Below are 144,179 nucleotides of genomic sequence, written 5' to 3'. Positions count from 1 at the left end.
TTTGAATTTGTCTATTAATCAATGTGCGTATTGTAAGAAATTTGGGCATTGGGCTGCCGAGTGTCCAGCAGGGAGTGCTTAGCAGTGTCCACGTGGTCGGGGACAAATGAGAAATCGCTCAGGATATTCAGGGTCTAGGGGAAATACGAACAATCATGCTAGGTTTGATACTAATGCACGAATGCAGGATGAGTATAACACTTTTGAAAGACAAAATCAATACCAGATGTCTGATTATGTGCAGCCTGATTTGCACAATTCTGCTTACGCATAGGATTGCCTAGGATGGGGGTAAGGAATCAGTTGAAGTTCAAGTGGATCAGAGGGGTCCCTATGTTACAGCACATGGTTTGGGCTCTACTGATCAGTTTCTGGTTGATACAGGAGCTACTCGTAGCGCCTTGTCTAAACAACTGGTTCCAAGGACTCCCCTGTCTGGCTTAATCATTACATCAATAGGTTTCGAAGGATAACCTTCCCTTAGCCTATTGTTACAACCACTTGCATTCCATGTTGATACGTTTACTGCTCCATGTCCGTTTTTGCTTACTCCAAATACACCACAATATTGTGGGTCTTGATATGTTCAAGTATTTCAGGGCTACGATACGCTGTTCTCCGGAAGGAGTAAACGTTATTTTGAATGATAATCATCTTGTGATGGAAAGAGCTTGTCTTGTAAAAGAGGATATTGCATTGGCTTCACTCCCTAAAACTTTGTGGGCTACCTCAGATACTGATGTGGGTCAAATGGTTGTCCCACCGGTACACATTAGTGTCAAGGAGGGGGCTGTGTTGCCACGCGTGCCTAGTTATAGAATTTCACAAGAGGGTGAAGAAGCACTCATACGGATTGTGCATGATCTCATTGAAGTTGGAGTTGTTGAGGAAGTTCCATTTAATGTTTGTAATAGTCCGATTCTTCCTATTCTGAAAAAAGATACTGACACTAGGGCTTATAGATTCATCATAGATTTGAGAGAAGTAAACAAGATTGTAGTACCACAGTACCCTGTGGTTTCTGACATTACAACACTTCTTACTTTGGTTTCCCCAACAGCGACTACATTTTCTGTGATAGACTTGAAGAACGCTTTCTTTTCGATCACTATTCATCCTGATAGCCAATTTTTGTTTGGTTTCACTTTGAATATTCGATCGTATAGATTTTGTAGACTTCCTCAAGGCTATACTGAGAGTCACAGTATTTACAGTCAAGCATTAAAAAGACAACTTGACTTTTGTTTTGCCTGACGGTGTGGCTCTCATACAATATGTTGATGATATCTTGCTGGCAGCTGATACTCCTGAACAATGTGAGAAAAGCACGTTGTCCTTGCTTTCCTTTCTTGCCTCACATCATCATAAAGTATCACAAAAGAAATTGCAATATTGTAGACCAAAGATAACCTATTTAGGTCACCTTTTGTCTAAGGAGGGCTATGCACTTACATCAGATCGTATTCAGGCATACCAGTACCCTCTACACAGAAAGAAGTTTGTGCATTTCTTGGTCTTACTTCCTTTTGTAGGCAAAGGCATGTTTATGGGTCTTGAGGAATCCATGAGGCGTAAGTGGGACGTCCGCTTAACATGCATTCTCTTTGCATACCGTGAGGTGCCACAGAAATCCCTAGGGTTCAGCCCCTTTGAACTTCTCAATGGTCACCCAGTGAGAGGATCTTTGAGTTTGGTCAAGGAGGGCTGGGAGCAATCTCTCAGGAAACCTTCCCAGGATGTATATAGATACATGCTGGCCTTCAGGAACAATTTCGCCTTCAGGCGATTCAGACGACTCGCTGAGGTGAATCTGCAAGCCAACCAGGGGATGAAGCTGTGGTACGACTAGAATGCCACTCTGGTTGAGCATCAGCCTGGTCAGAAAGTGTGGGTCATGGCCCCAGTGGAGTCCTGTGCGCTTCAGGATAAGGGGACGCGACCTAGGAGGTGAGAACCACTTCACCTCCAGGGTCTTATTCTTTGCATGATCCTACCGGCGCAGCCGAATTGAGGCGCTGACGCCGGTAGTCGCGGAATTACCGCCGCCATCTTGGGGAAGGCAGGGTAGCGATCCAGCTTCTGGACGATTCCCGCCCTCCCGCCTTACTTAAGGACTGATCTACGTCCTTCCTGTAAACTGTAAGCATCTTTCCCCTGAGGCGGAAGCCGGGGGCGCTCTTTCTTTACCTCACCTGTAGAATACATTACTGAGTGTGTAAATATTGTTTCAGGACTTGTTTTTAAAAACTGTATATATTTTACTGGGCGTAATTTTACATTCACAACAAAAAGAGTACAGAGTTCCCCGGGAAGAGTCAACTAAATGACTACAATTAACCTCTCTCTCATAGGGGTGAACATCAAAAGTGAATGGTGTGAACCCTTTGTCGGAATTTTAGGGATACCTCACACAAGACATCGGTTGGACGACTGTTGTCATCCCACCCGATGGTCGTCCAGCGTCATCATCGGTATCCTGCCCCTTCGACAGGCTGGCGGTGCAATGCCCGTCGGGCAGCACAGGATGCTGCACTTTGGTGGAGTTCTTTTAGTCCTTTGCCGTAGGGTGTGTGCGTGTGAGGGGCCTAAAAAAGTGCAATAGTGAGCGTGAGTGAAGTGTTTCTAAAAAAAGTCAGTGGAGTCCATTGGGTGAAATTTTAATAACATGGCTCACTGCTTTATTAAAAGTTAAGGGGTATTGAGGCGAGACAGTTAGGTATCTAAACCTCATTCAACCCTTAGTGCAAGTGTGGTCGACATGTTTCTTGCCGCTAAGGCAATTCTTCAGGACCAAAAAAGTGCTCATATGATTGCTTATCGATTTCTCAGTAGTAGGAGAAATCGAAGATACGACCTGGCTTTGTGTCGTAGGATCAACCCTCCATTGAGAACCTACCCAGAAATAGGAAGGAAACAAAAGAAGGTACAGTCAATAATATGTCTGTTGTGTGAGAGCAACACATTGCATAATTTTAGCATGCTGATTGTGTGCTAAGGCATGGAGAGGGATATTGATTAGCCCCTTTACTGAGGTGACATTCACGTGAGAGAGAAGGTAAGAGGGAAGTATAAACGAGGGAATACCCCATTTAATATGTGACAAAGGTGTATAGGAAGTCGGCATGCGAAATGTGTGCCCTATAGTTGGCATGCACTATGTGTGCCCTATAGTTGGCATGCACAATAATCTTTATATGAGAACGCGACCTAGAAGGTGAGAACCACTTCACCTCCAGGGTCTTATTCTTTGCATGATCCTACCGGCGCAGCCGAATTGAGGCGCTGACGCCGGTAGTCGCGGAATTACCACCGCCATCTTGGGGAAGGCAGGGTAGCGGTCCAGCTTCTGGACGATTCCCACCCTCCTGTCATGTATAAAAACAATCTATCGACACGTCCGCGCAGCGGGCGCGCCGAAGGCGCGCCTAAGGCAAGCCCCTCTGCGCCCGTCCGCGCCTGGCACGGGCCTAGGGCCAGTCTCCCTGCCCAGGTGATTAACAAGGACCGCGTAAGCTGGACCAGAGAACAGCTTCTAAAATAGGATCGGGCTCTTGTGCAGCATCTGCCCGCTGCCGCCCAAGTAACTTAGACGGCCATTCCTTCCACTGCCTACAGTGCAACTTGACTCTCCCTCCCTGGAGTGACCGCATCCCGCCACTAACTCCCGCCCCGAGCACTATACGCATATTAAAAGCAGCTCTAATTAATTGCAGATCTCTCCCTCGCCACGCAAATGAAATTTGGTCTACTCTGACCACTTACAGTTGGGACATTTTATTCCTCACGGAGTCTTGGACAAAAGACACTTCAAATCCGGATATCTATCTAGCCACCCCCCCGGACTATCGCTTCTTGGGCATTAACCGAGAAGGTAAAACGGGGGGTGGACTGGCCATCATGTTTAAATCTCACCTTAATATCACCATTAAAAAACTTACTAACATTGGCCTGATTGAAGCCATGTATTTTTCGATTGCTGATTCCGCGTCGGTCTATTTAACCGGCATTTTAGTCTACAATCCACCAAAAGCGTCACCCTCCTCTCTAACGCAGCTGGTTCATATCATAACAGATCTGTCTCTCAAGCACCCGCATTTTATAGTATTAGGTGATTTCAATCTTCATGCCGATGATCCTACTTGTACCCAAGCTACTCGATTCTTAGATTCTCTTCAGAGCCTGAGCCTGACGCAACTAATCCAAGGCCTGACGCACATGGCTGGCCATACATTGGACCTAATTTTTTCTAATCTCCCGGGTACCATCACCCACCCGACCCTTCCCCTTACCTGGTCCGACCATTACCTTCTCTCGTTCGACATCCCACTGCCTCAGGCACCTATTCCGGTGGAACTGGGAACAGACCACAGGAGGAAATGGCACAAAGTCACGCGCTCTGCCCTAGAGCCTGTCTTTAGATGCCCTCTGGAGCTTCACATAGAGAACATCGATGTCTGCGTTACCAAGTTCAATGCGACCTTACTGTCTGCTATTGATGATAGTGCTCCATCCCTACCTGTCTCATCTGCGAGATCCCGTCCCTCAGCTCCTTGGTTTTCAGCAGCCCTGCGTGAAGAAAAAAGCCGCTGCAAAAAATTAGAACGCAGCTGGAGATTAACATACGATACAGAGGCAAAAATTATTTACAGAACGGCCTTAAAGAAATTTACCAAACTAAAAAAATCTGCCATGAGAGAGTTTTTTGCCTCGCAAATTAAACACGCAGACAACTCGGCAAAAACATTGTTTAAAATTGTTAAAGACTTTGTCAAACCCCCTGCCATGACACCTAATAATCTAGCCAACCAGTCTCTCTGCAATGGGCTATCATATTTCTTTCAGGAAAAAATAGAGAAAATCTCATCTTCCTTTCCTCCAATCTCGGCATCTGAACAATTCCTTTCCCCTGTTTCAATCAGCCATGACACTGTTCCTGTCCTAGTAGCGTTCAAGGACCTCACCCCAGATCTTGCACTTAAACTACTTACACAGTGCAAATCTGGCTCCCCTCTGGACCCGGCCCCCCTAAGGTCATGAGTGATCTGGCTACCCTATTGACAGAGCCACTTACCTCTATATGGAATGCCTCATTACATCTAGGCCAATTTCCCACTGCCTGGAAAGAAGCTATGCTTGTGCCTATTCTGAAGGAAACAGATGCGGACCCCACGCAATTTTGTAATTATCGTCCCATTTCTCTCCTTCCGAAACCAGCGAAGGTCTTGGAAAAGGCCGTCCAACTACAACTCGCAGAATATTTGGAGACCAATTCTCTACTCCATGACTCCCAGTCTGGTTTCCGCACGGGTTTTAGTACGGAACCCGCACTGCTAGAAGTGTCGGAGACCGTTCGAGAATGTGTGGATAGGGGCGAGGAGGCCATGTTGGTCCTCCTCGACCTGTCCGCCGCTTTCGATATGGTGTCCCACAAAATACTTTTAGAGCGATTGGAGCAGATTGGACTGAGCGGCACTGCCCTGTCGTGGATTAGTTCTTTTCTCCAAGGACGAACGCAGAGGGTCCTTCTCAGACCGTTCAAATCAGAGTGCAAACCTCTTGTTTGTGGAGTCCCGCAAGGCTCGGCTCTGAGTCCATTATTCTTTAATGTCTACCTGGCCCCTTTGGCCAAGGTAGTTGAATCATGCGGGGTCAGAGTGATCTCTTATGCGGATGATACACAGCTGATATTTTCCTTTAGAGATCACTCTGACTCCAGCCTCTCTAGCTTTCGGTACTGTCTGGGCGAAATCTGCTCTTGGATGGCTTTTAACCATCTTCGACTTAACACCGACAAGACGGAGGTCTTGTTTTTTAATCAAAAAACGACCATACCTTCCACACTGTGGTGGCCAACGGTACTCAACCCCCCCCCCCCCCCCCCCATCCCGGTTCACACCTCCCGCAACCTGCTGGGGTTCTAGTTCGACGACACGCTCTCCTGTAGCCCTCAAATTAACAAGGTTACTGCAGCCTGTTTTGGAAAATTAAGGATGATGAGAAAGATCTTCCCATTTCTGCCGATGGACGCACGCAGAACGGTTACTCAGGCCTTAATTACCTCCCATTTGGATTATGCCAACAGTCTCTACGCTGGGGCCCCTTTGTACCAAATTGAACGCCTACAAGTAGTTCAAAATGCGGCAGCGAGACTGATTGGCAATATCCCTCTCCGGCACCCGATCTCAGCGTTTCGCAAAGGGCTTCACTGGCTCCCTATAGCCAGCCGTATCAAGTTTAAAATGCTCATTCTTGCTTTCCGGGCTCTGAACGGAACCGGACCAGAATATCTAAGAAAGAGATTAATACTATCTCACTCAGTCAGAGACTTACGCTCCAACAATCTACGTCTCATGATTGTTCCACGTTTCCGCCGCACTAGAATGGGTGGCAGAGCCTTTGCAGTCCTCGCTGCCAAACATTGGAACAGCTTACCTTTTGACCTCAGATTTGCCCCATCTGAAGCACTGTTCCGTGGCTGTTTGAAGACGTGGCTATTTTCATCAATATAGGTAGATCCTCCTTTTCCTGCTTACAGCCTTAGCGCTCGGACACCCCCGATGGGGGTAGCCGCGCGCTCTACAAGATTCATAAATAAATAAATAAATAAATTTGAGGTGGTGGAGCACAAAAGTCAGTTACCTACTTGGTGGACTTGCGGTCTCCCAGAAACCCCTTGCGGGTCCTGCATGTCAACCTCCTGAAGCCCCACTTAGAAAGGTCCGAAGTGGGCATGCTCCTAGCGACAGATGCTGGAATGCAGGAGGAGACTGAGCCTCTTCCTGACCTCCTGTCTGCAACAGAGCGAGATGGGTCAGTGGATGGTGTGAATCTCTCTTCCGCCCTGACCCCCGAGATACAGAATGACTGTCACCAGTTGCTGGGACAGTTTTCTGACCTGTTCTCCCGGATTCCCAGTGTCACTGATTGGTGCATCCATGATGTAGACACTGGGGACAGTCCTCTTGTGAAGCACAAAACTTACAGGGTGACTGATGTGGTCATAATGACATATCCACCCTTGCGACCCAAAAATGTGACCATACTACACTCCACAATACCTACCCAAGGTTGGAATAATAGCAATAAGTACAATTCTATAGCTCTTGCCGAGAGGCTCGCATACAACAACAACAAAAATCACAAACCTCCTGGTGACCGGCGTTGTGGGGGAGGCTATTTACGGCTCTTCTCCATTCACAAAATACTCACCCAGGTAGGACTACATATATCGAACGCATACCTCTCCTAACAAGGCAGGGGTTGAAGAATTAGGATTTCGCTTCTTGCTGGGTGCAGGTCAACCTTCTGTATCAACAATTGCCTGCCAGAAGGGAACTTACCCATCCTTCTATAAGCATCTGATCAAAAAGGGGCCAGTACTCCACCACAAGGAACACAGACAAATAATGATATGCTCTGGGATATTTTATTAATACATAGTACACGGTAGCCCAAACTATAACACTTGCAATGCCAAACTTTAGACTAACAATTATATGATCACTAAATGCAATCAGAAAAACATATGTAGAACTTATATCTATATACGAATGACATCTGAAAACAGAAGAAGATAGTTAGGCAAGATTAGTAGGAATATAAGAATTAGTGGAACACCTCACCAAACTGTCTGTTCATCCCGCTTCCACTTTGCCAGAGGGGAGTCAGTTTCTCCAGCCGAACCAGGAGACAGGGTGAAACCATACGCCCCACCATCACAGCTGCACATCTGCACTGCGCTGAACTACCAACGAGCAAAGCCCAGACACCTTCTTTAGTACAAGTGGAAATGCAAGATGAAGCTCCTGTGAGCCTCGCCCCCTCGTTCTCATGAGAGCCAGCACCAGCCTGCTCCAAGGCCACAGCTTCTGCTGGCCAGGCATCTTCGAAATAGAGCAAGCACATACCTCTGACAAGAACCAGTCTCTACCAGTTTAAGAAGAGTGAACAAGTGGAAAGGAAAACATGGCTTCTCACCTAGTGAAGCTCAGAAAATGGAGTCGCTTAAGCATAGGCCACTATTCCCGCAAAAAGGCAAAATTAGTATGCAAGATGGCATAAGGTTATGCCAAAGCCAATAGGCAATCCCTGCCATTAAGCAAGATAAAGTCAGAAACAGAAAGGTACATATCAAACCCTACTTTGTAGCTTATTCTTAAAAGGCAGGCCTACACATCACCATATTATGCCAAAATATGCGAAATAAGACTGAGATGGTGATGGACGACTGTCATTAACAAGCTATTTATCATAAAAATAGCACATTCATTACATTATGGTGAGAGTTGCACCAAGGAGGAGGTCTCCAAGATGCTTGCGTTGGGGGGTGATTGAGTCATCTAAGAGTCCTTGGGCTAGCCCAGTGGTCTTGGTCCCAAAGGCTGCCGCACCGGGTGTCACGCCAGAACTGCGGTTCTGTGTGGACTACCGAGGGCTCAATTCAGTCACCAGGACTGACCCGCACCCCATCCCCAGAGCTGATGAGCTCATTGATCTGTTAGGGGCTACCCAGTACAGCAGCACGTTTGACTTGACATACTGGCAGATCGCCTTGACTGATGGGGCAAGAGAGGTCAGCATTCTCCACCCCAGATAGGCATTACCAATTCCAGGTTATGCCCTTTGGGATAAAGAATGCCCCTACCACCTTTAAGAGGTTGGTCAACCAGGTGTAGGCTGGACTAGAAAAGTTCACTGCTGCCTACCTGGATGACATTGCAGTGTTCAGCGCTAGTTGGGAAGAAAACCTGCGCCACCTCTGGGAAGTGTTGATGGCGCTGCGGAGAGCAGGCCTCACAATCAAGGAGGATAAGTGCCAGATCGGGCAGGGTTCCATGGTGCACTTGGGACACCAGGTTGGTAACGGCCAGGTAGCGCCCCTACAACCCAAGATTGAGACCATCCTGGCTTGGGAACACCCCCCTCCCCCAAGACCCAGACAGAGGTGAGAGCCTTTTTAAGACTCACTGGGTATTACAGGAGGTTTGTCAAGGGGTGTGGCAGCATTGTTGCCCCCTTGACAGAGCTGACTTCCAGGAAGCAGCCCAAGAGAGTGATTTGGACTGACACCTGTCAGAGAGCTTTTGATACCCTGAAGACTGCCATGTGCACGGCGCCCGCGCTCCTGGCACCCAACATCTCAAAAGAGTTTATTGTTCAAACAGACGCTTCAGAGCATGGTGTTCAGACAGACCACAGGCCCCTCAGATGGTTGATGCAGATGAGGAGTGAGAATCCAAAGCTGTTGAGGTGGTCATTTCCCTACAGGGGAGGACTTCACAGTGGAACACCGCCCTGGTACAGAACACGCCACTGCTCATGGTCTGTCCAGATTTTTATGCCTTAGTGATGAGAAGTGGTATACAGTCAAAATATTGAGTCAAAAATATAGAATTGCAGTAATAATGAATTCAAAATATAGAATGGACAAAATATCGAATGGACAGAATATAGTCAACAAAAATATCGAATTTGAGATAAGTTAATATAGATTTACATAAATATAGAAAGTCAAAATATCGAAGTACGTAATACAGGTATTAAATATATCAATTTTATAATATCGAGTTTTTAAAAGTGTTTTTTATGTTAGTATATGTGTGAAAAGTGTATATTTATTTTATAATTTATTTTAAGTAATTAATGTTAATTTTTGCGTAATATAATTCTGTAGCAGGTTGTGGGTTTATAGGGGAATAGGGTGGGAAGTAATTTAATTATAATGAAATATTTTAATTATTTATTGGTATTTATTTTGAATTGTTAATTCATTTTTATTTGGAAATTAATTAAAATATAATTGGTAATTAATTTGTATTAATTGATTAATTGATAATTATGTTAATTTTATTAATTTATTTTCTGTTGCGGGTATATAGGGGAATAGGGTGGGAAGTAATTTAATTATAATTAATTAAATGTTTTAATTTATTTATTGATATTTATCTTGAATTAATTCTTATTTAATTTGTAATTGGTAATTAATTCAATTATAATTGGCAATTATTTTTTATTAATTGAATTGATAATTATGTTAATTTATTTTCTGTAGCGGGTTGTGGGTTTATAGGGGAATAGGGTGGAAGTAATTTTTTTTTTTTTTTTTGGAAACCTTTATTGTGCATGACAAGCTTACAAATACGGGCCTACAACCCTTCGGGCCGGCCACCACACAATATAAGCGCACAAATCAGGAGAGGGGTCTCCGGCAGGTCTCCGACATACCAAGAGCAAACAATTAAGGCATAAAATCCCAAGGAGACCGCCGTGAGTAGGATAGAGGAAGGTTAATTTTATAATATAATGGGGTGTATAGCAGGAATATTGCAATTATTGAGATCCAAAAGTCCGTGACAGGCCGTCGGCAAGCAGTAAGGTATAGAAATAGTGGCTACAATGAACTAAAGCAAGCTCAAGTCCCATAATTGCAAACAATTCCCACCGCTGCCAACCGCCCACCCGCTACCACGAAAGTACGCACCAGTACAGCTTAAGGAAGTCAGAGTCTTAACATAGAAGGCACCATCCGCTATATCAACCCAAAAAAGGGGAGGGGGGGAAATGGGGGAGAGGAAAAGAAGGGCATCAAGGAAAAAAGATGATAAAACAGGGAAGAAAGAACGCGGCACCACGGCGTACGCCCCACATAGGACCCAGCACACAAAGAAGGAAACTCGCCCATGGACTCAAGGTAAACAGGATACAGAAATGTGCAGGCAATATCAATATCGTTGAGACCATAAGTACTATACTGGTAAGAGCCCCAGGAGGCATACATGCAGTTGCGGCGTCCAGGAAGAAAGATACATAAGAGCCATAGAACCAATTAAAAGAAAAACCAAAAATACAGACCCTACCCCACCACACCACCCTGCACCCCTGCAGAAGGCTACGGCCTACCCCCCCAGCAGCGTGCCTGTCGCCCTAATCGAACCCGAAATATAGAAGAGTCAATAAGTAAGAAGGAAACATATAGACAAAAAGAAGAAAGGGGAAGGGAGAAGAAATAACTAATGGGAGAGGAGACATATAATCAAAAAGTTCTGCTCCCACCACCCACCTGAGCACAGTTAGAACCCAAGAGAAGAAGAAGTCACTTCAAAGTCAGATACCAGGAACATGAAGAGGAAACGATCATACTGTCCATATCACGAAGTAGTAGTCCGCCGATGCAAGTTATCTCAACCCTGTCCCCTTCTGTCCAGGGACATGGACACGGAGTGTACAATGAACCAGAAGAGGACGGGCCAGTAGTGAAACGCCAAAACTCCAGGCCACGAGTCACAGCACAAGTCATGGCGGCCGCGGATCGGACCAGCAAGAGAAGGCGACAACAACAGCAGGCGGCACAAGCATAGTCCCGCCGACCAAGAAGGGGAACTCGCCCCGATAGAACAAGCATCGGATCTCGACTCAGCAGGGCAAGGCGAACAATCACCGGGAGTCACGGCAAGGCAGGCCCGGACGGACCCAGGCCAGAGTCCCTCCATCATCTCAACTCCAGAAAAGCACTCCCGACGAAGCAGAGCAACGGGCATCCAGACCTCCAAACGAGCGACGGCCGTAGTCTCTTCAACCTCCGAGAAGGTCCTTGCAGCACAGTTCAGCAGTTGGTCCGCACACGTGGGGGGTGGCTCAACGAACCCTTCAAGAAGATCGTCATCCGGCCCAGCGGCACTCAAAATCATAGACTCACGCCAAGAACTCAAGGCAGCGAGGATGTCGCCAATCGTAGGAAAACCCCTACAGTATTCAGCAAACGTGCCGTGCGACGGGCCGATGTTCCCGTCTACGACGGGTCTGAGATACAGAGCGCTGGCCGCCATCTTGTCGGCACGGCGAGGCCGCTGCAGACTCCAGCCCCAATCCGGTTGCCAGCGGGGCTCAACGAACTCCAGCAGGGGACAGCCAACCTCACCACCGATTCAGGGAAGCGGGCCACCAAAACATTGGGGGCAGCCAGCGCCTCCGGCCCATGGGCGCCGCCCGCCGATTCCGGACGAAGGGTTTCAAGGTGGCCGGACAGGAGAACAAAGGGGAGACGAGTCTCCCCTACGGTCAACCCCCGTCCTTGGGATGCGGCGCCCCGCCACCAGGTCACACCAGGTTCCCGGACCCCCAGACCGGACCCGCTCATTTGCCACCGGTCCAACCGCACATTGGCCTCTGCGGTCGACCCCTCTCCTCCACCAGGAGCCGGCGCAGGAACTTCGCTCCAGTCGGGAGCCGCAGGCAAGTCCAGGTCCGCCCGCCCGCAGGCTCCGGAGCGCGCAAGGGCACAGCTCAGGATCCGCAGCACCCAGGAGCGTCCGGAGCAGATGGTAAGAATCAGCGATCTGTCATGTTTCCATATTCCATCGAGTACGTCTTCTCGGGGCAGGATAAGGCACAGGATTAATAGAACAGGCGAGAAGGTTGACGGAGCCGAGCTACAACGCGGCCATCATGGTCGCGAGCTTGGCTCCTCCCGGGTAGAAATAATTTAATTGTAATTAATTACATTTTTCAATTTATTTATTGGTATTTATATTGAATTGTTAATTATTTTTCAATTGGTAATTAATAGGTAATTATTTTTAATAATTAATTTGTATTTCTATTTTTAATGGATTATTATTAAATTATATTAAATTGGTAATTACTTTTAATTAATTTGGAATTGGTATTAATATTTAATTTATTTTTATTAATATATGAAGTATTTACTTTCCCTACTGTTGCACTCACTGGAGTAGGAATAGCAATTTTTACCTCTACGCTATCCAACGCTTTCCCTACTGTTGCACTCTTTGGAGTGGGAATAGTCATTTTTATCCATACGCTATCCAACGCTTTCCCTACTGTTGCACTCACTGGAGTGGGAATAGTAATTTTTGCCCCTATGCTATCCAATGCTTTCCCTTCTGTTTTCACTCACTGGAGTGGGAATAGTAATTTTTACCCCTACGCTATCCAACGCTTTCTCTACTGTTGCACTCACTGAAGTGGTAATAGTAATTTTTGCCCCTATGCTATCCAACGCTTTCCCTACTGTTGCACTCTCTGGAGTGGGAATAGTAATTTTTAATCCTACGCTATCCAACACTTTCCCTACTGTTGCTCTCACTGGAGTGGGAATAGTAATTCTTGCCCCTATGCTATCCAACACTTTCCCTACTGTTGCTCTCACTGGAGTGGGAATAGTCATTTTTACCCCTACGCTAAAGATATTGTATATATTTTTCTTTATATATATATATATATATATATATATATATATATATATATATATATATATATTCACTGAAAAAACCATAGGTTATAGACCATATATAGTTAGGGATTAGCATTTAAAAAACCTTATTTTATTTGCACAAAACCATTGAAATTCCATATATAGTTAGTTGCACTAACTATATATCGCGGACCCGCAATCCACTGCTAATGATGTCACATATTACATCATTCATGACATGGTCAGTGACATCACTGATGACATCACTGATGACATCTCAAATGACATCACTGATGACATCACTGATGACATCTCATTTGACATTACTGATCACATCACTGATGATATCATTCATGTGATAATACGATGAACCTCTTCAGGCTCTAATATAACCTTAGATACAATCAGTGTAAACAGACACTCACAGACTGTCACACATCCATGGAGTTACTCACACACCTAGTCAGTTATGCCAAAAATCAATCACATCTCCATTTCCTTAACTATACAGTTATACACACCTTACTTATTCAAACATATACTAACACATATTTACTCTCTTATACAATCCTTGATACAACTTCACAATGATTCATACAGCCACTCTCACATTCACTGACTCTTATGTTCAGTTATTTATATATGTCAACTCTCACATGGAGTGTGTTTTACATATGTACTTACTTTGACATGTAGAACTGAGATATCCATTCACTCACCAATATACTCATGCACACAGTCAACTGTCCATACAGCTGTTTCTACATGCACTTTTGAACCCATACACCTAGGGAATCAACCGCTCACACATCTATGCACAGAGTTATACACCTCCCAGCCACCCACACACACACTCAGTCTCCCATACAAATACTTGGGCAACCATTCAATAACCCATATAGTTACTGATATAGCTACTGATTTAAACATGCAGCAGTTTACAGAAGAACATAAATATTGATTGCCAAATTAAGACACTTTAATCACTAACCCATGCACTCAGTGAGACACATTTAATCATTCTCTCATACAGTCAGTCATGCACCTACTAAATCCTTCATCCAGACACTTATACATCCACTCATTCTTCAATATGTAAGACATATTTTAACTTTACAGAAACATACAGTCACTGGGTGTTGTCATCAGTGATGTCATCAGTGATGTCATTTGAGATGTCATCAGTGATGTCATCAGTGATGTCACTGACCATGTCATGAATGATGTAATATGTGACATCATTAGCAGTGGATTGCGGGTCCGCGATATATAGTTAGTGCAACTAACTATATATGGAATTTCAATGGTTTTGTGCAAATAAAATAAGGTTTTTTAAATGCTAATCCCTAACTATATATGGTCTATAACCTATGGTTTTTTCAGTGAATTTTCAAGGTTTTGTAAATGCTAATTCCTAACTATATATGGTCTATAACCTATGGTTTTTTCTGTGAATTTCATTGGTTTTTTAAAAGCTAATATCTATAGCTGTAAAATATATTCTTTATTAAGTGACGTATCACGTAGCCCGTGAGACGCCTCATGATGCATCGCATAACCGTGACGTATCGTCTCTGCAGCGCAAACCAAACCCAAAACGTAAGCGCGCCAGAACACGCTTAAAGATATATATATATTTTTTTAACCTTAATTAGACAAAATCCACACGTGCACATATCACAAACGTTCAAAAAACACAATATGTCGGACTACCGTTACGCTGCCGGTTAGCTGCCCGGTTAACGTACCAGGAAGCACCTTTACCGCGAAAATCGCAAATTTTTTTTTTCACCCCCCAGGGAACTTTAATAGCCCCCTCATCAATCCTAGGGGTTCAGGAGGGGTCTGCCTTACCCCTTTCATTCATTTACACCTTTTTTTTTTCCACCTCTTGTCTCTCGATCCCACAGAGAGACAAGATGGCGGCCGCTCCAGACTGTTTACAATGATAACAGCCAATCAGCTTCTCCTCAGACTCCCGTTACACTGCCGATTAGCTTCCCGGTAGCTGCCCGGTTAGCTGCCCAGTTTGCGTACCAAGACGCGTCTCTACGGCGTTTGTTTTTTTTTGGCCCCACGTGGCTTTATAATATCCCTCTCATAAATCCTAGGGGGTCAGAAGGGGTCTACCTTGCCCTGTTTCCTTCATTTCCCCCTTTGTTTTGGCCTCCTCTTGTCTCTCGATCCTACCGAGAGACAAGATGGCGGCCGCTCCGGACTGTTTACAATATTGACAGCCAATCAGCTACTCCTCAGACTCCCGTTACACTGCCGGTTAGCTTCCCGGTTAGCTGCCCGGTTAGCTGCCCGGTTCGCGTACCAAGACGCGTCTCTACGGCGAAAAAATCTGATTTTTTTTTTTTTTTGGTTACACTGCCGGTTAGCTTCCCGGTTAGCTGCCCGGTTAGCTGCCCGGTTCGCGAACCAAGACGCGTCTCTACGGCGAAAAAATCGGATTTTTTTTTTTTTTTTTTTGGGCCCGGCGTGGCTCTATAATATCCCCCTCATCAATCCTAGGGGGTCAGGAGGGGTCTACCTTGCCCCCTTTCCTTCATTTCCCCCTTTGGTTTGGCCTCCTCTTGTCTCTCGATCCTACCGAGAGACAAGATGGCGGCCGCACCGGACTGTTTAGAATGTTGACAGACACCGGAGAGCCAATCAGCTTCGCTTTGCAAAGTTCCGATACGCGAAAAGTTCGCGAACCGGTTAGCTGCCCGGAGCGCTGTTACAGATATATATCTTGATTTAAACGTTAATTTCTCAAAATCCACTGAAGCACATATATTGAGACCTAGCAAAGGCACATCGGGGTACCAGTCCCTACAATTTTGCCAAGTTTCGTGGAAATCCATTCAGCCGTTCGGGCTAAAAGTGAGTCCAACCGCCCTATGGAAATTAACATGGGAAAAACGCGTTTTGGGACCCCCCTTTTTTCTCGGCCCCCCCTTGACGAACCCCCCCCAAATTTTCAGGAGCTGCTCAGAAACAAAATGTGCCATTTTCCTGAAAATTTCAGCCGATTCCGTCCACAAACGCCAAAGTTATTAGACATAGAATTTTCAAAAGTCCCATAGGAAAAAAATCCTAACTATATATACCTACTGGCTATCGCCAGTAGGTAATATATATATATATATATATTACCTACTGGCGTCTCGCCAGTAGGTATATATAGTTAGGATTATTTGTCTATGGAACTTTTGAAAATTCTATGTCTAATAACTTTGGCGTTTGTGGACGGAATCGGCTGAAATTTTCAGGAAAATGGCACATTTTGTTTCTGAGCAGCCCCTGAAAATTTGGTGGGGTTTCGTCAAGGGGGGGCTGAGAAAAAAGGGGGGTCCCAAAACGCGTTTTTCCCATTCATTTTTCCATAGGGCGGTTGGACTCACTTTTAGCTCGAACGGCTGAATGGATTTGCACGAAACTTGGCAAAATTGTAGGGACTGTTAGCCCGATGTGCCTTTGCTAGGTCTCAATATATGTGCTCCAGTAGTTTTTGAGAAATTAACGTTCAAACCAAGATATATATCTGTAACAGCGCTCTGGGCAGCGATCCGGTCCGCTTACTTTTCGCTTATCGGAACTTTGCGCGCAGAAAGCTGATTGGCTCTCCGGTGTCTGTCAACATTCTAAACAGTCCGGAGCGGACGCCATCTTGTCTCTCGGTAGGATCGAGAGAGAAGAAGAGGTGGAAAACGAAGGGGGAATTTAATGAAAGGGGGCAAGGTATCCCCCTCTTGACCCCCTAGGAATGTTGTTGGGGTTATTAAAGGGTCCCGTGGGGAAAATAAAAAAAAAATGATTTTTCACGGTAGAAGCGCGGCCGCGAACTGGTAGCGAAACGGGAATTCGCCATTTTGTGCTTCGTAAATTAAATTACTAGTTATAAGTGGGTGCGGGAGACGTATCCTAATCCCCTATGTTTCCTGAGGGTGGGTGAGGAGGCTGATATATGTTGATACATCTCTTCCAGCGGCTGTGCGTGAGCTTTTTTTTTTTTTTTGCTGCGTGACAGTCCGGAGCGGCCGCCATCTTGTCTCTCGGTAGGATCGAGAGAGAAGAAAAGGTGAAAAACTAAGGGGGAATTTAATGAAAGGGGGCAAGGTATCCCCCTCTTGACCCCCTAGGAATGTTGTTGGGGTTATTAAAGGGTCCCGTGGGGAAAATAAAAAAAAAATGATTTTTCACGGTAGAAGCGCTTCACGGGCCGCGAACTGGGCCGCAAACTGGTAGCGAAACGGGAATTCGCCATTTTGTGCTTCGTTAATTAAAGTACTAGGTATAAGGGGGTGCGGGAGACATATCCTAATCCCCTATGTTTCCTGAGGGTGGCTGAGGAGGCTGATATATGTTGATATATCTCTTCGAGCGGCTGCGCCATCTTGCCTTTTTTCGAATGCCACAATTTTGTCGTGCACGGCAGCCATTTTAGATGCCAGGCTGGTCCCAGGCTATCACCTACCCCTGCGGATGTAGTTTATGGCCCCAGCTGTAGAGAATTCAGACATGCCAATCCTCCTGATTCAGGCGTGTGAGTACTGATTTCAGTGCTAGTCTCCCGCCTCCCGATTTCTGCAAGCAAAAACCCGGGGGCATATTACGAACAACTAGCGATAATTTTTGTCTATAACTTGTTTAGAGACAAAAATTATCGCCGCACATCGGCGATTTTTATCGCAGATAAACCTTGCTATTATCGCAGAAAAGTCAGCGATATTCATGTATTATCGACCTAATGCTCTTAGCCATGTTATCCACCTCCCATTGGATAACATGGCTAAGAACTGCTCAGGGCAGGTGTTAGATTTTGGAGATATTCGCGCTTAGCGCGAATATCTCCAAAAGTTGGTAATAGAAGGTAGCGATGTTAGGGACTGTTTCCAGTCGCTAACATCTTGGCACGCCACTTTGCATGTCATTAGTGATAAGTATCACTGACATGCAAAGCCGGGCCCAAGATGGTCGCTATCTCCTTTTAGGTGTCACTAACTGGTGTTAGCGACAGTTTGATAATAGGGAAATAATTTTATCTCCGCTTTCATGGTTTTTAAAGCCAAAAAAGCGGAGATAAACCCCCTTGATAATATGCCCCACGATTCCTTGGGGGTTTCAGCTGACAGGGCTTGGTATTGTGTTACATGGTAATTTTTCCATGAAACGTCAGAGGGTCGATGTAGGGGTTCTAGAAGAGGTGATAAACCATTTAAGCCTCATGAACAAGCGCATGGTCTTTTAAAGATTTGTGAAGTACTCGGGGCGGCGGTGTGTGTGTGCCCTCTTTCAGGAGCGGGCGGGGGGGCACTGCCAGCAACTTGCCAGGTCAGGTAGTGTTCAACACGTGCATCACCCTTTCTCTGCCTGCTATTGCGCTCCATGCTTCGGAAAGGTAAGAAAAAGAACGTGCATTTGAGTTTGAAATGTCCGATCCTGCAGCAGCACACTTCCAAAGCCCACACATGACAATAACCCGATTCAAGGCCCCATTCACCCGTTTTTCAAAAAATAGATAACACTCCAACAAATTAAGGTTATAAAACTTTATTAACTTTTAACGATAATGAACAGAACAAAAACTAAAAACATTTAAACATTTATTAACACAAAAAGCAACAATGGTTAGAAGCTGTCTTTTGTGCGAATAGTCCCAAGGCAGCACAACGTGCAGAGTTCTGGACGGCACCCAGGTGATGTCGCCTGGGTGCCGCACTGGTTTAGGGATCCTACAATGCTGCTCCGAAAATTGGCGTGGGGCGTCCCGGGTGGGGCGGGGGGAGGCCTCGTCAGTAGCGGTCTGTTGTGCGAATAGTCCCAAGGCAGCACAACGTGCAGAGTTCTGGACGGCACCCAGGTGATGTCGCCTGGGTGCCGCACTGGTTTAGGGATCCTACAATGCAGCACAGAAAAACAGCGTGGGGCGTCCCGGGTGGTGCGGGGGGAGGCCTCGTCAGTAGCGGTCTGTGTCCAGTGTCACATGGCTGACACAACATGTACGACAGGCACCCAGGTGATGTCCAGTAAACTGCCGCACTGGTTTTGGTATCCTACAATGCTGCTCCGAAAATTGGCGTGCGGCGGCCCGGGGGGGGGGGGGGGGAGGCGGCGTGAACGGGCCTCCCCAGGTGGCGGCCATCTAGCTGAGTTGCGCTCGCTCTTGCGGCCACAGCGTCTCGCTCACCATGTTGTGGAGTTGCTCCCACTCTTGCAGTGCAGCGATAGGCGGCTGCCACATGGCTGTCAAAATGGCGGACGGCTCTTCGGTTTTGGGCCTGGTCCACTGAAATGGCCCTGGGACACCTTGGAAGTCGGACGCTTGCCTGCTAGGGCTTGGGCTCCATTCTCGAAAAGCGTCCCCTCAGCCGTGAAGATTGTATAAAAGTCTTGGGGGCCCCCGACTCCCGCAGGCTTCCGGTGGGGAGCGGCTGACATGATTGCTCGCGGAATGACCACGACGGAGCCAAGAGATGGTGGTGCTCTCATGCTGACGCCAGCTTCAGTCTGAATGATCCAGAAACAAGGTGGGGCTTTCATCGTTTGGGAAAAAAAAATGTTCTAAACCAATGAAAAGTGTTATTTTTAGGTCATATGACCAAGCCTTCCATCTTTAGGAAACCAAAAGTAAAATGAACCAATGAAAAGTTTTATAAACAAGTCACATGACCTGTTATGCGACATAGGGCTACAAAAAGCGTAGAAAATCCGTTGGCACGTGAGGCGGCGTCAGTAGCGGACCGATGTGCGAATAGGCCGAAGGCAGCACAACGCGCCGAGATCCGGATGGCACCGAGGTGGTGTCCAGCAAATTGCCGCACTGGTGTGGCCATCCTACAATGCTGCGCCGAAAGACGGCGTGTCCAGCTGAATTGCGGTCACTGTTGCGGTACAGTGACTCGAACGCGCCGAGATCCGGATGGCGCCGAGGTGGTGTCCAGCAAATTGCCGTACTGGTGTGGCCATCCTACAATGCTGCGCCGAAAGACGGCGTGTTCAGCTGAGTTCCGGTCACTCTTCCGGCACAGTGACTCGAACGCGCTGAGATCCGGATGGCACCGAGGTGGTGTCCAGCAAGTGGCTGCACTGGTGTGGCCATCCTACAATGCTGCGCCGGAAGTCGGCGTGGGGTGCCCCGTTGGCTTATGAGGTGATGTCAGTAGTGGACTGATGTGTGAATAGGTCGGAACCAGCACAAGGCGCCAAGATCCGAATGGCAAGTCCTGGATGTTGAGTGCCTCAGTTGAGATTTCTGAGCAGTGCTTGTAGAACTGTCTGAAGCTTATTTGCACCTGCTGCAGCTTCACTAGGTCCGGCGGAACTTGTTGCCTTTTCCTTTCTGCTTCTTTTCCTACAATGCGTTTCTTCTGAAGACACGACCAGGTCCCTGAATGTGTGCAGGGGGACGCTATTGAATGAATGAACGCGTCGAGATCTGGATGGCACCGAGGTGGTGTCCAGCAAATTGCCGCACTGGTGTGGCCATCCTACAATGCTGCGCCGAAAGTCGGCGTGGGGTGCCCCGTTGGTTTATGAGGTGATGTCAGTAGCGGACCGATGTGTGAATAGGTCGGAACCAGCACAAGGCGCCCTGCACTGTTGAGCCTTTTTCAATGTCTGTTTTTTGTTCTTTCCCCTCCATCAAAAACAAAACAAAAATACAAGGCGCCAAGATCCGAATGGCAAGTCCTGGATGTTGAGTGCCTCAGTTGAGAGTTCTGAGCAGTGCTTGTAAGACTGTCTGAAGCTTATTTGCACCTGCTGCAGCTTCACTAGGTCCGGCGGAACTTTTTTCCTTTTCCTTTCTGCTTCTTTTCCTACAATGCGTTTCATCTGAAGACACGACCAGGTCCCTGAATGTGTGCAGGGGGACGCTATTGATTGAATGAAAATGGCGGCTTGACACAAAGCTGACTCAAGCGTTACTGTTGGTGCTATACAGACAAAAATTGGTTTTCAGTTTGTACATTCTTCAGGTTTTTTTTTCCATCCAAGTCTGATTGAGAGTTTGTAGAAAAATGGCTTCAGATTTTCCACATACTACTCTTCAACATTCTTCCTAAATGTAACAATGTGAAACTCACTAGGAGAACGGCTGTTTCTGTTTCCTTTCAAAATGCTGCCACCAATATTTTCTGAATGGAAGACACCATCTTGTAACATAAAGGGCCGAAAGGGGTTCTGGTCTGGCCGATGGTTGGTGGAGACATTTTGACTATATCTTGGACCTGCCCGGCCTCGCCCAAAATGGCGCCGGTATAAATGGGACTCGTAACTCTTTGCCCGCAAATGTATATCTAGAAAATGTTATTGTAAGTGGCCCTGTCGTATTTTAATTACAAAATGTACGTCCACCGATTCCGCAACTGTTAGACACCTTTGTTCTTGTCACCTAATGGCCCGCTCGTTACGTTCTTCTACAGTGTAAATGTCTCCTCATCATATACGATTTGAGTTTGCTCCGTGGCCGGCCCACGTGGTTATAGGCCCGTATTTGTATACTGACATTTTCACAATAAAGGTTTTTAAAACAAAACACGGTAGTAGTATTTTCATTTGTAAAGTTTTTACTTTTAGTGACTGTTTTCGAATCAGTAAAAGGCAAGTGAAATAAAGCAGTCCAATTACATGACGGATAAAAGGTATAATATGTAGGAACGCAGTAAAGATAAATGGTCAAGGGCAGTTGTGTTTTTCATGTCTGCAACATAAAGTGATCGATAAGAATCTGATAATCAGGCGTATCGGCGACTAAGACAGCAGGCCGAATCTCTTTTACTCAACGGCTCCGTCATGGAAGGAAGAAACGCCCTTTTTCTCGAAAAAGGAATATATTTTACTTGCAAGACAGTTGTAAATTTTCCGGGAAAGTACATTAGCCTGGAATATTATAACATATGTTTGAAAAAAAAATATTGTTCGAAAATAATAAAAAGCGTAATTTTTAGGTCATATGACCAAGCTTTTCATCATTAAATTAACAAAAGTAAAATGAACCAATGAAAAGTTTTATTAACAAGTCACATGACCTGTTATGCTTACGTTACGCGCTGCGCGCCGCGCCTCGGATCACTTCCGGGTGCGCTAACGCGGCGTGTCATAAAACGCATTACGCGACAACGTAGGTCAAGAATATAGTCTAAATGTCTCCACCAACCAGCGTTCAGAACACAACCCCTTTCAGCAGTCCAAAAAGTTCTGTTAAATGACAACAGAGGGGACAGGCAACAAGAACCATCAGTCAAAGAGGGGAGGGCAAGTTCTTCTCTTCCGGGTCATGTTGGGGCGCTACCGGAACTGATCGAATTGGTAGTCTACAGTGTTTCTGGATGTTTCAGACTAAAGCTGGCGTCAGCATGAGACCACTACCATCTCGTAGCTCCGTCGTGGCCATTCCACGAGCAATCATGGCAGCCGCTCCCCACCAGAAGCCTGCGGGAGTCGGAGGCCCCCAAGACTTTTGTAGAATCTTCACGGCTGAGGGGACGCTTTTCGAGAATGGGACCCAAGCCCTAGCAGACAAGCGTCCGAGTTCCAAGGTGTCCCAGGGCCATTTTAGTGGACCAGGCCCAAAACCGAAGAGCCGGCCGCCATTTTGAGAGTCCTGTGGCAGCCGCCTATCGCTGCACCGCAAGAGCGGGCGCATCTCAACTACATGGTGAGCGAGACGCTGTAGTCGCAAGAGCGGGCGGAAAACAGCTGAATGGCGGAAGAGGCACAGTGTAGCAAAAGCGGGCGGAATGGCAACTAAAACGATAAAGGGGCGCCTCACTACAGCTTGTCTTCAGGTCAAACGGATTGTGGGACAAGGTCCAGAATTGAAGAGTCATCAAAAGGCAAAAAGTACCGCCGGACCCCGGGAGCCGGCCGCCTATGTCGGGGGCGATCTCAGGCTACACCAGTGCTATAAGACTTGGGGAGGGTGTCGGAGCCAAGCGTCTTCTCCGAGTCCATGGCCATCACAGCGCCCCTCAGGGGCCTCCGTCAAGCTGTTTAGGAAGGTAACATATCACATTGTTTTCTAATGCAGTCAGGTCCACAAACGACACTCACTTACTTTGAGAATAGTGAAGCTGCAGTAGGTGGAAATAAGCTTCAGACAGTGTTACAAGCGCTGCTCAGAACTCTGAACTATGGCACCCAACATCCAGGAGCTTGCTATCCGGATCTTGGAGCCTTGTGCTGTTTTCGATCTATTCACACATCGGTCCACTACTGACATCATCTTATAAACCAACGTTATGTAAATAGTTTTTTAATAAAATGTTTTACCCTGTTTCTTTGCTGGTGTGTTGTCTATATTTTTAATATTTGCATAGGGTTTGTCATTATTTTGTGCGGGATGGGTGATGGAGCCGAGCTGTCTTGCAGCCCTCATGGTGTGGAGCTCAGTTCATCTCACTATTTTCGTATTTCTCAAGAAGGGTTGTTCCTAATATTTCTATTTTAGCGAGGTCAAAAAGAGATCCAATTAGTGGCCTACTGATTTTGCTCGATTACTTTTATTTTTTTACACGATTTTTCACTATCTGCAAAGACTAAACAGAGTATTGCGACTTTGTGCTTGTTTGTAAATAGAGAATGATCCAAAGAGAACCAATTCTAAAACAGTAAATGCTTGGACAACAATCAATCAAATGGAGAGACAAGGAGGTACGACGGATTACAACGGGGGTAAAGGCCTGCGTTAACTACCCTTCTGTATCTGCAAAGAGAGAGTACTACTAAGGCAAAAGAGGGGAGGGGGGGGGGCAGCGTTCAAAGCACATCAGCGTGCATAAATACGAAAATGTTTTTATCTATCACGTACTTGACATTTTAAAGCTTTTCATATTTGCTATTAAAAAACCAATGAAATTCACAGAAAAAACCATAGGTTATAGTGGATATATAGTTAGGAATTTGCATTTACAAAACCTTGAAAATTCAATGAAAAAACCATAGGTTATAGGCCATATATAGTTAGGAATTAGCATTTACAAAACCTTATTTTACTCGCATAAAACCATTGAAATTCCATATATAGTTAGCTAACTATAAGCGCTAACTATATATCGCGCACCCGCAATCCACTGCTGATGATGTCACATATTACATCATTCATGACATGGTCAGTGACATCACTGATGACATCACTGATGACATCTCAAATGACATCACTGATGACAACTCAAATGATATCAATGATGACATCTCAAATGACATCACTGATGACATCACTGATGACAACTCAAATGACATCACTGATGACATCTCATTTGTCATCACTGATCACATCACTCATGTGATAATACAATGAACCTCTTCAGACTCTAATATAACCTTACATACACTCAGTATAAACAGACACTCACAGACTGTCACTCATCCATGGAGTTACTCACACACCTAGTCAGTCATGCAAAGAATCAATCACACCTCCATTTCCTCAACTATACAGTTATACACATCTTACTTATTCAAACATATAATAACACATATTTACTCTCTTATATAATCCCTGATACAAGCTCACAGTGATCGATACAGCCACTCACACATTCACTGGGTCTTATGTTCAGTTATTTATATATCTCAACTCTCACATGTATTGTGTTTTACATACGTACTTACTTGCACATGTAGCAATGAGAAATCCATTCACTCACCAACACACCCATGCACAGTCAACCGCCCATATAGCTGTTTCCACATGCACTCTTGAACTCATACTCCTAGTGAATCAACTGCTTACACATCTATGCACAGAGTCACGCACCTCCCAGCCACCCACACACACACTCAGCCTCCCATTCAAATATTTGGGCAACCAATCAATAACCCATATGGCCACTCTTATAGCTACTGATCAACACATGCAGCAGCTTACACAACAACAAACATACTGATGCACGAATTAAGACAGTTTAGTCACTAACCCATGTACTCAGTGAGACACATTTAATCACTCACTCATACAGTCAGTCATGCACCTACTAAATTCTTCATCCAGACACTTATACATCCACTCATTCTTCAATATGTGAAACATATTTAAACTTTACAGACACATACAATCACTGGTTGTTTTGATCAGTGATGTCATCAGTGATGTCACTGACCATGTCATGAATGATGTAATATGTGACATCATCAGCAGTGGATTGCGGGTGCGCGATATATAGTTAGCGCTTATAGTTAGCTAACTATATATGGAATTTCAATGGTTTTATGCGAGTAAAATAAGGTTTTGTAAATGCTAATTCCTAACTATATATGGCCTATAACCTATGGTTTTTTCATTGAATTTTCAAGGTTTTGTAAATGCAAATTCCTAACTATATATCCACTATAACCTATGGTTTTTTCTGTGAATATATATATATATATATATATATATATATATGTTTTAAAAATATATATTTTTTTTAATTTAAATTTATTTAATAATTTTAAAGTTAAGTATTTTTAAGTATATTTTAGTTAATTATTGTTAATATTTTATTAATTCTAAATTTTAAAGATATTTAAAAAAAATCGATATTTTGACTTTTTTTAAACAATAATTTGTATTCTATATTTTTGTACTTACCTGTTTGTAGATAGGCATTCAATATTTTTGTATTCGATATTTTTACTTCGATATTTGTGTAATTCTATATTATTGTTATCGATATTATGTCAGTGATCCGGCGTGCGTCTCCCTTCCATTTCTGGCTGTTTGCCTCTTATGTTTTTGCTGGTTTTAGATGCTTTTGGGCACTGTGCTACTGCTATTCTGTGCCACAGTGCAAGTGCTCCCTATGGTAAATTGATGTATGATTATTGACTCCATGATTGGCTTGTTTGGTTTACTTGTCCAACTCTAGTACAGTGCACTGCGTGTGCCCAGGGCTTGTAAATCAAAGGCTGCTGGTGGGCTTGCAGCACTGATTGTGCCCCCCAACGGAACAGCTTGTAAAGTGTGTCTCAGGTCTGCCATTGCAGAACCACTGTGCAGTCTGGTACTGCCATGTTGACTGGTCAAGTGCACCCACTTGCCAGTCCCTAAACCTTCTTTTATACAGATTAGTCACCCCTAAGGTAGGCCCAAGGACAGAGTGCATTGTAGGTACAAGGTAGGACATGCCCTGATGTGTGTGGCATGACTGGATAGTAAGTAAGAAAGTAAATTCTTTATTGTTTGATTTATTAAAATCTTACAATACTTCCATTACAAAAAAATTTCAATTTATATAGTACAATACAATACAATAAAAAAAGAAGGCATTTCTTTTATCCTTAAAATTGAGAGGATTAGACTTAAAAAAAAATAATAAAATTTTAAAAATGATCTATTTATTGGTTTATGATTTCATAAAAGCTTTTTTCCTCATCTACTTTTCTAATTCGGTAGTTATGATTTTTAAAAATTTTACAAAGGCAACGTTCATAACTATATCATTTGGATCAAGACAAATTTTCAATGCCTGCCTGCATGTTCTTGTGGCCCGAAGATTAAAATGAGGTTTAAGTAATGCACATCTTTCCCTGCGAAGGCCAGGACAGATACATAGGAGATGGACAATATTTTCTTCACCACCTTTGCAAAGTCTACACAATAGACTGGAGTTCGTTTTTTTCCATGGCAGAGCGTGACTAAGGCCTGGCAGAATTCCAAATCTTGCGTTCATGAAACATTGTTTACTTTTTTCAGACCATGGTATCTCCAAGGATTCTTGCACTTTCTTTTTTTCATATCCATTTATTACTGTCCACGAGTGTTTTCTTTTTGCCAGCACGTTTTTATCATGTAATAGTGATAAGTAATTGGTTGTTCGATTCACTATTTTTTTAAACGATCCATTGTTTATTGTATTGTTCCATATAGGCATCAGTGAAAACTCCTCTAGTGCATCGTGAAGATATCTCCCAGCAAGTGATTTTTTATTATTATTTACTTCTTGCCAGAGTATTTGTGAAATTTGATTATCATGATCCTTCTTAAACCTATACCACATTTTAATAAACTGACCTTTTCTTGCTAACTCTTGATTGGTCAAACCGAATTCCAGTCTTATTTGTGCTGGCGAAGCATTCTTTGGGAGGTGGAAGAGAGATCTATATACTTTAGAAAGTACCTTATTAATTAGTTCCGCATCCTTACCCATTAATGCCTCACTTCCATATGTAATAGTTGGGAGCAATTTAGCACCTATGATTTTCAATAGTGGGCCATAAGTTAAACTTCCAAGGGATTTTTGTGCTATCTTGAATGCTGCTGTTAGTGAGTTGGCTTTCCTTTGGATGTCCTGTTTCTGTAGGAGATAATTTCCCTTCTGGTCAAACAGTACCCCCAGGTATTTGTACACCTCTATTTGTTCAAGTTGATTGTTTCCCATGTACCATTTGTTTTTTTGTCTCATATTTTTGTTCCTGGATACCACCATGATTTTTGTTTTTGTTTCGTTAATAACCATTCCATTTTCGTTTGCATACAAAAGTGTACTGTTGATTAAGTGCTGGAGACCTATTTTAGTGTGACTTAATAGGATCGCATCGTCCACATACATCAAGTTGGATATCAATTTACTCCCCAACTTAGGGGGATGTGCATTAAGGTCATTCAGGTTGACCGATGGGTCTCCTAGAAATAGATTAAAGAGGAGGGGGGCCAGAACACATCCCTGTTTCAGCCCTTCCAATGCAGGAATTTCCTTTGATAATGACTGACCATCTCCCATCCTTACTCTCACCCAGGTTTTGTTGTGCAGCAACTGTATAAGTTTTAGTAGCACGGCTGGGATGCCTTTTTCCAAAAGCTTTTTCCACAATAAATTTCTTTGCACACAGTCAAAAGCAGACTTAAAATCTACAAAACATAGATATAAGGGCAATTTTATTCTCAGTGATTTTTCAATTGTTAGTGATAATGCCATGATGTTTGTCATTGTTCCAAGCCCTTTAATGAATCCAGTTTGATTCATTGGTAAAATATTGTTTTCTGTTACCCATTCGTTTAGTTTGTTTAAGAGTACTCCAGCAAACAGTTTGGCATCTGTGTCTTGTAAGGTAATAAGTCTATAGTTCTCTGCAGGGGACCAATTACCTTTCTTGTATATAGGAGAGATTAAAGATCCTCGCCACGAATCAGGGATTTTTCCCGTCTCTATCACTTCTTTGAATACCTTTACTAGGTACGTCGACCAAAAATCAGGATTTTCTTTATATAGGGCAAATGGAATCCCGTTTGGTCCAGGCGCCCCATCTTTCTGCTTCTTAATCAGTCTTATCAAATGCACTTTAGTCATTACAAATTGTTCTTGCATCTCATCACTGGCTGTAAAGCTGTTTTGCATACTCACAGCGATTTTTACTGCACCATTGTTGTTTAGATGTTTTTCTAGGAAAGTTACCCATTCTTGTTCGGTTATTGATGACGAGACTACCAATTTGCTTGGCCGTACTAATCTGTTTATAATTTTCCAGAATTCTCTCGCATTAGCCTGTTTACTTGCATGTAATAGTTTGGACCATAATTCCTGTTTTGCTTGATGTTTCTCATTCCATATAAATTTCTTGAGGTGCTGGTTCAAAGTTTTTAAGTTAGTCAGGGTCTCCTCACTAGTCATTTTGGAATTTTGTTGTCTTCTTATCCTATTCCGTGCTCTTTTTAAGTTTGTTATTGTATATGGGAGATTCATGTGTGAATCTTTTTCCTCTGCTTCCTTATTCAACCTCATATTGCTTGGGTTACTCCGGGATTGGGGTTTCACTAATTTTCTGGTAAATTCCACCCATTGATCAACGGCGGACTCCTTCCTATTTTCAATGAAGCAACTCTTTATAATATTTTCAACTTTTTCATTCATGCTGTCCTTATTGAAATTGGTCCAAATTAATTTTTTATAATTTATCGTTCCAGTAAGTCCTGGCATAGTATGATATTGTTGATTCATATTGTTTGTAATATTGGTGGTTATTATCTGCTGGCAATGATCACTGTCTTCGACTTTAACCAACCTATAAGAGATTATGTTATGAAATATATTCAGTGAGACCATTGTATAATCAATCCTGGAGCTTGCATTTTGGGCTATATATGTATATGCAGGCGGACTATCGTCTTTAAATCGACCATTAAGGACTCGCAAACCCAGCGCTTCCATATCCTTAACGAATGTTGTACCTATATGATGTTGCCCCTTAATGTTCGGAACGACATGCTGCTCTTGCTGCGGTATTAACCATTGTTGGTCCTGGGATTGTGATACATCATCCCTTATAAATGGTATTAATAGGTTCAGATTAAAATCCCCAGTCATCACATAGTCTACTAATGGGTTATTTAACATTTGTTCCAACAGTATAGTGTTAATGGTAGCACATATATCCATTCTGCTCGCTTTTGTTGGTTGGATGTATACATTGATCAGAATTATTGACCTATTATTTTGCTCAGTATTTTTGTATTTCATTTTTACTATGAGAATGTTTTTACTATTAGTTGAAATTTTTTCATGTTCTGCTTTCAAGTTGCAGGAGACAAAGGTTGCTAGCCCCCCACTTGCTCGACCGTATCGGTGATTTTTTCTTGCATTTTCATAGTAACCTACATATCCATTCAGTGCAAACGGGTGGAGTTCCCAAGTTTCTTGTAGAAATAAGATTTGACATGTTGTGGGTATACATCTTATTTGCGAGTTAGAAACTTTGGGCCCTACTCCATTTATGTTCCACGAACACATTCTCAACTTAGCTGTTTTTGATTCGGAAATTGGATTTTTAATCCTTCATTGTTCATCCTTGTTATGCAGGGCTTGCACAATCCATTTTTCATTTATTCCTGATGTCATATCTTTCATGGAAAGTGGCGATGCCACTCTTGATGAACTAATGGATCTACCCTGAGCATTCCTAAGTACAGTTCGTTTTTGTTTGGTATTTTGCTCTGTTTGGACCAAGTTTGCCTCTTTGATGAATGGAATTGGATACACTTTCGGGGCCTGCTTTGTAATAACTATTCCCCAGGCCTTAAATGTTGGAATTTCTTTTAGTATTTGATCTGCTATTGTCATCGAATTAACCGTGACCAGTGTAATTTCTTTGGAACTGTTCTTATCAGCAATAAATTCAATGGAGTTAATGTCATCATTCTTGATATTGTTTAATGCTGGAATTGATTTGAATAATCTGAGAATATTCCCTCTATTCAGTGTATCGTATCTGCCTCTGGATTCATATTCAGGGTTAAATATCAGTTGAATTTTCTCCGCTACCACTTGATTTTCTTAACGTGGTGAATCCGTTGTTTGGTTTGTTTTATATCTAATTATTTTTTCTCCTTCTCGTTTTTCAATTACTAATTGATCCCAAAACAGAGATTTAATTTTATGCTCTACTATTGTTTCAGAGTTCCTTCTAGGTACGTCATTCTTGATTCTCATCAGACATGGCTCTATGTTACCATTGTAAAGCCAGTCTTGTTGGTCGCAGGATTTACTCATTGTTTTTAGTGACTGAGACATTCCATTCGTATGATCCTGTTTAGAGTCATTCACCTGGGCTTCAACTTTCTCCATTCTGTTTTGTTTTATAACAGGAGGGTTCATTCTAGCCATCTCATTTAATTTTATTTAATTTTGGCTTTTTTTATCCACATTGTGTAGTAGTTGTTCCTGTAGTGGCTCTTGTATGTATATTGAGAATACTTTCTTAGGCTCTTTGATGGACAACGGAGGACTTTTTCTTTCCTTACTTGTATCTTCTTGTTTAAGTACTCTATTTTTTATTGTACCATCAGATTTTATTGTTTCTTCATGGTCCTGGTGATTAGACTCTATTGTGTCCTCATTTTTCTGTTCATTAGACTTTTGATTTTTTCTTGCCTTGCGTAATTTTTTCCTTTGCCTTTTTGTCATAGTATAACCGTTTGAGTCTTGTCTCTTACAATCATATTCTCCTATTTCTGCTGTATTTATATCTTCTTCGTGCATTACATTCCTTTGGTTGATTTCAGATAATGGGTCACTTACATCATGTGTTTCTTCTTTGTCCTCTGACAACCTTACTACTGCTTTTTCTTCTTTGTTCGTTTTAGGGATAATTTTGTCCTCCTCCATATTAACTATATCCCTATCTTTATTTTTCCTTATACCCAGTTCCTGCCCAGTCTCTTTCTTTAGAGCATTTTTTGTGTCCTCTATTATAGTATGCAGGTGTTAGACGGACCGGGAGGGTCGGCCGAGGACAAGGGGAGAGGTCTCCGGGGAGAGCCGTCTCCAGCGATCGTACAGACGAGTAACTTCCCCCCCACAGATGTACACCACACAAAGATAAGGTTTAACGTTCTTTATAAGCAATCTTTAAGTACGGTAGAATGGTACAAGGAGGTCTGGACTCAGGGGTCCCCTCGGTTCTAGTCTCTTGGATGGGAAAAAGGGGGTAGCGGGACAGTCTTGTTACCAATCTGGTAGATGCGATGATAAGATGGATAGCTCACAATCCTCGAGCTCGGCGTTCTAGATGGTCGGGCCGCGGCGGAGCCAGCAGGTCCCGAGATGATCGACGGTAGCGACGGTCCGCGGCGGAGCCAGCAGGTCCCGGTGAAGGTGGTGATTACAACGGTCCGCGGCAGCGCCAGCAGGTCCCGACGAGGATGAAGGTTTCAGAAGGTTGCGGCAGCGCCAGCAGGCAAGATAATAGTTCACAAGGCAGGGCTACGGCAGCGCCAGTAGTCCGTCAAGGATGAGTTCTTCACTGCGTCTCTCGACTCCAGGATACAACTGCCTTCCTGCTCTTGAGCTGCCCCAGTTATAGGTCTGGCGCCCTTTGATGTCCGGACCCTCGCACTTGGAGGTCGGGAGGTCCGGGATGAGGGAGTCCAGACACCCAGCAGGGGGGTGGAGCCAGCGCCCAGGGGAGCTGGGGGCGATCGGCACCTGGCGGGGGAGAGCCATCGACACTTCTTTCTCCCATTGACCTGCCAAGTGGGCCGTTCACCTCCTGGGTGGATAGTGGTGCCGGGATGTCGGGGCCTGGCCAGGCCCAGGGTTAGGGTCGATCTAAGGCCACGCAGCCTCGTGGTGCAGTGTCCAAGATGGCAGCCGGGCCGGCCGAGGGAGCCGGTAGTGATTCGGCCCCATGATGCAGAGATGTCCGGGGGCAGGAGTCCCGTATGAGACGGGGTGCGGGTTGCTTCTGTGGGTAACACCTGGAGGGCCGGGGCTCGGGCCCTGTCATGCGGGGAGGGAGCAAGCCCTTCACGTGGCCTGTCCAACATGCGTCCCCCCAGCTGAAGGCGGGGAGAGTCACCCATCCTCTTGGGGACTCTCCTCGTCGAGGCGGAAAAAGCGTGACAGGCCATCTGCGTTGGCGTGGTCTTGCCCAGGTCGATGTTCCACAGTGAAGTCCATCCCCTGCAGGGAGATGGACCAACGCAATAGTTTTGGGTTTTCCCCCCGCATCTGCATTAGCCACTGCAGGGGCCGATGATCTGTCTGTACCCGGAAGTGGGTACCGAAGAGATAAGGCCGGAGCTTTTTGAGGGCCCACACCACTGCGAAGGCCTCCCTCTCGATGGTGCTCCAGCGTTGCTCTCGGGCCAGGAGACGTCTGCTGATGAAGGCCACTGGTTGGTCAAGTCCTTCGGGGTTCAACTGGGAAAGGACTGCCCCAATGCCAATGTCGGAGGCATCCGTTTGGACGATGAATTCCCGACTGTAGTCGGGGGCCTGGAGCACAGGGGCAGAGCACATGGCGGCCTTCAGCTTCTCGAAGGCCGCTTGACAGTCTGGGGTCCAGTTGACCTTCTTTGGGTGGTTTTTGGACGTTAGTTCCGTGAGGGGCCCCACAATGCTGCCATAGTCCCTCACGAACCGCCGGTAGTAGCCTGTGAGCCCCAAGAAGGCGCGGACCTCGGTCTGTGTGATGGGGGGCTGCCAGGACTGGATGGCAGCGATCTTGAGTTGAAGAGGGGCCACCAGACCGCTTCCCACCTGGTGCCCGAGATAGGTCACGGACCCCTGACCAATTTGCCATTTGCTGGCCTGATCGTGAGGCCGGCTCGTTGGAGGGCCTGCAGGACCTCTCGGAGGTGGTGGAGGTGGTCGGACCAGTGGCGGCTGTACACAGCGATATCGTCCAGATAGGCGGCGCTGAATTCCTCGAGTCCCGCCAGGACCTGGTTCACTAGTCGCTGAAAAGTAGCTGGGGCATTCTTCATGTCGAATGGCATGACCTTGAAGTGGTAGTGGCCATCAGGGGTGGAAAAGGCGGATCGTTCTTGGGCCCGGGGTGTGAGACCGATCTGCCAGTAGCCCGCTGTCAGGTCGAAGATGCTGAGGTAGCGGGCAGCTCCCATGCGGTCGATCAGTTCATCCGCTCGGGGAATGGGATGAGCGTCGGTTCTGGTGACAGCGTTCAAGCCCCGGTAGTCGACGCAGAATCGGAGCTCGGGAGTGGTGCCGGGGGCGGCAGCTTTGGGGACCAGTACCACTGGGCTGGCCCAGGGGCTGTCTGAGGGCTCGATGACCCCGAGCGTGAGCATCTTGGACACCTCCTCTTGGATGCAGGCCCGTACCCGATCTGGTACGCGGTAGGCCCGATGTCGGATAGGGGGACTGTCCCCAGTGTCCACGTCGTGCAAGCACCAGGGGGTGACCCCTGGGGTGAGGGAAAACAGAGTTGCAAACTGCAGCAGGAGGTCTCGGCAGCCTTGGCGCTGTTCCGGGGTGAGGGCCTCTGAGAGTCGGACCCCGTCCACGGAACCATCTTTCTCCCGGGTCTTTAGGAGATCAGGGAGGGGCTCGGAGTCTTCTTCTGCTCCGCTGTCGGTAGCCATCAGGAGGCTGAGCTCCGAGCGCACAAAGTGGGGTTTGAGTCTATTGGCGTCGAGGACCCGGGGGGGTTCCGTGAAGATTCCATATCGATGAGATAGGTGACGGGGCTCTTGCGCTCGACCACTTTGAAGGGCCCTGTCCACTTGTCCTGCAAGGCGCATGGTTCGGTGGGGGACATCACCCACACTTGTTGGCCAGGTTCGAATTCGATGGAGGAGGCATTTTGATCGTACCACTTTTTCATGTCCTCCTGACTGGCCTCAAGGTTCGCTTTTGCCATTTCTCTGAATCGCCTGGTCTGATTGTGTAGGGTCAGGAGGTACTTGAAGACATCTGGAGGGTTCTTTAGGGGGGGCATCTCCCAACCTTCTTTGACTAGGCTGAGGGGCCCTCGCACAGGGTTTCCGTATAAGAGTTCGAACGGGCTGAAGCCGAGGGACTTCTGGGGGACTTCTCGATATGCGAAGAGGAGGCACGGCAGTAGCACATCCCACTGGCGACGGAGGGGCTCTTCCAACCCCCCAATCATCCCTTTGAGCGTGCGGTTGAACCGCTCGACTAGTCCGTTTCCTTGAGGGTGATAGGGGGTTGTGAATCGGTAGGTGACCCCGCACTGTTGCCAGAGGGATTTCATGTATTTTGAAATAACGTTTGTGTCTCGGTCGCTGACGACTTCTCGGGGAAAGCCCACCCGGGAGAAGATCCCCATCAAGGCCCGGCCGACCACTGGGGCTGTCACAGTTCGCAGGGGAACAGCCTCGGGGTAGCGGGTGGCGTGGTCCACCAGTACTAGGATGAACCGATGTCCTTGTGCTGTACGGGGGTCCAGGGGCCCCACAATGTCTATTCCCACCCTCTCGAACGGGGTGGTGACAACAGGGAAAGGTTGCAGAGGTGCTTTAAGTTTGCGGCCGCTCTTCCCGCTGGCCTGGCACGTGGGGCAGGACCGGCAGTGGTTGAGGACGTCGTTTCTCATCTTGGGCCAGAAAAAATGGGTCACCAGGCGACTGTAGGTTTTGTCCTGACCCAGGTGACCAGCCAGGGGGACATCGTGGGCCAGGTTTAGCAAGAAGTCTCTAAAGTGGTGGGGCACCACTAACACTCGACTAGCCCCTAACTCCGCGATTCTCTGTTCACTGTACAACAGGTCGTTATCCCAGTAGATCCAATGGGCTCCAGAGGTATCCCCTGCGCTCTGGGCGAGGGCTTGCTGGCGGAGTCCCTCGAGGGAGGGACAGGTCTTCTGCTCTTGACGGAACTGTTCCTGGGTGGGCCCCCCTTCCTGACGCCACTGAGCCAGGTCGGGAAGGTCCTGGAGCTGAGCGAGCCCTTCAGGGGTTTGCTCTGGGGGGTCGGCACGGTCGGTGTCTTCTACTGGAGCGATCGGGGAGGAGGTGCCGGCCATTCTGGTTCTTCAGGTCGGGGGATGGCACGGGCTTCCATGGACCGGGTGGTTACGCACGCCCAGTCCGGGAGGCCCAACATCCCCAGGTGCTCTCTTCTCTCTACGGCGGCCCACGGGGAACTCTCAAGATCATTCCCCAGGAGACAGTCCACGGGGGCATCATCTCGGACCGTCACCTTCAACATGCCGGAGACTCCTCCCCACTCGAAGGGGACGCAGGCCATCCGACATAGACTCTCCGAATTGTCGGCTGAACGGACAGGGCAGAGAATGTTCGGCAGGATCTGTTCTGGGGTCACCAGGTGACAGCGGACGGCTGTCACACTGGCCCCTGTGTCACGTAGGGCTTCGGCCCGGCGTCCATTAATGTTCACCCACTGACTATATTTTCTGGTGTTGGCGGGTAGGGGGGCCCGCGGGACCAGGTCTCTTCCCCCTAGGCATGCTAGAACCATGGCGGCTGGTTCCCACTCCTGGTGTTCTTGCTCGCACTCCTCTTGTTCTTCGGAGATTTGTTCTTCCCCCAGGGCGGCGGCAGCCATCTGGCGGGGTCTCGGAGCCTGGTTCTGTGGACAGTTCGGGTCATTTGCGTAGTGGCCGACTCGCTGGCATCGGTGACACGTGACATTGGCTCTGTAACCCGGGCGCGCCGGGGTGTTGCCCCGGTTGGCCGGGGGCGGTGTGCTGGCAGCGGGAGCGGTCGGGGCGGCGTCTCTTCCTCGTCCTTGGCCCCCTCCTCCTCGGGGACGGTGCTGACCTTGGTTGTTCCGGTTCTGTTCGTGCGGCCCATTCCGGCCTACTCGGGTAATTTCCCAACGGTCAGCCTCGGCGATCTCGTAGGCCTTGAACCACTGTTGTATGTCGTCATCTCGGAAATACTCTCGAACGACATCCTTGGGGATGTGTACTTTCTTTTCTGTCGCTCCTGGGGTGCGCGGTTGCTCGGGCACCCCCAATTCTTTGTTCTGCTTACGTAAGTCTATTTCTGCTAGCTTGCGCTCGTGTTCATACGCTAGTCTCTTTTCTTCGAGTTCTCTTTGTCTCTGTTTTTCTTCCCGTTCTTCTCTGAGCCGCAGATGTTCTAGGTTCAGTTTTTGTTCGGCTAATTTGAGTTCACCGTCCATTTTGAGTCGGGCCATTTCTAACTCATGTAGTCTGCTTCTTTCTCTCTCTTGGATCTCTTCCTGCGAGAGACCCGTTCTTCGCTCCTCGGGAGCCGTGGTGTTCCTCTCTGATGCTGCAACATTTTGGTCCGGGGGTCTGACGGCCCCGGTTTCTGCCCATGACTCAATGGCGTGCTTGAAATCGTCTTTAGTACTCAGACCGATGGTAGCGATGCCTAGTTCAATGCAGAATTGTTTCAACTCACGATGGCTGTATTCTTCCAATTTCTCCATTTGGAATTTTTCGGTGGATCCGCTTTCTTTGGTTGTCATTGTGGTTTCGTCGTGGGGTGAGCTACTCTCTGTACGATTACGCGTTGATTCGGATCCCGCCGCTGGCCACCAATGTTAGACGGGCCGGGAGGGTCGGCCTAGGACAAGGGGAGAGGTCTCCGGGGAGAGCCGTCTCCAGCGATCGTACAGACGAGTAACTTCCCCCCCACAGATGTACACCACACAAAGATAAGGTTTAACGTTCTTTATAAGCAATCTTTAAGTACGGTAGAATGGTACAAGGAGGTCTGGACTCAGGGGTCCCCTCGGTTCTAGTCTCTTGGATGGGAAAAAGGGGGTAGCGGGACAGTCTTGTTACCAATCTGGTAGATGAGATGATAAGATGGATAGCTCACAATCCTCGAGCTCGGCGTTCTAGATGGTCGGGCCGCGGCGGAGCCAGCAGGTCCCGAGATGATCGACGGTAGCGACCGTCCGTGGCGGAGCCAGCAGGTCCCGGTGAAGGTGGTGATTACAACGGTCCGCGGCAGTGCCAGCAGGTCCCGACGAGGATGAAGGTTTCAGAAGGTTGCGGCAGCGCCAGCAGGCAAGATAATAGTTCGCAAGGCAGGGCTACGGCAGCGCCAGTAGTCCGTCAAGGATGAGTTCTTCACTGCGTCTCTCGACTCCAGGATACAACTGCCTTCCTGCTCTGGAGCTACCCCAGTTATAGGTCTGGCGCCCTTTGATGTCCGGACCCTCGCACTTGGAGGTCGGGAGGTCCGGGATGAGGGAGTCCAGACACCCAGCAGGGGGGTGGAGCCAGCGCCCGGGGGAGCTGGGGGCGATCGGCACCTGGCAGGGGAGAGCCATCGACACTTCTTTCTCCCATTGACCTGCCAGGTGGGCCGTTCACCTCCTGGGTGGATAGTGGTGCCGGGATGTCGGGGCCTGGCCAGGCCCAGGGTTAGGGTCGATCTGAGGCCACGCGGCCTCGTGGTGCAGTGTCCAAGATGGCGGCCGGGCCGGCCGAGGGAGCCGGTAGTGATTCGGCCCCATGATGCACAGATGTCCGGGGGCAGGAGTCCCGTATGAGACGGGGTGCGGGTTGCTTCTGTGGCTAACACCTGGAGGGCCGGGGCTCGGGCCCTGTCATGCGGGGAGGGAGCAAGCCCTTCACGTGGCCTGTCCAACAGCAGGACTTCAGGTATTGCTGCAAGTTTCTCCAATAGGGGCGAGCAGATACATTCCATGTCTGTTTTTTGTTTATCATTTTGGACTCTGATTATCAGATTATTAAGCTGCGCGAGTTTATTGTCTATCCCTGCAACTGATGTTGCCATCGTGGAGAGAAGATCAATCTGAATGTCCATCTTGTTTGATTGATATTTTAATGCCTCTAGGGTTAGCGTTGATGTTTGATAGAATAGATCCCATTTTATTCCAACCTTTGGCATTTTTGTTCCAATTGGGTTGTTTTCCAGTAGAGTTTCATTTATAGGATCTGTTAGAGAAGAAGAATCTGTTTTATGGATGATATTTGCCTTTGGGAGCAACTGCTCTCTTGTGGAGTTATTTTGCCATATTTTCAGCTTTTCTTGATTTCCATAATCATTATTGTGTTCAAGTGGTTTGTTAGGTCCGGTATGACTATCATCCTTGTATGACTGAGGTTTCTTCCGAATTTCTACATTTACTTCCAATGGTATTACTGTCTGTTTTGACTCCATCATGCTGTTGGCACTTAGTAGATTTTCTTTTTCCAGCATTTCTGGATCGTTTAAGTTAGCTAGGTCGACATTATTTGAATCCTCAGTGATGGTTACATTTAGGATATCATGATCATTAATTTGGAACTCAGTCATTCCTTTGTAGGTCGCAATCTCTTTTTAGAGGGGTGCTTTCAATGATTTGCCTCGTATGTTTTTCGGCTGACATTGGATTTATTGGCGTTTGTAAATTGTCCTTTTCCATATCCTTATGCATGATAATGAGAGAACCAGCTGGGTCTTTCAAGAACTCAAGCTTATCCGGTATTTTTCCTGATTTTGCAAACATTCTGGCTATTGGAGAGATTAAGGTTTGATTTGATCTTGGAGTATTGGCTTTCACATTTGGCTGCTGGAGTTTTTTTATACGTCTGGCAGTTGTCCCTGTTGTTCTCACTTTGCCTGAACGCATTCTTACTTTGTGTTTTATACTATTTAATCCTTAGTGCCCACTGTTTATTCTCCCTTTCCGGGTCCTCAAGCTCAGGGAAAACACAGTTCTCTGCGTGTCTCCACACTCACGCACTCACTCCAACAGTACAAGAGTACAACAATTGTTCTAGCCCTCAAGCCCACAATTCCTTGTTCTTTTTTTATCGTCTACTCTCTGGGTGGGCTTTCCTTCTAGTTTGAGAAAATGTCGCAAGGATGAGAGTTGGAGCCGGCTTGTAAGTGAACCTCCTCCCAAATTTTGCCTTGCCTTGCCTACCTTGCCGCACTTCCGTGCCTTCCCCCCCACTCCCTGTGAACGCACCCTCCCGAGTCCGTCTGCCCTATCGATATGGGGCAGCTGCCGTCAGGAAGGGAACAGAATCAAGGGCAGGGAGGTTGGCTGGTGCTGCAACAGTTAAACAATAAAGCAGCAAGCAGCAGAGCAAGAGCCCTACCTAGAGACAGATGTCCTTGTGCCTCCTTGTGTGCTATTAGACTTATGGGTCTTGTTCACTCTCACAACCTCTGGCGCCCTCTAGATAGGAGAATGACATCTGCTGTTAATAGCAATAAAGTGCCTCTATTTGCTGTGTAGTGCTTTGTGTACTTTATATGAGTTGCAGATAATAATCCGCAGGGGGCCTGCTTGTGCTGATGAAACTCAATGCCTGATGTCGATTACCCCACACCGCTCGGAGTCATCAATGGTCCGCGGTGATCATTCATGGCACGCAGAGGTCTGCCGTGCCTCTCCCTCGCCCTCCCGCATTCGTGGGCGGGAGGCCATATGCCGTGCGCCGTGAGGAGTCCGGAGGCAAAGAGGCAGAGCGTTTCAGTACGCCAATTCCATGCGCATTCACCGCGCCACACCTCGCCTCCCCTTGCCTAGCCTTGCCTCAGCGTCGCAGTCCCGGCTCAGTGTCAGGGGTCCCTCTGCCAGTAACGGGACGATCGGATTAAGCCGGACTTTTGAGCAGTACTGCTGGTACAGGTTGTTTGTTTGTCGAAGGTGATGGGGTTCGGCGTCCTGCCCGCCCGATTGCTTGTTTCAACTGCTGCTTGGTCAGACGACTCTCTGCTGCTCTCTAGTGGCTCACACTGGATAGTGAATTACAGATATTTGTATTTTTCAATCTTGTAAAGCTACTTGTTCTCCATAGACCAGAAAGGGCAGTTTGATTATAGCATCTTATAATCCTAACTGACACAGGGAACTAGGTAGAAATTCCAGTTTAGTATGCCTGAACTCAGAATGATAAAATACATCTTTTAGTGAAGTTGGTTTTAACATTCTCTGTTTGAAAATACCACTTTTATAAAGTAGGTATTTTGTTGCCTAACTGTCCAAGCCTGCCTCTGCTAAGTTGTGTATTCCTTGTCTGGAGTTTGAGTGACAGGGACTGGGGGGTTCCAGTTGACAGGGCGAGTCAGCACAGGGCTGAATAGACCCATCTGCATGGAAAGTGAGGGGAGGGGAGCACCTGAATAGGGCTGTGCCTGCCTTCCGCAATGCAGGCTTCACCTCCTGTGGTACCTCTATTGTTCCTGGCCTACACTGTCAAAGGAAGAGAAGGAGTCCTGTAAACAAAGTGCTCCAGGACTGAACGGAACTGGTTTGGAGTAGGCACAGACACTCTCTGCCTTCAGAGACAAAGGATTTTGGTGTATAGAAGACGGGAACTGTAGGAAGGTGGATATCGGACTATGGTTACCCCCAAACTTTTTGCCTGGTGTTTAGCTGGTTTTTGACATAGTTGGCCTGGGATCCTGCTATTCAGGGCCCCAGGCTTATTGCTCTCTCCTTAAAATGGACCCCATGTACCCTAGGTGCATAACATAATTGGAACTGGTTCACCTTATAGGCCCCTGTAACAGTGTACCATAGGTACCCAGGGCATAGGTGCAGCCAAGGCCTACCAGGGGCTGCAGCATGTATTGTGCCACCCCTGGCCTGGCCTCCATATTTGACACAACTGGCTGATCACTCAGCTGGGGTAAGTTGGTGTAATCACCTCTTACTTAGATATAGTATCCCTATATCTAACCTTAAACTGGACACATGTTAACCTGTAAGCCATTCCTATGGAAGGCCCCTGCAATCCTGGGGGCAGAATGCGTGGTTACATGTGAGATGGTGCTCTAGCATGAGCTGAGCCTGTCTGCAGCTGTCGGGAACCACTCCCTAAGCTGTTCTGGGATATTGCCATACCATATACTCTTAAGTGCATTATAATCCTCGCGGTTATATGCTATCTTTGGTTTGGCTTTATCAAAACATGTCGAGTAAGGTGTCATACGAATTGGAATACTATCCCCTCGACAGTTCTGTCGACGGGGATAGCATTCCACCCTTCTAGAGGGACACGACATGTGTGTAGCCTTAACCCCGGTTATAGTTAACCAGAGCCTCAGCATCACAAAATGGATGCTGCCACCACAGACACAAGTCTGGCCTCCTGCTGCTGGGAGTCCTCCCAGCGAGGAAGGCCTGGACAAAGGGTTTCCTGCCTTGGGAGGTGAGAGCACCACCCCAGACAGGGTTTTGTGTATTGGGTAGGACAGGGCTGAATAGAAACAGACATGCCCGGGGCACACAAGGTGTCCCCGGGCATAAGCCAGTGCAAACCGGTCCTGGGACTTTCCAGACCCAGGCCTGGCTAGGAGCTGGACAAAGTAAAGGGGGTGTAACCGCCCCCTTCCTGGTTCCTCCCAGAGGAGGGACCTAGTAGGTGATCCACCCCTCAGATTGGGAATAAGAGTGGGAGCAGTGCCATTGCACAGCAGATCATCCTGAATCAACTTGAAATAAAGAAGAAGACTGGACTTCGACATTCTGCTGCACAGAAGACTGAAGAGAATCTCCTTTGTGGCCTAGGAGTGGCCACCCTGTGAACACAGGCACCAACCAGCAACTCGACGTCTGCTTTGCCGCCGCCTCCCGCTGGAGCCCGAGCCCAGAGCCCGACAAGAACCAGACTCCCAGACCTCTCCGAGCCCGATCCACAGTCCCTGCAAAGAAGGGACCCGTGGAAGCACCGAGTGACATGGGACCGGACCTCTTGGAAGACACTCGAAAAGCTGACTGCGCAGCTTCTGAGGCATCCTCGACGTTGTGCTTTGGGGACTGAGAACCCCCACCACCGAGCAGCCCTTGCACCGAAGATCAGCCCTCCAGCATCTCCACGATCTGCGTGGGGCCCTTTTGCATTGTGCCACTCGACGCGCCTTCCCGGCCACTAGCCACGTGGTCAGCGGCCATCTTGGCGACGAAACCGACGAACTACACAGCAGGTCTGGTTGCTCCAGACCTACCCAAGCTCCTGTGAAAAGGAGCACTCGCTCTGACCTTGCTGGTCCGAGTGTTAAGCATCTTTCGATTCCTGCGTGGCTTGCATTAGCCAAGGCCTGTTTGCTCCGATCAGGTTGCCGACACCGCCAACAGCGAGAAGCCTGCGTGGGACAGCTCGTGACCGACTCCTGGACGTCCTCGACCCCCGGTGTCCACGTGGCTGCAGAGAGAAGCTACCCGACAACGCCTGTTTGCACCCGACATCGCCGGGTTCCAATCTGGTTCCACGGTAGTCACTGGCTAGTGACTTTGAACATTGTCCCCTCTGCTTTCAGGTCTTCACATCTTCAGATCCACCCTTGGATCCACCGGAACTCTTCACATCGAGCCGCCTGCAGCATCTTCAGCTCCAAGCACCATCGACCAGCGCGACGAAACCCGACACTACTTCGACCCTGTGCACCCGCTTCCTGTGGGTGAGGTAACTCAGCTCCGCCGGTGTTCCTACACTGGTACACATCTCAAGGGCCTGTGTCTTAACCCCTTCCATGCTAATGACAAGGTCAGCTCGTCATGGGTGTTACCTGCGCTGTGCTTATGACGAGCTGACCTTGTCATGAACAATGGGAATGAAGGATCTGCAGCACAGGAGGGGAAAACCCCCTAGCAGCCAAGGTGTTAAGTTTCAGCTCCATAGGTCACTCGAAAGGTTCCTAACTTGCTAACTTTGTACTTTTTACGCACCATAGACTTTGCATTGGAAAGTGCGTGCACTTTGAACACTGCACCCGAGTCCCGTGGGCCTTTCCCGACTTAGTCACTGCTAGTCTCGAATAGCTCCAGCGATTCCCAAGGCCCTAGGCCTGTTCCCATTCCGATTGGTATCTCTTATACCACTTTCTTAGTATATGGTTTAGGTGGCCCCTAGGGCTCATCCATATTGTGCAACTTTTGTGTATTTTAAACTGTCTTGTGATTTAACGCTTGTGCTTCTGTGCTCATAAAGAGTCCAGGGGATTTTATAGTTAATAAATCAATATATATTTTCAATATATATCTGTGTGGTGTCCTTTCATTTGGTATTCAAGGGGGTTGTGTATGGTAATACAGCTGGCTTCACATGCCTTTCAGAGTTTAGCCTAAGACTGCTTTGTCCACGTTACCACTAGGATAACTGGTCTACAAGGTTGAATTACAACCAATCATCATAAGGGTTGCTTGGCATGGTACAAAGTGATCACTAGAATTAGTGAGCATTATATACCAGGCCAACTTCTCACATTGGTGAGCAGCGGATTGGAATCTGAGCTTGCTGTAGTTTTACCATTACAATCTTTGAGATTATCATTTGAAAGATCACACAGGTACCTGCTAGGTACATATAAAACAAGACTAGTATACTTAAGTTCTACTGAACTTAGTTGTTGTAGAGGAAAGGGAGTAGCACACCCTGACTACAACTACTAGATAGGTTTAGTAGGTAAACACCAGTGTAGGTAGATTGCAACATATCCACCCACACTAGAGCAATGTCTGGAGCAGAGGGGTCCAGTGGACTTACTCCTGTTGAGAGTGACCCTCCAAGGGCACCATCCAAATTTGCTATTTTTTCCTTTAAGGAATTAAGACAGCTTTGTGTCTTAAGGGGTCTAAAGACAGGGCCTTCCCCTACTACAGACCACCTTAGAGAGATCTTAGACCAGTCTGAGACTCTAAAGACCTCTAAGGCAGACCCCACAGGGGATGCTGAGGGAGGCCATCCTTCTGAGGATGACACTGCAGATGCCCCTGTCCCTATAATCCTAGTAGATGAGGAAGTTCCCATCACTGGAGCTCCTCAGGTAGATGAGGAGGAGGAAGAGGAAGAAGAGACAGAAGGGGGGAGCAGTGAGTCAGATGATGACAGAAATAGTCAGGTGCTGGTCAGTAGACTGAACCAGGCTAACTTAAGTGTGTTTGGGACTGAAGCAAGGCTGACCTTGCCCAGCCACCCAAATGGACTTAACCAGGGGCATAGGAGGAGGGGGAATCACTCAGGTGAATCCAATACCTCCCATGTCTCTAGAGGCTCTCATGGTCACTCCAGAAGGGAGATGACTAGCCCTCAGAGAAGGGAACATGAGGCCAAAATGAGAGAGGCTGAATTGAGGATCCAGAGACAAGAGTTAGAGGTTGCCCTGGCCCAAGAGAAACTTGCTAGAGCAAGACAGCCTAGAGAGAGTGGGGTAATAGAACCCACTGGTGGCAGCAATATCCACAAGGATAAAGACAAGTCTTTTGATAACAGAAACTCGAGTAAGATTGTGCCCCCCTACAAAGCTGGGGATGATATCCACAAATGGATAACTGCAATGGAGAGAGCCTGCAGAGTACAGCAGATCCCTCAGGAGCAGTGGGCAGCAATCTTGTGGCTCTCCTTTGAAGGTAGAGGCCGAGACAGACTCCTCACAGTTAGTGATGGGGATTCTAGAAACTACCTGGTCCTGAAGAGTGCTCTGATTGATGGGTTAGGCTTAACCACTGAACAGTACAGGTTAATGTTCAGAGTTACCCATAAGACACAGACTCAGGACTGGTCTGAATTTGTTGAATGTGCCACTAAGGCTCTGGAGGGCTGGTTGCTGGGAAGTAAGGTTACTGACTATACAGGATTGTATAATTTGATTATGAGAGAGCAAATCTTAAGTAATTGTCAAAATCAGCTTCTACATCAGCACCTGGTTGCCTCTGATCTGACCTCCCCACAAGAATTGGGTAGGAGGGCAGACAAATGGGTCAGAACCAGGATCAGGCCTAAGAACCAGGGTGGTGACCAAAAGAAAGAGACTACCAAGCCTCAAGAGAAGGGTGGGGATAAAAGTAAGGAAAATACTTCCCCAGGGCCCCAAAACTCCAAGAATGGGGGTGGGTCCCAAGACACTTCTACAACCCAGAAAAAGCCTTATTGTCATACCTGTAAACAGGTTGGGCATTACAAAACAGATAGCGGTTGTCCCAAGAATGGCAATAAAGAGAATATACCTTCATGTAAGGCTCCAACACCTCTTGTCACTGTTAGCAGTGGTCCCCCAGGTGGTGGGAGCACCCCCAAGAATTTGGGTGGGTTTACTTTTGGAGGTCAGGTGGATTCTGGCCTAACCAGGTCCCCTAACTCAGATACTCTTGTCTATGAGACTGGCATGGGGTTTGCCAATTTCACAGCTTGCCCAAACACTTTGAGCAAGTATAGACAGGAGCCCCTCATCAATGGCTTGAAAGTTGAGGCCTTCAGAGACACGGGCTAGCATCACCATGGTGGCTGAATGTCTAGTCCCCTCAAGGCAACTTTTACCTGATGCCAGATATCAGGTGACAAACATTGATGGCATAGAAACCAATCATCCCATGGCAGTAGTCAATCTTAGCTGGGGAGGTGTCACTGGCCCAAAGAGAGTGGCAGTGTCAGCAAACTTGCCTGTAGATTGCCTACTTGGTAATGATTTGGAAATCTCAGCCTGGGCTGAGGTTGAACAGCAAACCCATTCTAGAATGGTAAATCTCCATGGAAAGGTTAGTGGGGCTGTAATGGCTACAGCCCCAATCCAAGATGTCCTTCCTGAAAAGGTTGGCAGGGCTGAGCAAACCTCAGCCCCATCTTTAGATAACTTCCCTCCTGAAAAGAGTAGCAGGGCTGTACTAGTAACAGCCCAGACCCAAACTGAGTCTCCTCCTGAAAAGGTTGGTGGGGCTGTGATGGCCACAGCCCAAACTCAAACTGATACCTGGGTAGTGAAGCCTGAAATGATGGATCACTCCACCCAAACTGAGAGCATGGAGGAGGAAGAGAAATCTCCCCCTCACCAGACATTAGGAAAGGATCAGCCTCCTCAGGGAACTGATCTTACCCCTGATGAAGGAACTGTCCCAGAGGTTGTTAGGCCTGGCCTGGCAGAGCCTCTGATGGCAGTGGACCCTTCTCAGGTGGGACCCAGTCTGGAGCAGGTAACCTGCCCCTCTCTACCTTGCCTTACTCAGCCCAGGCCTGCAGAGGACAAGAAGGACAGTGAGACCCAAAGGGCCCCCTGTCAAATAAAGCACCCCCATCAACAGATTAGGGGCACCGAAACTAGTAGCCCTAGTGAGGTGAAAACTTTAAAAACTCCTGAGGGATCCCCCTTAAAAGTAGTTAGGGACCTCCCCCAGCTGGATATTGTTGGGCACAGCCAAACCTGGGACCCTAAGGGCCCAAACCTGAACTGACCCTCCAGTAAGCCAAACAGAGGGACCCAGCCTCCAGCTTTAGGTAGCCAGAGGTTGACCCTGAGAGCACAGTGCAACTCAGTCAAAGAAAGAAAGGCACACATGGTGGAGAGTGATTGGAGGAAGCGGAGTCCTACAGAGGAATCTCACTTCAGTACTCCATCTCAACACCAGCCTTTGACTTTGCCAAGACACACCACAGGTAGAGATTCCCTATGGTGGAGACCCTCAGATACCCTTAGGGTGAGGGATTGCTTAGTGGGCCATGAGACAGGGGGTTACCAAGCCAGAGCTGGTACTTCCTTATATGGCCACTTAGGCAATATAGGCTTACCTGGTCAAGGATAGCCTTATCTCCTTTCGTTTGGGGGGGGTGGGGTTTATGTAGGAAGGTGGATATCCGACTATGGTTACCCCCAAACTTTTTGCCTGGTGTTTAGCTGGTTTTTGACATAGTTGGCCTGGGATCCTGCTATTCAGGGCCCCAGGCTTATTGCTCTCTCCTTAAAATGGACTCCATGTACCCTAGGTGCATAACATAATTGGAACTGGTTCACCTTATAGGCCCCTGTAACAGTGTACCATAGGTACCCAGGGCATAGGTGCAGCCAAGGCCTACCAGGGGCTGCAGCATGTATTGTGCCACCCCTGGCCTGGCCTCCATATTTGACACAACTGGCTGATCACTCAGCTGGGGTAAGTTGGTGTAATCACCTCTTACTTAGATATAGTATCCCTATATCTAACCTTAAACTGGACACATGTTAACCTGTAAGCCATTCCTATGGAAGGCCCCTGCAATCCTGGGGGCAGAATGCGTGGTTACATGTGAGATGGTGCTCTAGCATGAGCTGAGCCTGTCTGCAGCTGTCGGGAACCACTCCCTAAGCTGTTCTGGGATATTGCCATACCATATACTCTTAAGTGCATTATAATCCTCGCGGTTATATGCTATCTTTGGTTTGGCTTTATCAAAACATGTCGAGTAAGGTGTCATACGAATTGGAATACTATCCCCTCGACAGTTCTGACGACGGGGATAGCATTCCACCCTTCTAGAGGGACACGACATGTGTGTAGCCTTAACCCCGGTTAAAGTTAACCAGAGCCTCAGCATCACAAAATGGATGCTGCCACCACAGACACAAGTCTGGCCTCCTGCTGCTGGGAGTCCTCCCAGCGAGGAAGGCCTGGACAAAGGGTTTCCTGCCTTGGGAGGTGCGAGCACCACCCCAGACAGGGTTTTGTGTATTGGGTAGGACAGGGCTGAATAGAAACAGACATGCCCGGGGCACACAAGGTGTCCCCGGGCATAAGCCAGTCCAAACCGGTCCTGGGACTTTCCAGACCCAGGCCTGGCGAGGAGCTGGACAAAGGAAAGGGGGTGTGACCGCCCCCCTTCCTGGTTCCTCCCAGAGGAGGGACCTAGTAGGTGATCCACCCCTCAGATTGGGAATAAGAGTGGGAGCAGTGCCATTACACAGCAGATCATCCTGAATCAACTTGAAATAAAGAAGAAGACTGGACTTCGACATTCTGCTGCACAGAAGACTGAAGACAATCTCCCTTGTGGCCTAGGAGTGGCCACCCTGTGAACACAGGCACCAACCAGCAACTCGACGTCTGCTTTGCCGCCGCCTCCCGCCGGAGCCCGAGCCCAGAGCCCGACAAGAACCAGACTCCCAGACCTCTCCGAGCCCGATCCACAGTCCCTGCAAAGAAGGGACCCGTGGAGGCACCGAGTGACGTGGGACCGGACCTCTTGGAAGACACTCGAAAAGCTGACTGCGCAGCTTCTGAGGCATCCTCGACGTTGTTCTTTGGGGACTGAGAACCCCCACCACCGAGCAGCCCTTGCACCGAAGATCAGCCCTCCAGCATCTCCACGATCTGCGTGGGGCCCTTTTGCGTTGTGCCACTCGACGCGCCATCCCGGCCACTAGCCACGAGGTCAGCGGCCATCTTGGCGACGAAACCGACGAACTACACAGCAGGTCTGGTTGCTCCAGACCTACCCAAGCTCCTGTGAAAAGGAGCACTCGCTCTGACCTTGCTGGTCCGAGTGTTAAGCATCTTTCGATTCCTGCGTGGCTTGCATTAGCCAAGGCCTGTTTGCTCCGATCAGGTTGCCGACACCGCCAACAGCGAGAAGCCTGCGTGGGACAGCTCGTGACCGACTCCTGGACGTCCTCGACCCCGGTATCCACGTGGCTGCAGAGAGAAGCTACCCGACAACGTCTGTTTGCACCCGACATCGCCTGGTTCCAATCTGGTTCCACGGTAGTCACTGGCTAGTGACTTTGAACATTGTCACCTCTGCTTTCAGGTCTTCACATCTTCAGATCCACCCTTGGATCCACCGGAACTCTTCACATCGAGCCGCCTGCAGCATCTTCAGCTCCAAGCACCATCGACCAGCGTGACGAAACCCGACACTACTTCGACCCTGTGCACCCGCTTCCTGTGGGTGAGGTAACTCAGCTCCGCCGGTGTTCCTACACTGGTACACATCTCAAGGGCCTGTGTCTTAAGTTTCAGCTCCATAGGTCACTCGGAAGGTTCCTAACTTGCTAACATTGTACTTTTTACGCACCATAGACTTTGCATTGGAAAGTGCGTGCAATTTGAACACTGCACCCGAGTCCCGCAGGCCTTTCCCGACTTAGTCACTGCTAGTCTCGAATAGCTCCAGCGATTCCCAAGACCCTAGGCCTGTTCCCATTCCGATTGGTATCTCTTATACCACTTTCTTAGTATATGGTTTAGGTGGCCCCTAGGGCTCATCCTGTCACGATTCTCCAGTCCCATCTGTTCCTCCCTGGGGACACTTGCCAAATACCAAACAGTAAAATACACCTTGGACAAAGGGTTTCTTTCCAACTGTAAAAACCCACCCCTTTCCCGTGCACCAGCACCTCTTTTGTGTTTATGTTTGTGTTTTAGTAACTGATTTATATGCTTTGGTAACGGTAACTTGCTTTCAGAGACATTTTTTACATGAAAAGCATTTCATAGTAATTGCATGTAACTTTCATTCTACAATATCACTGCAGGCAGGCCCGTGAGCCTTTTGAAAGTACTAGTTCCTAGCTTTCACATTTAGAATCAGAAAGGTCTTCACACGCGAGAGATGCGTGTGCTTTCTTTCGGCAGCCTTCGCACGCTGGAAATGCGTGCGCTTTCATTCAGCTGTCTGCCGAAAGTCTTCCGCTCGCGCTGCACGCGGAGGGCTGAAGGCGGTTGCAACGTGCAAGCGCACGTTGGCATTTGGTGCGCAGGTTATTTAAACCGCACCCTTCCCTGAGGCCTCGCTTTGCCTTAGGAGTTTCCAGAGAACCTGCATCGTGGACGTCTATCCAGCGCTTCAAGGAAGACTTCGAGGGATAGGACTTCAAGGCCTTCAGAACTGCTTACTTCAGCGCGAGGTTTCAGAACTCGGCAAGCAGCTTAGGATTTCAACCTCAAATTAAAAGATAAGTTTCCGTGGACAATTTTAAGGCGCCCAACGCAAGAAAGAGAACTGAGCTAATTTTTGCTATTGTTTAGAAATAACTGTTTTGATTTCAGAGTTATTCTAAAACTGCCCTCATTTGAACTTTTGAATGCTGATTTATATTTAGACTGTCAAAATCATTTCAGGATCTGGTTAAAGATTCATGGTGTCTATATTTTGTTTTTTCTTTTAAAGGTATTCACAAGAATATTTATTGTGATACGCAGATTATGTTTTAGGTTTATTAGAGATACAAATCTTGTCGAAGAATATACATCCACTGAATTCTTAGTGGATAGTTATTGCTGGAGTTGTTGTTTTGTGGTGAGTTTCATTCCCTTAGGAAAAAGACACTCTTGAGAATAATCAGAAACCACAAGTCATCTTAAAAGAAGAGTTTATTCAAGTAAGTTTTAGATATAGATATCTGAATAAGAGGAGAGACTGAACTAGGGAATTAATAGAGAAAGGAGTTCTGCTAATATTTCTCTTGTTTAAAATTACAGACTTCAAAACCCTAAAAGACAATTCCCAAGACTGCAGCACTCCCGACAAGACAAAGAAATACTGGACGGTGGACGGACCCGGACTGATCGCAGGTAGGAAGCAGATGGGGGAGAGCAAGATATTACTTTGAGAGTCAAGGAGGGAGGGGTGACTAGAAGTAGGAATACTATTCAGATAGATAGGATTCTGAACTTTATCGTTCTTGTGAACCTGCAGGTCGACAGTCGAAGACTCAACCCTCCAGTCAACGTCCAGTACCGGCCCTCTTCCCGAAGGTTCTGGTTAATGCTTAGCTGTAAGTTTAGTCAGCAAGGCTTAGTTAGAGTTTTCAGGAAGTTGGTCCCTTGCGTCTCTGTGAAAATCTCTACACTGTCAACAGGATTACCAGTCATCACTAAAAGGTAAGAAACAGTGTACTTAGGTCTTGACAGAAGGCAAAGCCCAAGAAGTATATTTCACCCAGACGCAATGGACCAGGTATCCCTGCAAGACATAGCGGCAGTTCTAAAGGATATTAGAGATGAGAATGTTTCTTTACGAAACGACATGACCGCCTTACAAGCAGCAATCCAGCAGAGTACAGTTAGTGTGCAGGCTTCATCTTCAGACTCAGGGGGAGGAGCTCAGATTCAGGTAGTTACCCCAATGCCCACACCGTTAGCTCCACCAGAACGTTTTTATGGAGATTGCAACAAGTTTTCCATCTTTTTGCAGCAATGTCATCTACATTTCTTAGCCAAGAAATCAGCCTTACCTGATGACTCCTCCAAGGTAGCTTTCATGCTATCGTATTTTGGAGGGGATGCTGCCCTTTGGTCCATCCCTTTTGTAGAAAGGGATGATGCAATTTTGTATAATTTTAGAAACTTTGAACGGGCACTAAAGAAGATTTTTGCAAAGCATATGTTTGTGCAGTCTGCAGACAACGAGTTATTGAGTTTAAAACAAGGGTCTTCTGATCTCCTTCACTATATCTCCCAATTTAATCGTTTGGTTTTAGAGGCTAATTGGCCATATGATAAAAGGATTTCTATTTTTTATAGAGGTCTTAGAGAAGATCTGAAAGACATGGTAACTCAAATCTTGGAACCTCCCGATGATATCAGCGAGTTTATCGATCTTGTGATTAAATTGAATCACCGTCTTAGTGAGAGAAAGGGTGAGAAGGGGAAAAGTGACCATAAAATCTTATTTGTTAAAGATAGAAATACTTCATCAGGCAAGGAGGTAGGCTCAAAATCAGATCATGTGGAACCAATGCAAATTGGAACTGTTCGAGGTCCGCTCTCTAAAGATGAAAAAGAGAAGAGGCGGAAGTTAAATCAATGTCTTTACTGTGGCAAGACTGGACATTTTGTAAGAGACTGTCCTACTAAACCTAACAAGTTTAAGGTAAAATCCTCTGATCTTGCGTTAACTCAAGAGTCGACGGAAAACTAGAAAACTCGATGAAAGATGAGGTCGGTTCATCGAGTGTAATTCCTAGTTTGGCCTCTACTGTTCCACCTCTAGGATGTAAGCATTTTGGTATCCTAGTCGAGTTAAGAAGCCTTTTGCCTTCCTCTTTAGCTAGAAGGGTAGAAGCTGTAATAGACTCTGGAGCTACGGGAAACTTTATAGATACTCGGTTTTTCTCTCAGTTAGGCTTTGAATCAGTTTTAAAGGATTGTCCCGAGATAGTTAGAGCAGTAGATGGCAAGGAGTTAACTTCAGGACCTATTAGCCAACAAACTGAAATCCTTGAGATGGACTGTTCACCTATTCATCGTGAAAAGATACAATTTGATATCATAGACGCCCCGCAGTTCAAGTTAATTTTGGGGATTCCTTGGTTGGTAAAACACAATCCAGGTATAGATTGGGTATCTCAGACTTTAACCTTTCAGTCAACACATTGTGTTAACTGTTTTCTGTTGGAAAAATCAGGAGAAATAATTCAAGGGTTTGACTTTCCTTCTAACTCATCTAGAGTTTTAGCGATAGAAGGGGTTCCATCTGTTTACTCGGATCTACAAGACGTTTTTGACAAAAAAAAGGCAAATACTCTACCTCCACACAGAGACTTTGACTGTAGAATAGATCTTGTTCCTGGGGCTACTCTACCATGTAGTCGAATCTATGCATTAACAGAAAAAGAGAATATTCATCTTAGAGAATACTTGGATGAGTATTTAGCCAACGGCTTTATTCGTCATTCCAAGTCTCCTGTCTCCTCAGCTCTCTTTTTTATTCCTAAAAAGGGAGGTGAATTGCGCACGTGCATAGACTATAGAGCTTTGAACAATGTGACTATAAAAAACCGATATCCTTTGCCTTTGATCCCCACTTTACTAGATCAGGTCAAGAAAGCTACCATTTATACAAAATTGGACTTACGGGGAGCTTACCATTTGGTACGAGTACGAAAGGGTGACGAATGGAAAACTGCTTTCCGCACAAAATTTGGATTATTCGAATACCAAGTCATGCCTTTTGGTCTTTGCAATGCCCCCGCAGCCTTCCAATTTTTTATAAATGAAGTGTTGCATGAGTTTATTGATGTATGTTGTGTTGTCTATATAGATGACATTCTGATCTTTTCAAATTCAGAAGAAGAGCATGTACAACAGGTCCGAGCTATTCTCAAGAAACTGCTTGCAAATTCTTTGTATGTTAAATTGGAAAAAAGCTTGTTTCACGCTTCAAAGGTTGAGTTCTTGGGATATGTCATCAGTCCCAAGGGGATAGAAATGGACCCAAAGAAGGTTGAAGCGGTAGAATCCTGGTCCAGTCCATCTTCGGTAAAACAAGTTCAAAGCTTTTTGGGATTCGCAAATTTCTACCGTCGCTTCATTCAAGATTTCTCTAAGACAATCACTCCAATCACAAGATTGTTGAGGAAAGGAGTTAAATTCGAGTGGACAGAACTAGCTGAAGAAGCTTTTCAGAAACTTAAAAAAAAGTTTATTACAGCTCCAATTCTTTCTCATCCAGATCCCAGTCAGCCCTTTATTGTGGAAGCTGACGCTTCTCAATTTGCTGTTGGAGGAATTTTGTCGCAAAGACATGTGGATACAGGTCAAATGCATCCCATTGCGTATTTCTCTAGAAAGTTATCTGAAGCAGAGTTGAATTATGCCATTGCGGATAAAGAACTTCTAGCAATAAAGGCAGCATTTGAAGAATGGCGCCATTATTTGCTGGGAGCAAGACATCCAGTGACAATATATACGGACCATAGAAACCTTCAAGCCTTGAGATCAGTCAAGGCTCTATCTGCTAGACAACTGAGATGGTCAATGTTCTTTAATGATTATAATTTTGTCATTACCTATCGACCAGGTAAAGAAAATTTGAAAGCTGATGCATTGTCTAGAATGGGAGAGGTTGTGATAGATCCTCCGTCTGAAGTAAAACCTGTAATACCGATATCCCGATTTCAAGCAAGTATTACGGTTTGTGATGTTATATCTGACATTAAGAAGGAATTAGCAAAGCAAGACTTTAATGTATGGAAACTGTCACACCCTTATTTGCAGGAAAGAGATGATTTGTTCTTCATGCAAAACCTCATCTTTGTACCTACTGACACGCTAAAAGAAAAGATTCTACACTTCCATCATGACACTACTTTAGCTGCTCACCCAAGTAAGGTTAAAACCTATGATTTAATTAAAAGAACCTTTTGGTGGCCGTCAATGTTTAAAGATGTGCAACATTATGTCGAAACTTGTGGGGTTTGTGTTCAGAACAAATCATCTCATCAAAGTCCAAGTGGTTTGCTGAATCCTTTACCTTTACCACCTCGACCTTGGCACACTATTTCACTGGATTTTATTGTTGAGTTACCAATCACCAAGAAGGGGTTTACCACCATTCTTACAATTGTAGATCAGTTTTCACGCATGGCTCACTTTGTCCCGCTCAAAAAACTACCAACTAGCATGGAATTAGCACATTTAATTATGGAAAATGTAGTCCGTTTACATGGTATTCCATCTGTGGTAATTTCGGACAGAGGGTCCCAGTTTATTTCACGAGTGTGGCAAAGTTTAAGGTTTCTCCTTAATATGGACATACGTTTATCCTCAAGCTATCATCCTCAGACTGATGGTCTTACTGAGCGTACAAATCAAACCATAGAACAGTTCATTCGATGCATGTTGACAAATGTAGGCGAAGAATGGTCAACTCTTCTAAGTCAACTAGAATTTGCTTACAACAATGTAGATCATTCTTCCCTTGGTATGTCACCTTTTTTCTGTAATTTAGGATATCATCCCAATTCTTTTCCTAAAGAGATAAAAGAGCTAAATCATGTACCAGCCATTTCTGACTATGTTTCCACATTATCCTCCATTCAGGAGCAAGCAGCCTTTAATTTGGCCAAAGCAAAAGAGGATCAAAAGAGGTTTGCTGATAAACACAGATCTGAGCCTCCGCTTTATTCACCTGGGGATAAAGTGTGGTTAAGCACTAAGAATCTGAAGCTAAAAGGGAATCGTAAGTTTAATCCAAAGTATATAGGCCCTTTTCCTATAGAAAAGATCATAAATCCTGTATGTATAAGACTAACCTTACCTGCCAAATTTCAAATTCATCCAGTTTTCCATGTATCGTTAATCAAGCCTTTTCACGCCCAAACTAGATTTGTCCAACCCCCCTCCTCCATTGAGATAGAGGGGAATCCTGAATATGAAGTTAAAACAATTCTTGATTCCAAGAGATCTAGGGGAAGGTTGCTTTATTTGATCGACTGGAAAGGTTACGGTCCGGAAGAAAGGTCCTGGGAACCTTTGGAAAATCTAAAACATGCTCCCAAAATGTTGAAAAGATTTCATACTCAACATCCTGAGAAACCCAAACCCATTGCACCAGTCTTAGGGGGGATCTTGAGGAGGGAGTACTGTCACGATTCTCCAGTCCCATCTGTTCCTCCCTGGGGACACTTGCCAAATACCCAACAGTAAAATACACCTTGGACAAAGGGTTTCTTTCCAACTGTAAAAACCCACCCCTTTCCCGTGCACCAGCACCTCTTTTGTGTTTATGTTTGTGTTTTAGTAACTGATTTATATGCTTTGGTAACGGTAACTTGCTTTCAGAGACATTTTTTACATGAAAAGCATTTCATAGTAATTGCATGTAACTTTCATTCTACAATATCACTGCAGGCAGGCCCGTGAGCCTTTTGAAAGTACTAGTTCCTAGCTTTCACATTTAGAATCAGAAAGGTCTTCACACGCGAGAGATGCGTGTGCTTTCTTTCGGCAGCCTTCGCACGCTGGAAATGCGTGCGCTTTCATTCAGCTGTCTGCCGAAAGTCTTCCGCTCGCGCTGCACGCGGAGGGCTGAAGGCGGTTGCAACGTGCAAGCGCACGTTGGCATTTGGTGCGCAGGTTATTTAAACCGCACCCTTCCCTGAGGCCTCGCTTTGCCTTAGGAGTTTCCAGAGAACCTGCATCGTGGACGTCTATCCAGCGCTTCAAGGAAGACTTCGAGGGATAGGACTTCAAGGCCTTCAGAACTGCTTACTTCAGCGCGAGGTTTCAGAACTCGGCAAGCAGCTTAGGATTTCAACCTCAAATTAAAAGATAAGTTTCCGTGGACAATTTTAAGGCGCCCAACGCAAGAAAGAGAACTGAGCTAATTTTTGCTATTGTTTAGAAATAACTGTTTTGATTTCAGAGTTATTCTAAAACTGCCCTCATTTGAACTTTTGAATGCTGATTTATATTTAGACTGTCAAAATCATTTCAGGATCTGGTTAAAGATTCATGGTGTCTATATTTTGTTTTTTCTTTTAAAGGTATTCACAAGAATATTTATTGTGATACGCAGATTATGTTTTAGGTTTATTAGAGATACAAATCTTGTCGAAGAATATACATCCACTGAATTCTTAGTGGATAGTTATTGCTGGAGTTGTTGTTTTGTGGTGAGTTTCATTCCCTTAGGAAAAAGACACTCTTGAGAATAATCAGAAACCACAAGTCATCTTAAAAGAAGAGTTTATTCAAGTAAGTTTTAGATATAGATATCTGAATAAGAGGAGAGACTGAACTAGGGAATTAATAGAGAAAGGAGTTCTGCTAATATTTCTCTTGTTTAAAATTACAGACTTCAAAACCCTAAAAGACAATTCCCAAGACTGCAGCACTCCCGACAAGACAAAGAAATACTGGACGGTGGACGGACCCGGACTGATCGCAGGTAGGAAGCAGATGGGGGAGAGCAAGATATTACTTTGAGAGTCAAGGAGGGAGGGGTGACTAGAAGTAGGAATACTATTCAGATAGATAGGATTCTGAACTTTATCGTTCTTGTGAACCTGCAGGTCGACAGTCGAAGACTCAACCCTCCAGTCAACGTCCAGTACCGGCCCTCTTCCCGAAGGTTCTGGTTAATGCTTAGCTGTAAGTTTAGTCAGCAAGGCTTAGTTAGAGTTTTCAGGAAGTTGGTCCCTTGCGTCTCTGTGAAAATCTCTACACTGTCAACAGGATTACCAGTCATCACTAAAAGGTAAGAAACAGTGTACTTAGGTCTTGACACATCCATATTGTGCAACTTTTGTGTATTTTAAACTGTCTTGTGATTTAACGCTTGTGCTTCTGTGCTCATAAAGAGTCCAGGGGATTTTATAGTTAATAAATCAATATATATTTTCAATATATATCTGTGTGGTGTCCTTTCATTTGGTATTCAAGGGGGTTGTGTATGGTAATACAGCTGGCTTCACATGCCTTTCAGAGTTTAGTCCACGTTACCACTAGGATAACTGGTCTACAAGGTTGAATTACAACCAATCATCATAAGGGATGCTTGGCATGGTACAAAGTGATCACTAGAATTAGTGAGCATTATATACCAGGCCAACTTCTCACAGGAACCAGACCCGAAAACTTTAGATCACATCTGGGAATCAAGACAAACCTTTGCTGAGGAGAAGAACCAGGAAGCTGAAGGAGAAGACTACCCCTGTGCTGTGTGTTTTGGAGTTGGCCTGCAGTGGTTGCTTCATTGCCAAAGGAGAAGAGGACTGAGTGTGGCATTCATCAACTTGAAGAAGAATCTCCAAGGACTTGAACTAGAGCTTGCTTCCTGCCTGACGTCTCAGGGATACAAGACTTCACCAATCAGCTCTCCCCTGAATTCCCTTGCTGGGAATTGAAGTGCCCGCTGTTGTGCTGGGCCTTCCGAGACTGCGTGTAGCTGGGAGCGTGACACGACGACGAGAAGCATGTCGCCGCCGCAGCAGCTGTCGTCGCATTGCCGACGAAGCGAGCAGCTGCCGTGATCGGATTGCCGAAGCACTTGCAACATCGGAGAAGCGTGCCGCCGTTACAGAGGTACCCGTCGCATCACCGGAGAAGCGCGTTGCAGGGCCAGTCGATGCTCCAAAGATTATCGAGTGGCTGCACGACCGTCAGGCGTGCACGCATCGCATCAACTTTGTTGCACCGTGAGCAAGACGCCATTTTGCCGCATCGCACCGGAGAAGAGTATTGCATTGAGGTGCCATCTTGTCGCATCGCACCCGAGAGCAGTAAGAAACCGAGGCATCACCTCCCCACATAGTAAGGAAGCGAGCATTAACTCCCCTGCGCAGCAGTAAGGAACCAACGCAATCACTCCCCTGCTTGTAAGGAACCAACGCAACACCTTCCCTGCGACCCTTTTGTTTTCTTTGCGTTACGCATTCAAGGTACATTGAGAGTAAAGTTTTGCATTTACAACTTGAGAGAACTGAGCTATTTTCTACTATTTTAAAGTCTATTTTCGAGTACGGTATTGTGGATTTTTGTCGTTTCGTCTTTTGTGGTCTATATAAAAATACTTATTTTTATAATACAACCTGTGTGGTGTCCATATGTAGTGTTGTCACTGTATGTGTTCACAAATGCTTTACACACTGCCTCGGAGAAAAGCCTGCCTGCTTGTGCCAAGCTACCAAGTGGGTGAGCAGGGGTTATTTAGGAGTGTAGACCCTTACCCTGACTAGACACAAGGGTCCCTCTTTGGTCAAAGGTACCTACCTCTGCTAACTAGAGACCCCCAAATCTAACATTGGTGGTCAGCGGTGAGGATTTGGACTTGCATTTGTGATTCATATACAGTGATGGGTGTACACTACTAGTGAGGGCAGACCATAAAGCAACCACATACATTTTGGTCACTTTTCCTTAGAACTTTTTTTAAATTTTTGATTCCTGAGAACTGCCAGTCTATTCTACCATGAGCAAGTCAGCATCCATAGCATCTGTAGACATCGTATTGGACCCCCAAATCTGACAACCTTATATATGGCCTAGTAGTTGATGCATCCTTAACTTGAATAGGTTACTACATAGCTGACCCAAAATAAAAAGTTTTGTAAAAATCACCTGAACAGTCTTCGCCTCTGGGTGTCTGTGCTTACAGGAGCATATATTTCGGAGCCTTTTGAGATCGGAAAGGGTACGCAACAGTAATTATCCCCCTGGGTACACAATAGGAATGTCCCATCTCCCCCCATGTTATTTGCAGGGGCGAAACCACCATTTATTTGTGTTGCAGGAGGAGGGCCATATAAGGGAAGTCCGCTCCAGGATGTGGAACAGGTTATCTGGATCAAGTCATGTACCTTCCCAAAATAGGTGGGGCTTGAGCGGCTGGCGGCAACTAGTTTTAGAATCCAGTGAGAACCCAAGGTTTTTTAATATTTGTTAGTCAAGGTGTATCATACAGATGCAGAGATTAGAGAAGGCAATTTAGGGATCATAATGGATGGCCAGCGCAGTAGTGTGTTTTTTTTTTGCAGCTGCCCACCATAGTCCTCATAGCATTTACTAAAATGGTGAGACTACCTACAGTCCTTTACTACTTCATGAATATCCCCATCTGGATCCCACAAGCTTCGTTTACATCCCTAGATGTGCTGCTTAGGGAACTAATCCAGGATGGACGGTGCCCTTGGATATTGCTGCGCTCACTCCAAAAACCTTTGACCGGCGGGGGTCTAGGTGCTCCATACAGTCGAAGACAGGATAAGACCAAAGACTTTTACCGAACAATTTTGAATACGGAGGAGAGGCACATAAGTCCGAAACTGGTGGTGGAGAGAAAACAATCTAACAAAGGAGTCAATGCCCATGTGCAATATCACTAAGAAAAGGAATCACTACCTCGAAACAAAAACTCCAAACCCAACACTAGATGACAGGAGTATACAGAGCATGTGTATCTACAGTCACACATGCCATCGAACACTATATTACCACGCAGCTCAGCTGCAATGTATCATCTGTTGGCTAGCGGGGATCAACCTGGCAGCAAATGGGAGAGTTTGAAGACCCTTATAGGTAGGTAGCACTGCTGGCACAGCTAATGTGGATAAAGTTCAGCGGTTGCCAGATTACAGCGTGCTTCTGGTTGCAGGTCATGCAGGACCCAGAGCGTACATTAAACCACAGACAGCTGCACACAGCACAGCAGAGTTTTGCCTTCTGGGGCTGTATAAGGGGCACCCAGAGAGGAAAGTGGGAAACAGGTACTTGGCCTTGATGGTAGCGCGCAAGGACATTGCGCTTAACTTGAAGTCCACCCTTTTGCCCACCTTAAAGTAGGTGGCAGGCTGAGGTCAGAATTTGGGCAATAGCTGAGAGGGAGGCGCTTTATGCCGAAAACTACAGAGGAATATGCAGATGGCGGATTTGTGGGTGTGTGGTCACTGGTTTCTTGGAGCTGGAGCAGTAATTTGAAATATTCTTAGGATGGGCGACCTTCTCTTTTTCATGCTAGATCTAGAGATGCACATGAGCTGCAGACTGAAAGCAGGGTGTGTATGGAGGGTGGCCTGTGCTTTTTTGCCGCTGGGATGACCCGCCTCCACCACCCTCTAGGGAAATTGTGGACAGCCGCTACAGTGGAATTACTGAATGGTGCTATATGCTACACTGGGTCGATTCAGTTTCAAAGTTACATTGGTTTATGTAATTGGGAAGTTGGGATGTCCTAAGCTTACACGGTCAGGTGGTGCTCTGTTGCATAGACCTACGGGCCCCCAACAACTGACAACAGAGGGTTGGCCATATCATGCAGACACAACGGATACAGATGAACGCATGTAATTGGCCATCAACTGTGTACTGTTCATCTAGAACTAAAAGATGTTCATGGTTGACCTGTCTCTAGCATGTATTGTTGACATTGCAGATGGAATGTATCAGATATCAATAAAGATAATAATTAAAAAAAGAAGGCTCTGCCTTTGGAATAACCTGCCAAAGCACACAAGCCAAACCCAAAAGTGGATGAAATTCACCACCTCTTCCAACCACCTTAGGTCAATACTCAAAATCCACTGTTGTAACCAGTTTCCAGCTTTCCCCTACTCATACATCTATTATTTCATGCCCTTTACACCATGCTTGCTTTTTTCCTCCCTTCTCTGTATAGCATACATTAAAGTTGTTTTGTATAATCTTAATTGCTTGTAATGTATGCCATCATGAATCTTCACCTAAATGCAATTTAGTTGTGCTGTGTGACCGCATAAAATACCAAGCATTGGCATAGCCAGTAGGTCTCGCCTTTGGCACATTATAAGTGTTTAGCCATGCAACAGTTGATGTTGCACCAAGGATATTGTGCTGCATAATTAAATACTTATAAGGTCCCAAAGGCGAGAACTATTGGCTATGCCAATGATTGTTTCCATGTTCTTGCATCTTCCTTGGCAGGGCTGCAATGCCCCTTTAGCCCATGAACACCAGTCGCCTTTCATGCCAGGGGATAATAGCAAGATTAACAAATATAATATACATCCTTGAAGGATAAAGAGTCAGAAATAAAGTGTGAAATAAAGTGTGTTTAACAGGAAAGCTGAGAAATTTAGGGAACACCTGGTAGAAAGCAACCAAATAAAACATGCAAGGAAATTAGGAACTAAAGCAGCAAGCATTATAAGGCAGGATATTGGAAACCAAGAAAGCAGGGAAAGTATGGGCAAGGAGTGAGCCGTGGGTACCTACTAAAAGCAGTAAACGTTTATGAATAAGATTACATTTAACTTTGTGAGGATAAGGTAGTAGTCTGCCCCAAGAAACCAGAATAGACTGCTTAGCAGTGTGACCCCAACTAAAATGGTGAGGGCTAGAAATTCATGTCCTCGGCGGTGCCTGTTGTCCAGTGGACATAAACATCTTGTCCTGTGCCCAAGCCAAGAAAATCCTTTGTGTATTGTTACACCAGAAGGAATTTTTTTCTTTTGAAAACTAATCTCGAAGTGTAAGGTATGAGCTTTCAACACATCGTGACATTTTTTTGTTCTCTTTGTCATCTGAGCACAGTTATACAAACATCACAAAGAGTGAAAGTGAAATCATTCAGTACTTGCTTTTACTGTAATCACAGGTACCTGAGCTCTTCTCAAGACGGTACCCATGGGAGCGTGGCCAAGCCGTTAAGCATGGTGGACATGTGAGCTCGGAGCTTCGTCCCGGCCCAACAGTAATCCTGTCCAAACTGAAGGCATCCACTGACTCTGAGGTGCTCCACCTGACCCCCTCCACTATACTACAACATGACGGGCATAGCGGCAGCTAGTTTTTGCCAGAAAGAAGCTCCAGAAAACAAAATTGGAATGGAAGTGCGGGGGCCATCACAAAGGGTGCGACCGGACTGAAATCAACCTGAGGTTCAAGGGGGCACAAGGAGGACGAGCCCCGCTTAGGAGCAACTTCGGCCCAAACACCACAGACACACGACTGACCCTGGGCCCCGAGGAAGCAGTGAAACTTGTGTAAAGTCCTGGGAGGCGGACTGTAAGGGCGAGGCCGCTGGGCCCACAGCGCGCTGTGAGTGCCTGGTTCTGTTGGGGCAGACTGCGGGGCCTAAGGGGGGCAGGAAAAAGAAGCGAAGGCAGCCAGCGAGACCCCGCGACAGAGAGGGCCTTTAGCATCACTGGCGAGTTAGACATCAGCGGAAAGTGTAGCGACGTCATACCTGGCAGTGCCATTTGGATAGCGATCAAGATGGTGACCGGAGGTTTGTTTTGCATTTTTTGCTTGGGACAATAGGGGGCGTAGAGACAGTATACTAGCTCTAAATCTTGCTCCCTGGGAGGTGTGCTGCAGTGGAGCAGTGCCAGCGGAAACAAGCGTGCGCGCCTCACGCTGAAAGGAGGCAGCAGGGGCAGGGGAGAGAGGAGGGGGCCTGCGCCAGTTTCCCTTGCGGGAGTGAGCAAGTTAATTACAAACATATGGTTTGAAAGCTCGCTCCTGTAAGGAAATCGCCAGACGTGCACGTGTTGCCATTGGAAGCAATGCAACGCGTGCAAGTTTTTGCCCGCAATGCTATGCCGATGGCTAAAGGTCTTTTTCCTACGCAGCGCATGAGTGCTGCGTAGGCGAGACCTAAAAAAACAATCAGAAACCTTGTACTCCTACACTTTTCACCTGCTACCCCTTTCATTCCTGCATCAATCTCCTTTTCACTTGCTTTCTGACCTTAACCTACATCTGCAACCAGTACCATTCTGCAGAATCTCTCGCCATCTCTCTTCTTGCACTTAACTGGACATGATATTGAGAGGTGTGACTGTATACTTCTTTTCCCCAAAATACAAATCGCCCTAGACTTTCACTGGTGTATTGGACCCGCAACCCTTACAAAGTTACATTAGCACTGGGCAGTTCGTCCAATTCCTGGTACCTTCAAATGGCTTCTATACATTTAATCCAGCTAATCCGACTTGAAGGTGCAAGCTAGTCCGACCACTAAATAAGCTCCTTAATTCCCGAAAATATTTTTGGGCATGGAGGGGCACAAACCACTGTGTTAACATAATGGTTCTTTGCCACCAGACCAACCTACACACTACTCATCACAGTAGGTGCCTGCATATTTGTCTTGTCCTGCACTTCAACAGGTGGAAAATGTTTAATAACTTGGCTTTCGATTGAAATGACAGACACACGAATGGATAGAATTAGATGTAGATTGTTTTTTATAAAGGAAATTAATAAAAAAAGAAATATCATTGTTTATAACATTAAATATCTTCATTTTTTTTTTTACAATGTATGACATACAGATTGTACTTTCACTAAGTTTATCTATACCGTGGAACAACTGAAAAGGTCTTTAAGCGTAGTAAACAAACAATAAAACTGGCTATTTGATATGACTGTTTCGATTTAACCAAGAAGTAAAATCAAAACTACAACTGCCTGAAAATAAATTCAACAAAATGATGTCATTTGTGTGGTATCTTCGGTCATTTTGAAAGCCATTAGCATCACTGGATAAAAGGTGGAGACCATTTCCAGTCTTCAAATTTTCTTCAAAAAGTCTTCAGCAGCAATGGTGTGTTGGAAAAACTTATTATCCCCAAAGTAGACTAAAAGACAATCAAATACAAAGAAAGTTAGACGTGTGTACATTAAAATACAGACTTTAATATTATTAATGTATTAATCACAACTTTCATATACATGCAACATCTTACGCGAGTACATTTAAGAACCAATAGAAAACATACTTGCCAAGTCCAACAATGACTACGATTGAAGTTCAAAGATCATTGACTAGGAGAATTAATTTGTAAGAGAAACTACTATTCCATGTTTAAATTAGAGGAGGTCCTAATCCAAGCCATAGTTTTAGGTTGTCCACATAGGGCAATTAATCTCAAATTAACGGATTTACAAAATGTAAATGATTGTCACAAAACTCTGGCACATATACTGCCTTTCTGGACCTAAATTGGACACCCCTGTCCTAAAGGAATGGAAATGTTGTTAGAATGTTCAAAGATGTGAAGACACAAATCTCAAAGGCTAATGGACCTCCCCCTCCCCCAGCACAGAGCGAGCATCGCTTGTTTTGTTAGCAGTTTGTGTTCCGTGAGACCACAGTACCCTTGCAAACAAACTTCAGAATTAGTAATCCATCTTGCCTTATTCTTTCCCCATGATGCGATTTTAGGGGTTAAAGCTGCACTACCCATGCAAAGCTTACAACTTACACCGCCAACACTACCGCCCTGATCGACAACCTCGGACTCAAACAGCTCGTGACAACACCCACTCATGCCGCCGGACACACACTGGACCCCATCTTCTCCGCAAGTCCACACGTCTCCTTCATCCACACCACCGAACCCCACTGGACCGACCATAGATGCATCCACTTCACCTTCAGGAAACCCACCACACACCACCGCGCCCAACAGTTGCCACGCCGCCGCTGGGGCAAGGTCATAGAGGACCAGCTAACCACCACCCTCGCCCTTAGTCCACCCGACGACCCTGACACCGCCGCCATCAACCTCAACAAGTGGATCAACGACTGCGCCGACACCCTCGCCCCACTCAAGACCTCCACAACCAATCACACCAACAAGAAAGCCGCATGTTTCACCGAAGACCTCCGGACCTCCAAACACACCTGTCGGAAGCTGGAGAAGAGATGGCTTCGCGTCCAAACTCCAGACAACCACACAGCCCACAAAAACACCACCCGAAGACACCACCAACTCAACAGGACAGCCAAAAGGCCCGCCTTCAAGAACCGCCTAGCCAATAAACACACAAAACTCCAAAGAGCTCTTCAGCATCGTGAAAGAACTCTCCAACCCCAGCTCCAACACAAACGACTTCCCAACTTCGCAAGACCTGTGTGATTCACTGGCCACCTTCATTCACCGCAAGATCACAGACATCCACGACAGCTTCAACTCCGACACCCCCACATCCACCGCCGACACCACCCCCGCGACCTCCACCGACACCAGTCGCCTGACCGCCTGGTCCAACATCAGCGATGAAGACACCATCAAGACCATGAACTCCATCCACTCTGGATCCCCATCGGACCCATGCCCCCATCACATCTTCAACAAAGCCGGCACAGCCATCACACCCCATCTCCGGAAAACCATCAACACCTCCTTCGAGACAGCCACCTTCCCGGAGAGCTGGAAACACGCAGAGATCAACGCCCTGCTGAAGAAACCAAAGGCAGACCCCCAAGGACCTCAAGAACTTCCGGCCCATCTCCCTGCTCCCCTTGCCGGCGAAAGTCACAGAGAAGATTGTCAACAGACAGCTGACCCGCTACCTCGAAGACAACAGCATCTTGGACCCATCCCAGTCCGGCTTCCACAGCAAACACAGCACCGAGACCGCCCTCATCGCTGCAACCGACGACATCAGGATCCTGATGGACAAAGGAGAAACAGCCGCCCTCATACTTCTGGACCTATCAGCAGCCTTCGACACGGTCTGCCACCGCATCCTAACAGCAAGCTTCCACGACGACGGAATCCAAGAGAAGGCCCTGGCATGGACCACATCCTTCCTCTCCGGCAGAACCCAGAGCGTCCGCCTCCCACCCTTCCGCTCCAAGACCACTGAGATCATCTGCGGCGTCCGACAAGGATCCACCCTCAGCCTGACGCTGTTCAATATCTACATGGCACCGCTCGCCCACGTCGCACGACGACATAACCTCAACATCATCTCTTACGCTGACGACACCCAGTTGGTCATATCCCTCACCGAAGACCCCCATAACGCCTTTCTAACTTTTTGCTCTAGACTGATGCAACACCATTTTGCACATTCTCAATGTATTGAAGTCACAATTACATTTAATCCTTTTCCCCCTGTATATTGTTGAGTACTATTGACTTTTATGGACAGGTTGGTGGCATGAAGATTTGTAAACGTAAGACTACACGAACTGCTTTCTGTATTAACTGCAAAGCACAATGGAAGGCCTTAACTGTACCATACACATGTTGTGTGCATTGATTGATTGGTTCATGTTGGAAATAAAATTACAATGATAAGGGCATTATTTATTATAGCCAGATTTTCTTGCATGATGTATGTGCAGAAAATTTCCCTAAACACCTAAACCATAAATTAAAAGGATATGATCTCACAGAAGTGTGCAACGTTTTTTCCCAAATATTTTCATTTATTCTGGTGGAAAAGTACATTAATTAAAAACTGTTCATCACTTGAGTGACTCTGGAGAGTTTTGCATGAAAACGCGGGAATTCGGGAGGTAGGCTATTTATTTTCACATCCAAATTTCGTCAAATGGGAAAGTCCAGTGTCAAAAGTATGACATGGCAGGAAATAAACACCGAGCGCCTCTTTGAGGATCTCTGGAATTTCCACCTCCTGCAGATTCGGTCATTGAGAACTCTGGGCATATTTACATATGCACACAGCGCTGCAAGGTCTGTTTATGCACCAGTAGACTCGAGTTTAGGAAACGATCCCAAACAAGCTTAAATGAAACCAAAATCATCCAGAAGCACTTAAAGAGAACTTTTATATCCCCCATCTGAATATTTATAGACTCTTTGTAACAGGACTACCCAACACCTATTTTGTTGCTATTTAAAGGCCTTAGTTAAGAAAAACAGGGCATGTAATGACGAGGAACTAACCGTTTAAACGCGACACGGTCTAGGGATTGGAGATTAATAAAGCAAACTCCAGGATTTGCACGGAAAGCTAACTGTTGCACTTTACCATCACTGAATGCTATCATTCCAACTAAAAATATACAACTGGATAAGCAGAGTACACGAACACACTCAATCAAGCAAGGGGTCATATCAGAATTATTCCACCATTCTCCCTGCCATGCTTTCTGCCTCCTGTATGAGACTGTATAGACATATCATCAAAGCCACTGATTTATTGAGCGCGAGCAGCGCTAGGTAAAGAGCTAAACCCGGGTACAATCCATGACGCGTTGAGCCATATGAAGGCAAGCCTACGACAAAGGATGAAGTGAGCATACCTCTGATATTAATGCATGCCCCAATGGACAGAAAAACACACCGGCAGCAGAGGACGCATCTAACTCGAAGCTGCATCGCCGTGCTCGCATCTGCCAGCCAGGCCAACAACAGGATCATAGCACTCCTCCACCCTGTCTATGTCTATGTCCCACTGCTCCCATCCAGGAGGGAATGCATTGGTCCTCCGTTACTGGTTGGCCCGAGACCATCCTCTGGTGGTGTGAAAGTTAGAGACCGCTCTTCACATGCTCATTTGGTCGGCCCACGGTGAAATTCTTTTGCTGTGTTGGGAATGAGGGGACGGCTCTACAATTTATGTGATCACCTGTAAACAGTAACTACAGTTTTGATCCTCTGGCTCATTCAATGCACTTTGGCAGCCATACCTTCAATTGAACGGTTTGAACTAATAGCCCCCCCCCCCATTCTCCCATGCCCCATATTGAGGTTGCAGGTGGCCCAACTAGCACTCTACGTTGCCTCCATGAAAGTTGCATATTAAATCAAGCATACCATACTCCATCTCGTAGGTGAAACTTTACAAACTGCCCCGCTAGCATAATGATGCTGGCAAACCTTAAACCTATGCCGCAGCCACTGCAGTTCAGAATGCACACTTCACCACATTAACAAGTCAATAAAATTAGCAATTTTTATTCTGTCAAGCCAAGCAAGGCTCCAACAAGCCGATCACTGAATAGAACTTCTGTCTCAAAGAACTGGTGGACTCCTGCACCATGCATGATACAGCAGAAGAAATGAAAACACAGATCATCCAAAGGGGCACGTCGGTAAAACTTTGTTGAGTCATCCTTAAAAGCATCTGTCATCACTTACTTAACAGGCAGACTCTGGGACATTCCCTCAAACTTTCCAACACATGCATCACCTATATCAAATTTACCTTCGCTGGTACCACATTCAAAACTAAATACATCAAGTCTAGTCACTAAATTTCCAATAGCATCTACCCTTAAAAGATCCACACGTGGACAAGGTGCACGTGCATTTCTCCACACTAACAACTACCCTGCAAAAAAAAAAAGAAGAACATGTGGTAAAAACCAATCATTAGCGAAAGACTGCCACTGCAGCACCAGTGGCACCCTTTGCACCAACACCACCATCGCAATCGGAAAGTCAAATTCGTACTGCAAGCAAAACTTACACCATCTTTTGAGGACAAAGACAGCAATGATAAGGAAAAGACTGTGTCAAACATCCACGTAGCGGACAAAACAGTGAAGTGAAGTGTGCTTGAGCATAGACATGCATCTACTCATCACAGTAATTAACCACGATAAACAAAGATGACTATTTTGTGGCCGAGTACCGTATACAAAGCTGACTTCATTTAAAATATCACAAATCTGATAAATTATGCAGAGTCCAGAAGTTCCCTTATGAGTGGACAGCGCTAGCTATGCAATCCCAAAGTGCTCCATTTGAGGGTAGTGTAGTCGATCAGCCTGAGGCTCAACACAGAGAAGTGCAAGACATTTGCAAATACATACGTTGAATAAATGACGACAACTCAAGAAGGAGATCCACATCAATTTATTAAAAAAATAGCAAGGATCTTTATATATGTTTAGGCATCAGTAAAATTCGCCAGGGAATTACATTTTTAAATAGAATTTCTTTTTAGTTAAAAAAGTGGACCCAGGGTAAGTTTGGAGTTCTGCATGGAAGGAAGAACAAGTTCTGCAAACATGTAAAGTACATCAACTTACAGAACCAATCTCTGGGAGTTAAGGTGAGAGGTGGGCATGGTCTAAGGAAGCACCAACAGTACACCACCACAACCCATGGATCAGAGTGAGTCCTAATTTTGTCAGCCTTCTCTGTAGGTTACATTTTCTACTCTTGATCATTGCAAATACCTCAAAGTTGAGATCAGTCAAACTACATCGGCAGACGAGGTAACCCTGAAGCTTCAAACACTGTTTGAAATTTATGAAACCATCCAAGTATTGTGGAACGTATATTGGCCTCCATTTCAAGGTCGAGAGTTAACCTATCTTCAGTCCACGCACATGAAAGGTATCTCTCTGTGGCCCAAGCCAACAGGGTAGTCGTAAAGTTAATGCAAAAACTGAATAAAATACTCCAAATTGCTTGTGCCTAGACTTTCATGTGGTCCATTTATACATTCCTTTTATTTTACATTTTTTTTATTGAGAGTTCAAATATAGCAATACAATATAGGAAGCAGGATACAATTGAAATCCAATTAATAGAGTACGAGGAAAAAGAATACTAAAAACATTCATGCAATTTGTCATTTTAACAGTTAAATTATAAAGTGCAAGGTTGTGTAAGAGCAAACAATTAATAGGTTGTCACAGATATACAAAAGTTTTTGTTAGAATTAAAACAGTACGTAGCATTCAAATACAATAAGCGTCTTTTCAGTTAATATTCCAAAGCTAAATTGTAAAGTGCAGCGTGCGGAGACAAGACAGTCATATTAGACTAATAAATATTTTCAGTGAAATGTAAATCAGATTAAGTAATAACAAGACGAATTTAAATATCAAACACACTCCAATATTTATCATATTTTTTGAGAGCCCCTGATCTAAGGGCATATTTTCTCTCCCTAGCCTGGATTCGAAGTAATTTTGCCTTCCATGCCTGGAAGGATGGAACAAGATCTGTTTTCCAGGACTGTAATATGAGGGATTTAGCTATTAAAGAAGCTATAAAAAGGGGCTCATCATGTTGGGTGTGGATAGGAGAGCAGCCTAGGAGGGGAATTAGGTTGAATATAACATTATTTTTAAGGACGATTGAAAGATATTTTTCTATTTCCTTACATAATACCTGGATTTTTGGACACTCCCAGACAATGTGTTTCCAAGTGCCTTTTTCTTCACATCGAAAGCATTTATCGGCTCCTTGGGGGAAAATATTATGGAAAAAGGATGGGGTTCTATATATTAACCATTTGTTGTAGAATTGCATATGTTTAAGGTTTGCTCCTTGAAAGATGGTTTTATTGAATTTATTTATTTTGTCCCATACCTGTTGATTAATTATAAGATCTTCCCTCTTTTTCCATCTTTCAGTGATCTTGCTGTAGAAGTCCTGGTCCTTACTTTCTTTTAATATTTTAATCCAGATACTCATTTTCTTTTGTATTTTGTTATTGAGGATAGTGGTAATATTTTCTTTATTGAATACATTTCCTATATTGAGTTCTCTAAGTTTTGGATTTATCCTAATAAAGGACCAGTTCAGCGTTAAGTGCGAGTGGATTAACTGGCTATAAATTTCATCCCAAGATTTCCACCTATTTCCCAGCAGGAAGTCTTCAATTTTCTCAAAACCGTTCTCCTTCCAAAGAATTAATATATTTTTGTCCATACAACCAGCATCTCCCAAGCTAAAATTAATTAAATTTGTCTTATTACTTAAAATGGGTAAGTCATAGAATTTTAAAAAACAGAGTTTTCACCTGAAAAATCCACTGCAGAGATTTATATCGTACTTTTTTTGGATCTTTCGTGGTTCTAACCGGATCATAGATTTTCAATTCCAACAACATCTTTCATAAAAAAATTATCTGTCTCGTGAGAATCTGAAAAAAAAAACCTGTGATTTTGATGTGCAAAAGACACAAAGTAATATTCTTTGATATTTGGGAGGGATAACCCTCCTTGTGTAGACGATAAATATAAAGTGCTCAGTGCAAGTCTGGGGGATTTTTTTGCCCATAAGAAAGAGGAGATCAGAGCTTCTATTTTTTTAAAATAAGAGGCCTGGATTGCGCAGGGAATCGCACTAAAGAGGAAATTAAAAAGGGGTAACACCGACATTCGAATTAGCGATGCCCGCCCTATAAGAGACAGGGGTAGTAAACTCCAACGATCTAAAAGTGAACCCACCTTTTTTAATAAAGTTAAAAAACTTTAGTAAGAAAAGATCATCTAGGCTATCCGATATACATATTCCAAGATATCTCTTTGGATCTGTATTGTATGTCTGCCTGAATTCTGGAGCTAAAGTGTCTATAGTGCAGTTGAGTAGAATAATTTCCGTTTTGTTTACATTTATTTTATAACCCCCTAGCTTTTGAAAGTCAGAGAAGATTTTTAGAATCTTCAATTGACTTGAGGGTTTAGAGTCTATAAAAAGGGCAATATCATCCGCATATAGTTTTATATTTGTCATTCCTAAAATTGGGGCAGTGTCAACTTTAGTATTCCTGATGGCGATCGCTAGAGGTTCAATAAATAATGCAAATAGAATTGGCGACAAGGGACATCCTAGTCGCGTGCCTCTAGTGACCACACAGGACCCAATATTAGTATTATTGACGATAATATGCGCACTAGAATTCATATACAATTGTTGTAAAAGATATAAAAACATTCGGGAAATTAAAACTGCATAAAATTGCAAACAAACAATCCCAGGACACTAGATCGAAGGCTTTCTTCGCATCTAAAAACCAAATTTGAGCCTTCACCTTATTCGTTTTAAAATAATCTAGCGCCTCCAGTAAAAATGTAGTATTGGAATGGAGATGCCTGCCTGCAATAAAACCGCACAGATCATGGGCTACCAGAGATCCTACTATTTTATTTAATCGGTTTGCTAAAAGTTGTGCAAAAATGTTGTAGTCTGTATTCAGAAGGCTAATCGGTTGGTATGAATTTATATTTTCCTTATCCTTTCCTTTTTTTAAAATACTGACCACCACCGCTGTGTGAAAGGAGTCCGGTGGGGGACCTCCTTGAAGTAAATTGTTAATTAATTCCAAGAGTTCCTTATGCAATGTTCCCCCGAATTTTTTTAAGAATTCAATGGGTAGGCCGTCCTCACCGTTTGCCTTGCCATTGGGGAAGGACTCTATCACTTCGTCTAATTCTAATAATGAAAAATCCCGTGTGAGGTAGTTCTTACCCTCAGCATCTATTTTAGGTATTTCCAGTGGCTGAAGAAAATCCATGATAGAGTCAGGTGTAGCCCCCACAGTTGCTTGATATATCCCCTCATAGTGTTTTAAAAACAGCTCACCGATGGAAGTGGTGGTCTTAACTTGTATTTTAGTGATGGGGTCTGTTAACTGATCTATTCTGTTACGAACCTGCTTTTCTTTAGATTGGCAGGCCAGAAGCTTTCCTGTATACTCACTCTTCTCATAAATCTTTTGTGCTTTTAAATTACTATTTGTCTCACCTAAATCATAGTAAAAATCCTTCATCTTGCACTTCGCCTCTTGAAGTTTGTGACCAGAAATCTTAGATCTAATCCAATAATGCTCTTGGGTAGCCTGCGACAGTTCAGTTTGGAGTTTGATTTTCTCCTCCCTTCTTGCCTTAAGCTTGGGAATCTCTTTAGATGTAATTATTCCACGTAAATTGGCTTTAAATGCATCCCAGATTATATTTAATGGGGCTGTACCTCTATTCTGTGTAAAAAATTGCTAAATTTTTCCTTAATATCAGTGCACCATTGTTGGTCAAGGAGGTTAAGTTTGTTAAAAAACCATCTACTTGTAGGTCTTGCTTCATTATTCCCCAAATTGACCTCCGTGCAAAGAGCTGCGTGATCTGAAAAAGCGTTGGGTAGATGGGCGTAGTTGTATAATTCTAGGTCATGGGAAGATAAAAAAAAATAAAATCTAGCCTGGACGCAGAATTATATTTTGCTGAATGGCATGTATACTCATGCTTGGTAGGATTTAAATTACGCCAGTGGTCAGTAACATCAAGGTCTATTCTACAACTTTGAACAGCTAAGGAAACTTGGGGTTTATTCTGTCGACGGTCTTTCTTGGAAGAATCCAATCGAGGGTTTTGTAGTAGGTTAAAATCACCCCCCCAAATTATTGGCCCAGAGAGACCGGTTACTGCCTGCTTAACCTGTAAAATAGCTTGTGGGTCGTCCAAAATTGGTGTGTAGATTGTGGCAAGGATAACATTAGCATTGTTTAATTTACCGTGTGCGACTGCCCATCTACCTCTAGGGTCTAAACACGTCCCTTCAAGGTTAAAACCTACATGTCTCCCTATTAGAATGGAAACTCCTCTCTTGGCCATCCCGGCAGGAGCAGATATGTTTTAGCCCGCCCAGCTTTTAAAGAGTTTAGCTGACTCTGCCTGGTCTTTGTGGTGGGTTTCTTGCAAATAGAGGACGTCGGGTACAAGGTTTTTTAACCAGCATTCAATAGGGTTCCTTTTACGAACGTTATTGAGGCCATTAACATTTAAAGAAATACATTTCACCATGTTATTTGATGGTCAAAATATTGGACGTAGCCCTCAGCTAGTGTGCAAGTATGCAAAATGGGCAAATGTACAAGCAGCAGCAGCAACATATATAACTGATAAATAATATAGAAATATAACAATAAAGAGCAATAGCAGCAGATATTCATAGAGATAGTCATGAAAAATCTAAATTTCAATGTGCAAATATGCAAGCGAGCAGCAAAAATGTAAAGTAATATTGTTTGAAGAGAGACCAAGCAGGAGATATTCACAAAGATATTCATGAATAAACTAAATTTCAATGTGCAAATATGGAAGCGAGCAGCAAAAGTGTAGAGTGATATTATTTGAGGAGACATACCATTCATTATGCAAGACATGAAAATAGACGCATTATAAAATCTTATCTTATATATAAAGAAATAGACCGTATAAATATATAATATCATCAGATAAAAAATAGAATACCATTGTCTGTGCAAATATGCAGATAAGCAGCAAAATAGTACAAAAATAGCAGCTCGGACTTGAAGGTTTAAACACCTAGTGCAAAATAGGCAAATATACTTATAGGGTCTTGTCATCTTGTCATGATCCAAATGGGCAAAAGTGACAAGGGCGAGATATTATTTGTGCAGGATAAGGAAAAAAATAAAACAGAAATAGATGAATAACCTTGCTCATACCGTAATCATAAAAGTGTGAAAAAACATATTGCATTTGAACTCTTTTTTTCCCCCCCTTGCGACACCCCCCTTCCCTCCCCCCTTGAGTGGACGGAGACCCGAGTGTCCCACTTCCGTCCTTCTCTGTTGTCTCTTCTTTTTGGATGCCATCTCATTGCATCCTTGTGTGCTTCCTGTTTCCAACAAGTATCCGCCGTGCAGTAGAGGTAGCTTCAGCAAAATTCATCAACTTGATTTGTTATGCCCGAGGCCATCAAGGAATGTCTGGGCTTCATGTAGAGCCGTGAATATAACAAATTTTCCTTTAGCCAAAACTTTAAGTTTCGATTGCTGCACTATCATGGCTTGGGCTCCCTTGCTCTTAAAGGAGTCGATGAGCTTCACAAAGTCCCTGCGTCTGTGAGCAGATGCAGCCGACATGTCACCAAAAATCCTAAAATTATTCACCCCCTCCACATTGAAAGCTCTTTTAGAAAATGCGGTGTTTAGGATTTTTTCTTTTACCCTAAATTCTGAAAAGTTAAAGAGGATTGTACGGGGGTATTTCGAATTAATAGGTTTATGTGCAGGGACTCTAGGCGCCCTTGTTATAGTCAAGTCACCTTGCAGCTCAGGGATAGCTTTTTTCAATAAAGAATCTGACCATCTAACTACATCCTTATCTTCAAGGCCCTCTGGTATGCCTACTAGCCGTAAATTCGATCTCCTATTGTAATTCTAAAGGTCCTGCAGCTTTTCCTCTAAGTGGGATTTCTCTCTATTAGCCTCCGCAAGATTTTTCTGGATTGTAGTCAGTGAGTCCTCTAGGGATGACATACGAACTTCGGCTTCAGAGACCCTCAGAGGAATATTCCCAAGGCACTCCTCCATCTTCGTGAGCCTGCTGTGCAAGAGTGAGATTTCCTGAGCCTGTGAAAGTTTGAAATCTCTTAGTTCCTGAAGAATAGTAACTAGGATATCTTCCATCGTGTTTGCTTTTGCAGCACTCGGGAGCGCAAGCAAGCCGTCATCCTGGGAAGTCAAGGAGGCCTCTAGACTTAGGACTTGACTTAAGACTTGACTTGGAGCTGTCGTAGTTTGCTTGTTACTTGGGGCTGGGCTGGAGCTTGAGGTCGGCGACAACGGGCGGTGTAAGGGAGGGGCTGCATCCGGAGCGATCATAGTGGAAACCGTTGGTGTGGATAATGCTGCTTCTCCTTCTAGCCTTGTTACCCCTGCGGTGTTTGGCATCGGTGTCTTCTGCGGTGACTTTTGCGTTGTAGGGGTACTTGCTTTCCCTACCGTGTTGGAGACAGCCTACTCTGAAGTGGCACTTGTGCCCCCTTGTTTTATCTCCCCTGGTGTAGGAGTACTCGAAAGCTGTCCCTGCTGCAGAAGGAGTTTTGAAAAGAGAGGGTATTGTTTGGGGGTAGATCTACTCTCAGGACGCGAAGAAGGGGACGCATTAGCAGCCTTAACTGTTTTGTCCATATGGACCATTGTTTCCACGTTTTCCCCCCCATGTCCGTTTTTGTTCCCTTAACTTTCCCATCCTCCTCTCCCTTGTCGCCAACAGCGAGCAAGCTCAATTCTGCTGACAGTTCCGACAAGGTCAGGCTCTCTGCCTCTTCATCCTCTTCGCCCTCTTCTTGTTCATTGTCCTCGTTGACATCATTATCTTCCTCCATCTGTTTCCTTAATATATTATACTTATTTTTTCTAATTTGATCATTGAGTTCCATTGCTTTCTGTTTTAAAGCTTCTTTTTGTTGATTTTTCCTTTTGTTTTTTACTCTCTCCCTTTATAATTGATGGAGAGCTGGTCGGAATAGGGAGTTTTACCTCCTTTCCCAGCTCTGGCTTGGACTGTTTGCCCCTCTCTCTTTTGCAGCCATCAGAATTCGTAGTTCACAAACGTGGGTTTATGAGGTGCACTGGACTTTGCCCTGCGGAATTTGAACAAGATCACAACCGTGCCCGACAGCAACAAGCTAATGAACAGCTCCCCTATATGAAAATATATGAATGTAGGAATATTACAGTATTACAGAAGCCAGCCTAGCTCCTTCACGACTTCAAAAGTTCAAAGGTTCGGGATCAACAAGTGAGGGGGTATAGAATACAACGTTTGCCAGCAGCTCAGCCAGTATATGAGGAGTCACAAGGGGTCACGGTACAAACAAAGCGAATGCAAACTGGGTAGAGCCCCGCCCAGCGCGCCTTACCTCGCAGAGCAGACCAGCGCCTATAGTCAGCGTCCAGTGCCCTCGGTTCCTGGTAGTTCGCCGTCCATTGTGCAAAACCCCAGCGGCGTTTGTAGGCGCTCACAGTCACTTTCGGTTAATCCAATTGCTGAGCGTGATGAGGCAGAGCAAGCAGAACGGGCGCCGGGTATCCAGGCGACGCTCTTTCCTGCCCACAGGGCCTATCGCGGCTCTTGCCGCATCCGCCGCAGCACTCTCCAGACCTCAGGGGCCACAGGCGGTATCCCGCGGGTGGTGTAGCGGACCAGCACGCTCCTCCTCATTTCCAGTGAAGCCCCAGGGTCAGTGCGGGTGCCCGGCCGTCACAGGGGAAGCCCGCGCACCTCTCTGCACGAATCCTAGGCGGTGACAGTCAGCGTCTCTTCAGCCCGGCGCACCTCGCAGGGTCCCAGGCAGCGCCGGTGATCGTGAGGCAGCTAGCGTGGAAGCGGCGGCAGCGTTGCTGCTTGCATGGGCGTGGCTGGTCACGGAAACACGGAAACAGGAAACAGGAAGCACAGCGGCGGCGCGGGTGGGTCCGCCTCAGCCGTTCATCCCCTTCACCATTTATACATTCCTGTCGAAATATCGCAACAACCCAAATATGATCACCCTGAGTGCGCACTTGTTCAAATGTGCATTGAATGTATCATAATGGAAACCATTCTACATACATTTTTCATGTAAACTGGCACCTCTCACATATAATTCCATGTTGATCCACAGCAAGAACAAGAATGACAAAAAAAATTGAAGGAGGCATCCCAGCAGATCTAATCTTCCTTGCTGTGGTTTAAATTCTATGCATTTCGTCTTTCATTACTTTTAGGAAGGGTTGTAATGTTCCACATGCAGGGCATGTTTATTATTATTATTATTATTATCATACTTGCCAGTCTGAGACAAAGACAATGGCATGCAATTAAAAGTTGTCCACAGGTATAACATGAAGAGTTGACAATGGTTGGAATTAGAAATTGGGTTACTGGTTGACTTGGGTGAGAGCCTTAGAGCAGCAACAACAATAGTAGTCAGTCTAAGGCACAAGCAAGCCCCAAATTAACCTGTGCTCAACACCCTGGTAGCATGGCACAGAGCAGGGTGGTTTAACTTAGAGGCAATGTGTAAAGTACTTGTGAAACATTGCAAACACTAACACAGTGAAAGCACCACACAAAAAGTATCCCACACAAGGTTAGGGAACCAGATCTTAATTTAATAAATAAAACAAGACCAAAAAGACAAAAATCCTAACAGTAGAATCGGAGTTATGTACTTTTAAAAATAAAGTGTAAAATAGTGCTTAAAAGCATAAAGTGCCAACCGCGGCTATCTGGTCGCACTGCAACAAGTCAAAGTTAAAGGTTCAGGCCAACCTCGAAGGAGCGTGGGTCAGATACTACTGAAGTTTTACCTTTTCACGTTTTGTGCCAAGAGGCCTGTTTGCGTTGGAGAGCGTCACCAGAAACAAGGACAGCCTTGCGGGCAGTGGTTGGCATAGCGCAAAGACAATGGCATGTGTCATGGACGGAAAGGCTGGAGCTTCATGCTGGCAGGCACTCTGGACTGTTGATGCTTCTGTGCAAAGAAACAGGCTGGTGGGGGCTCACACTGATTTTCAGAGAGTGCAACATGGTTCTGGTGTGAACTAGCCTGTACGCGGTCGTGAGGAGCCCAAAAGCTTGATTTTAAGAGAGCATGAGCCATGCACAGGGTACAGGACCTGAAAGGTAGGAGGTAAACGAGTATTTGGAGCTCTGCGGGCTCGGATCAGGAGGTCAGCAGACTAGCCCTTTGTGTCACTCTGGAGTCCTGGGTTCAAAATGAATTTGCAGGTCCATGTCTTCTTCTCCTGGCAAGAGGGCAGCAGTTCATTTAGAGCAGCAGTCCAGCAGAGTGGCAGTCCTTCTTCCTGGCAGAATACCCACAGGTCCAGAAGTGTACTGAAGAGCTGGCGTCTGAGGTCCTTCATTTATACACAGTTGTCTCTTTGAAGTGATGAGAAGCTTCTAGAGGCATGCCTTTAGTGCACAGATGTCCTGCCTTACTATCCCTGGCTCCAGACTAACTATAGGGGTTATGTAGGGTTTTGTGTAGACACAGGATACAGCTTATTCAAGTGTAAGTAGGGCTGTGCCCAGCTCTGCCCTACCATCCTACCAGTGATGGCCCATCCAGTCACACCTACATTCCCATTGTGTGTAGCTATCTAGGTGGAATACACAAAGCCCAACTATCCGTACACCCAGTCAAATGACCAGACAGGTGGCAGGCACCACATGACTAAGATAAAAAAATTACAAATTTCTAAAAGTGAATTTTCAGAATTGCAATTTAAAATCAGACTTCACGATAAGTTAGGTTTTTAAACTGTGATTCCAGCGACACCAAACATGAACTGGTTATTTCTTCCCATTTGGAAATAACACTTATAAAAAGATAATACGTCAACTCCAATGTCACCGAGCCACTGCCTGCGCCGCGCCTTGAAGGCACCACATCCTGCACCACTTAACTTCACACCGTGTCAGCCGCAACGGGAAAGGTACTGTTCATGAGTCTGTCCACGCTTTAGCTGGCCCGTACCGACGTGGTCGGCTGGAACTTTTAGACTCTTGTTTTCAGCATTGCAGTAGCCCCTGACGGAGCTACTGACTCGGAAGAACTGTGTTTTTGAGATATTTCTGCAAAGTATATATTTTTTAATACAGTATGTTGGATTCTTATAGTTTTGGTCGTGTTTTGGAAATATAAAAATACTGGATATTTTTCTAAACTTGTGTGGTGTCTGCTTGTAGTGTTTTCACTGTATTATTGTAGGTTATGTGCAAATACTTTACACACTGTCTCTGAGATAAGCCTAACTGTTCGTGCCAAGCTACCAAGGGGTGACTAGGTGTTATTTTAGGAGTGCAACTAACTTACCCTGACTAGGAAGAAGGGTCCCTACTTGGACAAAGGTACCTACCCTCTCCCAACTAGAACACCCCCATTTCTAACAAGACCCTATAAGTCCAAGTCTACCTGGATCTGGCACAACAGAAACTAAGAGAAAAGGTTGAGTGCAGAATTCTGATGTACTGGCACAGGGTTTGGTCCTCTCCATCTATTGAACCCTACCAGAAGGGCCTGAGAGAGTAACTGGTGTCAGGTAAGACTATTAAAATCCCATGAGAACATAGGAAAGGATCATAAAGATTGGTGGGCTGGAAGAGAAATTATCAAAGAACGAGTCCTTAGTTCAATGTAAACTATATTGTTTTACAGATAATGTAAGCATTAACAGCAAATGACTGAGAAAATTGTATATTTAAGAGCAGAAATATGTCAAAACTAGAGCTCTCCAAGGTTTGAATGGACACAGTTTAACCTTTAGTGATCCTGATGGCAACAGGCTTGAATAAAAGGTGTTAATAGCAGGCAGTATTTGACCAATAGTGTTCCCTAAACAACCATGTCAAATTATCTGCTAGAGACAGTTCAGAATGTACCGTACCTCACAATGGTTGGCTCTGGCATTCCAGGATCGGCACCCCTTTTAAATCCTGAAAAACAAAGAAAATCAATATAAATTTAATTAGAATCATGCAAAAAAGAGACACGGTGCAATTAGAGTAAAGTAACTTCTGAAATGTGTGGACAGAAGCAGTATTAGGTCACACGATAGAGGAGTCAGAAGTCCATTTTGGAACAGGATCTAACATTCAGTCATATAAAACATATCAGGTGCTAAATACTTTTTGCCAATCCTGAAAAGAATCAATGTCTATCCTTCTCTTTTTTTGAGCTAGTCCATATGGGTAATAGGGAACACCACATTAGCCCTTTTCAGTACGTACCGATGAGCCACAAAAATGAATAAAACAAACATCAGTAGTTAAATTCTGAGTAATGCTTATTGAGTACTTTGTTATTCAGAACAATATATTTCCTGCGACAAGCCAGGATTTTTCCTTCATGCTAAAAAAAATGCAATTCATATAAATTACGCCAGATTGAGGACGCACATTTTTGTGGTAATCCATTTGAAACACCGGAGAGCAGAATAGGTGCAGCCTTGCAATGAGTGACACACAAATCTGTCTGGATTGGGAGGGTTAACGCAGACTTCGCCCAATAAATGCTGGAGAAAAGCCAGGAGTTCCACGGCAGGAGACAGAAGACTGCCAATGGAAGTGTGGTTGCAAAACAACCGGCCACCAAACACAGCTGCCAGGAACAGATTTTTGCAACAGACAATCTCTAGTATGATATTCTCAATCTCAAACCACATCTCTTTAGAATAGCGAAGGCATGCCAAAAACAAGCATTTGCAATGCAATGGGTATCGCATTTGCGAGAGTTTGAGCTATTGGCATTGTAAATGGCAACACCTTTTATTTATGAGTTTTAAAAACCTGCAAGCCGTGCACAAACATGCACTTTGTACTTCTAGTCGCTGCTTAGGAAAAGCAAGGCTGGCAGTAACTGAACTTCTAGTCCTCAGTGCTAGCAGAAGCACTATGGATATCTTAATTGAGAAGGACTGATTGGACCAAGTTTTAATTCATGTTCTTACCTTACACCATTATTCTGTCTATAAAGCATAATGCTTACCTTTCAGCTATCTACATCAGTTTAGAGGGTGAGAGCCAGACTCCAGGCCCCATGAACTAGGTGATATCATGGAAAGCGGCATCCCATAGGCTATGACCCTGATAAAATCACAGGAAGTGATTTTTTACAAGGATGACGAAATTCTAAACCCAAGCCCTACCCTCAATGAGTGTCCATTTCTCTCCCAGTGAGCTTCAGAGGGTCTTAAGCGCCCAACAATGAAAAACGGCCAGTGAACTGCAATAGTTTAATATAAAGGAAATTGAGATACCGCTTCAGGAACAAATGTGGCATGAGTTCCCAACACCACTTAATACAGGTGTTTTTTTTATAACTGTCGCGATTCTAAGAGTACTCTTACCATGCACAATGGCCTAACTGCAATTGAAAATGCTGCATTGCATGTTTAATACTTCAATGTCCATTATACGTTTATTCGAACTACAAGGACAATCTATCAGGCACTATATTTAGAGCCCATGTGGATGGGGCGTTGAGGTCTTAAGTCCTTCTTAAAATGGGATTATATCCACAGCTTTAAAAAGTGAAACGCTAGCCTTTATTTTCCTGCAAGCAGATAGTACAGAGTAGAGGGAGATGTGCCCAAATTGATGAAGAGGTTAGCTGTGTAACATGTACATGAAAAAAGCATAATAGGTATGGTAATGCAGCCGAACAGTGTTTTCTCTGATGGTACACACCCCGAATAAACGGTTGACACTTTGCTAAGTAGCATTCTGGTAGCTGATTACCTGGCCTCTGAGGTAAGCCACATCATTTCGGAAGGATCAAATAACCAAACTCTAAGGCTTCAGAAGGCATGCTGCTAAGTTCAAGCACTTGAGGTCTGGATGGATGGCTGGATTCCCTTGTGAAAAGACGGTGCTGTCTCAGCAGTTCCTAATGTGTTTTTTGTGCAAACTTAATGCAACATTCAACCTTCAGCACTGGTTTACTTGAGGTGACTTCCCTTCCAAAGTTCAAGGTCTAACTAAATATTTCCTCTGCAGAAGCACTGTACAGGAAGGGAAGGTCAAGTGGACCAGTGTTTAGAGGGTCAAGAACGTCTTGGGTTGAGATCTCAGCCTCCTCTTTCACTTAAAAAAAATTTGAATTTTTCAGTTGGTGATTAAAACTGCAGCAAACTACACTGACCTTGCCATAGGAGTGGTCCCTATATGGAGTGACAGCTCCTTTGTGGCATGACATAGGATGTGACTAACTGTGCTCCAAAGCGTGGCTATAGTATCGGCCCGCGCCTCCTCCTACCCCTCGGATCAGGCTGCCTGGCCCCTGTACTAATAGCCTGTAACCAGTGCCATAAGCAGATTATCAGGGCAGGATTCTGCCTCGGGTCAGGCACTGAAACAAACACCGCTGACGTCACTTCCCTCGCCTCCATGGAGTGTGTCTGTGCTCCTGCGCGGGAGTACACTTACATTACTAGAAACATAAACCAAGAGAAATCTGCTTGGCGACACTATTTGTCAGAGTGGACTTTTTGCAAATATGTTGTCCTGCAGCCCTGCCGGGGGCAGTGGTGCGTAGATGCGCCTGTGTTTGTGTGGATGAGGGCAGGGATGTTTGTCTAAGGTTTAAATGCCTAAAATAAATCTATGGAGTGACATGTCTAATATAACAATCCAGGGTCACAACAAGGCGGGTTTTGTTGACAATAACAGCACAGTGTGTTCTGCCCCCTCCACAGCCACCTTGCAGAATGGAATTTGCTGAATTCTGGGGTTATTTGGAACTGCATTAGATAAAGGCTGCCCGCTGTCTGCAGTAAATACTGGCAAAGACAATAGGCCTGGCCATAGCAAGCGTACATTTTATTAAGTTAGTGGGGCTTCATTTTACTGCAGCTGCTGCAGAGTGCAGTCTTGGGTAGGAGTCAGTGGAAGGCGGAGTCTGCGCTGACGTGTTAAAAGGGAAGCACACACATTGGGAGCTCTCCACTTCCAGCTCCACTACGCCCACTCTTGCCTCTCCAACATTATACAACTATAATTAGGCAAAAGAGCAGCGCCGTGCTTTGAGAGGAGGAGGAAATAAATTGAGCAGCCAGAGCACGCCGCCATTGTTGAAGGTAAAGCACGGCGGGCCCACTGTTTTCAAAGAAGCAGCCGCCATTTTCCCGGGCTGCTGTAAAGTGAATGCGTGCATGGCACACTGAATGTTGTAGAAAACAGTGCTTACAGAATAAAGAAGATATACCATTTAACAACAGAAGTAAATGTGCAAGTTCACATGGGAGGTTACAAATAAAGACAAGGCGATACTAAGGAGGGACTAAAAAGCTTATTAATAAATCACAAGCCAGTATTTACGAAGGACAATGACACAAGCCAATGAAAAATATGGGCGGAGTGGACGGGGCTTCAAGTGCGTACTCTAATACAGCATGCCTCTCAGAGCAGCGCATGCGCTGCCCAGGCTCAACCTAACAAGATTGTTTTCTTTTCAAGCTCTGTGAATTGGAGGCATCTGCTATTTGTAAGAGTCACACTCTAGCTCTAAACAGCAGGATACACAGATCGCCCACCCACCCAGACCCTTTAGAACGAATGGTTCTAATCCTTCTCACTCTGGTACACAATTGTCTTGTTGCCATTTGCTAGGGCACAATGTGTCAGGCAGAGATTGCGGTTGGTAGTGTCATTTCTGTCCCAGCACCTCAGATATTTTATTCAGAATTCTTGTATTCCTCTTGCTTTAAAATGAATGTTCTGCTGCACCTGTATATCACAATGTCAATACATTTTATAATCAAATATGGATGTGATCTTGTTTTCATATTAATGTGAAGTGCTCTTTAGACTCAATGCGCTTGCTTAGTTCCAGGACTCTCGAAGATGTAGAAGCCATTTTATTCGAGGTAGTGCATTTGGACATTTCCTGAACCTCAGAGTAAAGAATAGCCTAGCTTTTGATATTTTCAATCAGAAGCATGATTTTAAGAAACAACTGAAGTCAGCAGTGTGCATGAGACTGAGACACTGAGGGCATTTTCAAAGAAAGGGACCAATTTTGTGTGGGGAGAAGGTCATCAAAGTTCATTTGAGTTCATCAAAAGAGAAATCTGTGAGCCTGGCGTTCTCACTCAATTTGACACTAAACTGAAATTGGTTCTTACGGTGGATGCCAGTGCCACTGGTATCGGTGCAGTATTGGCACAAGATCATGGCGATAATGAGAAAACAATGGCGTTCGCATCCAGAACTTTGACTGACTCAGAAAGAAATTATTCTGTCACAGAACAGGAAAACCCTAGTATCAGCATTAGGTTGCGAATACTTTTGGACTTATCTGTGGTGTTTCTAATTCTTGTTGCGATCTGACCATAAGCCGTTGTTGAAGGTGCTGCTGCCAGGTGGTATGAGCAAATGTTCAGCTAGACTTGGCAGATTAGCTGCCCGGTTACAGGAATATAGTGGAACACATGCAGGGATGGAGTTACACACAAGCTGATTGTTTGTAAAATAACAGTGACGTACAGTAATGGAAAGTCACCCAAGCATATATTTATACATTAATATATTATACAAGCAATTAATCATTCGCAATACAGATATGCAAATGTTCTTTGTAAAATGCTTGCCTTAAATGCATTTTAGGGCTTGCTCTGCTCTCTGCTACAATGTTGACAAAGTATATGTAAAAAAAATGCAGTATACATTACTTTTGCCTGCTCCAAAACATCCCTATACAGTATACTTCATAGTGACTAATGCACATGCTAGTATTATGTCTTCGTTTATGACAGCCTCATTCACAACCGTTCAATATAGATGGACCCAAACCTGTATGTGTGCAAACTTACAAAGTGAGGCAATCTAGCCGAAACTAAGAAACCCGTATTCTTACAACTCCCATTGCACAGTAAAACAGCTAAACATCTCAAATCAGGAACCGGCCCCTCCCCATCGCTGCTCCTACTGGGCAGAGGATTTCCACAATCCTCACTACAAAAAGAAACAATGAACTAAACGGATCTAAGGCAGCAATCTGATTTGAGGTTATAGTTTTAAAAGCATTTAGAAGCCAAAAGAAGGAAGTTAGAGAAATTCTCAACTTCTCTTTGCTATTTTTAAGGGAATGGGTTGCTTGCTTTTTTTGTTTCTTTAATCACGTGTGATCTGATAAAGTTCCCTTTTATAACTAAAGGCAAATGGCTTAACCTCGAGCTGGGATTCCCGTGATGACTAGGGGAGGGAGGATTCCTAACATCAACAGTAATGAGAGCGGAAATGGAATCCTGCAAGGGTTTAGGTAAAGTGGGGGTAATGTCCCACAAATGTTACGGAAAGGTTTCACTCGTCTCAGTCGGCCGCGAGTTAAAGAACGTGAGACAACTTTACAAAGATTATATTCGGGAGCAACTGCCTCTTTTTAAACAGGCAAATCTTCAATTGGACCCTGTTAGATACTAATTGCACAAAATAGAATATATTCATATAAGCGCAAACAATTCACTGAATGCCAAACAGCAAGGATCAGCTTCACATTCGAGGAGGGGAGTTTTTTTCCTCACGATGTAAGGGACCACACTAACATTTTGGAGCAGGCCAGTCAGAAGAGCAGAGCTCAGAATCCTGCATAAGAGTGCAAGGCAGACCAGGTAGTAGGGTACACATATATCGTAAAAAATATACTATACTACTACTGCTGCTTCCATACAAGTATTTTTCTTTCAGTCTATTTATACAGGATAGTGGCAGACAGGGAGGTTGGGCAGGTTGAGGGAGGAAAAAACTGCAGCCTAGATCAACCAACACTGTGTGTGGCAAGTTTGCATTACTTTTTAGAAATGTTTCAAACTTTTTAGACTAATTCTGTGGAGAGTTTGTCGCAGATGACTTGCCATTGTGGCGTTTGTGTTTTGGCACTCTGGATTGCAAAATTCTGCTAGAATTTTGTGACGCACCTTAGAAAACAGTCAGCCTCAATTATGCATGTGGGAGAGTGGTCTTTTGACCTTCTGATAGTTCAATAGGCCACTGTTATAGTGGCATAGCGTAAGTATTAATTGCTTTGTAATGCCTGTGAAGTTATTAGATCACTAATAAACAAAGTATGGTGAGCAGGGTGCCACCCAGAAAGTACGCCATGGAACACACACATCATAGTAACAGACAATTTCCATATGCTGGTGTACAGCACAGCCTTGATTGTTACGTTGGCATTTCACACTTTGTGAAGCGAGGATACCAGACAAGAAACTGGAGACCCCGGACAAACAAGGTTCAGTAGATACCAGTGGTTGCATTGGGAAAAATGTGTATCTGTCTCAGAAATGTGAGCTCTTTAAAATCTTTGTTGTTGGTGTAATAAAAATATATCACAGAGGACAACACTCAAATAGCTCTTGGGGAAATCGAATGTATTTTTGCAAAATTAAGATATATAAAATTACCGAAATGCATTGGGATTGTGGAAATAAATCATGGCATGAAATCCGCCTTGTGCTCCCGAGCGTTTTTGAACAATGACATAAAACATTGATTGAATAAAATGAATTGAACGCAAAAGAGAAGGATTAAAATGAATGTTCAAAAAAGGAAAAAAGTTGAAAAAATGATACACATTTAATTCATTGGATTCTGGCTATGATGTGGTTATGCAATGTACTTCAGAATGTTTTAAACCCACACACCGCTGATTTTAATGTTTTTTTCAGCGTATAGTTCAGAAGTTGGTTGTTACATCCAGCTGTCCCCAGCAGTTTGGCATTGCCGTCACTGCTCCACTCCAAGTCATTTTTTCAGCTTTTTTTTATCCATAACTGAAATAAGGTGCCAACGGTGACACACAATTACAGATTTCATATTTTTTCCAAAGATTAATTTTTTCCTGTAGTTGTGTCGCCTACATTTTTTACTTGAGTTTCACCGTTTGTTACAGCCCTCCAGTAAGTTGTTAAGCGAGGTGTGCAGGTTTGCATGCAGTCTCAGTGGCTTATGAGTTACGTGGTCAAGGTGCTTTAGATAAAGGGCATGCTCACTGCTTCTTTTCACAAATTCTGGCATGGTGCACAAAATCACAGCTCTACTTTCTTGGTATTGCCTTGGGTTAAATACATACAGGGTCTGTGCTGGCACTCCCGGACATGCTAAACGATGCATCTTAAAGAATTTAAATGATATCAGCATTCTATATATGGTATGTTTATGTATGTTTCTTTATTCCTACAGTGTCCCCTGAAGAAGGGATTTGAGTTTAATCCCGAAATGCATTGGGCATGGCTATGTAACTTCGGAACACCACTGAAGTCATATTATTTGTTGAAGTTTTTGATTTTGTACAGCATTTAGTTAAATGCAATGATCTTCTGTTGCACATGTTGACAATTTTTATTTAAATGAACAACAAAAAAACATTTCTGTGATGCTGGAGTACTTTCAGATAAATGTGAAGTTTAAATTGAGTTGATTAGCACTGTTGTTGATTAAGAATGTGAAATGTAAATACATTAATACACGCTGTGCATCCAGCACACTAGTGGTTTTCCACCAGAATTCTGTTCAGCAGGGGCGGACACACACGACGGGTGGGTTTGGGGGGCAGGGAGTTGAGAGCGCTGAAGCCCTTTGAGCCCTATGGGCGTTGCGCACCTGATGTGAAGGCTATTGTATTGCCAGGTCTTAGTCAGAAGCCCCTTTTTGGGAGGCACCCTTCTCTGGTCAAAATACACTACTGGGTCCAGCAGCTACCTCATCCCTCTGGTCTTCGCAACTGCAACTTGTCAACAGAGTATGCCTTTGTTCCGGATTTCTCTTAACTCTGATCCACACTTTATTGAGTAGCTGCGCGCTTTACAAATACAAATACTCAATAACATAACACTTTGGGGACCCGCCTGCACCCCCAGGGTGTGTCCGAACTGCGACCCTTTGCAGGTCGACACTGGTCAGACAAGTGGTCCTGGATGTTTAAGGCCTTTGACATGGCTGCCGCCACTGATTCAGATACTGTCAATTCACACATGATAAAATCTGTGTCCTTACTTGATCTTACTGTTGTGTCTTGTCTCAGTACCCATGCTCTTCAGCCATGTCTGTTTGGATGTGAGTGACAAAGGAGGACTACGGATTATCAGTGTTCTGCAATGCAATCAGATCCCACAGCCCAAGCTGCTGATGAAACTTGCAGGGAGGGCGGAGATTGAAACGGGACAGCTCACAGGGGAGACTGCCCACTGGAGCGCTCCTCAATCCATGTGACGTCTAAAACTGGAAGCGGTCCCTTCTGCTGCAACATGTGCTGAAGTGATCAGTGTTAGGGCCAGCCCTGGCTGGGAGTCTTAGCCCCCCTTGAAGTTCAGGTCTAGTTGCGCCCCATGTTGCTTCCCACGTCGGAAGTGCGTTTCACTGCAAGGAGTTTACAATGGTTGTATCCTTCCTGAAGATTCTATTCTCTGGCAGGTAAGAGTTTTTTTTTTTTAATTTTTTTATTTTATTCAGGCATAATAAGTAGGATATCGTTACAATAGTACATCAATTCAAAATAAACTCAAATAATACAGTATTATTAATAAATCGCAGGTTTTGAAATTCAAAGGAAGATTAAAAAATCAACATAAGTAACATTAGAGAAATAGAAATTATAAAACATTGTAAGCAAACTCTAAAGTCAATTATAAGTATAGTCAACAATCATCCAATACCACCAGGGACAATGCAATTTTTCCATTCAGTTATTGGTCGCCAAAGCATATCTCCTCGTAGTTTAGATCGTAACCCTCTTGTTTTAAATATTGCAATTTCATATCTATAAACTGCCAAAAAGCGTGCTAACCACATCTGAAAACTTGGAGGCTCTACATCTTTCCATCTCGCAGATAGAAGTATCCTGAATACAGCCATGCCAATAAACACTAATCTTTCTTCCGATTTTTCCAGATTTAAGGTATGGTCATGGCCGAATAAAAATAGAGTTTCGGATTCTGGTATTTTATGTCCAAAAATGTCTTCCCAAAAAGAATTTATCATACTTTTAACTGAGGTCAAATTAGGACAGGTATAAAACATATGGGTAAGGGTTGCCGGCCCTTGAGTGCATCTTGGGCATAAATCATTCTCCCGTTTGCCCCATGTAAATAATTTAGCAGGGGTAAAATAAAGGTCAAAGATAGTTTTGTACAGTTGTGCCTTAAGATTACTTGCCATCAATAACTTTTGGCTCATATTTAATACCTGGTTTAAATCTACATTCGGATTATTCAATTTTAGCACCCACTTTTTTTCAGTTTTGTCAAGATCATCATTCTTCATGCTTAAAAGAATATTGTATAAGGTTCCAATTCTGGTGTTTGTTCTAAATATTGCATCCATAATTTCATACTTATGCAAGCAAATTAGTGATTCCTTGGCTTTTAGTGTAGCAAATATCTGTGCAAACTTCAGAAAATCTCCGTTCGGTAGTTTATATTTAATTTTTACAGCTAGGAAAGTTGTGTCATAGTCATTTATTAAAAAATCGCCTATTGTCTTAATTCCCATCTTGGCCCATTGTTTTAAAAAGGCATCTGAATCCTGTCCTTGAATAAGATTAGAATGAAAAAGTGGTGTATAGCGATTGACTCTCAACTTGACTATATTTAGCAATTTTATTCCAAGTTTTCCAAGCATTAATCATAATTTCACCTTTAAAGTCTTTATAATTTCTTGTCTCAGTTTTTCACAATAACAAGCCTTTTGCCTCCCGACCAACCAAAAGTTCATATATTGGCGGTATTTCAGCACGGCCCTCTGGATTCTCTTCGCTATATCCTTTAAACATAGGTGTAAACTGTTTTAACTGTGCTGCCCAGTAATATATTACCATATTAGGTATAGCAAGGCCAACTTTATCAATGGGAAGAGACAGTAGCTGAATAGATCTCCTAATTTTCCCATTCTGCCACACGAACTTAGATATAAGTGAATTAATCAACATTAGAGTCTCTTTTTTAATGGCTAGTGGTATTGCTCGAAATAAGTAGAGACATCTAGGTAGCGTATTCATTTTAACATAATTAACTCTCCCTATAATGGATAGGTGAAGGCTATTGACCCTTTCAAAATCGTTCTTGATTTTTTTCAGTAAAGGATCAAAATTAATTTGTGAGATTAACTTAGTGTTTGCACAGAGTTCAATGCCCAAATAAGTAGCTTTTTCGGCTCTTCGTGGGTCCATACAATCTGTGTCGGCTGTACTTATTATAATCGTCTTTCCTTTATTGAGAGAATATCCAGAATAAGCCCAAATTCAGAAGTAATTGCCTCTATTTCATGAATAGCTTCTGTCGGATCGGATGTGACGATCGCAATGTCGTCAGCATAGGCCAGTACTTTCGTTTCAAAATGATGACTGACAACAGGTTTAATATTAGTGCTCTCAAATAGTTTCAAAATAAGAGGTTTGATATATAAAGCAAATAACAAAGGCGAGCACGGACAACCTTGCCTAGTACCTCTTGTTATATTGATATATTCATAAAATAGTCCGGCCGCGAGAACTTTGGCTTTGGGGTGGTGATACATTGATTTAATTGAGTTAATAAATTTGGGGCCAAAATTATTGAAATTTCCAGGTAACACGATCAAAAGCTTTCTCAGCATCCAGTAGAATCATCGACATTCGCTCCCCCCTGGAAGTCGGGGCATCAAATAAGGCAATTGCCCTGCGGATGTGATCTGTGGTTCCCTTTCCAGGGATGAAACCATGTTGCCATGGGGAAGCGAGCTGTTCAATGACCCCACTGAGCCTGAGTGCTAAAATTTTTGCATATAATCCGAATTGATAAGGGATATAGGACGGTATGAGGTGAGAAGTTCAGGAGATTTTCCCTTTTTTGGAAAGACGATTATATTAGCTTCCTCCCAAGAAATTGGAGGTATACCATTAAATTGTATTCCAAGAAACAGATCATGTAAAATCGGTACTAACTGATGGCTAAGTATCTTAAATAGCTCAATCGGTATCTTATCGGGACCTGCTGCTTTGCCAGATGCTAGTAATGATAATGCGGCACTAACTTCTGCAATTGTAATTTCTTTTTCAAGATCCTCCCTTGTATCGTTGTCCAATATTTTCGTAGCCTCGGGGTTGCTAAGAAAGTTGTTTAAAAAAACTTTTGTTTCTGTCTCAGACCTCTTAGTATCCTCTGTGTATAGCTTCTGATAATACCTCTGAAACTGGGAATTAATTTCAGTTGCGTGAGTAAAGGTCTGCCCGTTTTCTATTATAGTAACGATGTCTCTTCTTGTAGTTTTCTGGCGCGTACTAAGCGCCAGTTGTCTGCCCACTTTCTCTCCGCTTTCATAAACTTGCTTTCTATGTGATTGATATGTCTCAGCAGCTTTCTGACTTAGTTTAGAATTTAATTCTGATTTTAGTATAGCTACCTGCATCATCACCTGACTCGTGTCTTGTCTTTGCCTAATTTTACTAATATGTTCTTCTTCGGCTTTAGCTAGAGCAGCTATTTTTATTTCATATTCCTTTTTTTCCCCATTCCTAATTTTAGATTGGTAATTAATGGTTTCCCCCCTTAGAGCGGCTTTATAAGTATCCCAAACAATATTTCTTGAGGCACTAAATCGATTCATACTAAAAAATTCCTCAGTCCAGGCTTTAATAAAATCGATATATTCTTGGTTGCATAGTAGTTTCCTATCAAAGGACCATGTTGTTTTTTGAATATAATTAGTATCATATTCAATTGATAATAGTAGGGGATTATGATCTGATAATGTTTTTGGAAGTTTCTTTATGTGTGAAAAGGATGTTAAATCTTTAGATGTAAAAATGTAATCTATTCGTACGTATTTTTGGTGGGGGGGTGAATAATACGTATAGCCAGAGTCTGTTGGGCTATTTTGCATCCAAATATCAGTTAGCCCAAGGCTACATAATAAACTACTAATAGCCCGATAAACCTTTGGTTTCCGGCCAATATACTTTAATCTGGTTACATATGGTGACAAGGGTGGTGTTAAAGAAATGTTAAGATCGCCGCAGAAAATTAATGGACCTTGCCACATGGCTAATTCTGCTTCTAACTTTTCAAAAATTATAGGATCATCCTGATTAGATCCATAGACAGTACATATCGTAATTCCACTTACTAATTTAGCAATTGCCCATCTCCCATATGAATCTGATGCACAGCGTATTCCTTGTCCATGGCAACTCTTAGCCAATATTGCAACCCCCCTTATGTTTGTCGTTTGAGATGAAGCTACTATTAGATTATATCCTTTCAGTCTTAGTAACGCTCTTTTACTCCATGGAAAATGGATTTCTTGTAGGCATAAAATGTCTACAGGATACAGCTTTAATAATTCCTCAAGTCGTACTCGTTTATCTCTAGTCAGTAAACCTCCTATATTCCAGGTTTGTATATTAAGCTTACCCATTATTAATATGGTAGTTTTGCCGATTAATATTACTCAAGTCATATTCCATGTACATACCCTGCTTTGTATTTTCCAAAATTAACTCTGCTCCTACTATTATGCCTGATTTTTTTCCATTTTCTTCTTCCCCTTCCCCCTCTCTCCCCCTCCCTCTTCGTCGTCCCTCCCTCTTGCCCACCCCTTCTCCATGCCCTCCCCTCTTGCAGAGGCTTTCAGACTCAACCAGAGTCTGTGTGATGAAGTTGCTGCACTTCTACTGAGCTACCTTATCAAGTTTTTAAGAAAAGTGTCATAAAACAACAGAAAAAAAGGGAAAAGAAAACGGATTCTACATCACATTCACATGTATCATATCATATCTCAGAGCTATATTCAATCTATATTCAATATATCATACATCCCTGATTTGTACCTCCATTCGCTGAGCTACTGTCTAAAAAAAAAACACTTCCTTCACGCATCGAGAAGATAGTGAAGAGGACATATCTCACTGTAAATTATTAGATTATTATGTCCCAGGTGACGTAAATTCTATCTAAGATATTTCATCTAAGTATGCTTTTGCTTTTATTTCTGACTGAAAGAACTTGGTCTGGCCACGATGGACAATCTTAAGAGTAGCAGGGTTGTTCAAATAGGCCAGAGCGCCTTTCTCTTGAAAAGATTTAATCAACATTCGTAACCTCCATCGTCTTTCGACAGTTGCATGGCAAAAATCAGGTCTCGAAAAGAAAGAAAATCCATGACAAACTATTTTCAGGTCTGGTCTCGCTTTCTCTGCACCGCCTGCCTAAGTAGGAAATTACCAAAATACACTAGAACAGCTCTTGGATATAATCCTGGTTTCGGCGGTGGATTAAAAGGGAAACGATGTACCCTTTGAATTTCAACTTCCCAGTTCCAGTTCTGTAATTCGGGCATAGCTTCGCTAAAAAGTTTAATAATGAAAGCTCGTATATTTTCTCCCTCAACTTTCTCTGGTATCCCCAGGATGCGAAGATTATTACGGCGCTGCCTGTTTTCAAAATCTTCAAGCTTCCATTTGATATCCATCAGTTCTGTTTCCTGTAGCTTAATTTTCTCACAGTTTTCGGAAGAGTCCTTCTCTGCTGCCATTACCCTTTGTTCCATTTCAGTTAATCGCTCCCCAATCCGTGTGCATGTCTTAGACAGTTTTTTTACAACCCCCTGCATTTTACGCAAGGCTATACGAGATCTTTTGCTGTCCTGAGCAGTCTCTTCCCTGTGAGCTGCTATAGCTTGAAGAATGGTCTCCACTGCAGAGGGGGTTATCTCTGAATCATCTGGCATATCTGAGGAGGTAGCTTGATTATAGTCAAGTTGACCTGTTATTTTCTTTAGTACAGTTCTTGCATTACCTTTGGGCTTAGTCTTCACAGTATTAGGCTTCTGCCTCCCCTCATCATAACTGTCTTCTGAGGAGTATATATGTGTTTCTGATTCATCTTCATCCTCAGTCGATTCAAAGCTTTCAGACCATTCTCCTAATATGTCAGCTCCAACCTCTTCAGTGTCATCAGAAAAAGAGTAGAACTCAGTGAGGTCTTTTTCCCCCCCCTGGTAGTTGCCCTGTTTGTGCAGGTAATTGTAGAGCAATACTTGGAAGCAAATCATTAGCATCTTTATTTATTGTAGTTAGTTTAGAAATTACATGTTGGGATGCCCCGGGTACACCTGGTGTCTCCTCCGAAGCTGTTAACTTATCTAAGCCTGGAGTTGTTACAGTTGCGCTAGGCTCAATCTGATTGGTGTTTGTCATAGGAGAAGTCTCTTCAGGCACAGGATTAGTCTGTTCATTTTGCACCCCTAGTATATTGCCCCAAGGACCTGAAAAGGACATTGCCCTGCCCGCCTTAGGTTGCTTCTCCTCATCCACCACTATTACTATAGGCACATCAATTGAGCTGTTTTTGGAGACCTCATCAATTGCAATGTTATTAATATCGGGAGTTCCCAAATTCAAAACATCAGTTGTGATTGCTATGTTTTCAGGGGTAATAAGGGAGTTGGATGTTCCCTCTTCCGGGTCAGGAATAGCATTTAGTTGCCCCTCAGTTGAAAGACTCTGGTCCCCATTCATTACTGGAGTAGATACAGTCTCAGTCTCAAGTTCAGTCTCTAGTTGTAAGTTATTCTGATTTGGGGTCTTTCTAAGCATTAACTCGAGCACAGTCCTCCCTCCTGCACTGCTTATTCTTCTGCGAGTCGCTAAAATTTCCTGCCTTGAGGTACCCAGGGGAGAACCAGTTGCAGCTACTTGCTTTTTAGCTTTTGCTGTTTTTACCTGTAGCTGGTCTTCGCCGCCCATTAGTCCTTCACGTTGCTGTCTCACTGCTTCCTTACGCAGCACCCTTGCCGCCTTCGCAATCCTGGCTCTGGTCGCTGCAGCTGAGGCGCTTTTTGGCGGCATCGCTGTGTCCTTTTCCCTCGGCGCCTCCCTTCGCAAAAGTTTCTCTAATCGCCAGACCGAGCCACACACAGTGGAGCTGGCGTTTTGCTGCGCTAATTCCCGTAGCTGACACGCCTTCCGTAGAGCTGCTGGCTGTGTGGATACTGTTTCCTTGGAGACGCCGCGTAGAGGAGCCGGGTTCCACCAGAGAGTAAGTGTATCCAAGTGCTTGAAGATTTTTAACACATTGTAGCAGTATCGCATTATCGTGCTGCCGCAGGAGCCTGTAACTGTATCTGCCGCAGGAGCCTGTGACTGTATCTTATCCCCAATTTGGATGTGTCAGTTTCAGTTTGGCGAGAAAGCGGCGTGGCCGTACACTCTCTCATTGAATGATTTTCTCCGTGGCGCCCGGGGTTTCAGCTTGTCGGCATACCAGGATATCGGCGTGTCCTTTCTGTTTGCTTCGACTAAGCAATCAGGGGTTTTCCGAAACTCTCCTTTCTTCATACCTTCTTCTCGAACCCTGTAAGCATTTTGCTAGAGTGTATTATACAAAATACGTGTTCTCCATGTAGAATCCGTCACAAGAGCGATCAGACTGGTCACATCATCGGAGCTCAGTAGAGTGCTGCAACCAGCCTAGCGTCTAGGCCGCCATCTTGCCTCCGTTCTGTCTCTGGCAGGTAAGAGTAAAGAGCTTTTTTGTATTATTTTTTTAAAGCCTCGGTCCTTTCCACTTCGTCCCAATACTAGTGGGAACGTTGGATGTTTCAAGGAGGAGCGGATTTGGCATTAATGCCATAGGTGCTGAGTTTGGTTCTGGTGACCCGGGTTCGAGTCCTGGTATCGGCTCAACATCTTGTGATCTGGACAAAATCACTAGAGCTGAGTCCATAAACCTAATATAACAAATATTGTCAAGTATGCCTATCATCTGTCCTCGCTTCTTTTGTAGACCAAATTTAAATGTTTTCTTGTGCAGCTATTTCTTAAGCTTTGGAAGGCGATCTTCTTTATAAGCCAACTCTACTAATAAATTGACTCTTGATGCTGCTAGAGAATAAAGATGTATATATCCTCTTGAATCACCTATATCACATGTGTATGATGTAAATGTCCCCTGAGCCTTCTTGGAAAACTGTGGCTGGCCTTCTACTGACATGGCAACACCTGGCCATACTCCACATAATCATGGATTTTTTAATTGTGTCAGAAAGCATGTTTTGTGGAACTTCTTTTTCAGATATCTTGTTTAGGGGCAAGGATGTGGTACAACAGCCAGAGCTGATGACGGGTAGAGCTGGGAAACCAGGTTCCATTTTTTTTTTTTTTTTTTTGTAAACCTTTATTGTGCATTGAAAAAAGAACAAATACGGGCCTACAACCCTCAGGCCGGCCACAGTTACGTATGAAGCACCAATGCATGCAATACAGCGACCCAGTAATACGGCATTACCATCAGCAAGTATTTAAGAGTTACACTATAAAGCACCGTGATACCATGTCTCAGGATCAATGAAGGTTAATTTTACATTATCTTGCGACTATTAAATGCAATTAGTGTTTTTCTGAATCAAAAAGAGAAATATTAGACTAAAAAGGCGGAGTCCGTGCAGGCAGAGCATGACGCTAGTCTCAATTAACCACACGATCTAAATCCCAACAATCAAGTTCCACCCGGGCGGCATGGCAGCGAGAAGCATATTCAACAATGGTACCAGTCCTAATTCCCCATCCAGAGTTGCCGCCACCCATCCCCTGGTAACGCCAGACACGGACAAAGACAGAAAAAAGAGGAAAAACAAAAGTGAAAGAGAAAATAAGGCACCATAGAAACTGAAAACAAAAACAAAAGTTCTAACCCCCCACCCTACACGCATGCAGAGGCTACGGCCTCCCCCCCCCCAGCAGTGTGTCTGTCGCCCCATAAACCCGAAATATAGCAAGAAGAAGAAAGAAAGAAAAAGGAGTAAAATATAATACTATCCAAGATATAGAGAGTGAGAAAAGGCCATCCTAATCTTCAACTCTCACAAAACACAAATAAAGCGAGAGGAGGAGCAATTCTAGACGTTCCCAGCTCCCCAGCCAAAAGCACAACCCCCACCCTGTCCATGACAGCACAAAAATAAACAGCGATGCAGAGACAGATGGGGAAAGGCAATTCGCAGTGTGTGACTTAAACAGATGTATAACAGTCCTAATCCCGTCTCAACCAGCCAAGCAACCGATAGCAAAGAAGAGCAGCCTAGCCCTGGCCCGATCTCGGATACGTCCCCGAATGGAGTCCCTGAAGAAAGCCCGCCCCCTCTGAAACCAAGAGACAATATGGCCGCATAAAGAAGGAGAGTAAATCAGAAGCACAAAATGGCCGTCGAATATCACCATACAATCCTTTGTCCTTCATAAGTAGTTCCTCTAGGCCATCGGGAGAGTATAGGCTCCTCAGCGTAGTGGGTAAAGGCCACGAGGGAAAATCCATTGGAGGGGCCGGTGGTTGCATATCCAGGTCTCGAGTCAATAACAATGTTGCAGGCAGCAATGTGGCAGACCCCGGAGGAAGGGGAAACAAAGTATCCCAGGCGTGTCTACCGGACGGCCGGTGGCGGGCGTCAGTAGAGGCAGAAGCAGGCACATCTTCTCCGCAGGCAAAAAGAAACACTGTATCCCCAATAGATTCCGATGGAGGCAATTCCAAGTTTAGCTGGGTTCCGACATTGCGCTCCCGCCGTAGGTCAGACACCATTTTGTCAAGTCGTTCACCCATTACTTGGAAGTCCGTGCACATTTCCGATCGAAAGTCAGACAGGGCGGCCAGGATAGATCCATAAGAAAGTGGTGGTTGCAGCCCTTCGTCATCAGACTCCAGGGAAGACGTTTGCGAGCTGTCCCCTAGCGCAAGCAGGGTGACACAATCAGTGGGCAGGGACGGGCACTCTCCCCCGTTCCCCAAAGCACCAGACACAGCCATGGTAGTAGGGTTACAGAGTAGTCGCCGAGGCGGGTGCGGCATAAACAGGCGGCAATACAGGTCTCAATGCCCCCAAAGTTGACTCAGGTCGGGCACTCGTCACTGAGAACCTTCTCGCTTCAGGCCGTAACACCGGGACAAGGAAGCAGGTAGCCGATGCCTACCAAACATGGCCGAGCAATCCATTCCGCTCACACCCCGCCTCAAACAAAGACGCTGTATCTGCAAAGCGTCTCATCACGGCGATTACTCACAGGGCACAGCTCGCATTGGTCCGCGGCAGGCAGCGCGATCAGGATTATGCCCCGGGAGAATGACACCACCTTCACGTCCTCGGTGTCGCGCGGGTACCCCGGCCGCCACTAAGCCTCCCAGACTCGGAGACGGACGGCAGTGCGGGCGCGGGGCCAGGGCTCGAAACTGTTTCGCACGTATCTCCGGCTGCCGGGCAAGTCGAGAAGCCTGGGAAAGACGATTAAGGTCAGCACAGCATAGCGGACGTTCCGCCGCCACGAACCACCAGGATAGAGATCAGGATGTCAGCGCGGAGGAAAAGAGCTGGTGGAGCCGGGAGCCTACACGTCTGTCCCAGTCGCCATCTTGGCTCTCCCCCCCCCCCCCCCCCCCCCAGGTTCCATTCTTGATGTCTGCTCAACATCCTGTGATCCTGGGCAAATCACTAAATCTCCCTGTGCTTACAAAAAATGAATGTGTGCTTGTGTAATGTCAAAGATGATCCTGTAAAGCGCTCCAATACCTTTGGGTCATGTCGTGCTATATAAAACGGAAAAAAAAAATGTTTTTAACATTTTGCGAGCACTCCTGTTTCCAGGCACTGCTCAAGACTGGAAGTGGAGCACAACCAGGATGGCAGGGGCAAGATTTCATCCACACATTGTCTCTGTGGAGAAAAACATGCACTCCCACACCTGTGATTTGGGAGTGTTTTTGCTAATCTATACTAAATTTTGTGTTTTATATGAAAAATAAAGCACCAATCAAATTTTTTATGCTAATTGTTTTCTTTTCATTTGAACTTTAGAATAAGCACATGCACTACAAAAACTTCAGTTTACTAAACACTCTTACTTTATTTAATATTTATTTGCCCTATACAACCTGGGCTCTGCAGGGGGGGAATGGCCATCAATGATCCAGAGTACCAGCTTCCAGAACTTTTTTATCAGGTGGTGGTGGCGGTGGGGGGGCTCGACTTGTAAAAAGGTTTTGATGGTGGGGCTCGGCCGACAAAAGTTTGAAGACCTCTGCTCTAGGGGCTCCAGCACCTTATTACTCAAGCCACAGAACTTCCATAAAAAGAAAACCTACAATCGAGTATTCTTGGGTATTACACCAAGAATTTGGAACTCCCTGCCCCACGAAATAAGACAGCATACTTCCACAGCTTCCTTCAAAAGTGAAGTTAAAGAGTTTCTGATGAAGACATTTCTGGGCTAGTTCCCCAGCCCACCCTAGGACTCACTATCTTACTCTTGTCTTTATTGAACTGCTATGATCTGTATTGTCCTTTTCCTGTCTGGTTGTGTTATCTACGGCTTCCTTCATAGAAAAGTTAAATAGGTTCTGATGAAGACATTTTTGGGCTAGATCCCCAGTATCACTGAGTGCTTGCTATATTCCTCTTGCCTTTCTAGAAATGTTATGATTGATTATGCCCTTTTCTGGTCCAGTCTGGGCTATTGTCGACATTTCTTGTACCATCGTAACTACCAATCTGTAAAGTGCTGTGATACCCCCTGCAAGAGATATATACATACATACACACACAAACATGCTACCAGCTAACACTTTCCCCCTTGCAGAATTATGAATGACACCAAGAATTGTTGTAGAAGGTCTATGGAAAGTTTGGTATATTTGTGGATAATAACATTTCCCTCACTTTTTCAACAAGTGCAACAAATGTAATGTGTTCGCTGTTAACACGAGTTTGTCCTCAAATGTTTTAAAGAAAAAAACAATGCCCTCCTATTTACCACTGCAGTAAGACTAGACTTAGATCTTTTTGATTAACCCAAACATTCAGTCTATTCTGTACCATAATGTGGGGAGTAACGTTGGCCCTTTTAAAGACTTACTGGAAAGAAAATAAAAACCACTTTCGTGTACCATAAATGTGCTACTTCAAACAGTCACATCAAAACATATTACTTCCATTTGTTCTGCTTAGCTGCACAGGCAATCGAGGACCAAGTGCTCTGCAACACAAGCTGCTTTGCATTTACAGGAAAGCCTGCATTAGGTTTTCCCAGATCTACACCTACAAGCACATGACAAGAATCAAGAGATGATTATAAAGGATTCCCCACCTATAAACACGGCTATCCATCTCCTATGAGAAACACTCAGACGTTTACAATTTAGAATAGAATTAGTTCCCATGGTTTTTACTTATAAGTACTGTGCACCTGAAAGGAAGTACGTCTCTTCATTTAGAAGCTTAAAAAAATAAAAACACGTACTACAGCTTTCGTGTATACAACGTACTGCGTTTAGGTGCCTCTGTCTCTTTGCCAACGAGCATCATGGCCAGGCTTTCCTAAACCTGCACTTAAGAGACACTTGGTTAACAGGCTATGCTTGTCTGGCATTTCAATGCCCACACCGGACATTTCAATGATACTTTGCACACACGTAAACACAAACTATTCAACTTGAACTTTCTTACAATTTATCTCTGTCTGTTTTTCATGCACTCTTCCACAACCAAACTACTAAGGAAAGTGTAACATTTGGTTCAATTATCCTTCTTCGCCCAATATCACCATCTCCTCAAGCTGTGCACCACAGATGCACTGACAAGATTGATTGCACATATAAGAATAAATGTACTCCTTCACTATAAACATTTGGACCTAGCCATTCATCTATTAAACTAGGTTGACATCTCGATTTCTCATTCCAACAATATAAACCTCCCAAAGTCATGTTTCTCTTACAGGCCAAACACAAGCATTTCCAGTCCTACATACCAACACCACTTTTGAGCATAGCCTCCGTGATTTGAAACTGTTAAAAACCCGTAAAAATCATGATGTCTCAAACGTACAACAATCCTCAGCTGAGTTCATACCACACAGTCGCAATGTTGGCTGGCACATGCTAATTTGTCCTTTTTGTATTTCAAGTCTGTGGTTATGGTATCAACTGCAATGTACAGCTAACATCGTAGAGGAGAAATAATAATTTCCTTAAAAATAAGTGAGGAAGGCAAAATGTAATGTACCACAAAATGAAAGACCCAGAATACAATGTCTGAAGAGAAAAAACATTTACAAAATAATCAAAAAATGACAAAAGAGAGCGAACGTTTAGAAATATCTATGTTGTAATCTTTGCAATACAAAAAGACAAGTATAGCTCAATGATGAAAAGATCCTCGCTCTACATTCTTTGTACAATCTGCAAAATGACTAGTCATTCAGAAGATGACAAAGTGGCAAAAAAACAAAAAGCCCAAGGCCGTTTAGTGTATCTCCAAGGGGTTGGATCCCGGCTTCATTACATACTGTTCAATCCGCACATGGAGAACTAAGAGCTGTGCTGTGTGCCAGTGTGCAGTCTTGTTCCACAAAGGGCACCCGGCAATATTGCTCGTCTATAAAATGGGAATTCACAGTGTCGATGATGCTACTCATTCCCTACAAATTACACAACCAAGACTGAGTTTCTCTTCACATTTAATGACCATTCAAAAATATATGCCTTTTCTTGGCTAAATGAGCTAGTTACCAAATAGATATAATAACTCATCCGGTTCTGGTTTCGGTTTTTATCACTTGAGCTATCATACCATAAACATCTTATGCTCACAATTTAATGGTATATTTTAAGTCTGGTGCATCCAACCTGCATGCACAACGGGCGGATCCATTCTACAATATCACTTTTAGGACATCCAGAAAAAATTAATTCATAAACAAGGACCTATTTACAAAGCCAGTTATTTTTACAAAGCCAGTGATTATCCTGAAAACTGTGCATGGATCTGGCCCTCATGACCAATGTATAACATAAAGCTGACTTAAAGAAAACATTGACGAGACCAACCATTTGAGAAGAGTTACCAAGTCTTAACTGTTAAAACTTCACACATTGGATAACTTTTTATTAAAAATTTCCGGATTGGATTAAATAGGCTTGACAGGGGAGCAGGAGGTCTCCCACTGGAGAGCAAGCCTGCCCTTGAGGATTCTGAACACACAATACTGTAGTACTAGTTAATTCAACGTCTAAATGCAAACACTTCTGTAGACCTCATTATGGGTTTTTAATGACATACATATCCAAATGTTAAAATCTCTTTGGAAGGAGGGGGATGTCGACGTATGACTTGCTACTACAAAATCCATGCTTACGTGCCAGACAACGTCCAATACCAGTCTGCATTTCCACTAATGAGAAGGAGCATGTATGAAGCAGGGCTGGGGGTTGCACACTAATTAGCAAGACAGGTTCAGTCCTCTCCAGTCAATGTATTACATTGTAACCCTTACTCATAGTAATCAGTGGTCACTTCAGTGTTCAAACACATCTAGTGCTTTAGCCATTGAAAAAGTTTTTACTTCTGAACTGTGCTATATTTACCAGAATGTACTGCAGAGAAAAAGGGTTGCTTGCTACCCAATGTGCAACCCCACTCCCTCTCATCAAGTTTATAAAAAACTCCAGATCTTTAGGCAGAGGGGGTGAGTGGTTTTCAGGGTCGGGGTCTAAATCCGAGAGCCTTCGGATGCTTAACTGGAAATACTGTAGAGACAAGTCATGGAACCCAATCCCCCAGAGACTCTCCCTTATGATGAGTACAGGAGAAACAGACATTTGTCATGAAATACTGTATTGGCTGTTTTAGAACAACCAAGCGACCACTTTGTGTAGACCTCATACACAAAAGTCCTTACTCCCTATGAGTATAGGGAGTAAGGACTTTTGTGTATGAGGTCTACCTGAATCAATCAGAACATTTGTAAAGCGCACTCTACTCACCCGTGAGGGTCTCAAGGCGCCTGAATGCACCATGGAGAACATAGGGTTAGGTTTCTACTCTCCTATTTCTGGGACATCTGGAGTCAAGCATCCCACCCCAACCGAGCCATGGAATGCTCAAATTAGAAGTCCTTATGGTGTATGCTTGCCTGCCATCCATGAAGCTGTGTTTTTGCTGGTCTAGATAGGCAATAGTAGATGGTTGATAAACTAACTACTTTTAGGTAAGACGAGACAAAAGCAAGGAATAAAGGCGGCATACAAGCCACAAGAACCTAATAACCGTCTGGCAGCCCAAACGATTAAAAGGAGACAGACCAAGACTCATCCCTAAAACGATGGGCAGCTGCATTCCTGTAGACTGACACATAGTTGCCAAAACAAATTAGTAGTGGTCACCTGCATCAAAGGAAGAAGTCAGCCAATCACGATCCTTAATCTGCCTGCCAGTTTCATCAGTGTACTGGTGGCCAGGAGTCCCAGTGAGGGGCAAGGAGAAGTAGAACTCTGCGTTTACTGAAATGGTGAGAGCAGCACTTCGAGCCACAAACAAATCAGACTGACATTTAGGAGATAAGAACTGGTGATTGAAGGCAGGGGGATAAAGGAGATACAGTGGATAATGCAGTGGTGTCATTTCAGTTATGGTCTAGGCACAACCTGAAATGCATGTTGCACACTATCAAGAAAGGTGAGGAACTTAATTGGGTTATTTCACTTGATAGTGTCCAATATAGTTGCAGCTTTGCACTTGCCTGCAGACTGTTAGGCAGATTTTAATGATGTAATTCAGTTATTAGCTTTGTTTAGTGAGACGCCTAGGGGGAAGTGTCAACAAAAAGGGGACCACATTAGACATGCATGGCTTTACTGTTTTGTCACTCTTTGGAATGAGGTAGGGTGATTGTTCTAGTCGCAATGAGCCTACATGTGAGGCAACGTCTGACTCAGATTATGTGGTTTTGATGGGAAGCTTAAATTGTGACTTAGTAAAGGTGATAAACAGACTAGATTGTTCATATATGGAAACAGTATGAAGTCGGTGATGAGAAGGTAATTGCAGAACAACATGCCAAATACAACACCTATTTTGTGGCAACACGAGGCCAGTTAGGATGGGGGATTTAAAAGTGATACGCCAACCCTAAAACTAGACGCCATGGACAAACTGAGCCTCAAAGCACATGTAAAACAAAAAAAAATGTGTGACGCATAACCAGCAAACGCTGCCAGGGAAGATGCTGGTTCCAAAGGGTCTCCAGGCGAAATTTGAGATGAAAGTGTACAGAAAGGTGGTTTCCCATCTGTTGGAAATGTTTTTGTGCAGTTAGAAAGAAGAGATGAGGGAATAAAAGCTGTTGTATTTAAATCAGGTAACCCCTAGAACTCGGTAAGGCACTTAGTTAATAAAAAGGCCAACATCTTAGCTAGACCCCTAGAGAATGGGCTTGTCTCTGCGATCACAAAGTTAATACTCCTAATACCACTCAGTGCCACACACATACAAGCCACATTATTACACTCTGCTCAATACAACATAAATACTATCACAATAATACCACTCTGTACCACATAATTACACATCACAGATTTACTGTACTCTATAAAACATACATACACTCCACATACCTGTCACATTTGCAAAAGTTTAAGCAATTGGCATTATAAATGCCCATGCTATTAATTTATCCATTTTCTAAAACCACACATGAATAAAAAAAATTCAATTAACAATTCCAATAGCTCACACTTTCCTAATGCGAGACCGATTGCATTGCAAATGCTTGTTTAGTGAGCAGGCCCAGCGCCAGGAATTTTTATTTGGGTGGGCCACTGCGGGCTCGATTTGTCGCATTTATGTCTAGGCAGACCTGCTTCAGGGCCCTCCTTTATCTCTTCTTAGTCTTACAAGGCCCAGTAAAACGCACTCTTTTCCAAATCTCTTTCTAAATATTATCACTCTCAAAAAGTGTTTTTTCCATGTAATGTTCCTTTGATGGGAAGAGGAGGTTTCTGAGATGGGAGTATCAGGCAAGTGACACTTCTGGGGCTCCCTCTGTGCGAGCCTTCAGGGAGAATCCCTCTTCATTACTACCTCCACATGACCCCGGACTCTGCAACGCACTCCCTTACAGGTTTGATTATCCACTACCCCTCTCCAGTGCACCTTATCGCACAGCTGATCTTGGGCCCCAGCCCCATATCAGGCACCATTGGGATCCACTTTTATTTTTCCACATCAAAAACAGTAGTTTGACAATTTGACTTATATCGCTGAGACCAATTTTTATAATCATTGTTTTTGATGCATTGTATAAATGTTATGTAATTGTGATGTGTGCATATCTTTTATGATCTTATTGGTCGAAATAAAGATTTCAAACAGAAACAGAAAAACAGTAGTAAAATCCCCTTCTAACTTAAAACATTGTATATAGCAGTAAATATAATTAGCACACACTTTAAAGTATGTTTCACAGTAGCCCTTATGACCCGACTGCTAATTAAATCAACAAAAACAGAAAGGCCATGACAGGGCCGGGTCAGCGCTGATGCAAAAGTATTTTTTGGTGCCGCAACAATAATCTCTTTGTCCGTAAATACCTTTACTACCACCTTCCAACAGTGCCCCTCATCCCTTCAAGGCCCCCCTTATTGACCTCCTCCTCGGATTCCTTCACTGCCATATACCACAAGTGCCCCTCATCTCCCCATAGCCCCTCCCCCTCATGGCCTCCTCCTCGGATTCCCTCACTGCCACCCTCCACCAGTGCCCCTCATGTCTCTGTAGCCCATCCCCCTCATGACCTCCTCCTCAGACTCCCTCACTACCACCCTCTACCAGTGCCTCTCATCTCTCCCTAGCACCCCCCTCCACCCCATGACCTCTTCCTCGGATTCCCTCACTGCCACCCTCCAACAGTGCCCCTCATCTTTAAGTAGCGCCTCTCTCATATGCATTTCATTTGTTGTATAGCGCTACTCATATCAGTGTAGTGTGTGTCAGTATTTTACACCATGCACACATTATCCACATCAATGCTTAGGAAATTCATCGTCAATGCTGAATTTTTTTAAATCCCATTGTTCATGACGAGCTCAGCTCCTCATGAGTGTATGGAGGTGTACATCATGACGAGCTGAGCTCGTCATGAGCGTCCAAGGAGTTAAACAAAGACAATCAATCATACAAGTATGTAAATCAGTCTACAGGGAATGACACATTAGCCGATGAGGATTACAATGTGAAGGAATTATACGTCATCCATACTGGTGGGCAGTATATTTTAAGAGGGTTTGGTCTGGGGAAACACAACCTTAGGATTTAAAGAGTATTCCAAGGGGTCAGCTTTACAGAAAAAAATGTATACCTGCCTAAACATACTCACATTAGCAACATTAGAATAATGAAAGACTGAGGAAGTTCTAACTATATCACAAAACAAAAAAAGCGAAGTTCTAACTATACCATTCATGTTTGTAGCTCTTTGATGACAGTTCATTGGTCGCTGTCCTATGTTAAGAGTGTAACTTCTGAACTGCAAGTAACACAAGGATCTCTGTGACAAAGGCAGTAATCCACAGAGCTATCCACATAAAATACAGTTCATCTGCATTTAAAAACTACCAACAGACAAATGATTGCTCTCCAGCAGGATCATTAATCACCAGTGTTGTCTGGGCATTTTGTATGGTCTTATTGTTGTCCTGCATCGGCCATGATAATGATAAAAACTGTTTAAATGAAGCACTCACAAAGTATGTGTCCTGCTGGGCCTGTGCAGATTTTAAAAAGGAAAACAAATAGTGACACATTCTCTTACCTACTACTCTGTTAGTCAAACTTTGTGTCACAGCCTGGTGTGATAAGCAGCTGCAAGGGTCAGGAATTGTGAATAGGAATAAACAAACTTATTTTAGAAAAATAAATATCCACGCAGAACAGTAGGCAAAGGTTACCTTTGTCAAAGAAAGGACTTGTGGCCTTTGCCATGTGGATATGAAGGGATGAAAACACAAAACAGCCTCGTTAACATTTAAATAGTCTTTAAAAGACCTGTGTGGTACTCGGGGACGGCTTCGATAATCTCTAAACGGGAAGCTGTCTTGGTCAGGGCTGACACAGACGACGTGTGCGTTGCATGCCTGCTTCAAGTCCTCACAGTGAGGGCCAAAGCTCCTATTTAGGTGGGCCATGCCCATTTTTGAACCGGGTCTGTTAGTGAGGTGTTTACATCGGAGTTCCGTCAAACACTCTTACAGTGTGTTTACTGTGTGGGTGGGAAACTTCTTCCTTTCTAAATCGCGCATTTTAACCAAAACACTCAAGTTGTCAGTAGCTCAGATAGTACCATTTATCTTTGCATTGTGCGTCTTGTAGTAATCCTTAACCATTATAAAATTAGGACTACAATACCCAGAGTGCATCTTTCGCATCTTTACATGGTCCGAAATATACTAACATGCTGGTGCAATTTTCATTTCTACTGACCAAGATACAGGACGGCAGGGATGAAACCCCAGCGAATAACAAACTGGCCACACTTGAAGACCTGCTGCAGACGCTGTTTCGTGTCTTTGCCCATCTTCGCCATTGTTCTACCTAAAGGTCAGATGGCAGCAGAGGTCCCAAAGACTGAAACAAGAACGAGGCACTGTAAAAGGTAGGAGAACGTTGCTTTACGGCAATTGTCGAAATAGATTGCTGCAAAGTAAAGCTAGAGGGGAGGAGCTTTTAAACGGCTGAGCGGGAATACGCATGCTCAACCTCACAAGCCGTGACTAAGGAATACAGACAGTAATGGCATTTACTAATTGCTGGAGTACTCGCCTAAGGATATAACAGAAAAGCAGTTAAAAAACTCTGGAAAAACATTTCCATCAAAAAAGCGTTGAGAATTCTAGTAATTTTTAATTGACATTATTTTGAATCAAAATAAAATGTAAGGTTAAGAAAGCTGCTTAAATAAATTAATCAAACAATTGACTTTCGGAAAAAAAGGAATCTCTCAAATTTTGTTGGTAACTACAAGTTTCTTCTTGCTCTACCTTGAAGCTGTTCTGTAATGGCCGAAACATTACACGCGCATGTCTCTAGTGGTTACAGAAACCGGAGAGGTTGAAACTAGGTCCTTCTTTTGTTTCTACAAGGGAGTATGTAAAAGAGTATCATTGTTGCCGGCTACGTAATTAATTTGTTTAGCGGAGGCATACTACTTAAACGTTAAAAACGTGGATGTGTCAGAGTTCAGAGAGAGTTAGCCGGGATGCCTTTGAGCTCAAGCGAAATTGTATGGGTTTACATTTACATTTATGGTGGTCAATTTCGTCTGATCATTTATGTTAGATTTAGTTTATTTATTACACTTGAGCTGGAGAGAGAGGTACGAGGAAGAGCGGGCTTAAATGTTCGACTTTAAGAGTGCAGGTTGGCACTTGATATTTGGAGGAACACAATGAGGTGGAAGCTGGGACAGCTATCAGGTCGAGTGAGATAACAGACCGTATTGCTGGGTTGAAATGTCAAATTACACTTTCGAAAAGAATACTACAGCTGTATCTAGTAAATAAGCCCAACCAACTCTGAGCACGCAATGCCAATCATGTTGGTTCTTGTGCATTGCAAAGAGAAGCACGAGAAACAGAAACGATAGTAGATGCTCCCTTTCAGAACTTTTTCTTATCGAGTCCCTATTCATACCTGCCTGACAGTTGCCTTTCATGCCGCAGATACAGGCCAGCAGTGTAAGACAAAAGTGTGAGATTCTGGGAAAAAAAGCACAAGGGGAGTATATTTTGCTTGTTGACATAATACAGGTCACTGATACAAGAGGTACCGACAGCAACAGAAATGTTCACTGGGTCGTCTCTCAGAAACCCTTTGTGGGTATCTGTGCGCCTTACAAATGTAAAAAATAAATAAATAAATTACCACGGGATCAAATTTTTGATCCACAAGTCCTTTGCTTGGTACTGGAGATACTGATACATCGGGCCCATATCCATTCCTATTGGTGGCAATGCTGCCCCCCGCTCCACACTCACTTTATGGACAGTGTAACTGGATATGAAGGAATATCAACAGGAGGTGGCAATGGAAAATGTCTTCCTCTCCCATCTTTTCCAGGATCAGGCCCTGAGGAAGCTGCTCCTTCTCAGATGTACATTGGAGTATTTCTTCAATTACTGAAGATACCACAAAGCAAGCCTTTATACAGTTTGCGGAGAGCAAGTGCTGCTACGGAAGTACTCCTGCCAAGGAAATGGTGTTTCACGATTTCCAACCAGTCCTCACATGCAGGTATCATCTTGAGATGTTCACTGAGTTCAGAACTTAAGAGTGGAAAAGTGTTCCTTATAATGGTGAAGTTCTAAATGCTTATGGTAGTGGTCAAGTCTTTCTTCCGTGGGACATCCCAGTGACAGTTCCTGCTATGTTCAAAGATGCTAACCAAAAGATCAAGGTCCCTCACTCGTCCTCTGTTAAACCCTGTACATCATGTTTGGGCATGGGACAAAACACATCTGCAAAAAAATGCAATGGAGCTGGTATGGTTGTGTGCTTGGTGTGCAATGGATCTAGATATCAAATGGATGAGGCATGTTCCCAGTGCCATGGTTGTAGTGGTCTAGTTCTTGCTGCTCAGCCATTAGTAGTATGAATGTTAGTGGAATGTTGGTGCCCGCGTGAGTGGAGTGTTGGAATGCTTGTGTGAGCGTGAGGATTCAGTTAGAGGAGTTGGAGTCGGGCTGAGCAGCAAGTGAGCTGCTCCTGGTGGGGTCCCCCCATGATACTTACTATCTGAAGAATAAAGCATCCTTCTAATGCTACACCTTGTCTACTCATCATTTATCCATCTTATTACATATGGCGACGATCAGGAAAAACCCGCATGTGTTGTATTGAAGGATGTTGAACTTAAAACGGAATTTATCAAAAACAGCTAAAACGAAATTGAAAACGGAACTTTAAAAAAGGTAAAGCAGCTGTTTTTGGGAGCCTGACACCTGGGGACCCCACCAGTGACTGTCACCGTCGCCCGCTGAAATGTGTCAGGACTTGAAGCTCTTCATGCGACAGTTGTCTGTTTGCTGTTTTTGTATCCGTAAATATACCGGACCTGTTTCTACCAATTTAAGATTTATCTATCACTCTCCCAACAATCTTGGATCAGTATGAGCCCCATCTGAAGAGAATCCGACTAATCCGAGGCACTGCGGAGCTCTAATGACAAGTTAAAGAGAAATCGGTAAAGTGATCTGGCTCGCTCGACATCGATTTCAATGTCAGGTCAGAGTTGTGTAATTTATCCATTGAGCGGGAGAGAATGAATGGTTGCTGCCATCTTCTGGATGGAAAAGGAACTTTTATTTGGGCTTTAAATTAATTCGAGGAGTAAGACTATTCAATTTCGTTTCCTCTGGGAGTCTGCACAATTTCGTTTCATATTGATTGGCACCTGGGTGAGCAGTTCGTCTGTGGGCAATGTTTATTTACTTGGTTTTGGCCCTATACATTTCTTGGAGCTCCCTATGTCAGTTAAGCCGCAGTCAGTTTGAATTTAGCTCGAGCCACGCTCACCTGCATCTTTTCACGAGACGATTCTATCTTCATGACATCAGAGTTCCTCCTGGACGTCTGTGTTTACTGACGTACCGTGAACCCCCTGGGTCTACGTCTACGTTGAAAAACGTGCCGCCATTTTGTGTTTTCACCCGAGCTCTACATTTAGTCACGCAATCTTCCGCTTCTGCCAATCATCTTGGCTCATCTGTGCCTGGCAATATGTTGAAGCGTCTGTGTGAAACTATCAACACCGTTGTTGTCATTGGCCTCATTGGCCACAGGGTGCAAGTTTTTCTCTCTCCACTCGAAGTACCTAAAGGATTTTCTGATCGGCGTGGGACATGTTCAACTTAAACCAGTTGCTGATTGGTGTGGGACATGTGCAACACTATTCTCGGGTGAGAGAGTTCGCTCACCGGCGGCTATCCTATTCGCTTTACTGTGTTTTTAGTTTAAAATTATTCGAGAGTTGGTAATAATTTTCGTTTTAAAAATAAAGTTAATTTGCCTGTGTTGCACCTTTAGCAACACCATGCTTTTGGCTTATTTATAAATATAATGAATTTGCCTGTGTTGCGCAGTTTTGCTTTTAGCAACACCAAGCCTTTCGCTACTTTATTTTACAAAAAAAAATGTAACAAATTTGCCTGTGTTGCTCAGTTACGCTTACAGCAGCACCAAGCTTTTAGCTTATTTGTTTAAAAAAAAAGAAAAGGTAATGAAGTTGCCTGTGTTGCGCAGTTTCGCGTTAAGCAACACCAAGCTTTTAGCTTATTTGTTTAAAAAAAATATGTAATGAATTTGCCTGTGTTGCGCAGTTACGCTTTCAGCAACACCAAGCTTTTAGCTACTTTATTTTAAAAGATGTCATTAATTTGCCTGTGTTGTGCTTACAGCAACACCAAGCTTGGTAGCTTATTTAGTTAAAAAGAAAATGGTTTGGCCTATGTCGCACTTACAGCAACACCGAGCTTTTTAAGCTTCATCTGCCACTGTTTATGTTAACCATTTAATTTGCTTGTGATAATTTATGCAAGTATTTACATTCAGGGAATGCATTTATATGTTATGGTTTTGGCCAATCTATTTATTATCAATGCTCTAAGCTTTGACTGTTTTTAGGGTAGTTATGTTTGGGAGCTGGTCTCCTTACACTTGTTTTATGCTTCAGTGTGGGTGATGCGCACACCTTTTTACACTGAGTTCTTCCTATACAGTTTTGTGCTTTATGCAAGTATAGATTGTTGCCTACAGCTTCTTAATTCAGCCAGTAACAGAATTTTCATAACACACATTCATTGCCCGTGTCATTTTAGTCATACTGGAAATGGCACATAACTCATTAATGTACGTTATTTAATTTAACTATATGATTATAGTTTGTTTTATCAAGGTTCACTTTGTTGTAGCCTTTGGCTACGTGGTCTTCCTGGCTTGTGGATTTTCCATTTAGTTAAGGGGTTGCCACTTTTTCCTGTGTACGGGGATTTCCACTTTATGTGGATAGGTCACTTCGTGATATTCACTTTTTCGTGCATATATCACCTGCTGTGTCTCTACTTATTTTGTTTTAATTTAATGGGTTTAATTATCCACTGTGTGTAGATTCTACAGCTTCTGTAATTTTGTGACAGTGTGTGATTTTATTCTTTTGGTTGTGGTACATTATTCCTCACCTTACCTTGTCACGTTGAACTTATTTTATAGTTCATCAGGGTGAAATCTTCACCTTTCTTAATATATTTTGTTTTTCTCTTACTCTTTGTAATATGCTTATGAATTGCATACTATGTCTTTTGTTCTTTATTAATGCAATGTATTTACTTTTGCGATTTATTGCATATTTCTTTTCCTTCACATCCTGTGTTAGCAATTTTACACCAATGTTATTTCATGTTGTGAATGTACGTACAGAATTTTTGTTTCCTTTCAAAAGGGGGAAGGTGATGTAGTGGTCTAGTTCTTGCTGCTCAGCCATTAGTAGTATGAATGTTAGTGGAATGTTGGTGCCCGCGTGAGTGGAGTGTTGGAATGCTTGTGTGAGCGTGAGGATTCAGTTAGAGGAGTTGGAGTCGGGCTGAGCAGCAAGTGAGCTGCTCCTGGTGGGGTCCCCCCATGATACTTACTATCTGAAGAATAAAGCATCCTTCTAATGCTACACCTTGTCTACTCATCATTTATCCATCTTATTACAATGGTATTGGCAATGCAAGTTGTTCTACATGCCATGGTCAAGGCTGCACAGCCTGCACAGTCTGCAATGGAAGGAGGCAGTTGCTATGCTGGTAATGCAGAGGCCATTTTAGGTTGGAGACAGCTAAATGAAAGCTTTAAAAGTCGGGAGTCTCCCGCATGCACCAGGTCTGTTGGGATGTATGATCACAGCCGGAGTTAATTGTACTCATGTTATCAGTCCCAAGCGGAGGAAATGTTCAGAATTGCTCAGAGAGTATCATGTAAATCTCAAGTGATACATAGCTCTCTGTTGCATTTGTGTAACCTTCTCTTCAGCCAGCACTGTTTAAGAGAGAAGACTTGGGACCATTTTTTTTTCTTTTCAAATGTCCTTCTCAGGCTCCCTGCACTTGTGTAAAGTGATGTTAATCGCAGCAGGTAGCACTGGGACTGGCTCCAAGCAGGAATGCCAAGAAAATAGGCACAATGGAGAGTGAGATCTCTACCTGGCTGTCATTACTTTACGCTTCCAAACCTTGAGAGGATCATCTGAAGCGGCAGAGTTAGGGTTGCCGGACGTCCTGGATTTCCCCAGAAAGTCCCGTCTTTCAATGTGTCGCCCCTGTGACCCAATAGTTTTATTTAAAACTAAGTAATGTCCTGGTTTTGGGGCGAGGGTCTGTAAGCGTGCACGTTACATTTAAAATACACTGCAGGCTCACATTTATTAGGGCTCTCTCCAGTTCCCTTACCAAAGGGATAAAAGTCAATTGTTATAAAGTTGTTTTATAAAGTTGACTCTCCTGCTGTGCTTGAGTGTCTCTGAAGCACACATCAGGCTGCAAAGAGGCGAAATCAGTTTTTTAGAAGGCCCTCAGGTGATGCCCAATCTTTCCCTCAGATTCAGCACAACTTCTGGGAGTGAAGGAAAGATCTTATTTGATCTGTTTTAATTTGAAATGAAGTTTGCAAACTTTAATGCTATATCACACTACAAAAAAGGTTGTTATGTTTTCTTACAGGTTCCAAATTATATGAAACACAAATGTTATTTATGGACAATTGTGCATCTCCACCCTTTTTCCAGTTGATACTGGTTTATAGTCCTACTTCTGTTTTTGTAGACTGTTCCGGTTTTAGGTTTTCTCAATCTGGTCACCCTAGATAGAGCAGCAGTAGCCTTTCGGGGATAGCATGTTTGCCTCTTTGTATTGCTTATCAGAAGTACCACTTGGGGAGAGGAGTTGGCCTAACAGATGGGGCGGTCGACCTCGGGAATTGGGATTGAGTCTAGGCAATGATGCTCAACATCCTGTGATTGTGGGCAAATCGCCTAATCTCCTTGTGCCTAACAAAAATGAATGTGTCCTCATGTAGCGCAACTGGCGCTATGTAAAGTGCTTCGATACCCGAATCAGGTCGAGGTCACGCTATATAAAACTCTGGAAAAATAAAATAAAAAGTACCTAATATAGAACTTCTTCACATGCAAATAATGTTGTTTCTTTCTACAGTTTTGCATCATCAACTTTCATGCCTTCTCTAAAATAGCCTTTTCTGTATTGCCATGCAAATTGACCATGGCATAAAAAATCAAATGTTTGCTCCCGCCTTTGTTTCAAATGGCCCTCTACTTACTTTCCATCCTCTGCATGGCCCCACTCTTGAAGCACAGCTTACTCTAAGTCACATATGTGTCTGCCTTAATATCTGTTTTTGTATTTCTGCAAAATGGACTCACCTAATTTCAAAGAGCACACGCTATCATCAAAAAGCAATAAACCTGCAACTTGAACTAGTCTCCTGTTAATTAATTATGCCAAACATTTCATGAATGCACATACCACATTCACCCTGGGAGAAAACCCTGCTCCTAATAATTTAATTGAAAAGAAACAGGACTAAATACATGAATGGAGTTCCTTAAAAGAACAAGACTAGTCTCAATAACCAACATTAATCACAGAAAAAAAAGAAACAAAAAATCCACTAACTTTAAGTTCTGGAGCAGCTTGTTGCCCAATTACAATTACACTACAGTACACTATAAGACTCTCCTGACTCACACTACTACTAATACCAAGTGTTCAGACAGTTAACTGTAGTTTATACAAACGGCATAATAATTCCTTTATACTGCTTGACACTCTTACACTCTCATAAGACAAAACTGCCTTGGGTCATGTCTATTGCCCAGCAGTGTACTAGTCCACATTAATAAACCACCCATAACTAATTAAGCAAGCATGAAATAGCGGAAAACATATGCCCCATGCTGCTGGCCAATGTACAACTTTTATTTAGTCCACCACTGCAGGTCCTGACAAGCTATATAATATGACCACTTCTTAACATCCCACAATGACAATCAGATATTGGATGATATTGATTAGTATTAAGTCTGTCCTCAATTTCTCCCATACACCTTTCTCTAAACGATCTTGATCCATCACATTTTTAAGCGCTGCAATAACTGAGCCTCGGTGGTCATCACGCACGACATGGAAACACCTCCGACACTGGATCAAAACAAAGGCAACGCACTGCTAACCACACTGTTGGATTGGCCCTTTTTGGCTAAAGTACGCTAAACTTATTGCTTTCCCCCTAGACCTTTTTACTGACATGGTGTTGCCCACTAAGATGCTTTGGGCTTTTTGCCACTGCTGATCAGTGTCAAAGTGCAACTACACTCTGTGTAAAGTATAATGGTAATTGGTTGTCCATGATTGGTATGTTTGCCTTACTAGTAAAGTGCACTATGTGTGCCAGGTTTGGTAATGCAAATGCTACTAGTGGGCCAGCAGCACTCATTGTGCAACCCACACAAGTAGCTTTAAAAGAGACAACTCAGGCCTGCCACTACAGTGCCTGCGTGCAGGTTGTTAAACTGCCATGGCCTTACCCTTCCCTTTCTATGCACATCAGACACCCCTGTGGTAGTTCCAATGTAGCCCCCTGAGCAGGGTGCAGTGCATGTGAAAGGTAGGACATGTACTGAGGTGTGTACCATGTCCTGACAGTGAAATAATCTCCATTTCGTTTTTCACTGTTGAAAGGCCATCTTGCCCATAGGACAGAATGGGGAGGCTGTGTGATATGTTTCCAGCCTATCTTCCCAAAGGCTTAAGATGGAGAGGTGAAGTTTACTGTGCCTGAACTCACAAGTCAATAACACATCTTTTTGTGAAGGATTTTTTGCATTGTGTGTTAAAAACCACTCTTTTAGAAGTGGCTGAGTTTTTGTGCTCTAACATTCTCTGTGTCTCTGCCTGGTTGTGGATTAACTGTCTGGATCTGGAAGTGATAGGATCTAGGGAATGTCTTGACCCAGGGGAAGAGGTGAGACAGCAGTAGGCTGACCTGCATCTGGAGTATGGGGGAATGAGTAGCCCCTGGAGGTGAAGAGGCCTGGGCTGCCACCATAAAACAATGGGGATATGTGTGTCCATGGTAATTCCTGATAGGAGCGGAGTGCAGGGGTTGAGTTAGGTATGTGCGAACTCGTGAGAATAAATGCTGTGCGCAGATTTATTGTGTCTGGTGGAGAAGTGCCACTTTTAGAAGTTGGCATTTCTGTGTGTTGTTTGATGTGAATTGCCTGTCTGGCTTGTGAGTGACAGGTGCTGGATGGTGTGGCTGGCTCTAGGAGCCAGGATGGATCTGCCCAGTGATGAACAGGGAGATCTGCATGTAGATGGGAGGGAGGAGTTGCACCTGGGACCTGAATAGGGCTGTGCCTTCCCTCCACAATGCTGGCTCCGCCCCCTGTGGTGCGTATGATGTCCCTGTCCTGTGAATAGAGGAGAGGAGCTGAGCACAACAAAGTGCTCAGGAGTTCCCCTGAACCAGTTGTATCAGGTTCCCCCAGACCCTCTCTATAAAAATAGAGGCTGTGTCCCCATGAAGTTGTTCAGTTCTTGGTTGCTGCTCCTGCCAGGGCGTGCTGCTGCTGGGGCCCAGGGGGTGCTACCATGAGGGCTTGCCTCCATGGGCCATGCATTGCCCTTTTTACCTTTTAGAACATTATGCGTGGACACATTCCTTCTTCAGGACTCCAAGGAGCTCTTTGTGGACTTGATCTGATCTTTTAGAAAGGACTATTTTTGTGCACTTAGCGCCTCGTGAGCGCTGTGCTGGATTCTCCTATTTTCCCCAATGAGGAGGGACACAAGGGCTCCGAAGCGCTGGGCTACTCGGCATGAGGGATTCCCCCGTGATGCAGGCATCATTGCGGGTGCCCAACCGTGTATGGATTTTTAAATTGCCTGTTTTGGGGAGAGCGGGTGCCACCCTGCTCTCCTGCTACTTATTTCAACTGCGGGTGCCCACCCCGCGTTTTAATGCTGTTTCGGCTGCCCACCCCGCATCTGTGTCAGAGAAAAAGCTCACCGCCGCGGCCAGGAGGAAGTCAGGCAACGTTTTGCCTGACGAAGGGCGGGACTTCCGGTTTCTCGAGGGAAGTCCCGCGCATGCCGCTGGTGCAGGAAAAGTGAGGGGAAACTCCAAGCGGGAGCCCACCCCATGCTGGACTCTGCCGGGTAAAAAAGAAAGGGGAAGGAAGTCCTGGGAGTCGGCATACCTGCGCGGGGCTCCCTTGTGCAAGGGAGAGCCCCGCTTGCCTGCCCAGGAAGAGGAGAGAGGAGGTCTGCGTCTGCTGAGCCGGGCTCCCATGTCCCGATGGGAGCCCTGCGTGTGAGGAGTGCAGCGTAGTGAGGTGGGCTGCCGTGACCTATAGGGAGCCCCAACGCCAGGAGGAAGAAGCCGAGGTTACCGGCCAGCGGGAGGCTGCCCGTGGTAGCGTGGCTGCTCAGCGTGGTTCCCAAGCTCAGAGGGAGAGCCCTGTATGGTGTGCAGAGTTTCTTCGGCCGCCAAAAGCCTTACGGGCTCCACCATGAAGTCCCGGTCCCAGAAGGGGGACCAGGCGAAGCGCAAATGGGGGAGTCCTGCCCCCAGAGCTGGTGAGTGGGGGCTCAAGAGGGGTCCGTGCTTTTCCCTGTAATGAGGCCAATTCCCTGAGCGGACCCGCCCCAATGTGGCCCCATTTGTTTTAAAGTCCCTGTGTGTGGGCTTGGGAGCACCATTTGGTTACCGCTGCAACATTGGGGGCACGTGTTTTTTTCGCTATTGGCCTCATTATTTCAGAGCCAGGTGGCTCCAATGAGACAGGCAGGTGTTGTTGAAAGAGCCTTTGCATGGCTCCACCATGGGCTAATTTGATTGAAGGGTCCCCAGTGGGGGTCCCCAGGCACAGTGGTGCCAGTTCTGTACTTGCTTTACAGCGGTGCCTCAGTTGCGGGCCGCTGCAACGAGGGGGCTAGGGTATTTCAGCAGTCCCTGAGAGGGACAGAAGCGGCACAGTGGTGCCAGGCCTCATTGGAATGTATACAGCTGCCTGGTAAGTAGTGGGTAGCTGCACCGTTTAGGCGCAATTCTTTGGGGTCTGAGTTAGGAGTGAGTTGCACTCCTGTGCCCCGGATAGTCCCAGCTGCACAGCAAGTAGTGGGCAGCTGCAACATTTAGGTTTGCGCAGTGGCGCACCCTTGACTTTCGCTGCTTTGGCAGCGCGCCCTGACTCTGGGACATAGGGCATTTGAGCCAGGGGGGCTTTTGGGATTGTAGGGCCCTGATTTGATGTGGTGCTAGGAAATGTAATGTGTGTAGTATGTTTTACGCACCCTTTTTTTTACCTCTAAACTGTGGTTTTTTATGATTATGAGGTTGGTTGGCATATTATGGTTTATGCTAGTGAGATTATGTTATCTGTTATGTATGCCCCTAATGTGAGTTATGCTTAGGCGGCTAGGGTCTAATGCGTTTAGACTTGTGAGGTGATGGTATGTGTTTTTGCTGGTGAGGTTGGAGCAGAATGTAATTCGTGCCTGATGGGACTGTGCATAATGTAGTTTATGTCACAGACTGATGCAAAGTACAGTGGTTACCCGTGTTTACTGGTTGTACGTTTTATGACCTATTTTACCTTTACCAAGTTCACCATGTGATGGTTCTGACAGTGGTCCATGTGGCCCTGTCAGGTGTACATAATCCCTTGTAAATATTGCCCTGTGCCAGTTGGCACAGTGTATATTATGTGTTTACTTTTCTAACGTGTTTTGAGAATACAAAGGCTATTTTTGATATAACCTTGTGTGGAGTTCCTTTTGTAGTGTGCCTGGGATGTTGTTGCTGTTGTGTACATGCGCAAATGCTTTACACATTGCCTCCGGGATAAGCCTGTCTGCTCGTGCCAAGTTACCAAGCGGGTGAGCAGGGGTTATCTTTGGAGTGTAACTCCCTTACCCTAACTAGAGTGGTGGTCTCTGCCTGGCTTTGGCGCAAGCCTCAGCCAACCAGAGATCCCATTTCTAACAGGCCCTCACTTAAAAAAATCCGGATTACACATACATCATAGAAGTGTATTTCAAAGTAATGCCAAACATCATGTTTAAGGACACTGAAAGGTCAAAAAGAAAGAAAACTATATTTTTCAAACAAATGAGAACATATTGCCACCTGTTGGGATCTCTCGTGGGTTTTCTCGTGCGCATTCTATTCTGTGTGTTCCTTGCATGGAACATAGAATGAGTGGTTTCAGCAGTTGCTGCCGGGGATGCTGTGAGACTAGCCTGGATTAAAGAAGCTCTTCAAACCTACTTGGCTGTCGCCTTCTTTTCACCACCCTTTATGGCATATCAAGTCTCTCCCTTAATAGGCTGGTATTTTGAAGAACCACCATTCCATTTCATGTAATTATAGCGGCTTCGGCCATTTTGCATCTGTCTAGTAGGAAAGTTAAAAAATACATTTGTGTAAGAAATCCCTATTTTCAAGAAAAGGCAGGAAGGGTTGTCCCCCTGCAATCCACACATATTCATGAGTTAAAATTGGTTCCCCTTAGTCCAAACACTGATATGGACTACTTTTTAAGTGGATGTTTACATGTAAGGGAGAAATGCTTTCTCTAAGAGTGAGGTAAAACAGCAGCAGAAGTGGGCTGATCCCTTACTTGATGCTGTAGTTGGTGTGAAAAACATGTGAATAAAAATATTAGATGGAGAGGGCTGGCTGAAAGCTGCTATATGTAAGTGTATTGTGTTAGAAATGGAGTCTCCATTTTGCAGAGGTTTGCACCCTGTCTAAGTAGGGACCCTCACTCTAGTCAAGTAAATAAGTTACACACCTAAGATAACCCTTGCTCACCTCCTTGGCAGCTTGGCGCAGAGCAGTTAGGCTTACCCCAGAGGCAATGTGCAACGTATATGTATCCACATAGTGAAAACACAACAAAAGGACTTTGCACCAGTTTGAAAACGAAAGCCAATATGTATCTGATTAAAACAAGACCAAAATGATAAAAATCCCACTGTCACAGGTCAATATATGAATTTTCAAAGATTAAATAAATGTGTAGTTCTTAAGAATCAATGTTTGTGCTTGATCAGGACAAAGTACCTTAGGCGTGTCAAAAATCAAAGACAATTTCCTGGCAGAGGAGGTGATGCGTTGTTTACAGATACGATACGTCAGTTCCTTACTGTAGTGAGGTGCATATGAAGAAATCGGCGCCCATGAACAATATGTCAAAGGTGAAGTCAAGCTGCGATGATTCCACAGCGTTGAAGCAGGCGTTGCGTCGGGGCGATGCATCACAGACTTCAGTGGTGCAGTGCTCGAGACTCACGCAGCAGTGGTTCTTCGGAAGCACTGTTACAAAAAGCTAGGGCCTGCGTTGTAAGCCGCAGTTGCTGTATCAAGCGGATACCACACTCTGGTGCAAGCAGCGGTGATTAATCGAGTTTTGGCAGTGATGCATCAGTTCCAAACGACGCTTGGAGGTGAGGCATCCATTTTTTTCTTTGTATCACCAGAACTCACTTCCTAAGGCTCAGGAACTGGTTTTGGCACCACTTGGGAGAGTAGAACTCACAGCAGCAGAGTTCAGGTGATTGAGGCTTCTTAATAGGAGGCAAGCTCAACTCAAACCCTTGGAGAACCTTGGAAGCAGGATGTAGAAAGCAAAGTCCAGTCATTTCACTCCCAGGACAGAAGCAGTAAGCAGCAGGCCAACACAGCAACGTGGTAGTCCATGCTAAAAGCAATTCAGCTCTTCTTCCTGGCATGTTGTCCTCAACCCAAAAGTGTTCTGACTATATGGTGTCAGAGGTCCAGTACTTATACCCAATTCAGCTTTTAAAGTCAGCACATTTCAAAGAAAGGTCTTTGTAGTGCACAAGGACCACCCCTTCCTTACCCTGGCTCCAAACACACTACAGGGGTTGGAGACTTCTTTGTGTGGGGACAGGCAAAGCCCTAGTCAGGTGTCAGTGTTAACTCCTCCCACCACAGTAGCTCAGGAAGGTCATCAGCCTGATGATGGGCCATCAGGATATGCAGGGCTCACCTCAGCTCCATTTTTGTGACTGTCTAGAGTGAATGCACAAACAGCTCAACTGTCATACTGACACAGACATCTATTCAGAGGCAGGCAGAGGCACAGACTGGTTAAAGTAAGAAAAAAACAAGTTTCTAAACTGGGATGGCATGTTGAGCAAAAGAACTATGGATTTAACCCAGATCTATTGACTGGGGGAGAATGTTTGTATTGGTCTGCATTTGGTCCATCATCTATGTGCCTTTTGCTTTCTCACCCTAAGTGTGCCGGGTATGCCCAGATGTGGGTCCCGGACTCACTGTGCCACTAGATTCAAGTTAGCCAGGGTGATGCCCTGAACCCTGTCCCTGAATGCTTGTTTGTGGTCCAGGGAAGACCTGGTTTGGAAGTTTGGTCTGGACTGTTCCCATGAGGCACAGGGTCAAGACTGATTAGCATATGGCTGGGTCTAAACTGGGGTGGCATGGTGAGCAAAAGAACAATGGATTTAACCCAGATCTATTGACTGGGGGAGAATGTTTGATTTGCTCTGCATTCCGTCCATCATCTATATGTCTTTTGCTTTCTCGCCCTAAGTGTGCCAGTAATGCCCAGACGTGGGTCCTGGGCTCACTGTGCCACTACATTCAAGCTAGCTTGGCTGATGAGGGGTGATGCCCCGAAAACGGTCCCAGAATGCTTGTTTCTGGTCCAGGGAGGACCTGGCTTGGCAGTTCAGTCTGGACTGTTCCCATCAGACTGATTTGCGTATGGCTGGGTCTAAACAGGGGTGGCATCGTGAGCAAAAGAACGATGGATTTAACCCAGATCTATTGACTGGGGAGAATGTTTGATTTGCTCTGCATTCCGTCCATCATCTATATGTCATTTGCTTAATCGCCCTAAGTGTGCCAGGTATGCCCAGACGTTGGTCCCGAGCTCACTGTGCCACTACATTCAGGCTAGCCTGGCTGATATGGGTTGATGCCCCGAAACCAGTCCTAGAATGCCTGTTTATGTTTCCAGGGAGGACCTGGATTGGCAGTTCAGTCTGGACTGTTCCCATGAGGCACAGGGTCAAGATTGATTTGCAAATGGCGGAGTCTAAACTGGGGTGGCATGGTGAGCAAAAGAACAATGGATTTAACCCAGATCTGTTGACTGGGGGAGAATGTTTGATTTGCTCTGCATTCCGTCCATCATCTGCAGGGCTCGAAAATTCCACTCAACCGCTCGCATAGTCGAGCTAAATTTAACAAGTTCGAGCTGTTTTTAGGTCCTGCTCGCCCTTTCTGGCGAGTTGGAATACCAACAAACTTTTGTCCCCTGTCTGTGAAAACGGAGCAAATGTGACAAGATAACAAGATTTAAAGGCATTTTTATTGCTCACAAAGTTATTGAGCAATAAAGATGCCTTTAAATCTTGTTATCTTGTCACATTTGCTCCGCTTTCACAGACGGAGGTCAAGTAGGTTGCAGTTAGGTCGAGGAAATTTTTAGGTCTCGCCAGAGAGACCTAATATTGTTGTGTTGCCTCCCAAGGGAGACAGACCGGGGCACGAGCAGATTGTGGTCTGTGGACGCGCACGTCCAGCCACGCGCACATCTCCTGTCCCGAGGCAAAAGCATGCAGTTTCACTTTCGCGTCGACACTGCACTTACACCAGGCTTTTAGTAGACACGTAAACAACACAGCATTCAACATGTAAGTCTTTAAATGTTTCAAATGTAGATATACCCCTCTTACCATCAATTGTGGTGACTTTGCGCTGGTCTCATATCTTCATCGGCATACTGCAGCACCGCGCGGGCCTCCGTCTTGATCACAGGAGCCCCCTAAAGTCTGCATCGCCACCACTGTGCACGAGCCGCTGATCCAGGAACAGCTCATGCGCAAGCAGCCCTCATGCTCCTATCCCCCCTCTGTCTCCTCCCCGGCCCGGATGTGGAGCACAGGTGCCGCGATGCTTGTTTCTTCTTTGTAATGAGATTGCTGTAAGTTGAAAGGACGGGAAGCAGTGCGGGCATGCATAACCCAGATTCCGCCAGCAAAACTGATCACTGATGCAAGCCGTGCTTGAAGTTGACGCAGTTCAAAGGCGGGCTGGCCTGCAGTTGCACGAGAGACTTACATTCCAGGAAGGGAGTTCATGATTATTTTACCTCGTGGCACAATTTATTTCAAAACCCAATCTTACATTCTCTGCTTTATACGATCTACTTTGAGTCAAGATTTTTTTCTTGCTGCTGTTAAAAGTGCCTGATCAATTCTTCCTTAGGACTCTTGAAAACTGCTCAGCCTTGCTTAATGTCCAATAAAGGTTTCTGCCAGCACAGCAATTAAATTCACATTAACAATTTCACTTCTCCCCAGCACATATCCTGACACAGCACAAGAGCAGAGTTTTAGGCTTGCAGCTGGAAGCAAAACTATGAAACAAGGCAACTTAAAAAGAGTCCTGAAAAGATACACAGAGACGTGTTAATGTATGGGCAAAGTAGGCAATGTGATTGCCCAGGGCCCCTACCTCCCAGTGCCCCCCTCTCATAGTCAACCTTCTCTCTCTAGTTCACCCCTCTCTATTTTATTTCTGTATCTTAACCTCTTTTCTTCTGCATGCCTGCTTCTACAACTGACTCGGACTCTCTTTGCCAGTATCATCATAATGATGTTTATGGCCCCTAGAAAGACACTTTCAAATGCTTTTGTTTTAAAACCAGTAGCGCCAAGAAACTGTAGTCGGATGCAGAAACACAATGCTATAATGACACAGAAGTGGCATCTGAGTGATCCTGCTTCTGCTGAAGGACAGATGTCAGCACGGCTCACGCCGTAGGCCACTAGTTGTATGGCTTGCAACGTACATAAGAGTCAGTTTAGACCCTCTTGTGCTTGCTTCTTTTTTTAATATAACAAATTAATTATTGTATAATAGATTTTCCCCTTGAGCGTACCTTTGCTATTTTTTTGTTGTTTGCTTTTTGAGCACATTTCGTCATGGACGTCTGAGTAGTGGCATTATGTTATTTTATTATTTTCAAGCATCTGATGTTACCTTATGGAGACACATTTACAGGGTATAAAATTAATGCATTATACTTAATTAGTGCATAGATGGTGTCATGAGAATGTTGCTTTAAATCCCAGTTCTTAAAAATACAAATGAAATTACTGATTCTTTTGCCTAGAAGTATCTCACAAACACACATTCATCATTGCTTGTTTCTGGTGAGAAAGAATTGCCAGCTGTGTGAGAATGAAAAGAGTCTACATGGCTAGTTGGGTAAAGACAATAGCTTTGTCTTCAGATCCGTTAACAGGGCAAGACATCCAACAACCGATCTAACAGCAAGGAGGAGACAATTACTCAAGGAGAGATTAGACATGTTAACATTCTTGCACCTCATTCTCGCCTTAGAAGAGCAAGGAATTGGAAGGGGTAGGAAAGGAGAGAATGCAAATTTAACCTGAGCTTTCAACTGAGAATTAATTTCTAAAGGGTTCTGCATGTGCTGGGCCCAGAGCCCCATTGTGCATTTCTCTGGTAGCCAGAGGCGGACACAGTGATGAGGAAGATGTGGCCAAACTTCATTTTTTTTTTACTCTCTTTCTCTCCATGTCAAGTCTTTGTGGAACATTTACAGCCGTACTCTCTCTCTGTGGACCACCAGACTGACCATGCTTTACTTGGGTCACCAGACCTCCTCCCCCTTAGTATCGGGGACATGGTGTAATCATTGGAGTGTCCGGATCATTCTTAGGTTCCTTTCCCACCTCATTACAGGGTGCCAGATGTTAGACGGCTTCTCCTCTGCCCTTTCGTATTCCAGCCAGGCCATATTAAATGATGATTTTAACCAGTCCTCGCTGTTCGGGGGAAGGTGGTCTTTCCATCTCCTACATATTTCCCTCCTTGCCAGCAATATCAAATATAGCAGGAGCCCTTTTTCCTGACTAGTTGCTAGCTGCTAGAAGGGTCCATCATCCCCAAAAATAACTAGTGAGGAATTTACTTTAATTGCAGTGCTAAAAAGTCCCGACAGTGCCTGTCCTATCTCTTTCCAGTATTGATCTAGCTCTTTGCAATCAATAAACATGTGAATATCATTAGCCAGCAGTTCCTGACATCTTGGGCATTTCGGTGGGGGAATAGGGGCAAATTTCCCAATTTTATAGGGGGTGTAATAGAGTCTGTTAATCACGAAAAAGTGATTCTTCTTCAGACAGGCAGGCTTTATATATTTATATAAAATCTTCAAAGATGGTTCAAGCATGCCTTCTGCCTGCAATGCCAATGCGGTGTTGTTCCAAACCCCCTCTGCCGGTGGTATCCCCATATCTGCTCCCTCTACTAAATGTTGGTACCATAGTGATATTTCTTTTGCTATGGGTGTGGGAGATTGAATAAGCCTTTCTACCACCTCATTACTCCCCATCTCCTCCCGTTCCGCTGTATGCCAGGATACTAATTGGAGATATTTGAACCTTGATAGATCCATCCCCACCTTAGCCCTCCAATACTCCCATGGGTGTATCCCCTCCTCATCCTTTAGTTCATTCCACTTCAAAATTCCAGCTCTCTTGATGGATATGGCCAGGACATCTTTTAGACAGTCGGGGGTACCGGGCGAGTCCCAAATTGGAGATGAAGCTGAAAAGTATCCAATCCCACTGCCTACCCTTACCCTGTACCATACCTCCAAAGCTGTTTTTAAAATCCTCAGACGGACCTTCTTGAAGTATCTTGGAGAGCCAAACTTATACAAAAATTCATTATTTCTCCCTTCTACTCTTACCATTTCTTGCAATAGTTTGCCCCAGGATGAATCGTCAGGTCTAGTAAGTAACATGCGGAGGCTCTTAAACTGAAAAGCCACGGCATAGAGGCTGATATCCGGGAGGGCTAGCCCACCCTTTAACAGTCTTCTTCTAAGTTTCTTCCAGGTTAATCGTACCCCTTTATCTCCCCACACAAAACTCCCAATTTTGCTCTGAATTTTGATCACATCTTTCTTGGGGAATACTAGCGGTATAGTTGAAAATAAATATAAAAGCTTCGGGAGAACAACCATTTTGACTAGGTTCACTTTTCCAAAAATTGTTAGTGGGAGGTTCCTCCATCTACTAAATAGACCGTCTATTTCCTTAATAGTTCTATCCAGATTTATCTTGGGAATCCGATCCAGTTCCCTCACGATGTATATCCCCAGGTATCTAAACTCCACACTCTCCACTCCTAGCCAATGATCTATGTTCCAACACATGACCTCAGTTTTCGATCTATTTGCCTTATAGCCAGACAGTGCACCAAACTCTGCTTTCAATTCCTCAATACGAGGGATAGCTGTCACTGGGTCACTCGTGTATAGGACCAGATCATCCGCATAGAGGGCCAGCTTGGAGCTATACTGCACAGACTGAAAAGGTGTTATAATAGTATCGAGCCTAATAGCCTGAGCGGAAGGCTCAATATATAAATTGAACAGTAACGGGGAGATGGGACACCCCTGTCTGGTTCCCTGCTGAATGCTGAATACTGATGTTAATGTTCCATTTAAAAGGATCCTAGCAGAGGCACCCCTATAACAGCTCTTAAGCGTATATATAAATAGTGGCCCAAACCCCATTACTTCAAGGACTTCCCAAAGGTATTTCCAGCAGACTTTGTCGAACGCCTTGGCTACGTCGAGAGCTACCTCTGCCAAGGGTTCTGATTTTCCAACTGCAAGGTCTATGTTACCTAACAGAAGGTGTGTTTGATCTTCAATGTGTCTACCAGCCACAAAGCCCTTCTGATCTTCATGGATCAATATAGCTGTTAGTTTGGCCAATCTCCCTGCCAAAATGCCCATAAAGATTTTGTAATCTGCATTTAGCAAGGAGATTGGTCTATATGAGTCTGCTCTTTGGAGATCCTTCCCGGGCTTCAGGATCAGGACTATTATAGCCTCATTCCAAGAGTTTGGGACCCTGCCTGTTGATGAATAGATTGAGTTAAAAATAATTTCTAATATTGGGCATAGAGCATCTGTTAGGTATTTATATACCTCACTAGGTAATGCATCCATACCAGCAGCTTTTTTTATTTTTTTATTTCTTAATCTGTGCTGATATTTCTTCTACAGTTATGGGGGCGTCCAAACTATTTCTTCCCTCCTCAGACAATTTTGGCAAATTCTTATTACTCAGCCAGGTGCTCATGGCTTCAATGGGCGGATTCACCTTTTCTTTATACAAATCTGAAAATAGAGAAAGAAGGCAGTTTTGCATATCCTCAATACTCCTTGATGTTTCCCCATTATTGTTGATTATTAACTCCTTGATGTCATTCCTAACACGATCAGTTCTAGATTTCCATGCTAGTAGTGCTCCTGCCTTTTCTCCATATTCAAAATTGTCCATCCTGCTTGAATCCCACTGGGCTTTACACTTTGCATCTAAACTCCCTCTATACGATTGTTTAGCCAATTCTAGATCCATTTCAATCTGGGCAAGTCTTTCCTGCTTGCTACTATGCACATTAATCCTGTCTTGCTCCAACTGCCCTATTCTGATCTCAATTTCCTTTAGTTCCCTCACTTCCAATCTGTTCTTGGCACAAACTAATGCATGGAGCTTCCCTCTAAGTCCTGCCTTATAGGAATCTCAAACATTATCTGAAGTGGTAGATCCCAAATTAAATCTAAAAAACTCTGATGTGAATGTCTGAATCGATTTTATAGTCTCTGGGCTAGACAGAATAGCCCTCTTTAACGTCCACCTAGACTGTGTCTGTGCAGTACTTTTCGCAAATACTAACTGTATAGGAGCATGATCTGATAATAGGCTAGGCTTCACTTCTACCTTCTTAATATCATTAATTGAATGCCTATCTGTGAACACGTAATCAATCTTAGAGGCATGTTTAGTCTTCTTACTATAAAATGTATGTCCCTGTAGTGTACCCTGCTTAGCTCTCCATACATCCTCCAAATCAAGATCGTGAATCATGTTTCGTAATGCACGCCATATCTTTGGTGCCCCTACGTATTTGCTCAAATTTGACCTATCTTTGATGGGGTCTAGTAATACATTAAAATCCCCTCCCAAGATATAAGGTGGTGCTTCTAACATCAATATGGATTATAGTTTCAAGAGGTAAGATGGATCGTCCACATTTGGGCCATAAAAAGAAGCACATACAACCTCAATGTTGTTCAATAACATTTTAACAACTATCCATCTTCCAGAGGAATCTGTTTGGACCCCCCTAATTACTGCTGAAGTGCCTTGTTTCACTAATATGGCCACTCCTCTATTATGTGTTGTCTGCTGGGAGACCTCAAAGTCCTTTATCCATTTGACCTTAGAGAATATGGGTCGACTTTCAACTACACTCAAATGGGTCTCCTGTAATAGACAAATCTGAGCGCTCGATATTTCCAGATATTTGAGAATAAGTCTCTGTCTACGAGGACACCGCATTCCATTCACATTCCAGGTGATAAAAATGGTTTGTTTACTCCCTGTACTTTGTTCTCCCATCATTTTTTCTATTCCTCAACAGGCTTAGTTCCTTAGCTCTAGTGAGATGAGTATTTGCTTGAATTTTATCCCTATGCCCCCCCTGTGCTCCCCCTGTCCCCCCTCCCCACACTGACCCCCCTGTGCCCTGTCCCCCCATGAGGAACCCTCCCTTCCAATAGGCTAAGCCTATTTGGCTAGGCTCCTTCTCCTGGATGCAGTTTTATTTACAATTAATTTATAGTGTTTGTAGTTTTGTAATACGCTGTCATTAACCAGTCTCTATATAGCGACCTTACGGCGTAACCCCAATCCGGCATACTAAATCTCAGAAAAAAAAGAAAAAGGAAAAACATATAGAAAAAATCAAACTAAGAGTAGAGAGGGAAAAAAGGAAAAATAAAAATAATAATACCAGGAGGCCAGGGAAAAGAGAACCTCTATCCCCTACCTATCCCCTAACTATACACCTTTTCCCCACCTACTCACTGCCTTTTGAGCCTTGTTCTTTCCTAATTTTCAGGATTAAATTGTCAGCATCTTCCCCTGTTTTCACCAAGTGCATGTGGTTGTTCCACATCACCCTTAAGTGTGCAGGGAACTTTAGTTGTGCCTTAACCCCCAAGCCATTCAATTCATCCAGTCTTTTCCCAAGCTCCCATTGTCTAGTAGCTGTCACATGAGAGATGTCAGACCTTATTTGAAAGTTGAAGGGGTTGGAGCTGTTAAATACAATTGTTTTCTCTTTCAATGCTGACGAGAGAATCTGCTCCTTTACAGTATAAGTCAAGAAATTTACCAAGATTTTCCTTGGCTTTTGCCTAGCAGGATTTCTTCAAAAGGGGTCTCGATGTACCCTCTGGATTTCCTGTGTTAGGTCCACCGTCTCATCTCCTTTCAAAACAGTCCCCTTTATCAGCGATATCACAAAGCCTTTCAAATCGGCTCCTTCCATTGCTTCTGGCACATTGAGTATTTTTAAATTGTTCCATCGAGAATGGTTCTCTAACCTCTAAACGTCTTCTTTTAGTTCTCGGTTTTGTGCACTCAACTTTGCAACTACTTCATCTATGGAGTGCACTGAATCCCTTATAAGTGGTAGTTGCTTCTCAAATATTTCTGTCCTTAGTGTGACATCATCAAGTCTTTTTGCTAGAACTTTGCACGAGGCCTGGATGGCTGCCTGATTGGCTTCAGAGGTTGAAAAACGGCTAGCCAACTCAGATTTCGTTGTTCTCTGAGACCGTAAACCTATGTCATATCTCCTCCTTCATAGTCAGAAGGATATCTGCCAGCGTTGAGGAGGTCACGTCCGCTTTAGTAGTATCTGTCTTACTGGAACTAATCTGCGCTGGATTCCCCTGCGGCTCAGGTGTTTCAAACTTTTTGGAGGGCTGGTGACTGGGGTGAAGATTTTCCCCCTCTTCCGTATTACCATCTGTCAGCACAGAATATTTGTTAGAGAGAGTCACATCTGGATGTATAGACTGATTGGTTAAATTGACTGTCTCAGCCCCCCCTGCACCTACTTGAGTCACTTCCGCCCCATCAATCATAACCACTTTGGCTGTCTCATTATTCATGGGGATTTCCGCCGGGGCTTTTGCAGGTTTCCTCTTAGGCTCGCCGCCCCCTTCACTGGGGAAAGCTTATTTTGCTCTACCCCTATGTCCTGTTTTATTTACGTTCTTTTGGGGAGATGAGGCCAGTAGTGGTGTGGATGTCTGTGTTTTCGGGGGATTTAAAGGTTTGGATGGTGTCTGAGAGGTACTGGTAGCCATTACTTTGTAATACGTTTTCAATGAGGGGGTGACCTTAGTATATGGTGGAACGCTTTCTTAGTTCTAGCCTTCTTTTTAGATGTTCATGTTCTTGCCGCAGCCTCCTCTAGACTTTTATCTGAGCTATCAGCTTTGCCCCTACCTTGCCTATTCCTAGACCTTACAGTAGAGATAGGTGGGGACACTCGCATAGGATATCCTGAATTTTCTTGCAGGGGGTCTTGTGTTAACCTTGCCCTCAATGCATACCTGTTAACTCTTACAGTTCGGTTTTGTACCGGAGCGACACCTCCCTTCTGCTCCTCCTTTTCCACTGCGTCTTCTGCTACCTCAGGTTTTATTTGATCATACATCCCCCACTTTTTGGCCCCCTCAGAGCATACAATGTCATCTTCCATCCATTCCCCTTTCTGCAATAATGCAGTGACAACCACCTTATCCGATACTTTCGGTTTACACAGCTCAAACAGCTTAAATAGCCCAGCTCTATCAGCTCTATCAGCCCTCCCCGATAGATATCTTAAAATGTACCTCCGGTGATGCCCCTGCACGGGGGTTACTTGCGCTTGATCCGCAGATTTTAAACTTAGTACTGTACTAACCCTGGTAGTGCTAATGAAGGTACTTGTACCAGCTGCACCTTTATGGACCGCTTCACTTCTAGCCAGAACGGCGTCTCCTCCTTTCCACGGCGACTGGAGCACTCCCAGTGCCCAAAGCAGGCTACAAACAGAATCATGCCTCCTTCGCGCTAAAGCTGCCTCCTCCCACCGTGTTTGATGAGGCTTCCCGCTAACGCCTCCACAGATGCCGCTGCCGCCTCTGCCTCCAAGTCGTGAGGCTCCCTCTGCATCCCTCGCCAGGTTTCGCTGTTCCGCTCCTGCGCCCATTCACTTCGTCTCAGTCCTCCCGCCGCACGTCAGGGGGGATCCGAAAAGGTAAAACCGCTACCACTACTGCTTCGTTTAATCCAAATGTTAATCACGCCTGCATCCAAGGAGCCGAGCCGTGGCCGCTTAGCTGAGGGCCACCATGTTCCTCAAGCCGCCTAGGGTAGACTCGATGTGGCCAAACTTCATGACCATGTTAGAAAAGTTGCAGTCTCCTAGACAGGTAACATTGTAGAGCCAAGTAAATGGAAAACCACACGTACAATCAAGAGGAATTAATGCTATTATCATAACAAGCATTTGCAATGCAATAGGTCTAGCAGTTACGCAAGTTTGAGCTATTGGCATTGTAAATGGCTATGCCTTTTATTTTGGTATTGTTGTTTTTAAAACATAAATAAAAGACATGTAATTTACAATGGCAATAGATTAAGCTCGCGTAAATGCGAGACCCATTGCATTGCAAATGCTTGTTTAAGGTACTAGTCCTGCAGGACTAGTACAATTTTTTTGATTTTTCGAGCCCTGATCTGTGTGTCATTAACTTTCTAAAAGTGGCATTTTTAGACCTGAAATATAAAAACCAATGTCACTAAAAAATGCATTTTTTAAATTGTGAGTACAGAGATGCCAAACTCTCATTTTCTATCAGCTCCCAATTGGAAGATGCAAATGTAAAATGTTACAAGGCAGCTCCAATGCTAACCTATGGGAGATATCGGCCATGCTGTAGTAAAATACAAATGTAGCACTTTTTTACTACTAGGACATGTAAAATACAACAATACATGTCCTACCTTTTAAACACACTGCACCCTGCCCATGGGGCTACCTTGGGCCTACTTTATGGGTGCCTTACATGTAATAAAAGGGAACGTTTGGGCCTGGGAAGTGGGTGCAGGGGGCCAGGTCGAAATGCCAGTTTAAAACTGCGCACACAGTCACTGCAGTGGCAGGTCTGAGACATGTTTGCAAGGCTACTCTTATGTGGCACAATCAATGCTGCAGGCCTACTAGTAGTATTTGATTTACAGGCCCTGAGCAGACCTCATGCACTGTATACTAGGGGCCTACTAGTAAAACAAATACGGCAATCATGGAGAAACCAATTACAATGACCTTTTTGGCAGAGAGCACATGAACTTTAGCATTGGTAAGTAGTGGTAAAGTGCCCAGATTCCTAAATCCAACAAAAAGATGATCAGAAAAATAGGAGGAACAAGGCAAAACATTTGGGGCTAACCCTGCAAAAAGGGGCAGGTCCAACATATTGTATATTTAAAACAAAGTTTAAAGTGATGTTATGGTTAGGCCTTGTAGTAAAAAAAAAACTGAAAATTGCCAGTTTAGGGATTGAACTATAACTGTCGCTCCTGTCACACACTTCGTATGATCCCACATATTACATTGCTCATGATATGATAAAATGGCTTCACTGATGACATCTCAAAAGACATCATGCTGTTATTGTGACAGTGACTTATAGGGTCCTTAAACATGATGAATTTCTGGCCATTTAAAAAATGTAAGCTAAGATCCTATTACCATACCTAAGTATAACGCCACTTTAACAATAGTTTTTTCATTGAATGACCTTTTTTTGGTCATATTTCATGATGAGCGTACACCCACCCCCTCAGGCAACCAAAGGCCAACCCCCTGCTGCATAAGGAGGCCTCAAAAATCCACTCAAAATTGCCAGTAACATTTTATTAGATCAAGCTATTTTTAGCAGCTACTAGCCCCATCTGGTGAGTAAACTCAGGCTAGAATGGAATGGGTGTTCTGTTCATTCAGAAAGTGAAAAGGCAATAACATCTTGTTTTTACCGTGACACATTTGCTGTCTGTTCAAGGAAAGAGGTCAAATGTCAGTTTGTCTTTTAACTAATTGGTGCTTGGAAAATGGGGTTTATTTTTCTCTTACCAGAGTTAGAGAAAAATAACTGACATCTTCAGACAACAGTCTTGAGAAAAACACATAGCATTTAAATAAATAGCCTGTTAATTAGTATTATAAATATCTCAAAATATATCAGGATTGGGGACTAGCTAGAAAAATTATTTATGGACTCTATTTAATAGTAATTCAAATTCCAACATAATGGTAGAGTCGAATTTAAAATTACTATTTCACAAACACCGCTTTTAAAAGAAAATTGATGGACTTAATGCTTGAATTGTTCTCAGCCACTGATAATGGCTTGAGCTGCATCCCAATCCATCATTATTGTGCACACCATGAACCTTAGTTTGGACCCAGCCATATGCAAATCAGTCTTGACCCTGCTCCAATGGAAACAGTCCAGCTCAAACTGCCAGGCCAGGCCCTCTCCTCTCTGAACTGGAAAACAAACAACCTAGGACCGGTTTTGCTCTAGTTAGGGCTCATCAGCCAGTTATAGCATGGCCTGTATTACACTACCAACATAGAACCATAGACCATAGACCCTTCTGGTCGTTTCCTGAGCTACTGGCACAGTATTTCAAAATTGGGGTCCTCTGGACTGGAGTTAAATATGTCTGTCGGGGGCACTGTAAAGCAATATAGATATATCAGCTAAGAAGATATTAATTTGAATGTGGGGAGAGGAAGACCTACTAGACACCAGACAGCCCCTGTCAAGTTAGGGTGCATGAGTTTGCCCAGAAATTAGGAAGCCCAGCTACCCCAGACGCTAGGTCATGATGTGTTGATGTGGAAGTATGAATGGCAGCCGAGAGGATGATTTATGAGCGTTAATGCACCCCAAAATGATTTGAGAAAATTTGGGGCCCAGCTATTCAAACCCCTGGCCTGGATTGATGTTCTGAATTGAACAGCTCCTTTGTAACTGGACGAGTTGCACCATGTGAATGAAGGCAGGCAATGAGGTTTATGTATTACTTTTATGTCTCTGGAGATGATTTAGATTTTTCACTAGAACCAGTTACTTTACTGGGTAAGATGTATTAGCTAATTATGAATATAATTGATGTTGAAAAGCTTGATTTCATGATTTGTAAATCTCAAATCCCTAATACCAATACACTACATACATATATTACAGAAGAATATGCCCTTTGTACACCCATATGGTATTAAATAAACTGCACTGCAATTAGATGATTTGTCAGAATATCCAGGATATAAACATCCACCTGGCAAGATATTTTGGGCAAAATATTGCTATATAGTGAAAGCAGGAAACCAGAAGACTGGGCTTGGATCTCAGCAGCACTGCAAACAAACGGGAGGGCACAGTCCTAGCATAGGGAAGCACCTGACCCCTTACGGACATCAACCTCACCAGATCTTGAGGGAAGCTCAAACAACCCGTATTGAAGCACCAAAGGACCATACTACAAGATCAAGGATTGGAATAATACGCTGGAATATCGCTGGGTTCAAAACGATCACAGCTAACAAAGATGCTATGGAATTCCTCCAAACAGGAGAAATCCTATGCTTACAAAAAACATGGCTGACAACACCTAGCTTGATCAAAGACTTTCAGGCGTTTCATACATTGGCTCACAGGAAAAACCTTTTTGGGAGACCCACCGGTGGGATCTCGATCTACATAAAACTAAACCTGCAAGTACGAGCTAAGGAATGGCCCACCCATTCACCCCATGTCCAGATTCTAAATATAAAAAGATTGGCGCTAAATGGAATACCAATTACCAGTGCAGTAATTAACCTTTACGTTAATCCACAAAAGTAGGAAAAATTCAAGAATATTAAGACAATCACTGACCTGATCAGAGAATATCTCTAGAAACACCAGGACCATGAGTTCATCGTTAATGGGGACTTTAGCCTGAGAGATCTTTTCTGCCTAGAACAAAACAAAGGGGAAAGTGGGCGGAGAATCATGGAGGCCTGCATCAACAAATTTAAGCTGTGGAGCGTGAGCCGAACAGGACTGCCGAATAGTAAAACATAACTCACCTTTAAAAATATTTCCACGCTAGATTACATTTTTATGAGTAAAGCCTTGTTGAGGAGGCGCAAAGGATATAAAGTGTAAAACTCTACCACAAGTGATCATCATCCACTATCCATCCTTGTGAACATAAGCGCTAAAACGCACAAGGTGCATCTTCCAACCGGCCAAATACTCGCTGCAACCAGCGGCTCAACATCAAGAAATAGAATCAAATCGGGACTTTCCTGCGGGGCCAGTTATAACCAATAGAAGCAGGTTACATCCACAACTGGTATCGAGACAAGCTGGACAGAAACAATGGTCAAGCTGGACAGAAGCAACGATCTGAGTACAGGAAGTGCATCCTCACAAAAAGGAAGACCCATCGGAAAGGGGCCCATCCCCCTCTTTGACCACAAAGAATTCAATGAGAGGAAAAAGAGGTGCCGTCAGGCAGAGTCACAGCATAGGATGAAAAAGTGTGCACGGTCAAAACAAAACCTGCAAACTGTTAGAAAATCTCAAAAAAGAATTATCTGGCATCTGAAACATACTTATATAGAGGAGAATTAGAAACACATCTACGCCCTACTAGCACCCGAAAAAACCCGGGAATTTTGGAGATATGTTAGATGCCTCCACGGCGTAGTCCACACAGAGAATGCTGTACCCAGCAGCGAAGGGGCAGCCTATGCAACAAAGCTCTATGTCGATATAGACACATCATTGGATAATCCTATGGAGGTGGAGGGCAATCACTCAGGTGAACCCAAGGTAGCCCATATGGTGACAAAAGAAAAATATACTCATTACATCCTGAAGGGCATCCAAAAGTAGAAGAAAAAGGCCCACCGGGTAGTATCTTCAATGAAGACTGAGAATTCTGTGCCCCTCAAATGGCAGTTCTGGAATCATGGAAAGGCTCCATCTTGCACCCCGTCTACAAAAAGGGGGATGCATCACAACCAGAGAGCTACAGACTGGTCGCCTTTCTGGATATTGATGGGAAAGCGTCTGCAAAAGTGCTCTTGAAAGAACTTGGTCTGGATAAATGAAAATCACATTATACCTCAATACCAGACAGGATTCCGGCCCCCAATTCATCCACGCTGGACAATGCCATCGCCCTGTCATATCTGGCAACACAAGACACAGAGGTTGCCTCCCTACTGATCTACGTCTGCTGTGTAAACTACAGTGCCGCCTTCGATGGCATCGACCACAACATACTCTGGGCCAAACTTGCAAAGTGGGGCATCCCGAGTAAGCTTTTGGCGGGCATCATGACGCTCCAAACGGGCACATGGGTTTGCACCAAGCTCATGCAGACTCATGTGATCGCCAAGATCTATACCAAACAAAGGGCTAAAACAGGGCTGTGAGTTCGCTCCCACCTTGTTTAACCTATATACTGCAGACCTGGGAGAGGCGCTATTGAAAGTCAACATCTTTCCACCCAAATGAGACCATCTTAGACTCCCCATCATGCAATACGCGGATGACCTGGTACTACTGGGTCATACCAGAATTGGTATGAAAAGGACATTGGAGGTATACAACATAGAAAACAAACTCCAAGCCAAAGCCACAAAAACGAAGGTCCTGGTCTTTGGCCACAAACCTAAAAAGCACCTGCTGGAATGGCATCTTGACCCACTAAGGATCACTACTACCAACAAATACAATTACCTGGGAATACAATTTATAGACAATGGCATAACAAATTTGCAGGCCAAGGCGATTGAAGCAAAGGAAGCCAAGGTTTCATATGGGCTATGCAAATTAAAATATAAGCTCCAAAGTCATTCTGCAGAGGGTATCCGACAGGGGTCAAGCAAGAAAAACTAATTCCTACACTGAGCTACGGCCACCTCATCTTTCCGGGTCAACTCACTTAAAAACTGGAGCAACGGCCTACTGAAAGGTATTTAATCGTCCTTACTCAACTAGGCACACACTGATTCGGTTGGAGTTTAATGATTGGCATCGAATGTAAAAACTATATAATCAAATTGCACTACTGGGTGACCAAGGCGGGTCCTGATACAATTAGGGAAGTACTAAAAGCAGTTTTTCAGCACAACAGCAGCCTTTGGGCTAGGTTTCTCTCAAAGGCAAATGAGACACTGGACTGGCCCCCAAACACCATAACAAACACATCTTTAACCGCTTCCGCCGCGGTGCCGCAGTTTAAACGAGTGGACGTGGGCTGCGTCGGCCAAGGACGTGCGCAGCACTACCGAGGTAGTGCTCGCGACGGCCGTTGGCCGATATGCGCAGTGAAGGGGTTAACAATGGCCAGCCTGAAAAGCTTGCTAAAGAAACAGAGCAAATGCATCTCAAGGCTACAGGACCTCAAATGAATCAGGGACAGCCCTGGCGCAGAGGGCCTCGCCTATTCACACAAAATTACAGTAAGTCAACCATATCTGAAAGCAGGGCTGGGGAGGACAGCCCTACAGAACATACTGAGAACTAGGCTCCTTACCCTGCCAATTAGGGACTACAGGACCCACCGGAAACATAGATTGCCTGAAAAAAAAGGGATGTCGCCTGTGTCAATATCACACAGAATCAACCAAGCACATCATCTGCTGCTGCTAAGTTCTGCTGGGACTAAGGTGACTATATCTTAGAACACTGCTTTTGCAAAATGGCGTGAGAACATGCAAAGAGGCACTAACAATTATCTTTACCATCATAGCACCAACGGCCCTCGCATCAAATTCTACGCAGAAGCAGCAAGGATTTTAAGAACAACCTAAGTAACGGAGACAAAAGTCTGCAACTTACAAGCTGCTGATCGTCAACCACCGCATTAACATCTTCTGGACAACAATCCCATAGGAACAGAACAGAATGATCTCACTTGTGCACCGCACACTTTTGATCTTCAAGGTGCACACTGGCACGCATGAAGGACCACCACTCTAGCGGACTGTATACGGTTCTGACTCTCCATCTAGAACCCTATTTATTTATGGCATAATCTTCTAGTGGGGCCCTTTACACTTCCATGCGCCACATAGACCCACACCTTATGTAGCATGCAATCGGCAGTCCTAATATGAGATGTTTATTGACCCAGGCGCAGTATCACTTTCCATCTGTTACAAATGTTGTACTAATCTTGACACTTGCCAATGCATAACTTAACCTCATGCATGCTTGTGCGACACAATATTGCACGCCTGCGCACTCCACAGCCTTAGCCTTGTGTAGTGTTGTCTCACCCTGTACTCGCTATACAAATCACTATTGAACCACATCTTGGGTGGCAGCACCTCCTGGTGCTGTTAATCTTGCTTGGCGATAAATGCTGCAATACCTGAAACTTTTATATGGCGTCATTTTACGGCATAATTTATATTGTCTTTTCATATTGTTATATTTAGTTTTTTTATGCTATTGCTTTTGTAAACGATTTTAAGTAATCATACAATAAAAGATCATTTCGCATTGCACCCGACTGACACGCCTCTCAGTCTGGTGCACTGCATCTGCTGGCAACAGGTGCAATGTGTATGAAGCTACACAACGCAGTGTCCCACCAGCGGTGATGATCATGGTTGCAGTGGGGAGAGAGAAAGACAGTATCACTGCTTTAACGGGACACAGCCGCTGTGAGTATGACCACCATAGACTTTGCCGCAAGTGTGGTTTTGCAACAGAACAGCTGGCTAAAGTCGGGGCATTATCATGTGCATGTGTGGGGGTTACTTAACCCATACTCGCAGATTTGTACTGCCAAACACACATTTTTTGGCTTAATACAAGGCGCATCAAGCTGTTTTATATGGGACGAGTGACTGTTGTGTCTGAGAGGACTATATGTAAGATGCCGATTGATTCAGTATTTTACTTGACACCGCAGTGCTCTCTCTATGACGTTTAACATCCTCCAATGAGAATCACCAGTGAGACTTTAAAATTCCCACAGCTGTCAAACTTCCCACAGGAAACTGGCATTGAAAAAGGCATTCCGCTGAAACAGGTCTGGCAGGTGGTTTTACGAACAGCGCACTGAGAAGAATGTATTTTATTTCATGGTGGTTTAATAAACTCACTGTCTCTGTACCCTTAGTGTCAGAGCCCGTTCATATTGTGGAGCAGGTTGTGGAGGTTATATGTTGGGAGCCGCCAGCGCTACAAACTGGCAAGCCTCTCGGTCTGGTGCACTGCGTCGGACTGCAATAGGTGGAAGATGATGGAAGCTACACAATGCAGTGCCCCCCCCAGCGGTGACGATCATGGTTGCAGTGGGTAGAGAGAAAGGCACGGGACACGGCCGATGTGGGTATGACCACCATAGACTTTGACGCAAGTGTGGTTTTGCAACAGAACTCTTGAAGAAGATTGGGGCATTATTATATGCACGAGTGGGGGTTACTTAACCCATGCTTGCAGATTTGGATGCCAACCACACATGTTGTGGCTTAATATGAAGCGCATCAACCTGTTTTATATGGGTCGAGTGACTGTTATGGACTGAGAGGACTTTATTTAAGATGCCCATTGATTCAGCATTTTACTTGACACCGAAGTCCTCTCTCTATGACGTTTAACATCCTCCAATGGGAGTCACCAGTGAGACTTTAAAATTTCCACAGCTGTCAAACTTCCCACAGGAAACTGGCATTGTAAAAGGCATTCCACTGAAATGCGTCTGCCAGGTGGTTTTACAAACAGCGGACTGAAAAGAATGTATTTTATGCCATGGTGGTTTAATAAACTTACCGTCTGAGTATCAGTAGTGTTAGAGCTCGTTCATATTGTGGAGCAGGTTGTGGAGGTTATATGTTGGGAGCAGCTGGTGCTTCAAACTGACATGCATCTTGTCTGGTGCACTGCGTCTGCTGGCAACAGGTGGAAGGTGTATGAAGCTACACAACGCAGTGCCCCCCAGCGGCGACGATTATGATTGCAGTGGGGAGAGTGAAAGGCAGTATCACTGCTTTAACGGGACACAGCCGATGTGAGTATGACCCCCATAGACTTTGCCGCAGGTTTGGTTTTCCAACAGAACAGCTGACGAAAGTCGGGGCATTATCATGTGCACATGCAGGGGTTACTTAACCCATGCTCGCAGATTTGGACTGCCAAACATTTTGTGTCTTAATACGAGGCGCATCAAGCTGTTTTATATGGTACGAGTGACTGTTAAGGACTGAGAAAACTATATTTAAGATGCCGATTGATTCAGTATTTTACTTGATACCGCAGTGCTCTCGCTATGAGATTTAACATCCTCCCATGGGAGTCACCAGTGATACTTTAAAATTCCCACAGCTGGGAGATAAGTTGTGTGATGGCAGGCACAATGGACCCTTCAGGGCTTATTTGGGGCTAATTGAGCTCAGAGGTCTCAAGCTTATTGAGGTGAGATGCAGGCTACGGGACACTACATATTCCAGCAGACAATGGGAATCTCAAGCCCATTGGAGGGCAATCATTAAAATAAAGTTGTCTGTGGCAACACGATATTTTGAGTCAATTCTATGATTAAGGAATATCTCCGAAACGGGTCAGGCGAACACTGTTTTGTGAGGTGCTCGCTGTTGCCTAATTGACAAATTCTGCCACCCAGGTGCGACCTCATTTGCTGAGCTGCTTGTTTTTTATGTTTTTCACGCCGACTCCGGGCGTGGAGGGCTACACAACTCTATGGAATTGCAAGGGGCAACGGGGCTCGAAATCATGTTGACACCCTAATGTGGGTAGACAAGTCGTGTGATGGCAGGCACAACAGATATTGAGGTGAGATGCAGGCTACGGGACACTACATGTTCCAACAGGCACTGGAATCTCATGTGAGCAGCTAATTGGAGGGAATTCATTTAAATAAAGGTGTCTGTGGCAATGCGATATTTTGAATCAAGCCTATTGTGGTATAATGTTATTGTTTGGAATGACGCGCGTGAATGCACGCGCGTCATCCACAAACAATATGCGTGCTGTTATGGTTTAAATGTGTGTATGTCGCGTGTTGTGTTTCGCGTGCGGTGTGTATGTAGATCTGCGTCTCGTGTGTGTGTTGTCTTTTGAATGTGTGTGGTTTGTATAAATGGTATGACTGGCGGTTGACTGATATTCTTACTGGTGCGTTGCTGAACTTAACTTGCTAATAAAGCTCCGCTTACTTCATCTGTTGGATTCTGCCTATTTCTTCTTCTGGTAAGCTTTTCCTTGATTTTACAAAACTGGCGACGATCGGGAACACGTTTCTATGCGTGCAACAAACGGATTTTCGAAGGATTTTCTGTATTTTGTTTTTAACCTGTTTCATTGGTCGTTCTCTTCGATGATTTTTCCTTTGACTCTTTCTATTGGATGTGATTTTATCCCTCTCATTGGATAATACAAGAAAAGATATATAACAGTCTTCCTTATTGGATGTTGATCAGTAACATTGCATTTCTAAAAAAAAAATTTCAGTTGACCTGAGGATTGTGGATAACTCGAACAAATCTAAAGTGGAAATATTTACAAGAGGAAAGAAAAAGAAAAATTAAACAAATAATCTTCAGTATCACGATACTATAAACAGTAAGTGACTTCTGTGATTCGCACACACTATTGTGAGTCACAAACTTTTAAGGAAGACTGTAAAATAATTTATCTATTCATATTTATTGTTTAAACTAACCTGTTTATTAACTATGACGGGGATTCAACCCCCTCCATCATTTTTAGCTATTAAAGGTGACCCTCCAGTTGGATGGGATATTTGGGAACCAATGTTTTTAGCATATGTTGAGGTCCTAGAAGAAGAAGATTGTGGAGCAGAAAGAAAATTAGCTTTATTAAAGCATTGTCTTGGAGGGATTGCGCTTAAAGAATTCAAAAGTTTACCTCCTTTAAAGGATACCTCTAATTTGAATGTATATCAGATTGCAGCTAAACAACTTGCTATTAGATATGGAAAAAAAATTAACATGGTCATGGAGAGATTTACATTTTACTCAAGAAAACAACAAACAGATGAGTCTATTGATAACTATGTTTCTGCATTGAGAGCATTAGCGGTTACATGTGACTTTGAACATATTAATTATGATCAAGTATTAAGAGATCAAATTCTTATGTGTACCAACAACAAAACGATACAACAAAGGTTATGGACAACTTCTGACATGACTTTGAATGCTGCAATTGAAATTGCCAAGTCAATAGAACATTCTGAAAAAATTGTAGATGAAATTCGTTCACAAAACAACAACAAACCAGATGTGTTAATTCTTAATAAAGAAAATGACAAACTTAAGGACTCAGAAAAATATAGAAAAATTATTAATACAAGGAATGATAACCAATATAGAGGTGAAAATAGAAATAGATGGCAAAAACTTGATCAGAGAATAAATACTTGGCAGAGATCAGATCAAAGGATGAATACGTGGCAAAGACCAGACTCAAGAGTATACAATATGTATTGTTTTAGATGTGGCAGTAGTTACCATCTAGAGAATTCGAAGTTATGTCCAGCTGTAGATAAAATATGTTCAAGATGTGAAAAAAAGGGGCATTTTTCAAAAGTCTGTAGATCTGCACCAAGGAAAGTCAGTTTAGTACAAGACCAGGAGCATGGAAGTTCAAGTGATTGTGAATTTGATGTTAACACTATAATGTGCATAACTAAAGAACCTAAAGTAAAAAAAAATCCTTCATGTGATATCATCATTGATGGAGTATCCACTAAAGTATTTGTAGACTCTTGCTCATGGTACACCATTCTACCTGACATCTTATTTAAGGCTAATTGGCCTAATGTTAACCTGATGCAACCAGATATTACACCAAGTGGATATACAGGTCATAGACCGCAATTTATTGGCTACTTCATAGCTGAACTTAAATTTAAAACTCGTTCTACACATGGGAAAGTGTATATTACAAAATCTGGTGATTCATTGTTAGGTTGGCCACACCAAGAACAACTTGGAATGAAACTTGATCCTAATGCTGATCCTCCTGTTTACTCCATTGATTCTGAGCCAAGTAATTCTGTGCAAAGTAAAAGCGGAGAAGATATGTTGATTTCTGAAATTAAAGGAAAATTCCCTAAATTATTCTGCAATGATTTAGGAAGATATAAAGGATTTGAACATCGGATAAAAGTACATGCGAATGCTCTGCCTGTCCGTCATAAAGTCAGGAATGTTCCTCTTTCTTATAGAGAAAAATTGAAAGAAATTCTCAATGATATGTGTGAAAAGAAAATAATAGAACCTATCGAATCATCTCCTTGGGTTTCACCCATTGTGATTTCGATCAAATCGGGGGGAGATCTTCGTGTATGCATAGATTTACGCAGTTTGAACAATGCTATTTGTGTGGATTCACATCCTTTACCCAACCTGCATGAAATGGTTTCCACTTTAGATAATGCCAAAGTATTTTCTTGTTTAGACTTAGCAAGTGCGTATCATCAAGTGGTTCTACATGAAGACTCAAGAGACTTAACTGCTTTTATTACACATGAGGGCTTATACAGATTTTGCAGGATGCCTTTTGGGCTGGCGAGTGCAGCTGCAGTATTTCAAAGGTTGATGAAAGAGACTTTAATTGGTTTAACTGGGGCAATTGCATTTCAAGATGACATTTTAGTTTTTGGGAAAGATAGAATGGAACATGACAAACATTTATTTAAAGTGTTAAATGCTCTATCAGAGAAAGGTCTAACACTACGTGCTTCCAAGTGTAAATTCAGGAAAGAAGAAGTGGAATATCTTGGACATTGCATTAGTGGAAATGGCATTAGACCTAAAACTTCACATTTGGAAAACATTAGCAAGGCTCCTGTTCCTCAAAACAAAGAACAGTTGGTTGCTTTTTTGGGACTTGTGGAATTTTATGCAAAATTTATCCAGAACTATGCAAGTGTAATTGAACCTTTTAGGATGCTTTTGAAGAAAAATGCCAAATTTGAGTGGACAGATTCTATGACGGCAACTTTCAATGCTGTAAAGTCAATGATTATTAGAGCACCCTGTCTCAAACCATTTGTGATTGGGAAGAAGTGTATTGTGACGGTTGATGCAAGCAATTGTGGATTGGGTGCTGTGTTGATTCAAGAGGAATGGGGTAAAGAATGGATTGTAGCTTACGCTTCAAGAACGTTGAGGGAGTCAGAGCGACATTATTCTGTAATTGAAAGAGAACTTT

At 44.4% G+C, this 144,179-nt stretch overlaps 1 protein-coding gene and 1 pseudogene across 1 annotated transcript; one reads left to right on the top strand and one right to left on the bottom strand.

Moving 5' to 3' along the window:
* Positions 1 to 63,461: 63,461 nt before the first annotated feature.
* Positions 63,462 to 107,525, bottom strand: TOMM7 (translocase of outer mitochondrial membrane 7). The gene is made up of 3 exons (XM_086941770.1): positions 107,309 to 107,525; positions 79,924 to 79,972; positions 63,462 to 63,872 (listed from the first exon to the last, which is right to left on the bottom strand). Exons 1-3 carry the CDS (start codon positions 107,409 to 107,411, stop codon positions 63,857 to 63,859), a joined length of 168 nt encoding a protein of 55 aa, XP_086797896.1. The 5' UTR covers positions 107,412 to 107,525; the 3' UTR covers positions 63,462 to 63,856.
* A 1,012-nt stretch (positions 107,526 to 108,537) lies between these two features.
* LOC147688867 (protein SSUH2 homolog) lies at positions 108,538 to 136,396 on the top strand (annotated as a pseudogene).
* The last annotated feature ends 7,783 nt before the right edge of the window (positions 136,397 to 144,179 follow it).

This window comes from Lissotriton vulgaris, chromosome 10 (genome assembly GCF_964263255.1).
Source record: "Lissotriton vulgaris chromosome 10, aLisVul1.2, whole genome shotgun sequence".
Taxonomy (NCBI): domain Eukaryota; kingdom Metazoa; phylum Chordata; class Amphibia; order Caudata; family Salamandridae; genus Lissotriton; species Lissotriton vulgaris.
This window is presented reverse-complemented; position numbering and strand designations above follow the sequence as displayed.

Excerpts from the sequence above, each read along its gene's own strand:
- TOMM7 (XM_086941770.1), bottom strand. The coding sequence starts at position 107,411 with ATGGCGAAGATGGGCAAAGACACGAAACAGCGTCTGCAGCAGGTCTTC. Across the intron at positions 79,973-107,308 it reads CCCTGCCGTCCTGTATCTTG|GATTTAAAAGGGGTGCCGAT; the intron begins GTCAGTAGAAAT and ends TTTGTTTTTCAG.